Genomic DNA, 144,179 nt, shown 5'->3' on the forward strand with positions numbered 1-144,179 from the left:
CAAAGGCCTATTATTATGGAGACAATGTGGATGCAATTTTCAAGGGCTATTGCGTGATGGGACAAGAGACTGGATATGACAATGTAAAGTAGTGATATGGCATGAGGGACATGTCAAGAGGTGTTTGAAACCATGTTTAAATTTTGCATCCTTATGTCAGATCAAGATCAAGGAACGGAAAGAGTGTATGGATAGTGATAAGATATGGATAGGATAAGCAAGACCAAGAATGGATAAGGGACATGGACTAAAGGTCAGGGTAGGCTAAGGGATAGTGGCAGAAAGTTGCAATAAGCCAGGGAATATGGATGAAAGGTTATAATAAGCAAATGGATAAATGACCAAAAGCTATGATGGACTAAAAGCTACAAACAAGATGCATGATGCTCATGATGATTCTCAGCCTTGTCAAGATCAAAGGTGGAAAGGGAAACTGGACATGAGGGACAATAGTATAATGGAGGGTAATGACAGGGGTTCAATAGAATAATGAAAGGGAAATAGGATATGAAGGAGGAAACCTACCCCCAAGTGTGGTGTGCAAGAAGTTCATGGATTACACATGATGCCTGTTTGCCAGGTTTTCATCACGGTACTTGCCCAAGGCGCCTGTTTGCCAGGTTTTCACCAGTGGACAAATTATTTTTCTTTACTTTTTTTTCTTTTGTCTTTTTTTTTTTGTTTGTATTTTGACTTTTTCAATAGAAGATGGACACATGATAGGGGATGGAAGAAGGACTCAAGCGTCTCTTTGTTTGGATAGTAGCCTTGAAAAAAAAATGGACCATGACCTTTAAAAGTATGCTCAAAGATGTTGGTAGGATAAGGACATGGAAAAAGAGATGAAATTAAGGCAAGGATTTATGCAAAGGATGGGATCAAAGGGATCAAAGGATGGAAATTATGCATTGGATAATGGATAGGGTATTGGAAAAATTGGGCTTGAGTGGATGGAAATGAAGGCAAGATCAACATTGGAACACACCTTGAGGGGTGATGGACTAATGGAGGAAAGATGTATTTTGGATATTGAGATTTTGACGAAGGAAAGGCTATAGATTTTGGGACATAAGGGCCCAAAACGGATGAAGAAGGTGGTGGAGGAATAGACTTGAAAGGTTTGGACGGATGAATAGCAATTTTAGATGCCAAGTTGATTGTTTCTTTAGGCTTTTGTGCTTCAAGGAGTTGCTTAGGGATCCACATGGTTTTTGATTTTTCATGCTTTTGTGGTTCCTTGGAGTGCATTGCTTGCACAAGGGATTTAGGAACCCATATATATTTTGAATTTGCTTTATTTTGCTCAGTGGGCCTTTGTGGCCTTTTGGATATTTCTTTTTCTTTATAGATCATATTGTTCTTTGTTTTTGACATGTCGATTATATTGGACATGTTGATCCTTGAATACATGTGGATTGCTAGACTTATGACTTTTATACTTGGCATCCAAATTGCTTGGAGGGGGAAATGAATGCATGGATGGATAGAAATGAAGTGGAGTTCTTTTGGATTGATGAAATTTACTCAAGGATGTGTGCCTTTGCTGACCTTGCATAGAGGATGAAGGGATATAAGGACCTAAGATGGATGGAAAGTATGATGGGGAAGGTGTATGTTTTGATTTTGATGGAGGGATACCAACATCTTGAGAGTGAGTTGTGTAGACATGACCCTTAAGATCTTCTTTGACATCAAGGGATTCTTTCTTATGGAGATCTACTCCTTTGCCTTTATGAATATCTTGACTTGTAGGATACTCTTTTCTTTGGGAAGAAGACGTGATTCCATTATGAGGTGGATATGATATGAGAGAAATAATGAGATCTTGAAGTGGATCAGATTTCACCAAAGTGGAAGAACCCATTATGCATGCCGAGGGTTCATAAACATCTTGCACTGACACGTTAGAATCATGAGGGAGATTAGGATCATGAGGGGGACTAGGATTGTGTAGTGGACATGGTTCAATGACAGGCTCTTCAAGAGATGGAATGGGAGAAATAATGGGATCATCAAAAGAAATGCGATCTTGGAGTGTATATGGAGCATTAAGACAAGGAGATGGAGGAACAAAAAGATTTAAAGGAATAATTTGATCTTGACAAGGAGGAAGATCATTGGAATCCTTTTTAAAGTTGCTTTGCTCTTGGCTTTTAATGGGATCATTGGAAAGGATGGAAGGGATATCTTGATCTTTCTTAGGAAGTGGAATGCCAATGGGATTTGAAAGAACATTTTTTTCATGAAATGGAAGGGGATCGTTTGGGATTGGATGGAATGGGATATCTTGATCTTGCTCGGGGAATGGAGTGTCAATAGGACTTTGGATAGGATGGACAAAAATAGGGGAATCATCATGAGTTTCTGGGAACATGGGGTCTTGGGTAACAATTGGATGGAATGATAAGGTTTCAAGATCTTGATCTTGATCTGTTTTAAGACACGTTTCTTCATGCTCTAAATTATCCTCTTGACATGAGGTTGGACTTTGGATATGCATGGAGGATTCTAACAATGAATCAATGCTTTGGCATGAAGGAAATGCACTTTGAACATTTGTGATGGATTCTGGCAAGGAATCAATGCTTGAACATGAGGAAGAGGGACTTTGAATGGGGTCTTCTAAAATAGGTAATGGCAATAAAGTGCATGGTGGCATTGGGTCTTGTATTTTTGAAACATGACAAGGATGTGCATCATGAATTGGATTATCTTGGCAATCAATTATGGATAGCCCTTGGATAATTGCATCCTTGGGTGTATTGTTTGATGAGGACAATATAGAAGGTTCTTGTGAAACTTCTAAAGGTGTAGGGATAGATGCCACTGGAGAGTCAATTTGTTTGTGAGGGGATGAGGCATTGCTAGACATAAGGGTATTATCTTGATCTTCTTTAAAGAACTCACTTGGTAGGTTCCTTAAGAGCATTGCAATAAAGCCACCTTTCTTTCAAGGTTTTGACATAGTTGTATCTGGAATTTGAACTTGTTTGGCAAGAATTTGGTTTGATTTCATGTTTTGATATTGGACTTGGTTCAATTGTTCTAACATGTTTGAAACTTGGCTTGGTGTGGGCTGCAACCTTTGTTTTTGAATGTTTGGTTGTGGTTGTTGACATTGGTATTCCACCATTGGTTGAACCATTTGTGGACATTGTATAGTTGGTTGGACATATTGTTGAAATTGGACCATTGGTTGTATTGGTTGTATATGTTGAACAATTGGTTGTATTGGTTGAAAATCTGATTGATAGTAAACACCTTCTTGTTCTTGTTGTGGAGGCACATAATGTTGAAATTGATGTTGTCTCTTTTCTTGAAATTGTTTCATCATCTCTATTTGTGAGAGGAGAGCTGGGATGTCTGATCATTCGATAAGAGATCTTACATCAACTAGCTCAATATTTGGATTTCAATCTAGAAATTTTTGAAACATTTTGTACATTTGTGATCTATTCTTCTCAATGTTTTTCACTCTTTGTTCCAATATCTCCTCTTCTTGAGCTAGTTTCTCCTCTAGTTTTTGTATTTGGACATTTTTTTCATCATAAAGAGTTTGGTCAATATTGCCTTGTTGTTGGGTTGGATATAATTGTGATTGCATTGTCGGTTGATATGTCAAACTTTGTTGCATCATTGGTGCTTGGAACCTTGTTTCAATAGACATGTCACTATGCAAATGCAATATTTTTTTTGGAATTTTTCAAGGGTAATGTATGATATGAAACTAAATGTAAACTAAATAAATGAGAATGCAATCTATGGCAAGAATGCAACCTATTTTTTTGTTGTTTTTCAAGATTTTGACAAACTTATGAATGCAAATCTAAAAGAGACCCTTAGGAAATTGAAATGATGTCTAGACCTCAAAGGACAAAAGGACCAAGTGACAAAAGGACAAAATGACAATGTCTCCCCTATATGCTTGGATACTAAGCTAGGTTTGACCAAATGACAATAATGACAAAAACAGAAAAGGTTTGATTAGGTCTAGACTCCTTAACAATGACTTAGGGTTTGTTCAAAGATTTGGATTACTCAAGTATGACAAAACCTAGTTTTGACACTATATGCAAAGGGACAATTAATATGCAAGTGACCCTAATATGATATAATAATGACCTAAGCTTAATGAAGAAACCTAGGGTATGCAAATATGAATGTATGACAATGGTATGACTTTAATGCAAGAGGACACATGCAAATGGATGACCCTTATTGATATGCAAAGGAGTATGACTTAGGTGAAACCTAACCTTGGTACTTGACAATGAACTTTGCAAAATGCAACCTAGGATGAACCTAAATATAAGTGACATGAATGTTGAGACAAGATTTTGAACAATTTTTGACAACCATGTTTGAAGATGATTTTGAACTTTGTTGAATGAAATACTCTTGTGTTTAACCTTGTTTTGAATCAATTTGTCTTGTTTTTGAAATGAGATGCAATTCAACTTTTGACAAGCAAAGAAGACAAGATATTTTAACTTAGACTCAAGACAATCATGCGCATTCACACATTTCTTATGGTAGGCAAGGACAGTAGGTACTTGAGAGGTAGACTCGTTATGAGATTCAAGGAGAATACATAGATGCTTGACCCCACGGGCTCCCCTCCATGACACTCACTTCTCAGGGCAGCCAAGCATCAGTCCCCATGGAAATCTCCCCATGGTGAACTTAGTATCTCTTCCAAGTATCCGAACTTGTCCTTCTCAAGCAACTAGAAGGGTTTTTGGCCTCTAAATACAAGGTGTTTAGTAAGGTTTTTTGTTAAGTGTTACTCCTTGATGTCATGCAAGCGTGATTGAGACATTAAGCCCACCAAGGTACCAAAAAAATGTAGTCACACAAGCACGATTTAGACTGTGAGGTCCTACTTAGATGTTGATATGAGAAAGAGTCCAAGGGTCATCACTTCCCAAGTAACTGCAATTCCCACGTAACCCTTCCTTCAAAGCTTTCACCCATCAGGTATTTGTTTATAGTGAGTTAGAATGCCAAGGTATTCTAGCCATACTCACTTTGGGTCATTCCCTTCTCATGATTATCACTTGCTTGCAAAAGCAAAATGGTCGGGAAGGCAGGCCCTCTAAAGGTGACACACAATCAAAAACATGAGCATGGTATTGAAGATCTGGATTTTTGATCACCCTAAGAAGGATGAGAGCATACTCTCCTACTCCAATGTCAAACTCAACAATCAAAGCAAACACATGTTCATTCCATCCTAATTAAAAAAAAAAAACTAGGTGCCTAAGTATTAATTGCAAACACAAAGTTTAGTTGTAATCCAAGGCAACTTGCAAAACCCAAGTCAGAAGTTTGATACGTTTAGTCTTTGACTATCGAACTTGCACAAAAATGTGTTATTAGTTTCATTAGTTGTCTTTGTCATGCATAATGACAAGGTGCTGCACAAAGAATTAGTACCATAAACCCAAAAAGTAGAAACAGAATGCAAAACAAACCAATTTGCAAGTCAAAACACTGCTTTTTTACCTCTGTTTCTAGCCTTACACAAGCGCAGAATGTCTTACACAGGCACAGGATGTCTTTCTTACACAAGCGCAGGATTACTCACATAGGCACAAGAGTACTCACATAGGCACAAGACTCACACAGGAACAAGAGTACTCACACAGGCACAAGAGTACTCACACAGGCACAAGAGTACTCACACAGGCACAAGAGTACTCACACAGGTGCAAGAGTACTCACACAGGCACAAGACTTACACAGGCACAAGAGTACTCACACAGGCACAAGAGTACTCACACAGGTGCAAGAGTACTCACACAGGCACAAGAGTACTCACACAGGCACAAGAGTACTCACATAGGTGCAAGAGTACTCACACAGGCACAAGAGTACTCACACAGGCACAGAAGTGTCCAGAAAGCTCTGGGTCGCCCTGTTTCTAGAGTTTTTCACCTCTGAAATCAACTCAAAAGCACTCAAAAGCATGGTTAGGAGGTTAGTTCACATCGGGTTCACCAATTAATGTAGCTAAGAAATCAGAAATCATCAAAGCAACATAAACATTAGCCTAGTTCAAACTCACACAGGCACAAGACTTACACAGGCACAAGAGTACTCACACAGGCACAAGAGTACTCACACAGGTGCAAGAGTACTCACACAGGCACAAGAGTACTCACACAGGTGCAAGAGTACTCACACAGGCACAAGAGTACTCACACAGGCACAAGAGTACTCACATAGGTGCAAGAGTACTCACACAGGCACAAGAGTACTCACACAGGCACAGAAGTGTCCAGAAAGCTCTGGGTCGCCCTGTTTCTAGAGTTTTTCACCTCTGAAATCAACTCAAAAGCACTCAAAAGCATGGTTAGGAGGTTAGTTCACATCGGGTTCACCAATTAATGTAGCTAAGAAATCAGAAATCATCAAAGCAACATAAACATTAGCCTAGTTCAATCACGAAAAACTAAATTGCAATGATAAATCCTAATTACATCCAATAGAGATATGAAAGCAAAAAATTCAAAAATAAAGATTATGCAAACCAAATGTAGATCTGAATGCTTCCTTCATGTGGCTCCATTGTCCTTCTTTCTTCTTCAAATAGTTTTTGTTGTGGATCTCACCTACTAGTGCATGATCATGATATGAAAGCAAGTAGACAAGATGATTGCTCAAGAGTACTCAAAGCGTGATTGATTAGAAATTTGATAATCTGATTATTCTCATTCTCATTAGCCAAGATTGAAGAAATTCATCCAATTTATAGAAAAATTGGAGAAAAGACAAGATTAGCATGATTCAATTCAAATGGAAATTGCAAATCAATTATGTCAATTATGACAAATTATGCACTTTCTATGCAAAATTTGATTGATTGATAATTTATGACAAATTATGACAAACTTCTATGTCAAAATTGATTGATTGTCAATTATGACAAATTATGACAAATTGAAATGTCATTCCCATGAAATTAGGAGAGAAATAGGAGGAAATGAAATTATGAATTAAGAAAAATAGAAAATTAGAAAAAGAGGAATTAAGAAATTAGGAAACGAGGAAATTAGAAATTAGGTAAAATTAATTAATAATTTTTCATTTATTAATTAATTCACAAAAAGAGGAATAATTAGCCAATTAAATGAACATTTAATTGTGACAAGAAGACTTAGGATAAATAAATAATTTATTAATCCTAAAGGGAGAAATGACAAACAAGGTTAAATGATTAAATCACGAAACCCTAGAAGATGAATTAGGTCTTGATGAAAGATAATTGACTCGATCATGATTTTGATTAACAAAGGACCAATTTGATAAATGATTTGATTGATAAATACGCCAATTGATGAGGAACAATGACTAATTGATCCAAATTGACATAATTGAGACAGACAACGATCGATGACAAATCGATCGCAAAATGACAAAATTGACAAGAGGACAAGGATCGATGACAAAATAGATTGCAAGATGACAGGATTGAAAATGACCACGATTGATGACAAATCGATCACAAAATGACAAGATTGAAAATGATAAGGATTGATGACAAATTGACAAGATTGATAAGAGGACAAAACCCTAATTAGGATTGACGATGTCCAAAATGATGACAAATGAGCCCACACATTGATGCGACAGGATAAAATCGATCAAAATCATGATTGGAGAGTGTTGTTGACAAGACCAAATTTGAGAGTGAGATGAATGAAGAATATAGAAGAAAGACTCGATGCTCGCAAATGGTAAAAACCAAGTGCGCAACATGGAAGAAATGTTAATGCGACACAAAAACCTAAAATGAGGCAATGCGCAAATGTTAAAGTATGATTCCGCAAGCGTTGACCATTTTTAGGTGTCTAAACAAACAATATCTTGTGAAATTGGTAGGAAACCCTATAGAAGAGGTAGTATGGATGGATGAGGCAAAAATTCTAAAGCATGGTACTTCATTGGACCAACTTATCTCATGTGGAAATGAGATCAACCCACCCCAGGAGTATGGTGCAGGGCCACAAGCCTAAGAATTAATCATTTCCTATTTCATTATTTCATTTTTTGGTTTCAAGTTGTTCTAAAGTATTTGAGAATCCTATGTTCAAGTTTTGTTTTGAAAATAAAGTCCTAATAGTCCATTTTGTAAGACCTAGTGGCCTAGGGTGCATTATAAACCTTATGGTGAACTATGGTCAAAGGGACTTGGGATGTGTAGATTTAGCGAGTTATGTTTATTTTGGTCTATTTAGGTCCAAGATAATATTTTTAGGCTCCTAGGTCTATGTTTGAAGTTAATTTGTTGGCAAATTGCAAAATTGTCAAAAATTGACAAAATATTCCAACTTGGTGAACAATTTTTTGAAAAGTTGTTAAAATAAGTTCCCAACATTCACAACCACTTTGTTTCAGTTGGAAAATTTTGAGATGGATATATAATGTCTCAAAAAACTCTTTTGAGGTTGTTGTGTGTGGGCATTTGTAATTTGACATTTTGAAGCAATAAAAAAATACTGCATTTTCCTGCAACTTTGTTGTTCTTTCGGTTGGTACGGAATTTCATGACCTCCAAACTGAAAAATTATTTCATTGGGAGTTATAGGGGTGAAATAAATTTCTTTTGAGTCCAAAAAGACCTTCTAAGGTGGATTTTTGAGTCAGTTATTGTGTAACAGTCCAAAACAGCCCGTGAAAGGGCATAAACCAAGGGTTTCACCTTTTCTTTCCCTTTTCTTCCAATTTAATCATGGAAAAAGTCTAAAACTTGGTTGGATGGAATATTTGGGAGTGTAATATGATATTAAAGAGGTTTTAGACCAGGATAATATCTTTGGAGAATATTTTCTTCAAGTTTGAAGCAAGGCATCCCCATGTGACTAGCATACGGTGGTGAAGAAGACTTTGACATTTCCCCTTAATTTTTGATCAGATGCAAACCAAGACTTGTAACTTTGGATTTGGTGATTTTTGAGTTCTCCAAGGTGTTGCAATTTCTTCCCTTAATAAATTTCCAATTGGAAGGATAGTTCATTTGTTAAAGTGCTCATTTAGCCCCATTTAGCCTAGTTGAGAGTTTACTAGAAATGGTATTTGTAGGAGGTTCTAGATCAAACCCTTTTTGAAAAAGTGCTTTCCTAGTTTTTTAATGGTTAATATAAAATAAAATTTCTTGGTCCTTTGTAGTTTTTGGGAGAGAAACCAAAAAGTCACTTTTGAGGGCTAGTTGGCTAGAATAGCCATTTTGCACTTTGACCCCTTTAAGACTTGATCAACCCAATATGAGGGTTGTTTACCATCATTGGAGGTTTTTGGATTCTAATAAACTTTATTTGATTCTTTTTGGACTTGTAGAACCATTTTGGAGGGTGTGAGCCATTTGAGCAGCTTTTGAGCACTTTGCCTGTGGGGTTGACAAACCAAAGTTGATAGCCTTTGTAAAATGTCTTAGTGGGGGGTTATGGAGATGAAAACAATTTAAATGAGACATTTATTTGTTTCTTGTTAAGGTGTGAGGTTTGGTTGGGAAAATCTCTTTTGAAAGGGATTGAGTTGCCAATTGAGCAAGTGAGCAACTTGGAGCATTTTCAAGTTGTTGGAGCCATACCTCTACATCAGAATTTCTAGCCAATATTTTAGGGTTAAGCATTATTATATCATATAATTATGCTCCCAAAATTTTGAGAAAAAATTTGAGGACCATGTGTACTTTCAAAATGGTCGAACCAACTTTTCACCAAAATTTTAGAGCCATTAGATATGATGATATTAGAGCAAATCCCAAATTTACAGCTAATTCAAAGGTGTTTTGACATGCAAAATTGGGCCTTAAAGGTCAAAATAGGACATAATTAAGGTTTATGATTAAATAATTTATTAAAGAAATGAAATGAACAGGGGCACACTTAAGGTAAAGGGCCCATCTTTATAACATGTGAAGTGATGAATTATGAATTTAGATTTAATTAAATTGATTAATTAAATGCTTAAAAGAGATTAGAAATTCAAGATGCAAAACACACTAAGGCAGGTGCTAAACTAAGTGTGAAATTATACCACCCTAGCAAGGGTGTACAATTTATGACACTACAACAGTCAACATTTGCTTCATCCATAGAACTTGTGTACAGCTAGTAGCAGCAACAACATACTCAGCTTCAACAATAGATAAAGAGGAACATGATTGTTTCTTGTTGATCCATGAAACAAGTTTCTTTCCAGGAAAGAAAACTTCACCGGATGAGCTTTTCTGGTCACCTATATCTCCAGCCCAATTTGCATTTGAATATGCACATAGTGTAAAGTCATCATAAAAAACCTATATCTCCAACCCAATCTACATCTGGATATGCACATAGTGTAAAGTCATCATAAATCATAAACCATACCTGAAAATCCTAGCTACTAGAGAAAAATATTCAACATAATCAATTCCTTTCTTCTGAGAATATCCTTTACAGACCAATCTAGCCTTGTTCCTCACAACTTGTCCATCTTTATCCAATTTATTCCTAAAAATCCATGTGGTTCCAATAACATCCAAGTCCATATGTTGTTCTTTTCTATCTGATCCAATTCCACGTCTATAGCTTTCATCTAACATTCATCCTTACATGCTTCGTCTATTAATGTCGGTTCAATTTAAGAAATTAAGCATACCTCATCAGCTACCAACCTTCTCCTTGTCCAATTATCTGATCTTCAGTTACTATTGAATTCTCTGATACTGTCGGAGTAACTAGTTTAATATTTTGTTCTGGTACAGGTGTTACCAGATCAGTTATGATCATTTCCACTTCCAATTGACATTAGTGTTGCTCATCCACTTTGACATTAGCACTCTCCAAAATTCTCTGCAATCTTTTGTTATAACATTTATATGCTTTTCTTTTATTTGAATAACTAGGAAATATCCCTTCATCATATCTAGGATCCAACTATCCAATTCACTAGCAAAGATTCTGAAATACTTAACTGTATATATACGATCAAACCATGACTCATAAAGTGACTTACTGATAAACCAAACTAGATCTAAGATACAACAAATCTTCATCAGTTAACCTTCAAACTAACTTCTCCAAAATCTGAAACAATCTTTCAGACCACTACCAGGGGCAATGCAAGATCCGTCATCAATTTGCCTTCCCCTACAGAAAATTCCTTAGATACCAGATGGGTTTCTTGCAGGTCCAGGAACATTCTGCTATGTCGGTTGAGTAACTGGGGTATATTCTTCAGTCGGTTGATCCTCAAATCTCATAACCCACTTCTTCTCATGCTCCTTCTAAATATCATCAACCTTTTGTTTTCCCTTCTCATTAGATTTGTCATTCCCTGCCGATAGGTTCTTTCTTCTACAAAATTTAGTAATATGTCCTATTTTGTTGCAGCATAACAAGTGACATTGTTCTTCTCAATTACCTTGTTGTAACCTTGATTATTCCTTGACCTAAATTGATTAGTCATATAACCAAAATTTCCACATGCATGACATTTCACATTCATTCTACAATGTGTTGTCCTATGACCATACTTTTTGCAATTGAAACACTGACTGGTACCTGAATTATTATTCTGATTGACTCTATTTCTGCATTGACTTGGCATATGACCAAACTTATTGCAAACAAAGCATCTACCATTAAATTTATGTGCAATGGTTTGCCTTACCAATGACCTCTGATTCCGGTTGACTGGTGAATTCTCCTGATTGTTCTTCTAACTGGATGTATCATCCTAATTTGTAGTACTGGAGCTTTCTCCATGCTCAAATCCAAGACCTCTAGTGTCTCCAGTGTCCCTTTGATTCTTCAATAACTCATCAAGCTTAGCAGAACTGACCTTGAACTTATCTTTGTACTCATTTGTAGAATCTAGATCACCTCTTAGGACTATTATCATTATTTCCAACTCTTGCTCATTGTTCTAGGATTGCACCAATTTAGTTCTCAATATATCATTCACATGTGCCTACCTAATGCATTCTTCATATCTATCTTTCAGATATTTAGCAATATTTTCTTCATTCTTCTTCCAATCTTCAATCTCCTTGGACATCCTCATGGTTAGGGCTTGCATTTCATACCAATTGTTGGGATCCAAGAACACTGAGAGGGGGGTGAATCAGTGTTTTGTTGGAATGAATAATTTTTACCTTATTAGCACAACTTAGCAACCGATAAACATAAAAGTAGACAACAATAAGTAATAATGCAACCACAAAGATGAACACCATAACACCATAGATTTATATGTGGAAAACCTCAATGAGGAAAAACCATGGTGGGATTGGAGACCACCAATATCTATCCACTGAATAGATAAATAAATATTACAATAAGGGGCATGCACATGCAGGAATGCCAATAGCCTAGAGCACACTGCTCATCACAAAAGGAGTCTCATTGACTAGAGAAAAATTTGGACTACAATCCAGAATGAAGATTGAACTGCAAGTATAGCATCTCTTATGCCTAAGTACAACTTCAACTAAGCTTTATGCCGGAGATCTTAAACCTCTTACACAAACCTAATTCACTCACCTATGATCGACCAAATCCTCTGCATATGATTACAACTTTATTCACATAGATAATCATATAACCATCCATCTTATGATCTACAAAGAGATCTTACATGATATTTATACCAACCCAAGACCTAAACAATTAGGTTGGCCACCTAAAAGATAATACAATAAATCCATTACATAAAACCACAAACCAATGATAACACAAGTCGGCCTAAGACCGAAACAACATTAACCAAACAATAAATCCAACCGGTAATGTATCGGGAGCATCCACCAACATGTTACATAAACTGGTCCATAACCTAACATACTAGCATTAGGTTTGGTGCTAAATGCAACACCACTGATCAATTGGAACACAAACATGATAACCATCAGCATCCTAAAAAACCTACTAGAAGCCGCACCAACACCACTTATCGAATCCATCAAAAGATCTTCAACAAAGCTCTCTTGATAGAATGCTTACCAGTAACCAAAAGGCTTACTAGAACGTATGATAGCTTTCGGATCACCAAATCCTGAACCAACTAAATATAACATGCATCTGAATGACATGAATAATTGAACCAAACTAATTCCACCAATCTAGACATATCGAAAATAGTCTCCAGATCAACATCACAATCCAACCACTCTACTGTAACCTGGTAGACAACCAAACAAGCTAGTGTTGACATCAATGAAACGCATAATTAATTCCTCTAAACTGCCAAAAATAAAGAGGTCATTTGGCTTAAGAGACTATGTTCAGACATTGGAATAAAACAAGGAGTCGTGATGGTTTATTGTGACAGTTAGAGTGTGATCTGCCTAGCTAAGAACCCATCATTTCATGCCTAGACCAAGCACATTGATGTCCAGTATCATTTTGATAGAGATATGGTCAAAGATGGAAGGGTGAAGCTGGTTAAGGTAGAAACTTTGATGAATGTTGCAGATTATTTAACTAAGGTTGTGAGTATATAGAAGTTCAGATGGTGCTTGGAGTCTATGGGCCTGATGGCCCCTAGAAATTGATTTATTGTGTTGATACTCCCTTTTCTCTTGCAATGTGTTTGATAGGTGGGAGATTTATTGGGAAAATGGTGTCTCAACCTTGCATTTACATGAGGTTACTATTTATAGTAATTTTTCATGTGAGCATGAAATGGTGCAAAATTCTCCTCGAAGCTTCTGGTTGGCTAGATAAGCTTTCCTTTAAAGTTACATTGCAAGATCACAACTAGTTTTAAAGATATTCAATTTTTCATTTTGGAGGGGTCCAATGAAAGGTTTAAATTTTATTTTGAGGAATTTAGAGGCCCCAAAACACCCTAAAAAGTGGGCATAAATGGTGTATCAATTTACAAGGCAATAGAGAACTTCACGGGCTTTTTGGCACTTCAAATGATTCGTCAATAGGACACATGTTTCTCAAGTTATGGCCTCCAGAAGTTTGTACTCCTAAAATAGGAAATATAAAATATATCAAACACATAAATGAGCTATAGAAAGGGAGGGACATGTCATAGGGCATCTAGAAGGGAGATAAGGTCAACTATACCTTATTGGGTGGTTTTAGCCCATAGTTTTGTAATACCATTTGATGGTTTCTTGTATTGCATCTCCTATATACGAGGTGCATGAGATAGAGGTTGTGTGTAAGATTATTATAGCTATTGAGTTACCTCTAAATCTCTGATTAGTGGTAATCCTACGAAGAGATTTCTCTACAAGTATATTGTAATCTGTTTTGATTGTTGAATAATATATTGGGCGGCTTTTGAAGTGTTGGGTTTTTCTCCGAAAAGGGTTTTCCCCATGTAAATCATTGTGGTTTGAGTGTTATTATATCTTCTTTTTTTTGTAACTATTGTGATGATCTGTAAAAAAAATTGTATTACCCTCCTCTCAAGGTTAGTGTAGAAAGTTGTTCCGCTACTTAACTTCCTTACATTAAATGCTTAGTTTAGTAAAAATGATGGATCAACTATAATTCTTGATGCAACCATGAACCAGAGGATCCTTAATGAGAACAATCCAGATCATGCAGAAAGAGTAACACAATGGAAGAAACAACACATAAGGTATAAAATGCAAAATTAGACATCCACAATATCATAGATTCATTATAATCAAGCCAACAACATGCAAGCAAACATATAGGCTTATAGGCCTTATTACAGCTTATATTCCAAAAATGATCCATCGGGACCTCCAAGAGGTGTTGAAATTACAAAACATGATATCATCCTCCTATAATATTTCACTATCCCTCAAAGGACCAATTACCACAATATAAATAGAATCTATAACACATCTGAGTTGGCCACAAAAGATGACATTCTCCAAAATAGGAAAATGAAACATATAAATAGGTTGGACCCAAAACGGGAAGATCTCCTCTACCAAAGATAATTAAAAAGTGCAAGCCACCAAGGAAGGTCATCCAAGGACCTAGGAACATCATACATGGTTCCAATTAGATCCTCAAGTCAAAAAATCACGTTGCAAGAGAAGGAACCTCCAACTAGCTGTTAAACCCAAAACTGCTCTAGGAACCAAGAAACAGACAATCTAGAAGCGATGATTTGCCAGAAAAGAATCCAAATGAACTGAAAATATGGAATAAGGAATAATAACACATCTGAAATCCAACAATCTAATCTACAAAAAAAAAAAGAATAGCTATCAAAGAATGTAGGAAGAAACACAGAAACTACAACACAAAACTAAATAGAAACAAAAACAAATTTTTTTTTTGGTTGATGCAAGATTGCTCATCAACCGAGGATGCTCCTATATCAGACACCCTAGGTAGAAAAATATTTTTCATGAGAGGAAGCTCATGAACATTTAAAAGGATTCAGAATATAGACCCCATATGCTCATTTGTGATCCAAATGTCCCCTTTGTATGTAAAGTTCTTCCTCCTCACCCCTTCTAGTAACTCAGCTGAATTCTCTAACTTATTTTCCACTTCTCTTTTTCCTTGCTTCATATCTACACACTATCTCTTTTTGCCACTCTATTTCTTCTACAAATCTGATATATTTCTTTGACCATAACTCTTCTTATCTGCCACCATAACTCTAACCTTACTGCCATTCGATGCCATCTTGCTAACATATCCATCCATAAGATCCTTCTTCAGATCCGCACCATCATCCGATATAACCTTTGCATCCTTCTTCTCAGCACTGCAACTCTTCACAAGACTCAAATTCTTTACTTCCTTCTCTTTCTCCTTCAAAGAAGCCAAAGTGAAATTTTGTCCTTCCTTATCAATAGTGATTATGTTTTTTCTACAATCATAGATAGCTCCTCCATCATACTGCCATGGTCTACTCAACAAAACATGACAAACACTCATAGGCACAACATCACACAAGACTTCATCTTTGTAAGGCCCAATATTAAAATTCACCAAGCACTACTCTCTTACCTCTACCACATGATCATCTTGCAACCAACTCACCTTGTAAGGACAAGGATTCTCAAGCCTCTTCAAACCAAACTTCTCTACCATCTCTTCTAATACCAATTTTTTAGTACTACCACTATCTACAATAACCTTACAACACTTACCTCCTAATGTGCAAACAGTCTGGGATAGATTCTTCCTTTGAGTAGGTTTGGTTTCTTCTTTGCTTGGCTCCATCAAGATTCTTCTAAACATAAGGGATTATCCCTACTCCAGTGCTATCATGCTCTCATCTGTAACTTCAACATCTAGTTCCTCACATGCCATGAAATTCCTTGCCATTCCTTTGTTATCCTGAGGACACTCATAAGACCTATGTCTTCTTTCCCAACACTTGAAGCATTTACCCAAGAACTCCCTATTGCTATTGTCATTTTCTTTTCTTTGTGTCTTCTGCTTCGGTTCTTTACTACATTTAGATTTTGGTTCCTCAGAATTCTACTTCTCCATACTACCACTTATCTTCCCTCTATCCACTGCATAGCTTTTTCTTCCCTTAGGGTTATTCTATTGTCTTCTCTTCAATTTATCTTTAGCCTTCAATGAATATTGATAAGCCTCCTCAACTATAGAAATCTTCAGCATACTCATCTCATCCTGAATATTTAATTGAATTCCATTTATGTATCTAGGAACATTCTCCCCATCCATCTCTCAATGTCCAGATCTAATCATCACCTTGTAGAATTCCTCAGTATACTCCTTCACACTCATGTCCTTCTACTTCAAGTTTTGCAACTTCTTGAACAATTCCAACTCATAGTCTCCCAGAATGAATTTAGCCTTTAGTCTTGCAACCATCTACCTCCACCAGGTGATTTTCATTGCACCATTCTCCACTCTATCTCTCTGCAACTCTTTCCACCACAAAGAAGCATTCCCTTTCAACTATTTTGTTTTAACTGGACCCTTTATGGGTCTTTAACATCTTCAAACTCAAATTATTCCTCCAATTCTCTGATCCAATCTATCAGGTCTTCCAAATTCAATGTACCTGAAAAGTTAGAAACCTCAACTTTATGAATTTTTCTTACTTGCACCACCACTCTAAGAAATTTTTCTTCTCCCTCAACTTCTTCGACCTCAAGCTCTTCTCTAGTCTCTTCATACTCATCCTCTGATTCCAGATTCCTTTGCAAACTATCCATCGCGTTTCGGATCTCATTTCTAATCTCATTTTTTAAATCCTCCACCATTTTCTCTACCCTTCTAGGGTTCATCCTTCTCGGCAACATATCCTCCCTTGATCTAGTACAACTACCTCAACTCAACAATCTAACTACAAGGTTTCAATTGCCTCCCCATTGGCAATCTATTGAACACACTTGTAGCCTACCTCAAATCATTGATAGGTTCACCCAAAGGAATGCCTCAAGGTTTGCAACTAGCTCTGATACCATATAACGTAGCCATGACCTGGAGGGTCCTTAACAAGAACAATCTGGATCATGAAGCAAGAGTAACACAATGGAACCAACAACACATAAGGTAGAAAATGTAGAATTAGACATCTACAATATCATAGATCCATTATAATCAAGTCGACAACATGCAAGCAAACATACAGGCTTACAAGCCTTATTACAACTTACATTCTAGAAAATAACCCATACAGACCTCCAAGAGGTATCTAAATTACATAGCATGAAATCATCCTCCTACAATCTTTTACTGTCCCATGGATCAATTACAACAATATAAATAGCATCTGTAAGACATCCGAGTTAGCTACAAAAGATTACATTCTCCAAAATAGGAAAATGAAACATGTAAAATAGGTCAGACACAAAACGTGAAGATCTCCTCCACCAAAGATAATAATGAAGTGCATACCACCAAGGAAGGTCGGGCAAGGACCTATGAACATCGTACGTGGTACCTATTAGATCCGCAAGTCAAAAAATTGCTCCGCAAGAGAAGAAATCTCCAACTAGCCCTTAAACTCAAAACTGCTATGAGAACCAAGAAACAAACAATCCAGAAGTGATAATTTATCGGAAAAGAAACCAAATGAACTGAAAATATGGAATAAGGAATAAGAACACATCTGAAATTCAATAATCTAATCTACAATAGAAAATAAACAACTATTGGAGAATGTTGGAAAAAACATAGAAATTGCAACACAAAACTGAACAGAAACAATTTTTTTTTTTTTTTTTGTTGATGATGAAAGATTGCTCATCGACTAGGGATGCTCTTACATCAATTCTTCTGGCTGGATTATTATTTGAAATGTCATCCTATGGATGTATTCAATATATCAAGTTGCATAGGTTGTTCTAATGTATGATTCCTATTTTTTATTAGAATTGCTTGTGATTTTGAAGTAGATGAAATAGATATTGAAATTTCTTTCTTGAATGAGGATATTAAAGAATGAATTTACATGTGTAGCCAAATCAAATGGTAAAAGGGAAAGAAAATTTGGACCTCAAATGTGGTATCAAAAGTTTGGTATTTTTTATATTGAATTTAGTTATTGTTAAATGTGAAGAAGATTATTATGTTTATACTATGTATTGATGATTGGATTAAATTATTGTCTTGTATGTTAAAATATGTTTATTAGTAACAACAAAAAAATTATTGGGGAGATTAAAACATAACATTCCATTGCATTTGATATAACAGATCTAAGGACAAAAAAAATTATTTTGGGATTGAAAATAAATAAGAACCAAGATTGCATACAAGTTTGCCTCATCCATGGGTAAGTGCACCAAGATGCTAGACAAAAAGGGGGGTATAAGTGGTCACATTTTTTTTAGAAATAACTAAACCTAAACTTGGAGTATTTGAGACTCATGCACTAAAAAATTGAAGATATCAAAAGAACATGAATTAGAGTACTTTGAATCTAGTTTCTAAAATACTAAAGTTTTTTTAATCTAGTTTCTAAAATAATAAAGTTTTTTTAATCTAGTTTCTAAAATGCTAAAGTGTTCCTATTTTTTCTACAAAATATAACATGGTATCTGGTGTGTGGCCCCCAATTTTTTTAGTTACATTTAGAATTTTGAAAACCCCATTGGTAAAACTGTAGTTAAGAGTGAACATTAGAAGTTATGTATTTTTTTGTAATTTTTTTGTTGAGTATTTTTTTATGATTTTTCAAGTTTGATGCATCTTGGAAATCATATGCTCACATAAATTGCTCAAAAATAATAAAAAATGAATGTGTAAAGAATGAAGTGTAGAATGATAATATATAATTTATTTCAAATTTGGAATAGCAAATTAAAAGTTATTAAAAAAATGGTAAACATGCATCTCTGATAACTCTACAAACACTGGTAAAAGAAAATAAAAATAAATAGGTTAATTTTATTCAAATCTAAAAAAGTTATATGGTTAGAAATCTTAGAAGACATGTGAAATTATGGTGGTATTTTTACTAAGAGCCATTTTACACTTTTTAAACTTGATGACAAGGAAGTTGAGAAATGAGAATGAAAGGAAAAATCACATGATAAGGAGGGAAATAAGCTCCCAAGACTAAGTACAAGCTAAAATGTATATGTGTTTTGAATTACAAACACATACGTGCTTTTATTTAGGAAAATGCATATGTGTTTTGCTAAATAAACATAACACGTATATGTTTTTCTAACACAAAGATAGAAAATTAAAAATGCACCAAGTCAATTTTTTAGGCCCACAAAGCATGAACATGTTTTCATCAAGATATATACATAAAATGCAACATTATAAATATATTTTATGTATATATTGGTAGGATGTTTAAGATTGGTTTTAGATCTCTGGGAGTCATAATGGAAATTCTATATTTTAGGAGATCTTTAAAAATTTCAAACTTGGTCAAATTTCAATAATCAACGAGCTCCTATCATGATTCTCTTGCTATCTCTCTATCCCACACTCTTTGTCTCCTCAAGCTCTAGAACCATCCATTTCCCTATCACTCTCCTTCTCCCCCTCTCTACCTCTCTCTATCTCACTCTCTCCTCTCTCCCCAAGCTCTAAATCTTATAATTTCTTAGATAATCAAATTTCAATAATCACCAAGCTCTTATCATCATTCTCTCTATCTATATTTTACTCTCTTTGTCTCCCTCGATCTCTCTCACTATCACTCTCCCTCTCCTCCTCTCTCCCTCTATATCTCACTCTCTCCACTCTTCTTGACCTCTAAACCTATCTCTCTCATTCTTCACTCGATCCTTTATCTCCCCTATCTTATCTACCTACCTCACACACATTCTCTCCTTTGTATCTCACCTATCTCTCCCCCTCCCCACATCTTTCTCTCTCCTTCACTCTATCTACTTATCTCTATATCCTCTCTCCCTCTCCCTACATACCTCCACTCACTCCCTTCCTACCTCAATTTATTTATATACCTCTCCCTCTTTCCCTTCCTTTCTCTTTGTCTCACCCTCCCATGCTTTCTCTCTACTTATCTCTCTCACCTTTTCCCTCTCTACTTATCTCTATCTCTCCTCTCCCTCTCTTTTCATACCTCTAGCTCCATCTCTATCTCTATTTATCTACATAAATATCCCTCCCTCTTCCTCCCTCCATCTTTCCCTCTATATTTCTCTTTATCTCCCTTGAGCTTTATACATATCTCTATCCCTATCACTCTCCCTATCTCCTTACCTCTCTATCTCACCCCCTTCTCTCTCCCCCAAATTTAGACTTATCTATCTACCTATATCTCTCACCCTTCACTCTCTAATCTATCCATTTCTCTCTCTCCCTCTCCCTTTCTATACATACCCCCCCTCACTCCCTCCATGCCTCTATTTCTCTACATACCTATCCTTCCCTCCTTCCCCTTCTCTCTCCCCTTTTATCTATAAATATATTTATCTCACCACTCTCTCTCTATATATACATACCTCTTCATCCTTCCATACCTACCTATATTTCTCTATATACATCTTCCCACCTTCCTCCTTTCCTCTCTCTACCTCTCTACCTATCCATCTATCTCTATTCTCTATCTCTCTTCTCCCTTTATCTCTTTATCTCATGGCTATCCATCTATCCATTTTTCTACCCTCTTACTCTCTACCTACCTCTCCTTCTAATCCTCTCTATTTTTATCTACCCTCACTCTCTACCTATTTCCCTCCATACTACTTTTTATTTCACCCCACTCTCTATCTCCTACCTCTCCCTCCCTTTCTCTTCTCCCTTCTCTCCTTCCCTCTCTATACTACTTTATATCTTTCCTCCCTCCCTCTCAATCTCTCTATATACCTCTCTATCTCTCTCTCCTTCCCTCACTACTTGTGTCTATCTATCCTTCCTCTCCTTTCCTCCCTTGCTCCAAATCTCCCTCTCCACTTTTTTTGTATCTCACCTCTCTCTATCTCTCTCCATCCCTCTCTACCTCTCTCTCTCTCTATGCATCTACCCACTCTCAACTTATCTATATATTTCCTCTTCCTCTCTCTTTCTCTACATATATCTCCCTACTTGCAAGACCTTTATTTATCTCCCTCCCTCTATCTCCCAATCCTTCCCTTACGACTTATATCAATCTCACCTCTCTTTGCCCACTCTCTCTCCCTACCTCTCCCTCCTTAAATGGGAGGATAAATAGAGAGGGACACATGGAGAGAGGTAGAGATGTGAGATGCCTAGAGGGGAAGAGAGAGGTGAGAGACCTAGAGGAGGACAAAAATAGGTGAGAGAGATTGAGGGGGAGTAAGAAATGTGTGTAATGAATCAAGGATAGGTAAGGAGAGATAGAGAGAGACACTTGGAGAGGGAAGAGATAGAGAGGTAAGAGAGAGAAGAGAGGGAGGGGGAAAGGGGAGGATCGATATGTTAATATTTACTAAGTTGTCATTAGTTTTATGTCCAAAGTCATCCTATATACTCTAGTCGGTTATTACTACTGAAATATATAGTTGGTATGTACTAAGGCTGTCGGTTATAGAAGAAAGGCTAGTCACCGAGATGAGAGATACCGAGCTGCCTACCAAGTAAAGTTCCTATATCTACTGAGTAGAAAAGAAAGTATACTGAGTTAATCTGAACCGAGTGGAAACGTGTTACTAGATCAATGAACCTGGACACATATATGGAAACATGTTACAAGATTTGAGAACAGGGAACCATTATCACATAGAGAATTGCACTCGAAGATTTTGTATGATTTTGAGGAAGTTTATCCAATAAAATAATTTCTATGTTTATTCATTTGATAAAACATGTTTTTATGATCGATGTATGACAAGATCACCATCTCAAAGATCTATATATACAAAGTGATTTGAGTATCTATTATGAGAGAGGGAAGATTGAATATTGATGATTTGAAAAGGAAAAATCATGAGAGAAGATAAGGTGTGAAGAGTGACAGAGATATTCAAAGGTCGCCAAGAAGGTTTTTTAGAAAACAGTTAAGGGACAGAGTATACAAATGAGGTCATCGAGTTGATTTATCAATTATCAAGGGATGCTATGAACAAGGTAATTTCATATTGAGCACATAGAGTCTGCTATAACATTTCAGATGTAAAGTTGCAGAAATTTGTAAAGATTTTTGATTGAACTATTTCAGTTGTAATAGAAACCTTTAACAGGGTAAAAGACTCTAACAAAGTCTATAAATTGTAAAGCCTTTAACTAGGTACAACATTTTGTAAAAGTGTTTGTAAAATTCTTTAGCAAGGTAGATCTAAAGATATTGATACTCCTAACAGGGTAAGCTATCAAAAATAGCTAAACATGTAGCTCTAACCAAGCAACCTTTATTATTGTAGTAGTGAAGTTGTGGGTGCCATCCCTACCGCAGTTTTTCTCTCTAACAAAGAGTTTCTGCGTAACCAAAATATTTGAGTTATGGAGTGAAATGTGTATGAATTTTAGTTCTTGATTATGTTTTAGCATTATATATTATGAGATCAGCTATACACAGTTTATGTTTATCAGTAAGATTGTTTTTGAAGAAAAGTTTTTGTAGTACTGATTCTCCCCTCCCCTCTCAGTACATTAGCTTTCCTAGTTGGACCTAACAATTGGTATCAGAGCTCTACTCTTGGAAAAGGGTTTTACAACCTAAAGAGAAAGATCCTATCAATGGAAGGCTATAAACAATCATGCTGAGTTGTGAATCTCCAAGAAGAATTGGATCATGCTAATCAAGTGATTGCAGACATGTAGAGACAAATGCAAAAATCACTAAAAGTCATAAGAAGATTGTCTGATGATTTACAGGACTCACAAGAGTTGGTGGAACAAATTGAGACATCATTTGAGAATAGCATATCAGAAGAATTTGAAGAAATGATTGTAGAATTGAAAGAAAAGAACAAAGCATTGAATGATCAGCTAAAAGCAATGAAAAGGGAAGATGACTATTTTAGCACACAAATGACTGAAAATCTTGATGCATTGAGAACAGCTGAAGATAACATAAGAGACATAGAAAGAAAAAAACAACAGCTAGAAGCATTGGTGTCTGAAAAGAATGATGAAATCACAAGGATGACTGAAATTCAACATAATCTATCTGATCAATTGGGTTATGCACATCATGAAGCAAATCTAAAAGAAAATGAGAATCAAGCATTGAAACTTGAATTATCAAGATTGACCAATGAACTTGAAGTAGAAAAGAAGTCAAAAGAAACACTGAAGAAAAGTTATTAAGCATCAAGAATGTTGGATGAGCAACTAAACATAAGATCACCCAACAAATATGTCAAACTTGGTTACAAAAGAAATAACTCTACCGACAAAGGAATGAATAGTACTGAGAAAAAAGAATCATCAAAGAAGGCTGGAAATAAAAATAAGTTGAAAGATAGGAAGTTTATTTGTAATTATTGTGGAAAACAAGGACATACTACCAACATGTGCCAAATAAGAAAAGGTAAGCAACCGAATGTCACTAGGTCTGATGGTTATTGTTACAATTGCAATAAGTATTGTCACACATCTAATCAATCTAGGACAGAGTCTGTAAGAAATTATCAGAAGGCAAAATTCAAAGGGTTTTGCAAAAACTGTAATAGATATGGACACAGTACCAAGAAGTGTTGGTTTAAGCAGAAAAACTATATGTGGTCTTCATATCGAGCAAATACTAGAAGCTATCGAACTCACATAGATCTTAACTAACAATATACTACAGTAACATGGGATTACAATACAAGGATATGGTGTGAATACTGTGGAATATATGGACATATAAGTGCAAACTATATGATAAGTTTTAGAATGAACAATCAGAGATCATGGAGAAATCCTGGAATGGCATGTTTTCATTGTCACAAAGTTGAACACTTGGCTAAAGATTGTAGAGATCAACCCAAAGAAGATACTGATGAAATAAGGAGAAAATTATAGAAAAAGAAGGAAAAAGAAGGAAAATGGGTCAAGTAATGAAGAAAGCACCTTACCTACCGAGTTAGGTGCATCTACTTCGAATTAATCATAAAGGTATGAAGGGACTGCATTTTCTCAAGGTTAGATCTTAACAGTTTCTATTTAATCATGAACACAATTTCAAAATCTGCATACCTAAGATGCAATAACATTTTTTTAAATACTATCTAGTCTATTTGAAGTACCAGAGAAGTTGGTAAGTGCAGGAAACCTGTCTAGTCGGTAAAAGCATAGAAGGAAGATAATCGATTTAGTGGAATCGAGTGCATTTAATGCTTATCTTACCTAACTATGCAAAGCCTGATAAGGTAAAGGGTGTATTTAAAGTTCTTTGTGCGGTCATTTTACACTTACTAGTTTTCAAAGAGCAGAGCTAAGCGAATCAAAGGTGATCAAACATTTCCAGAGCTAATTTCAAGGTATTTTCCAACAATCTCAAACGCATTTTCAAGAAAGTTAACTGATCAATATCAGTTGTGAATATTTGCGTTATATTTACTAAGTTGAAAGCATTTTCTAGTTAGTTGAAACCCTAAGCTTTTTCGTTAGTAGAAAACCAAGTTTGAAATGGCTCCCAAGATGCAAAAACTTGTTGTAGTTGAGACTATTGAGAAGCCCTCACTAAAGTATTCCTTACCTCCCAAAGTGGCATCTGAACCCGATGAGAAAACTGCACTTTCTCTTATTTCGAATAGGGTTCTATTGGTTGAAGATGTCAGATTTTATACTAAGTGTCATGTGGAAGAGCTAGGTCATACCAAAATTAAGGACATGTATGATGAATTATGCACCAATGGAATCCTAGATAGTAAGTATGAGCATATCAAAGTTAAGGGATTGACCGAAGCCCTAACCTATCCTTGAGTTTTCAAACCCTAATGGGTCAAATTTGTCTTGAGCAAAGTGCATGATGACTTTATGTGGTTAGAGGAGCAACCGTTCAAAATCACCAAGGAGATTATTCACATAATAACCAGATACCCTATATTCGACCATGCCCAAGCACAGAAGATGATTTCACAGAAGGAATTGATAACTTTAACCGGAGTTGAGTCTGATTGCAAAGGTCTTAAGTTGAATAATGTAACAGATGCAGAGCTAAATTTTACAATTAGAGTCATTGGTTATTGTTTCTTTCAATCAGCAAGAGAAAACAATGTACAATGTGCAGCTGTGGACTTAGGAAACTAAAGAGAAATGGCAAGAAATTTTTAGAATTCAGACTGAAGAGACTCAAGGTGAAGTGGAAATAGTTGACATCAACAAGCAAGATCCTGCTTCAACTATTCAACAAGATGAGGATGTCATGGACACTGAGGCACAAGAAGAAGAGATGATAGAAGGAAATGTCTATGCCAAACTGGTATCAAGTGAATGATTTTTGGAACAAGTTAAGTCCTATCCTCCAGTAACTCAACAAGTGACAACTGAGAAACTTTAGAACACCAAACAAGGTAAAGAGGATCATAAGGATACACAAGGTGATTCTACCTCTCAGGCCCCAGGTGAGCAAACTTCTCAAGCTCCTGCAAGCACTGAAACTATTGCCACTGAGACCCCAAGCATGGAAACACCAAAGGATACAATAGAGGCTTCAGAAACTAACAAAAGTGTTTCTCTCACCGAGAAACATATTGAGGAAGATCAAGCCTCCAAAGCCATTGTACTTATTCAACCGATGAAGGCATCATCATCAAAGGAGAAGAAAGAAAAGAAGCACAGTTTCAAGATAGATCTATCAAAGCCTATTGTGTTGCCAAATGTTGACATTTCAAAACTAAAAGGGCAAGCACTTGTTGAATTTGGAGAGCTTTGTAAAGCCAAAGCAGAACAGGAAAAATAGATAGCTATTCAGAAGAAGAACTGAGTACTTCAGAAGGTTAAAGCATTATTGATAGACATGCTACCTGAAGCTACCATAAATAAAGATGTTGCCATCCATATGCAACTGGATAAACTACTCACTCAATTAGAAGCATCAGGAGTAGATGCATCATAATACCTTAGCAAATTAAAAGACAAAGAGCTAACTGCCAAGATGATTGAAGAAGTGCAGAAGGCAATTGCTATAGGTAAAGTCAAGCTTGTTGGATTCATTGTTGAATTGTCCCCTCAACTCAAGCACATTATTTATTTATTCCAGAAGTTATGTAAATTTTCATTCTTTATTAAAGATATCAAGCATAAGACCAAAGTCATTGAAAAAGAGATTACCGATCTCTCAAATAAACTAACTATCGAGCCAAATTCTATTCAAAATTTTTATACAAAGCTACAAACTCTTATGGCTCAGCAATTAGAACATCAGAATGAATAGCACAAAATAAGGATGGATATAATGACTCTTCAAACATTATTTATTCCTCATTCATCATCCGTTCAAGAGAAAATCAACCGAGCTACCCAATTATCCACTCAACCAGAGGGAAGCACTTTAGATGGTTTGATTTCACTATCAACTAATATTACAGCTCAGAATTCTTTAATGGAAAGTGTCAAGGATGCACTTACCAATGCTCTCAATGATGCTCGTACCAAGTATAAATCTATTTTTGACCAGTTGCCCCCACCTAATGGTAACTAGTTTTGATGTTTGTCAAAAAGGGGGAGTGTACCAAGTATACAGAGTATCTGAGTGTACAAAATTTATACTATCTACCGAGTGTACAAATATCATTGATGGGGGGAGCATGGAACATCAAGAGCATGCAAATCAAGTTATGTACAACATATTGATAAGGGGAGTATGTATTTGAATTATGTATTAGAACAAATGTATATACTGTCATTTCAGTCAAATTTTGTAAGTATATAGATTTTGTGTTATGAATTTGAAAGGAGTTTTGTCAAACATACCAAACTAATGTCAAAAGGGGAGATTGTTACTATTTACTAAGTTGTCATTAGTTTTATGTCCAAAGTCATCCTATATACTCTAGTTGCTTATTACTACTGAAATATTCAGTCAGTATGTACTAAGGTTGTCGGTTACAGAAGAAAGGCTAGTCACCAAGATGAGAGATACCGAGCTGCCTACTGAGTACAGTTCCTATGTCTACCGAGCAGCAAAGAAGGTATACCAAGTTAATCTGAACTGAGTGGAAACATGTTACCATATTAAATGAACCTAGACACATATATGGAAACGTGTTACAAGATTCAAGAACAGGGAACCATTATCACATAGGGAATTGCACTCGAATATTTTGTATGATTTTGAGGAAGTTTATCCAATGAAATAATTTCTATGTTTATTCATTCGATAAAACATGTTTGTATGATCAATGTATGAACAAGGTCACCATCTCAGAGATCTATATATATCGAGTGATTTGAGTATCTATTATGAGAGAGGGAGGATTGAAGATTGATGATTTGAAAATGAAAAATAATGAGAGAAGATAAGTTGTGAAGAGTGACAGAGATATTCAGAGGTCATCGAGAAGGTTTTTCAAAAAACAGTTAAGGGACAGAGTATATAGAAGAGGTCACCAAGTTGATTTATCAATTACCAAGGGATGCTATGAGCAAGGTAATTTCATATTGAGCACATAAAGTCTGCTATAACATTTCAGATGTAAAGTTGTAGATATTTGTAAAGATTTTTGATTGAACTATTTCAGTTGTAATAGAAACCTTTAACAGGATAAAAGACTCTAACAAAGTCTATAAATTGTAAAGCCTTTAACCAGGTACAACATTTTGTAAAAGTGTTTGTAAAATTATTTAGCAAGGTAGATCTAAAGATCTTGATACTCCTAACACGGTAAGCTATCAGAAATAGCTAAACATGTAGCTCTAACCGAGCAACCTTTATTATTGCAGTAGTGAAGTTGTGGGTGCCATCCCCACTGCAGTTTTTCTCTCTAACAAATAGTTTTTGCGTAACCAAAATATTTGAGTTATGGAGTGAAATGTGTATGAATGTTAGTTCTATGATTATGTTTTAGCATTATATATTATGAGATCAGCTATACACAAATTATGTTTATCAGTAAGATTGTTTTTGAAGAAATATTTTTTGAGTACTGATTCACCCCTCCCCTCTTAGTACATTAGCTTTCCTAGTTGGACCTAACACGATAGAGAGGGATATAGGTAGATAGGTGAGAAACCTAGAGAGAGAGAGGAAAGAAAATGTGTATAATGAGATAGGGAGGGAGAGAGGAGTAAAAAATGTGTAATGAGATGGGGAGGATTGGTAGAGACGTAAAGAGTGGGAGATATAGAGAGGTGAAAGAGAGAAGAGAGGGAGAGTGAAAGAGGAGTATTGATAGAGAGAGGTATATGGGTAGATGTAGAGAGGTGAGATACCTAGAGGGGAGAGATTTGAGAGACCTATAGAGGGAGAGAGAGGTGAGAGAGATAGAGTGGGAGTGATAAACATGTGTAAAAAGACACAGAGGGAGAGGTAGATATGTAAAGAGGGAGGGAGGGAGATTTGTAGAGGGGAGAGATAGAGAGGTGAGAGAGATAAGAAAGGGAAGGGGAAAGGGGAGGATTGATACAGAGGGGCTAAGGAAGAGAGGCAGATAAGTGAGAGACCTAAAGAAAGGGAGAGAGAGATAGAGAAGAGAGAGAGAGAAGAGATGGAAGGGGAAGGAGGAGGATCAATAGAGAGGGATGGAGGGAGAAATTTAGAGAGAGAGAGAGAGAGAAGGAGTGATAAATGTGTGTAATGAGACATGGAGGGAGATACTTGGAGAGAAATTTATGTAGATAAATAAAGGTAGGTAGGGAGAGAGATAGAGGTATTTAGAGAGGGGGGAAATAAACATTAGTGAGGGAAAGAGTGAGAGAGATAAGTGGATATGGGGTATGAAAGGATGGAAGGGAGAGAGGTATAAGTGTGTAGATAAGTAGAGGTAATGAGGGAGTGAGGGGATGTATGTAGGGAGGGGGGGAGAGGAGATAGATATAAGTCAAGAGAGATACTTAGAGAGAGAGAGAGAGGAAAGAATGTATGTGAGGTAGGTAGATAAGATAGAGAGTAGAGTAAAGGATAAGAGAGATAGGGTTAGAGCTAGGGGATAGAGGAGAGAGTGAGATATGGAGAAGGGGAGAGATGGGTAGAGGGAGAGTGATATGGAAATATATAGGTCTAGACTCAAGGGAGATAGAGAGTGAAATAGAGATAGAGAGAATGTTGATAGGTCTCTTCCTACCACATCCTCTCCCCCCTCTCTAGGTCTATCACTCCCTCCCTCACTAAATATCTACCTCGCCATCCTTGTCTCATTAGCTACCCATCTCTATCTCTCTCTATTTTCCCCAAATCATTATGAATCTCTCACATCTATATGTCTTAGCTTCTTCCAAAATTTGTTTGTACTAAAACTTGAAATAGAAATTTCAATGATCTTAGCATATCGATCTATCCATTCATGTAATCTTGAATATTTATAATAGAAAAAACTCTTCATGGAAATCTATACCTACCCTTTATCCCTCCCTTCTTATCAGAATCTCACCCTCACTATCTCTCTCTCTCTCTACAAGTCTATCAATGTTTCATTACCCACCTCTCTCCATTCCCCTCTATCTCTCTCACCTCTCTCTCCATTTCTATATCTTTCTCACCTTTCTCTCCCCCTCTATGTCTCTCACATCTCTTTTTTCCACTCTCTAGTTTTATCCCTCCCTCACTACTTCTCTCTCCCTCTCCCTTACCCCTCTCCCTTACCCCTCTCCTTTTGTGAACTCTCCCCCTCCCTCTCCCTAACCCCTCTCCTTTTGTAAAATAAATCTCTCTCTCTCTCTCTCTCTCTCTCTCTCTCTCTCTCTCTCCCCCCCCCCAATTAATCCCTTTCTCTTCCCTCATCTATCTCCCCCTCTCTCCCCACATCCCTTTTTTGATAATTATCTCCCTCTTGCCCCTCTCCCTTTTTTAACTCTCTCCTCTTCTCTCCCTCCCTCTTCTCTTTATGAACTCTTTGTTCATCTCTCTCCCTCCTAATTATATAGCTATATGGTTTAGGTAAAAATTTAAACCCATGTTTGCAACAAAAGGCTTAAGTGAAAATTTAAATTGAAGGACCAAAAATGTGTGTGTGATATGGAAAGGTATCATGTATGTGTTATTGGCCCCTAAAATTGGTTTTTTCCTACCTCCAAAATTGAAAATTAAGGGTCCAAAAGTACATTTATTTTATGCTTCCATAACACGTGCATGTTTTTGGTCCTTAATTCCTTTGCACAACAACATGGGAACATCTATAACTTAAACTTAGAATAACATGATTATATTATTCTTATTAAAGAAAAAATGATCATGCTATTATTATTAAAGAAAAATAAATCATGTGATTCTTATAAAAGAAAACACAATCATTCTATTCTCTGTATAAAACATGATCATGTTTTATTTAATTTAAATAACATTTGAAATTAAATACATGTATATGGTTTTTGAATTTACCAAAACGACATGTGTTTCATTTGTTTTAGGATTTTTTTTGATGTGTGACCACTAAATTGTCTATCATCTTGGTGCACTTACCTCCATAGTGAGTAAATTTTTTTATTGTATGAGTAAAACATGTTTTGAAGGGGCCTCAAAAAATTTGACAATAAAAGACATCCAACAATAAGTTAAAAAATAACAAAAAATTAGCCAAAATGATGGACTACCACAAAATAATAGCTAAGCTATCACACCCCCAAAATAAAGAAAAATATTTGAAAACAAGAAAACAACATAACAAGGATAGCCAACTATAGGTCACCATAGGACCATTCCTAATGCTATGTTTAGGAAGACCTTTCCATTTGGTGCTGACCAAATTTGGCGCTAGCCAAATATTTTGAATTAGATTAATTCTCTCTCACTGTATCTCCCAATGAGACTATATACATGAAATATAATATTTGAGTACAAGTTGTGATGCCAAAAATGTGGTATATAAGAGGCATACACATATAATGAGACAATAAAATGTAATTGAAAAGCTTAATTAAAAACTAGATTAGAAATGCAAACCATAAGCCTTCTTTGAAATGTCCCATTTTCCTCTATCCTTGAGGACCTTGAAGGTGTTGGATTGATGGGCTCTCAGTGAAGCAATGACCTCCAAAGTAGAAACTCAAGAGTTGAGTATCTATTTGATCATGATTGACTATGGAGATGATATGAAATGCATGATTTAAGAAACTAGATTAACATGCTATGATTAATTCAAAAGCTAATTACTAGATAATTGAAATGAAAATTGCCTATAGTAACAATGCCTGAATTGATATGAGATGAGATCCTTATTGCTAAAAAATGGGGGATATTTATAGGAATTCCAAGGCCAAAGCTGAGGTGGTAGGAATCAACGGTCAAGATTTGTTCTGAAGATATCAAGGGCCAAGATTGAGGAAGTTGGAGAAGAGGATGGAGGAAGGGACATTTGTCATCTCTATGGTGACAAGTGTTAAGGAGCCTTGCTCATGAGAGGGCTAGTGTCCAAGGGAGGAGACATGTGGCAAAATTTCCATGTATCTCAAAAAGAGAATATCCACACCATGGGAGGTTAGGATAAGGAGGTTAGGATGTGCAAGATAGGATAGTGTTAGTTAGACCCAAGATTAGGTGGAATGGGTTAGGTTAGGGGATGGTTAGGTTAGGTGGTTAAAAGTTAGGAGCCATGTGCTCATTTGAATTTAGAAATTCAAATAATTGGAAAATGATAATTAATCTCAACAAACTTGAGTTTGTTAATCTTAATTAGGGATTAGAAGAATTGATTCATATGGGGAGACATTAATTAATTTAGAATTAATTAATCAAAGAGGGACAAGAAGTGAACTATATATATAAATTATGTAGATTTATTTACTAGTAGATGAATAGAGAAATTAATTAAATTGCTTGTGAATTCAATTAATTGAGAAGGGGAATTAATCAAATAACTGCGTATTTAATTAACTATCTTTAGACCTTTTTTAGGTGTATACATGTTGCTCCTCTTTGAATTGATGTGTGACGATGTGTTGGTTCAAAGAAAACTTGATTGATGATGTTGCTGATATTGATTTTGATAGGATGTAGATTCGATCTTGATTTGATGCGGATTTGGCTTCGATATGATACTAATTTGGTTTGGAGATGATAAATCTCAATATGATGCCCTAGATGTTGATTGATAGATATTGATGCGAGGATGCCCCCTCGGGAGATGAATCGGATAATTTTTGAATGTTTTTGAATTTTTCACGATTTTTTTATTTTTTTGAAATTTTTGAAATTTTTAGATTTTTTATGATTTTTTGATTTTTTGAGATTTTCAGAGTCAATCCGATTCATTTTCTAATAAGAAATTTGAAAATGCTACCCTGCTAGGCTAATTAGTTGATTAGATGATTAAAAATCAGTGGAATAAAAATCCCACTTAAATGCCCCATTATGAGTTTAAAAAGGTGAATTCCTTTTACCACTCTTCATTTGTGCACTTCAATTGTTTGAGAAAATTTGCTCTAGAGGAAGGAAATGGCGATCCCGTACCACCAGCATAGGTTCGAGTGAGTTTGGTGATATGAGCATCCTTCGGCATACGGTCCACCGGTACATACTTCAAGAAAACCTAGCTTTGTTAATTTTTAGTTGATTTTTGAAAATTTTAGCTGTTTTCATAAAAAAATATATTTTAGCGCTCTCACCAGATGGGTTGGGAAAAAAATTATATTTTTGAGATGGGTTTTTCGATTTATGAAATAGGTTTTTTTTTTGTTTTGTTTTTTTTTAAATCACATCTCAAAAAAAAAATTATTTGTTTAAGTAGACATTTTTATTTTATTTTTTTTAAAAATCAAATTTTTTATTTTTTCTTTTTGAGATTTTCGATTTTCTCAATTTTTTGATTTTTTTGATTTTGAGATTTTCTCAATTTTTCGATTTTTGAAATTTTTCAATTTTTTGATTTTTGAGATTTTTCGATTTTTCAATTTTTGAGATTTTTGAGATTTTTCGATTTTGGCAATGGGGTTTTGATGATTTGATTTTTCGATTATTTCAATTTGGGTGATTTTGAGAAAACGATTTGATTTGCCGATTGGTTGAATTTGTTGTCAATTTGTTTTGATTTTTGATTTTTGATAGGGTAAGATTTGATTAGCTATCTAATTGATAAAATTAGATGCTCCTGATTGATAAATTTGATGATTAGTTCTGATTATCTTGATGCACATGCAAGATGAGATAAGATTGATAATGACCTCATGATAGATGAGTGTCATTGATAGGGGCCCAACGAGATTTGATAAAAATCTCAATTGAGCAAGATAAATTGATTTGATAGATAGATAAATCAAGAAACTGATATGATGAGATGAGATGATTTGATTGCAGGAGCACTTTATTGTTCTCTAGTCTTGGGAGTGCTTCCTGAAGACATGGATGCTGATACCCTGCCTTAGCCAGGTGGAGCGAGACCACATTGGCAGGTATGGTTTATCTTCCCTTCTTGACATGCCCCGGCCTTTGATAAACCAGGGATTATTGACAACCTTAGCAGAGCGCTGGCATAGTGAGCATAATACTTTTCATTTGCCAATGGGAGAGATGACAGTGACACTCGAGGATGTCTACCAAATTTTGTGCATCCCTATGATGGATGATCTAGTATATTACGATCTCAGTGAGCGGGGTGGGACAAATGCACTTTGTCAAGTGTTTGAGGATGATGAGATAGGTGGATAAGATATTGTGTTGTAGGAGATGCTAGAGCTAGGATATGCCACATTACCAACTATGCTTGCCGAATTTATTGGAGGCTTCCTTTGCCCCGATCACAGGTCAAAGGGATTATCTATTGGATGGGGTCATCTGCTTGAGCAGATGGTGACAGAGGGGACCCAATTTGCATGGGGGTCATGTATGTTGGTGCACTTGTATCATGACCTGCACCGAGTTGTGTACCAGGGATCAGCTGCGTTATTAGTAGGGGTGACCATGCTTCAGATATGGGTTTGGGAGCATTTACCTATCACACGACCATTCATTGATAGAGAGAGACATGTAGGCAGGCCTTATGCTGATGGGTATCTAGATATCATTGTCCAGAGAAAGCTGGGCAAATTGGAGTACTGGCAACGGACCTTGGATGATCTGGATACTATGATATGGAGGCCATACAAGGATTACGAGATTTGGCCTGAGGATGCAGTGGAGATACCATATGTATTCATGACATGATATCTAATTGGATCGACACCCTATGTCATTGAGTGATTCCTTTGTACGAGGGTGTTGAGACAGTATGGTAGGATACAGGGGATACCATAGGGTACAACTCATTATGCTCATCGGAGATTGGATGTGGCTACTTGGGAGCCTTCTATTTCATATGATCAGGCCCGTGCAGAGTATCAATCATTGGGGCCACTTGATTGGGATTATCTTCCAGGTGTGATGGATAGCAGGATGACACATGAGTACACCGTGCATTGTACTATACACAGGTTTCTGAGGCTGACACATCTGGATGAGCTAGAGCCAGTCTTAGATGAGGATGATGAGAGGCTACGACGTAGAGCTCCTAGATGAAAAAGGGATGGTGGGGGGAGTAGGTGGAGGCAAAGATGATAGTGGAGACGGAGATGGATATGGAGGAGATGTAGGAGATCATGGTGCTAGAGATGATGATGGGGGGATGGTGGAGATGATGATGGGGGAGATGGTTGAGCAGTGGCAGTGGCAACGGTAGGCACACCAAGAGCTAGTAGTTCTAGATCTGCCAAAGATGTATATACAGATTGGATGGCCTAGGTGGTCAAACGTAGGAGATCAGGTCTAGGAGATCAGAGGCATCAGGTTTTAGAGTAGGAGGTTCCCCTAGTTAAGCAGGTACCTATGATAGTATCATAGGCTGAGCAGTCATAGGAAAAGGCACCTCGATGGATCCTCATTAGGATTTTGTCTCATCAGTAGCAGGCTTAGATTACGGACTTACAAGCTCAGGTTCAACAACTAGAGAGTTGACTAGCAGAGAGGGACTCTCAGATGGCCCAACTAGAGACTCAGATGGCTTCTCTCCTATTCGAGAGAGACACACCTAGGGATAGATGTCGGTAGGATGAGGCACAAGTACAATTGTCAGGAGAGTCTATTTCAGGGAAGACTGCCATACAGATGATGTGTTAGGGGATTTGAGAGGCTGAGTATTACAGGACCTTATACTTTACTATTGTTCCTCCTGATTGGAGGGCTCCAGGATTTTCACAACTGAGCAAGAGATCAGGACAGAGCTAAAGTGAGAGTCAAGGAGTGACAAGGCCACTTCAGAGAGCTCCCCCAAGTGGGGACTCAGGTGCAGGGGTAGCAGTTGATGCTACTATACCTGCCGCATCAGGATAGAGTTCCATTCCATGTCCTAGTGGTCACATTGATATGGGACATTGACCCATTCATGTACACACCTTTTTGTGATGAGATATTGATGATTCCCATGACGTATATTTGTGATATATCTCATATATTTTGTGATATCATTATACCTTGGACATTGATCTTATTTTGATGATGTGATATGCAGTCGATCCTATTCACTCTACATGACCTATGAGATGATAGATGCATTCTATTTGATATATGATTATGTTGTGCAGTTACTTTCATGATGTATGCTTGATGTAAGCTTTAATTTCTATATGCTTAGGAATTCTAGATGATAAATATATGATGATGTAGTATTTACATGATGTATGCAAATGCAAATATGTATGGTGATGTTTATAATTGCTATGTGATGCATGCGCAATACAATGCTTTCTATTTTTATTATGATTTTCTCATGCATGTTAATATGAGATGGATGCAATGCAATGCAATGGTGCTACTTTATATGATTTGAGATGAGATGAATGCCATGCAATGAATGAATAATTTGATACTTTATATGAATTATGCCTTAGTATGCAATGGTTACATGAGATGAACTAACTTATCATGCAGGATGAATGAATTGATTATTTTTGTTATTGTCCAATCTACTCAATCACATAATAAGAGAGATAACACCATGTTAGTCTTTGGCCTTGGAAAAGATGAGCATTGTGATCCCATACAGAATGAAATGCAAATCTATCTTAAAAATGCAAATGCAAAAATGAAATGCAATGTGGTGATTGGACCGGTCATGGAGTCATTGCTTTGTTTCATCATTGAGCCTTTAAAATGTGGGAAGTGAGTGCAAACATCAATGGTATAATTGAACCATGATGACCTGAGCACTACTTTCTTCGGTTTTGATATTTCAAGTTAGCACAAGCATCGAGGTATAATTGAACCAAGATGACCTGAGTGTTGCTTGCGTAAAATAAGTAGTATTAACCAGTTCTATATGCAAGTCCAAAATATCTTCCATGATACTTCGATGATCATGTCCTGAGACAACTTTGCACATATGAATGATTAATTTACAAATAGTAGACAAGAAAAATATCATGTTCCTTCCTCGTTCCTCTAGTCAAAAACATCCTAGAGTTACTTAGAAATCATGATAGCGAAAATCAAAATAAAATAGTTGAACCATTATTGCCAAATTGTTAAAATCATGAATCAAGATATATCATCCATTGATATGTGTTTTGTCATGTTTAAATTGATATGTGATAGTTACTAGTTGACAATGTGATCTTATGTTCAATGTTGAATGTGTCTTAGTTTTTCACTTGACAAGCGTTCTCTGACTATTGTTCTACTTGTTTGATTAAGCTTAAAATGATCAAAACTTTTTGCCTCCAACTAGGTTTAGGATTTTGCCCCTAGCCTAGAAACAAATCTTATTATGATATAGTCAATGTTCCAAACCATGATGAGAAACCACCTGGGATGTTTGCGTATGTACAAAGGTTTTATGATGGATATGAATAGAACTAAAGGAAAAGAATGCAAGCAGAAGGATGCATGAACTAATAGATGGCAGATCTAGCTAACAGATAGCGCCTGTTTGCCAGGTTTTCACCATCTATTTTAATTGCACTTTCTCAAATATGATTTTTTTTTTTCATTGTTTTTATATTTTCTGGTTTTTCACTGTAGCTCTCCAACTTGAAATATTCATAGTTTGAGCTTGTGATTATAACTTTGGCACATTCTTTGTTGATATACCTTTAAATGATCAAAGGCATTTTGTATTCATTCATGGATCAACTCTAACTCCTATAGTCTAGATACTCATTGTTCTTCATCTGGGATAAGACCTTTTAATGATACTTGTAGAGAAGGCATCTCTACTTCTATTGGCAGTATTGCTTATGATCCATAAACAAGAGAAAAAGGGGTGGCACCCATTGGCATGCGAAGACTGGTATGGTAGGCCCATAGAGAAGGGTTTAATTGAATATGCCAATCTCTTCCAGCATCATTCACTGTCTATTTGAGGATTTTTAGAATAGTTTTGTTTGATGCTTATTCTTGCCCATTCCCTTGTGGATAGTAGGGTGTGGAAAATTTGTGTTGGATCTTGAATTTATCACATAGCTCTTGTACATCCTGATTCTTGAATGGTCACCCATTATCAGTGATAATGGTCATGGGTATTCCATAGCGACAGATGATGTAGTTCAAGATAAATGCAGCACTTTGTTTCCCTATGATATTTGTGAGAGGTACCACCTGAATCCATTTTGTGAAATATTATGTAGCTACAAGGATGAATTTGTGACCGTTAGATGAAGAAGGATTTATCTTTCCTACTAGATCAAGATCCCATTGGTAGAAAGGCCAAAATGTTATTAAAGCATGAAGTTCTTGTGCTGGTGCATGGATCAAGTTTCCATGGATTTGACATTGTTTGCATGTTCTAGCTATCTGAAAAGAATCTCATTCCATGGTCGGCCAATAATATCCCAAGCATATGAGTTTTTTTGAAAGGGTGAGACCACTTGAATGAGTGCCACAAATTTTTTTATGGACTTCATGTAAGACCTTCTCATATTCTTCTTGTTCGATACATCTTAAAAGAGTACCGTCCAAACCTCATTTAAATAGGGTATCCACGACAAGATTATAATGGGAGGATTGGCGAATAACGTTTCTCTTTTGATTTTTTGATAAGTCGGGAGGTAAAATGTTATCTTTTAGGTATGTGTAAGTTTGGCCATAGCTGGAGGAATCATGTCCAATAAGTTGACAGATGGTTTGGGAATCAGGACAATTATGAGAAGGGTAAGACAACTCTTCAACTAGGAATTCATAACGCTCTTGATTTTCCTGTGTTTGTAATAGAGAAGCAAGTGTTGCCATGGCATCTACTGCTTTGTTATCATTTCTTGGAATTTGTTCAAAAGTGATTTCAATAAAATATTTCTTGAAATCATCCCCCATCTTTTTGTAAGGCATGAGTTTGTCATCTTTTGTTTGATAGTCATCATTGATTTGATTGATGATGAGCTGAGAGTCTCCAAAGACCTGAAGTTGTCTAATGTTCCATTCCACAACAATTTTGATACTTGTAACCAAAGCTTCATATTCTGTTGTGTTGCTGGTGCATGGAAAGCTTAATTTGTATGCTTTCAGAATTTATGACCTTGTGGTGTGATGAATAGAATACCTGCTCCTGATCCTTGTTGTGTAAATGAACCATCAAAGCATAATTGCCATGTTTTTGTGATGACTGTTAGGATATCAACATCGGGAAATTCAATTTGCAAAGGATGATCATCTTGAAGTGGTGCCTCCGCTAGTTGGTCTGCAATGACTTGTCCCTTGACATCTTTTCTGTCTACATACTCAATATAAAACTCACTTAGAATCATGATCCATTTTGCTAGTCGTCCTATCAATGTTGCCTTGCTAAGCAAATACTTCAATGGATCGATTTTAGCTATCAACTTGATGGAGTGAGATAATAGATAGTGTCTTAATTTTTGTGAAGCAAAAACTACTGCCAAGCATGCTTTTTCTGTTGGGGAATAGTTGAGCTCGTATCCCACTAGTGTTCTACTGATGTAGTAGATGGCTTGCTCTATTCCTTCATTATCCTGTTGTGCGAGCAAAACTCCTAATGATACTTTAGTGGTCGATGCATAGAGAAATAACGGCTTTTCTAGAATTTGTGACATTAGAATGGGTGGTTGCATTAGATATGCCTTGATGTTGTTGAATGCATCCTCACATTGATGGTCCCACTTGAAATGAACATTTTTATGCAATAGATGAGTAAATGGTTAACATTTATCTACTAGTTGAGCCATGAATCTTTTGATTGACTGGAGTCTTCCTTGGACTGATTTGAGTTGACTTATATTCTTGGGAGATGTCATTTCCATGATTTCTTTGACCTTATCTAGATCTACTTTAATACCTCTAGCTGAAATAATGTATCCCAATAGCTTTCCTGAAGTGACACCAAAGGCACATTTCTTAGGATTTAGTCATAGCTTGTACTGTTCTAACCGATCAAAGATCTTTTCCAGTATCTTGATATGTTCTTCTCTATTGTTTGATTTGGCCAAGATGTCATCCACATAGTCTTCCATGAATGTATGGATCATGTCATGGAATATCGTTGTCATAGCTCTTTGATATGTGGCACCTACGTTCTTTAGTCCAAAAGGCATGACGTTCTAGCAGAAAGTATCACATGGACATGTGAAAGTTGTCTTTTCTTGATCCTTATGTGCTATTTTAATATGATTGTATCCAGAGAAACCATCCATGAGAGAGAACATGGAGTGTCTAGTTGTTAAATCTACAATGATGTCAATGTTAGGCAAAGCAAAGTCATCCTTTGGACATGCATTATTAAGATCTCTGAAGTTTGTGCATACTCTGATACTTTTGTTTGGCTTTGAAATAGGAACAATGTTTGATACCCATTAAGGATATGCTATAGGTCTGATGAATCCTACAACTAGTAATTTTTTTAGTTCTACTTTGTCCAGGAGAGTGATACGTGGATGCATCTTTTTTAATTTCTTTTTGACTGGTTTGGCTCCTCGATTGACATATAAGTGATGCATAATAAGCTCTGGATACAATCCTGGCATGTCTACATATGACCAAGAAAAATTGATTTTCCCTCATTTGAAAAATTCCATATATTGTTTCCTTTCTTCTTTTGACAGAGAAGTTGTTGGATGTAGGATCTTCAGTTGCTCTATTTTCCCAATGTTAACTGCTTTTATTGGTTCGATCAAAATTGATGACCTTTCTTGATAGTACTTAGGTAAAGTATCAAATCTCCCATCTCCTGGTGCCTTGAGGAGGTTTTCACTATTAGATGCATCCTTTCTTTTTCCTTTTTCCTGATCTAATGTTGCCAAGAAATGGTTTTCAGCATTAGACCTGATATTGTTTTCTTTGTTTTCCTTTTTGCGACTAGGAGATTTGGCACCCACTTGACTGGAAGATGCATTGCTGAAATTCCTAGTGGAGGTTGTTGCGGGTTCGATTGCATTAAGATATACAGATATGGCATGGTCATTCGAAAAGGTATCAATAGCAGTATGTCCTTCATTTTCCCAATCAATAAGTTCAGGGTGGATTAGAGATAGGGGTCATCAGGTTGAGATGTTTCGAGAGTATTTAGGGTCATGATTGAGTTATCAAATTTTTCAATATATGTCAATATTTAGAATAGTACCCTCATCATAATGACCTCGCACAAGAAGTTCTTAATCATCCTCAATTAAGTCCAAGTCAGTCGAATGTGATTCTAATTCAAGTGAACTAGTTCCTAACATTTTCCCTGCATACGTGTGAACTACATCGACTCCTACATCTTCTTTAAAGAAATTTTCTTCAGCTAATTCTTTAGACTATTACGAATCCCATTCCCATTCATCAAAATCTATCTCACTTGCAGCTTGTAATCTACAAATTTGTTCATATAGCTTTTTATGTGTTTCTTCTATTTGTCTTGCTATATCTTTTCTTCTTTCATATTCAACTTCTTCTAGATTGAGATTGAGTTTTGTCAACTTTACTATCAATTCTCCTTGATTAGTACTAGGTTCATGCTTGTTTTGATTGAGATTTAATGCTTCTTGGGAGGTATCATTGGTTTGTTTCTCTTGTTGATTTGAGGATTGTTTCTTTCGCCATTTCATGTTTGTTTGTGCTTGTTGCTTTGCAGATGTTTCTTCCCTTTGAATTGCAAGTTGTTCTTGTCTATTTTCATATTCCTCTTGGTGCTGATTAGAGAATGTGTCTTCTGGTAGAGTAACTTGTCCATATCCTAAGCCTGCTTTTTCTATGGTCTACTAAGTATGAGGTTGGATAGGTTCTACGATACCTTCTTTTCTTTTTCCTATAGGACCTGTTCTAGTGTATCCCCTCCTTTGAAGAATGTTGAATCCTTTTCCATACTTTTCAGTGGGTATTTTGACATTGTTGACCTTTTGTTGAACTTCTTCATCTTTGTAGAGCCATTGTAGCACATCTTTGTCTTTTGTCTCCTCTGATAAGGTTCCAGCACTAATGAATGCTCCATCAAATATTGGAAGATGTTTCACAATTGGTTGTTGTTTAGAGTTTGATAGTTTTCCAAGGATTTAGGAGAGAGTGGTAATTGTGATATTGAGTATTCTCCATTCCCTTGATCTCTTAGCTGCATTTGTTTTTCCATACTTGATAAAATAGAGGCAAATGATTGTTCCTTGGATTGTGTGTTTGAAGATGATGCCTCCTTGTTATGAGGAACAATGACTTCTTGAGCCATTTTTAGATTGTTGCAGTATTGAAATGGATTTGAATCTGCAGAGATTGTGATTTCTTGTTCATTGTAGGGAAATTTGACACACTGATGATATGTTGATGGGATAGCTTGCAAGTCATGTATCCATGGTCTCCCCAGGAGTACATTATATGATAGGTCTAGGTCTAGAACTTGGCATGTTGTGCCTTTCTGCAAATGTCCCATTTTGGTGGGTAGTATCACAATTCCTTAGGAGGAACGTTCTTCTTCATCATAGGCTTTTATGGAAATCTTTTTCTGGGGATCAACTGCATCTTCTAAATAGCCTAAGGCACAAACAAGACTCAATGAACAAATATTTAGGCCAGCTCAACCATCTATTAGAACACATTTAACTCGTGTTTTATGAATGAGGACTTCAATATGCAAAGGAGCATTGTGGGGATGTTACAAGGACATGTCATCTTCTTTGGTAAATGATAAGTAGTGAGGGGTTGTGAGGTGCCCCACCATGGTTTGGAATTGATATATATCCATATCTTTAGACACTGTGGTATCTACTAATCCTCGTTCAAGAATATCTTTGTGTGCAGGTGAAAGCTTTAAAAGTTCTAAGATGGATATTTGTGCGGGTGTTTTCTGTAATTGATCCACTAGATTGTATTGTTTGGTATTGGATGATGTGTTTGTTGTAGGACCCAACAAAACCACTTTGTCTTTTCTTCGTGTGATAACATGAGCGGGTTCTTGATGTTTTTTCTCTTTAACCACAATCACATTTACCACATTGTCATATGTATGAGCATATTTTACCTTTGCTTTACCTTTACTATTCTGCTCTGTTGATGATTCACCCTTCTCATAGTTAGGAAGAGGAGTTTTGAAAGTTGTGTGATATTCATTTGTTGTATGTCCATCCACAGTTATTATTCCATTATCAATCAAATCTTGAATGACATGTTTTAATCGTTCACAAGAATTTGTTTGGTGTCCTTTGTTTCGATGGAAATCACAATAATGGTTATCATTCTACCAAGCAGGTTTTACCTTGGGTTCAAAGTTTCTTTCTTCTGGTAAAGTAATCAATTTGAATGTGATAAGCATTTTTAATGCAGATCTAAGGGGTTCACCAATGTTTGTAAATTTTCTTTGAAAGAAATTTTTGATAGCTGCTTTTTGGTGATTGTTGTTTTGCTGAGCTGGTGCTGAGTGATTGGATAAATTAAAAACTAGTTGCTTTGGTTTCACATTGTTTTTATCCACTATCCCATCATTGACGACATTATGATATCTATTCCAAAACTTTGACTTATCATTTTGATTGTTGTTGTTAGTGTTGTTAGGAGGGTGAACTCCTTCTTTGAATATTTTCAACTCACCTTTCTTTATCATGGCTTCCTCCATTCTGATTCCATTATCAATCATTTTTGTGAAACTTTGATTTCCTTTCATTTTTAAGTAATAACTCATTTGATCATTTAAGTTGTCGATGAATATGTCCATTTTTTCATACTCTGGCACTGTATGAGGATACCGCGAAGCTAACCATCTCCATCATTGTAAAAATGTCATGAAAGGTTCTCCACTCTTTTGTTTAGCGTTACATAGGTCTAGCATTGTTACTTCATGTTGGATGTTGTAAGAGTATTGTGAAACAAACTTATTCACCAATTCTGAGAATGATCTGATTCCATGTGCAAGTTTGGAGAACCATTCCATAGCTAGTCCAGTCAAGCTTTTTGGAAATAATCTCATCAAGTAAGTATCTTCATGTACTCATACTCATTGTAAAAAATTATTGTATATGATCTTGGGGGTTAGTGCTTCCATCATATTTTTTGTATCTAGGAGTTTCAAAACCTATAGGAAATGGTCTCATGTTTAGATTCCCGTCGAATGGATAAGGACAAATTTCTTGAAGTGAGTATCTTCTAACATTTCCTCTTTGCATATCTTGAATTTGTGTTTATAGTGTTTGTATTTGTTGTGTGAGATTTGTGATAGGATTATCAACATGATTTGTTCTTGCATAACCATGATTTTGCATTCTAAGAGGATCTTGATCTCTTCTGGTATCATCTCTACCCCTTCTTGTATCCTCATTGGATTGAGCATTATTTAGAATTTCTACTTCATCCCTTGTGGGAATGTAAGTTTCCTCATTATTTCTGGTGTTACTAGGAATTGACATGTCATTGAGTTTGAGACCAAAAATATCCTCGTATTGTTCATTATTAAGGGGGGGGGGGGGGGGTGTCATTTCTCTTTTGTGTTAATTTATTCACATCAAAATCTTGGGGAAGTTTGGCACCAGATTTTGTTAACATTCGGAAATATTTTTCTTTTTCTCCCTCCAATATTTTCTGCATAAATTTATTGAATTGAGGATCTTTTTTTATGTCTTTGACATGTTGTTCTATTATTTCCTCTTCAACTTTTATTTCATCTTCGTGTTCCATGTTTCTATAGTCTTCAATTATTTCAAATGTTTCTATTTCTATTTCTGCAATCTTTCATCTTTGAGCCCTGGTTAGAATAGACATACACGTGTTTTGAATGTTTTGCGAGATTTAAATCTTGAGTAATGTGTCATTATAAGTGATCAATTGTTGAGGAAATGATCTTTTCAAGTATTTGTTTGCAATTTTTTCGATCTTAGTTTTGGAGTGCAGATTTTGTGATTTTTGATATGACCAAGTTCAATGAGAACAATATATCCTATGATAAAGAATGAGGTTATTCTGATCAAGCATTGTAGTTTTGTGATTAAAGGATGATAGATCCTGATGAGAAACTATGTTTGACCAATCAATTTAACAAAGACAATGTGATGTTGCACTTTAAGGTGTTTGATCTTTAACTTGTTTGAGGTGAATACTTGAGACCTTTGTGTGTCTTGTTCTTGAATCTGTTTTGACAGAAGATAACTAGATTGAATGACCCAAGAAGATGACCTAGTCTCTTGTTTGGCTATTTGAGAAATGGGTTTTTTTTGTTTTCTGATTTTTGTGTAGTTTACCAAAAATGCTGACAGAATGACTAGGAACTCTGCTATACTGACCAGAAATGTTGACAAACTTACCAAAAACATTTCTATACTGACCAAAAATTCTACTATACTGACCAAAAATGTTGATAGATAGACCAGAAATGCTGACAGATAGACTAGAAACACTACTATACTGACTAAAACGCTGATAGATAGACCAGAAACGCTGACAGATAGACCAAAAACATTGTTCTACAATACAATGACTCTAAAGTTCAAATAATGATGTGTAGACTTAGCAAATTAAGTGTTTGAACTTAGGAGATTGCAATTTTCACCCAACTTTGTGATTTTCAGACTTAGAGAATAGATATTTAGACCTAACAAGTACAAACTAGGAGATCTAATGATGCAATATGAGCAATTTGACATTCAACTCACAAGAGTTGTTGATTAGACCAAGGGAGCTGACCTTTAGACCAAGAGAGCTACTGTTTAGACTAAGAACTTTGTTGTTTAGACCAGGAACTCTATAGTTTAAACTAGAAACTCTATTGTTTAGACCAGAAACTCTAATGTGCCCAACCTTGGAGAGTTAATGTTGAAATATGTTTAGACCAGAAGCTCTAATGTGCTCAACCTTAGACAGTTAATGTTGAAATATGAGAAATTTGACATTCACACCAGGAGAGCTGATGTTGGGACTGGAAATGCGACTATTTGGACCATAGGTGCGACTGTTTGAACTATAGGTGCGACCGTTTGGACTAAAAGAACTAATGTTTGGACCAAAAGAGCTAATGTTTGGACTGATAGAGCTAATGTTTGGACCAAAAGAGCTAATGTTTGGAGTGTGAATGCGACTGTTTGTACTATAGGTACGATTTTTTGGACTGTAGGTGTGACTGTTTAGACCGTAGGTGTGACTGTTTTGACTGAAAGAGCTAATCTGCTATGGAACTTGTGAATTTGACCATTTGAAGTTTGATTTTTCAATGTTTATTGTATTTCAATGGATGAGATCTTGACTTGACTTACAAACATAGATTTCAGATTGTAGTTGTGTCCCAAATGACACATAAAGTGTATGTTCAAGAAGCTTTAAAGAAATCCCAAGTCTTCACAGGTTTTTAACAATTGAAAAACACATCAATCAGTCTATCCTAAGGAGATTGGCTTCATTATTAGTTCTTAGCCCATAACTTGGTACCCTTTCAGTTCACACAGCCTTGTCACCCCCTAAAGGGCACCCATGTTTTTGCCTTTGCGAGAGCTAGTGGAGTCTGACTATGAGCCTAGCAATAAGGTCTCAAAAGGGGAGTTTGCACATATGCTCAAGAGGGAGATATGGTGAGTATCTTAAGGAGAGATTCTTCCCCCTCCATTCACTAAGAATTTAATAATGTTCAGAGGTAAATCAGGTAGCTTCTAATTTGCTTGGAACTAGTAAGGGATCCATTCAGCACATCGGGGTATAAACTCAATTAAGAGGTCTCCCAACCTTGAAAACCAAGGTTTCATATACCCAAAGGTACGGAGGAGAGCTATTCCTGAGCACTACCATCGACTTGATTTTCATCAAATCATGTTTATTTTATAGTGGGTTGGGGTACTTGGCATTAGTCATTCCCACTTGGGTCATTCTCCTCTCACCAACCTTAAGGGCTTTAAGAGTTATTAAATCCTCAGGAGGGCAGGCCTGCTAAATATATGCATTATTAAAAGAAAAGGATGAGTCTAGCTTTCTGATCACCTAAGAAAGGTGAGATCATACTTGCCTATCATCACAACACATAAGACATGTTTGTTCATCTCCATTGTAATTAGTCTATGTGCCTAATTAACAAATATAAGTGCAAAATCTCACGGCTACAAACAAAGTTAGTAGTTTATATTGCATTCTTTGACGGCGAAATAGTTTATGACTCTGATCTTTCATAGTGAAATAAGTACCTACAAAACCAACAATCTGCAAATTAGGTTCGGGAAAGTGATAGTCCAAAAGCAGAAATGAGGAATGCAACACAATATTTGCAAAATCAATAAAAACTAAAAACGCCATCAAATTGACCAAGAACACCATCATATGTGCCAAGAATGCTGCTCTGCACACCAGAAACGCTACTCTGCACACTAGAAATGTTGTCCTGCACACCAGAAACATTGTTCTACACACTAGAAACATTGTCAACCAGACTGAAAACATTGACAAATGTACCAAAAATGCCACAATACATACCAAAAACACTAAAGTACAGACTAAAAGCGCTAAAGTACAAAAAAATATGAAAACAAAGTTGAGAAGTCTCCTAAAAATGTCATTTGAGGTGCTAGAACACCACAATAGAGACCAAGAATGTGATTCAAGAGCCTAAGAGAGCTAATCTGCACTCCAAAAGAGATAATCAACCTGTCAATGAAATTTCCTACAAGCAAAATTGTTAAAGATCAAAGGGGCTAGGCCCCACAATGGGCGCTAATTAATGTGATGCCAAAAATGTGGTATATAAGAGGCATACACATATAATGAGACATTAAAATGTAATTGAAAAGCTTAATTAAAAACTAGATTAGAAATGTAAACCATAAACCTTCCTTGAAATGTCCCATTTTCCTCTATTCTTGAGGACCTTGAAGGTGTTGGATTGATGGGCTCTCAGTGGAGCAATGACCTCCAAAGTGGCAACTCAAGAATTGAGTAGCTATTTGATCATGATTGACTATGGAGATGATATGAAATGCATGATTTAAAAAACTAGATTAACATGCTATGATTAATTCAAAAGCTAATTACTAGATAATTGAAATGCAAATTGCCTATAGTAACAATGCCTAAATTGATATGAGATGGGATCCATATTGCTCCAAAATGGGGGATATTTATAGGAATTCCAAGGCCAAAGAAGAGGTGGTAGGAATCAACGGCCCAGATTTGATCTAAAGATATCAAGCGTCAAGATTGAGGAGGTTGGAGAAGAGGATGGAGGAAGGGACATTTGTCATCTCTGTGGTGACAAGTGTCAAGGAGCCTTTCTCATGAGAGGGCAAGTGTCTAAGGGAGGAGACATGTGGCAAAATTTCCATGTGTTTCAAAGAGAGAATATCAACACCATGGGAGGTTAGGATAAGGAGGTTAGGATGTGCAAGATAGGATAGGGTTAGTTAGACCCAAGATTAGGTGGAATGGGTTAGGTTAGGTGGTTAGGTTAGGTGGTTAAAAGTTAGGAGCCATGTGCTCATTTGAATTTAGAAATTCAAATAATTGAAAAATGATAATTAATCTCAACAAACTTGAGTTTGTTAATCTTAATTAGGGATTAGAAGAATTGATTCATATGGAGAGACATTAATTAATTTAGAATTAATTAATCAAAGAGGGATATGAAATGAACTATATAAATAAATCATGTAAATTTATTTACTAGTAGATGAATAGAGAAATTAATTAAATTGCTTGTGAATTCAATTAATTGAGAAGGGGAATTAATCAAATAACTGCGTATTTAATTAACTATCTTCAAACCATTTTTTGGTGTATACACAAGTCACATTTCATTATGTCTTTTTTATTTCTTATTATTTCAAGTTATATTTCATGTATATATTGTCAAGATGTTTTAGAGTGGTTTAGATATTTAGGCATTATAATGTAGATTCTAGCTTTTGTAAGATTATATAAAATTACACACAATCAAATTTTAGTAATCAACATGCTCCTATTAGAACCATCTCCCTATCTTACTCTCTTTATCTCCGCTAAACTATATACCTATAGATATATTGTTGATCAAGTTAAAAGCATCAGAATACTGAGAGGGGGGTGAATCAATATTCCTACTTAAGATAAAAGCAATAAAATTTGTACCAATTGAATCTATCTTCAAAACATCACATTGAGTTGACTAAAGCAAAATAGTAAATGCAGATCAAACATGAACAACACAACCACAAGATGAACACCAGAATTTTGTACGTGGAAAACCCAAAATGGAAAAAACCATGGAGAGTGTTAGCTCTTAGGAAAATATAACTAATTATAGTTAAGTTTACAAATAGGTGGCTCACTATTGGATGGCTTACTACCAGATTACAAAATGACTCATTGTCTGACTGATCAGTACAGATACAAAAAGACAGAAATAGCTAACTGTTGGAATGCTAACTACAATAGAAAGGGTTGAAATGAGAAAGTTTGCATCTACAAATGCATGATATCGATTCCAAGTTTAAACTCAAATTCAAAAATCAGACTTTACAGAAGATCTAGTTAGAGATCTTTGCACTACTGTTCCACAATAGATCTGATAAAGGACTATATTGCTACTATCTTCCTTTACTATTTGTAATGCTCACATACACTACTTCTTTCACTACCATCTTCCGCACATCACACTTGATCAATATTCTCATCTATGTCTCATTTCTTTGTTACACTTCCATCACACATGAACATGTATATATATACCAAAGGGCACAAATACAAAATAGTGTGTTATCCAAGCCCAACACGTTACCAATAAGCTTATGTCAACCTCCACAATACATCTATGAAATTCCTTTGCATACTTACAATTACCACTGTATATGTCGTGATTACTGGAAAAAGGGCAAGGGACATCTAAACCCAAGAGAGCGGACCAATCATCATAAGATCATATTCAATATCTCTGAAATATATACTTCTCACATACCAAGGAAACCATAATCACAAAAATTGAAGAGATACTTTTGATACATACCAATGTTGCAAACTACTAACACTGGGACACATGACTGATACTGGGATCAACCTTAATTCCTAACTCGTGGATACCAAAGTCAATGAGAACTCAATATGACCTCAAAAATATCATCAAACAAAACCTATCCATGTTGTATAGTAACTATTGACCTTTTTCTGTTAACTAAGCTATTTATCTAATCTAATAAATCAAAAGCTTTTCCACATAGCCTTTATATTATGCACACCTTCATAACCTTCATGTTATGCACTTTTCTTGTTGATAGTTTGCAGAGGAGCCTTTTTCTTTTTTCTATGTTTGAGTTGACCGAGTCAACTAATCAACACACTTAAGTTCAACCGCTCGGGACTCAGTGGGCCGGTCTCTTTATTTGTTCCTACTGGCTAGCGAGCGGTGCCCATGTGTCAACCACTCAAAACTTGGTAGGATGGGCTCCCTCTTTGGCTGAGTGTCGAGTTCCTTTTTATGTGTGCCTCAGAGGGGTGAGGTTCTTGGCCTAGCCAAGCATCGAGTTCTTCAGGATCTCTCTATTGGTGTTGACATGGATAGGGTAGGACCCGACCCAATGCGTGGTGTGATCTCGGTCGCCCATTTTCACTTGAATCTGATTGGATGGTTTCATTTTAAGCTTTCATTGAGCCTAATGGGGGCTATTGTGGAGAGATCTCAAGTGTTCATATTTGTGCAAATCTGTCATATCAATGGCTAGAATTCAAATCTTGCGGTGGCCATTAGCTTTTAAATTATTCTAAAGAGGTGGTTGAGACATGTTCTCTTCTCAGTCGGTGCCCAAAATATGATCAGATCAGATTTTCATTCAACCACCTGGACTTATTGCCATTACTCCAAAAGTGACCCTATGAGCTCATTCTGGATGCCACTCATGCCTCTTCAAGGCATCATGAAGACTTTGGGGTCTAACAGAGATTTCTCAGCTATCATCCCATGCAGATTTCTCCTAATTTTCAGGAGATGATTGTCCCTCCTACACCTCTGTGACTGACTTCAGACCAAACCCATGCTCATTCATTGCAGACTAGAGACTTTTTTGCCTAGGATTGTACTCGATCATGCCTATGTGTGGGGGTTGCTTCATCTGTGGGGTAGTTTTGTTTCCTCCTAGATGATTAGAAATTCACAAAGGGGATTATGCATGTTATAGATCATATCAGTCAATCAGTTTTTCTTCTCCCCTCTGTCTTTTTGTAACTTAACCCTCATTGGGGTTAGGTTTTCTATCTTGATCTCGATTTGAGTTATGCCTGAATTATAAAGGCAATTTCTATAATATTTTATGGATCTTCTTTTTCTTTCTCTATAGACAATTAATGTTTCTCTACATATGTAAAAATTGATTTGCCTTCATATGAATAGAATTTACTTATTTTGCCTCTATTTAGTTCTCATAACTTGTGTATTTTCTTTAAGTTATTTTTTAAATGTATCTTTCTTTAGTTCTCCTTAGCATAGTGATTGTGTTAACCCTTCTTTAGGTGTTATCTATGGGCTATTTTAAGTCCCTCCTATCATCTTTAGGTGCATGTCTTGGGTAGTTTTTATTCATGTTTTGTGTAGTTATAGGCAGGGAAGATCACCATTTCAGTCTAGGCACAAATCCCCTTTCCCCTCTTTCAACAAACCTTCTCTCCCTCCCTTTTCCCTTTTAGACTAGTAGAATAGATATTTCAGTGTTGAGTTAGTCCAACACTTGCATCAAATTGAAGAGGAAGCTAACCTTGTTTGGAGATTCAACCTTACCACTACAAGTCCCACACTTGGAGGTTGATTCAATGTTGCATAAGGTTGATGACCAAGATTGCTCATCAAGCGGGTAAACTTTTATGACAACACTTTTTGGCACGCCCAGTGGGACACATTCAAATATTCATGTTGATGATTTAGTTATGCTATTAGCATCCCTTCCTTTGGAGGCAATCAATCAAGCACTTGGAGACTCTTAAGAACATGGTGTTGACCAGTAGTATATTTTATGCCATGAAGACAAACCAGGTCATCTTCAAGTGGTATTTTTTAATTTACTCAGCTTCCTTATTTAGATTATTGGAGAACTAGAGGCAGGTGTTCATTGTCACTTGTTAGGAGAACTGAAGGAGAATCATCTACACCCCTAAGGTATTATTCTACCATCCTATTATCATATCTTCTCAACCTAAAGGCCCTGCTATTCATATCAATAAGTCACTATTCACCATGGTAGTCCCTAGAGCACAGACCTTTGTCACCTTTAAGGGTGGAAACCCCTTAGTCCTAACTCAAAAGGATAACATTCTAGTAGTAGCCTTGCAGGCTTTACCCTTTTTTACTAGAGAGACATCCATCTCCTTGAAGGAACACATCTAGGATGTGTCAAGCATCTATACTATGTTTGATGTCACTAAAGACAACATGGCAGTGACGCTTCTTGCCTCCTCATTTAAGGGAAAGGCCCTACAATGGTTACGGGTTTGCCCTTTGGCTCAATCTAAAATTGTGATGAACTAGGGGAGAAATTGTGCAAGCACTTTGAGGACAAAAGTGGCCATTTATCACTAGTTGAGTAGCTAACAACCATCAAGAGAGAACCCCATGAGTTCATGGGAGACTTCAATTATAAATTTTAAAAGACATGGGATATAATCCCACCATTGGTAAAGCCTTCATCAACCCATGCTTTCTTGTATTTTCTTAGGGCTTTGAATAATGAGATAGCTGAAATTATTCAATCTATGGGAGGAGATAACCTTCTAGGGGCATACAATACTGCCATAAGGGCACAAAAATTGCTTAATTCAGGCAGAAAAATTATCTCCTAGGCCTCGAACGCCCTTATTTCCAGAGAATCCTACCCAGCAGCCTATTTTGGCTCCTATTCTAATGGCATCCGTAAGCCATCTACTCACACCTGCACCAACTCCACCATATTTAGAGATTAAGGAGCTACATACCTCTCTTGAGGCCTCAATATAGAGAATGACCAACACTTTACAACAACTGTAGGGGTTTGTAAATGATTTGGTCTCGGTCAAGAGACAATTACCGCAAACTAACAATAGGCCTTATCAACCCCAAAATCAAAATTATCAACATATGAGATCCAATTTTCAAGGATATAACCAATGGAGTAATGTTAGGTCCTTGAATATCTTGAATCCCTCAGTTGCAAGTACCTCAAAGGAACTAGTGCCAGTTCAGAACAATCTTACTCAAGAACAAGATTGATGTGTCCCATGCAATTGGTCACATAATCAAGCTGCTTGTCAAAATGGTGAGTTCTCTCAAGCCTTAGTGGCATAAAATGAGCCAACAACATCAGGGCAGCAATAGTTTGTGGATGGCTCTAGTCATCCATAGGGAGATACAACTTTTGTGAATTGGCAAGAGGTTGTTTTATGTGGAGTAAATCAGATAGGCGGGGACAATGTGGCCTGCAATACAAGATAAAAAAAAGGGACATAGACCCTAGTGCTTCTTCTACCACAACAACCCAAACTCCACAGGTTTCCATAAAGACTACAATTCCAAAGATCCCTGATAAGGTGGCTGCTCCAAATAAGGAATTGGGATTTGACTCAAAAGGCCATGCAAGGGGAGCCACCTAAAGCTCCTACAATATCAAAACCAGAGCTTGTTGCAGCCACCAAGACCTCTATTTAGATTCTCATTCCCTTTAATATTGTTGAACGGATGAAGAGGGCCAACCTCAATGTATCTATGTGGGATGCTCTTGCTATCCCATCCCAAAGAGACCTACTTCAGGAGGCCCTAAAGGATATCAATGTTGCAAAGGTTCTAAGATAAGGCAATCGCTCTTCCACTCCTACAAACTTGGTGCAGCCTTTGGAAGTAGGTGTAGATAGGAATCTGGAAATCATCAAAGCAATAGCAATATTAGCCTAGTTCAATCACGAAAACTAAAATGCAATGATAACAATCCTAATTACACTCAATAAAGGCATGAAAACAAGACATCAATTCAAATGCAAACCATTGCAAACTTGAATGTCTCCTTCATGTGGCTCCATTGTCCTTCTTTCTCCTTCAAATAGCTTTGTTTATGGATCTCACCTACTAGTGCATAAGCATGATGTGAAAGCAAGTAGACAAGATGATAGTGCAAGAATACTCGAAGCGTGATTGATTCGACCAGGGATCAGGGACCTTGATTGAAGAAATTCATCCAATTTATAGACAAATTGGAGAAAAGACAAAATTAGCATGAATTTGATTCAAATGGAAATTGCAAATCAAGAATGACAAAGATGACAAATTATGACAAATTTGCACTTTCTATGCGAAATTGATTTATTGTCAATTATGACAAAATTATGACAAATTTCTATGTCAAAATTGATTGATTGACAATTATGACAAATTATGACAACTTGAAATGTCATTCCCATGAAATTAGGAGAAATATAGGAGAGAATTGAAATTAGATGAATTAAAAATTAGGAAATTAGAAAAATGAGGAAATTAGGAATTAAGAAATTTAGAAAATGAGGAAATTAGGAATTAAGTGAATTAATTAACAATTTTTCATTTATTAATTAATTCACAAAGAGGGAAGAATTAGTTAGCCAATTAAATAAACATTTAATTGTGACAAGAAGACTTAGGATAAATAAATAAATTATTTAACCTAGAGGTAGAAATGACAAACAAGGTTAAATGAATAAATCATGAAACCCTAGAAGATAAATTAGAAAATGCAAGAATGACAATTAGGTCTTGACAAAGGATAATTGATATCGATTCGATTTGATCATGATTTTGACTGACAAAGGACCAATGTTGACAAATGATTTGATAAATTCACCAATTGATGAGGAACAATGACTAATTGATCCAAATTGACACGATTGAGAAAGACAACGATCGATGACAAAATTGACAAGAAGACAAGGATCAATGACAAAATAGATTGCAAAATGACAAGATTGAAAATGACCACGATCGATGACAAGATTGAAAATGACCACGATCGATGACAAATCGATCGCAAGATGACAAGATTGAAAATGACAATGATCGATGACAAATCGATCGCAAGATGACAAGATTGATAATGACAATGATCGATGACAAATCGATCGCAAGATGACAAGATTGATAAGAGGACAAAACCCTCATTAGGATTGACGATGTCCAAAATGAAATCGAATTGACGATGTCAAAATATGACAAATGAGAACGCACATTGATGCGACAAGATAAGATCAACCAAAATCATGACAAATATTGTTATCAACAAGACCAAATTTGAAAGCGAGACAAATGAAGAATGTAGAAGAAGGACTCGATGCTTGCAAATGATAAAGACCAAGTGAAAATCATAGGAGGAATGTTAATGCGACACAAAAACCCTAAAATAAGGCAATACGTCAATGTTAAAGTATGATTCCGCAAGCATTGACCATTTTTAGACATCTACATTTTGCCCCTCTTTGAGACAATGCGATTTCAAGTGTTGTTTCAAAGAACAATAATGAAAATGCCCCAAACACTGACAATGAAATATGCATGCCCCCTCAAGGAATTGGTCGAAAACATCCAGAAAAGAGGCCAATTGATCGATAAGAATGATAGAACATGATAGGAGCAAACAGACTGACAATCAGAGATTGGATGCATGAAGGACAAGCAATTGAAAGCACAAAAGACTGTGACCAACATGAGATGGAGAGAGTGCATATCCATCCATGCAATGACAAAGATCTATAAATGAGACAAGGAGAGTGAAAATTGCTCATTTGCACTAGCCAAAGAGGAGGATTTGTTGCTCTGGAAAAGGACACTTGCAGAGAGATGGCGAACATTCCAATGGCAGATCACCTCGAAGAACATGTACCCACCTACAGACAACCGGATGATGCGGGAGCAGCGGTATGTATCTCAAAAACCCATATTGTCAATTTTATGAATTTTGATCACTTGCGGGACATTGCAAGGCCCACAGGGAATGTAGAAACTGACTTATGCGCCTATGTGAGTGCATCCTGTGCTTGTGTAGGGTATCCTGTGGTTGTGTAGGGCACACAGGCACAGGTTGTGCTACACAGGTGCTGGACTTATCACACAGGCATAGTTGTGCATTGGGAACCCTAATTTGGCCAAAAACATCATACGAATGATCCGGAAAGGGAGGATAAGGGTAGGATAGGTCAAAATAGATTAGAAACACCTTGATTTGGACATGAAACAAGGAAATGCAGCCCGTAGGATAAAACCCTAAAACTGACAAAATGTGCCCCAATTATGATGTAGAGTCGATAGTATCCATTGATCACGCGGGATAACCGACCTGACTGCTTCATGTTACGACATAGACTCAGAAGCATGGATAGAGATACGTTAGCAAGACTTAGGATATACTATATCACATTCATGCCCGAGATTAGGGCAAACACGGGACTGCTTACCGCATTGGTAGAGCGATGGCATTTGGAGACCTCCTCATTCCATCTGGCGACTGGAGAGGTGATTGTGACACTAGAGGATGTATGGCATATCCTCCACATTCTGATTCATGGAGAGATGATAGAGTATGACCTAGTGATAGGGAGAGATGCTTTGTGTAGACTATTTGAGTGTGACGCAGATGATTTGGACATCGTAGAGAGGGAGATTGGCTGGGAGACCATGGCATTAGAGTATGATCGGTGATATGTGGTGATAGCAGTGGCTATAGCATGCCTACTAGTAGGGGACAGATGAGGACATGGATTCCCTATTACATGGGGAAGAGTGCTAGAGAGAATGGTGATAGAGGGGACTATGTACGCATGGGGACCATGTGTGCTTGTTATGCTATATTTTCAGCTGCATCAGATAGCATATCAAGGAGTGCAGACTTTGAGCTGTGGAGTCACACTATTACAGGTATGGGCATTTGAGCACATAGCCATATGTCGACCGATTGCAGAGAGATAGGTATTACCACATTGACCATATGTGTATTTCTATGGAGGAGCACTGAGACAAGGTCCTTTTGGATATATATTGTATTGGCAGCATGAGCTAGACAGACTGAGAGAGTTCACATGGAGGCCATATCTTGATTTCCCTAGATGGTCAGATGATAGTGATGAGATACCGTATTGCAGACAAGAGAGATACCTGATTAGGCAACCAGTGAATTGCTAGAGAGTGATTGAGATGTACCTGCCAGAGAGAGTCAAACAACAATTTGGAGGCAGGATGTACCTAGAAGGACTGTACACTTTGTCCAATCTCACAGAGAGACGAGTCAGTGGGGGAGTATGATTCAACCACACATAGCCTATGTTGATTTCACATAGCTATAGCAGAGACAGTGGGATTGGAGATCAGATGTGGTGGACGTCGGGATGACAAAGGAGTATGAGCAATGGTTTGCATGATGATAGCCAGTGCCATTGATAGATCTTGATATTCCAGTACTGAGGAGACAGGAGGACTTCCCACTCACAGGAGAGGATGAGGATAGAGATGAGGATGAAGAGGATGAGGGTGGTGATGAGGATGGAGATGATGAGGATGATGACTATGAGCCAGATTTAGTTGATCATGAATCATTACAGGAAATACCCATAGAGCCGGAGACAGCTAGGATAGAGGAGATGGAGATGTGCAGGGCTACCATAGCGAGTCAGCATGATCATATTGTGACATTAGAGAGATAGAATGCCATCTTGAGGATAGAGCATGATCAGTTTAGAGCAGAGATAGCTAGACTTATAGTGGCTCAAGATACAGCAATAGCCCAAGCACAATGAGAAGAATAGAGAGTCACTGAGTATATTGGGTCGATTAGGGATGCCAGTGCACGTGAGATGGCATAGATGTTGGTAGAGACTAGAGAGGAGATATGCCATTGGAGGACACTATATGATAGTGTAGTTGCACCAGAGTAGAGAGCATCATCATATCGGGCACGATCAAGGACAGAGAGAAGGCCATGCTCTCGGAGGTCAGTGAGCAGCATGGGGGTGAGTGGACCTATGAGACCACCACGGCCAGGACCAGGAGGGACATCATCCTTGAGACATGGTAGGGATGAGGAGGACAAAGGGAGCACCCAGTGATAGAGGCACGTGCTCCTTATGATAGATAGTTGACATTATGTAGTGTGATATTTTGTAGTCATCCTGCGGGCCATACTTAGGACAGACAGTCCAATTTTTGTACTCCGATATTATTTTGATATATGATATGATATGCATCAATATGATGGGATGCAATGTGTTATGACTTATGTTATTATGCACCATTGATGTACCATTGTGGAACATGTATGGATATATTTTTTTATGTGTTTTTGATGCATTTATGATATGAAATGGATAAAAATGCTTGATGTGATGCAAACGTACTAACCGATGAATGCAGGATGCAGCTTATGTGTTTTGGAGATCAGAGCACTAGACCGAACTGAATACCCAAACTGATGGAAGAAATGTTAGTAAGAAGAAATGAGACAAAGGACAGTTAGAGGTGAAGAAAAACTTGCTTTCAGTAATGCACTTTGTAGGTGAGAACCTTTATTTAATGTAGCAAAATAAATGTGTAGCATCATGGCATTGAAGGCCAGAGCTGAAATGCAACCCTTTTTACAAAAGACAGACACATCGTAGACAAACAGCAATCACAACAAAAAAGAAAGGGACCATGAACCATCCCAGTCACTCTAAATCACTTAATGACATCATCGAGCAACATAGGAACATGATCAAAGCCAGAGATAAATCAATAAAGAGATAAGACTCACTAATTTCAATAAGTCAAACAAACATCTTGATCTTCATTGTCAAAAGCTAAAAGTGCTGATAGGATGATCATGTTGTCTGGTTTTAGGAAATGTGGTACCCTGTCTAAGACAGGACACAATCTGGTTTCAAGTATACCACACCCTGTATAAGACCCACGATAATGTGCCAAGGACAAATAATATTAATGTTGATTGATTGATACGACAATTGTGATCAGTTTGAATGTCTGGTTTGATCGAAAAAGGTCATCCGTTTTATGCATGATTTCATTAAAGCACAATGTTTGATTGCGTGTCGTTGGATGCATGCTCAATGATTTGTCTATGCATAGAGGATATATTTTTGGTTTTGCTTTTCGAGATTTTACAATTTTTTTTTTTGTTCATTTTTTTCAGGACTTTATTTGACTGTTTAGGGATTTTTTCAGGACATTATATGATTTTTAGGGATTTTTTCAAGACATTTTGAATTTTTTATGATTTTTTCAGGACATTTTTCAATTTTTTATGATTTTTGCACGACATTTTTCAAATTTTTAATGATTTTTTCAGGACATTTTTCAATTTTTTTGGATTATTTCAGGGCATTGTTTGATTTTTTTGGATTTTTGCCCCCAGTGTCTAGCAAGGCAAGGAATATGATAGGTGAATAAATAGGCTTGCTGAAATAATAGTGGATAGAGGGAAGACAAAGGCCTTTTATCATGGAGACAATATGGATGCAATTTTCAAGGGCTATTGCGTGATGGGACAAGAGACTGGATATGACAATGTAAAGCAGGAACATGGCATGAGGGACATGTCAAGAGGTTTTTGAAAAATATGTTTTACATTTCATGTCCTTATGTTAGATCAATGATCAAGGAATGAAAAAGAGTGTATGGATAGTGATAAGATATGGATAGGATAAGCAAGACTAAGAATGGATAAGGGACGTGGATTGAAGGTCGGGATTGGCTAAGGGATAGTGGCAGAAAGTTGCAATAAGCCAAGGAATATGGATGAAAGGTTGTAATAAGCAAATGGATAAATACCAAAAGCTATGATGGACTAAAAGCTGCAAACAAGATGCATGATGCTCATGAAGATCATCATCCTTGTCAAGATCAAAGGTGGAAAGAGGAAATGGACATGAGGGACAATAGGATAATGGAGGGTAATGACACGGGTTCAATAGGATAATGAAGGGAAATAAGATATGAAGAAGTATGACATGGGTTCGATAGGATAATGGAACAATGAAGGACAAAAGGATATGAAGGAGGAAACCTGCCCCCAAGTGTGGTGTGCAAGAAGTTCATAGATTACGCATGATGCCTGTTTGCCAGGTTTTCATCATGGTACTTGCCGAAGGTGCCTGTTTGCCAGGTTTTCACCAGTGGACGAATTATTTTTGCTTTACTTTTTATTTTTCTTTTGTCTTTTTTTCACTTTTTTTTTTTTTTTTGACTTTTTCAATAGAAGATGGACACATGATAGGGGATGAAAGAAGGACTCAAGTGTCTTTTTGTTTTTTTTGGATAGTAGCCTTGAAAAAAAAATGGACCATGACCTTTAAAAAGTATGCTCAAAGACGTTGGTAGGATAAGGACATGGAAAATAAGATGAAACTAAGGCGAGGATTTATGCAAAGGATTGGATCAAAGGGATGGAAGGATGGAAAATATGCATTGGATAATAGGTAGGGTATTGGAAGAATTGGGCTTCAGTGGATGGAAATGAAGGCAAGATCGACATTGGCACACACCTTGAGGGGTGATGGACTGATGGAGGAAAGATGTATTTTGGATATTGAGATTTTGACGAAGGAAAGGCTATGGATTTTGGGACATAAGGGCCCAAAATGGATAAAGAAGGTGATGGAGGAATAGACTTGGAATGTTTGGATGGAGGAATAGCAATTGTAGATGCCAATTTTGATGTTTCTTTAGGCTTTTGTGCTTCAAGGAGCCGCTTAGGAATGCACATTGTTTTGAATTTTTCATGCTTTTGTTGTTCTTTGGTGTGCATTGCTTGCATAAGGGATTTAGAAACCCATATATATTTTTACTTTTGGTTTTGAGCAATGGGACTTTGTTACCTTTTGGATTTTTCCTTTTCTTTTTGGCTCATATTTTTCTTTGCTTTGACATGTCGATTATATTGGACATGTTGATCCTTGAATACATGTGGATTTCTAGACTTATGACTTTTATATTTGGCATTCAAATTGCTTGGAGGGGGAAAGGAATGCATGGATGGATATGAATGAAATGGAGTTCTTTTGGATGGATGAAATTTACTCAAGGATATGTGCCTTTGCTGACCTTGCATAGAGGACGAAGGAATATAAGGACCTAAGATGCATGGAAAGTATGATGGGGAAGGTGTATGCTTGGATTTTGAAGGGATGTTGGATTTAGTAGGGGTACCCACGTCTTGAGGAATTTCACTGAGGCCATGACCCTTAATATTTTCTTTAACATGAAGGGATGCTTGCTTATGGAGATCTACTCCTTTGCCTTTATGAATATCTTGACTTGTAGGATACTCTTTTCTTTGGGAAGAAGACGCGAGTCCATTATGAGGTGGATATGATATGAGAGAAATAATGAGATCTTGAAGTTGATCGGATTGCACCAAAGTGGAAGAACCCATTATGCATGTCAAGGGTTCATGAACATCTTGCACTGACATGTTAGAATCATGAGTGGGATTAGGATCATGAGGGGGACTAGGATTGTGTTGTGGACATGGTTCAATGATAGGCTCTTCAAGAGATGGAATGGGAGGAATAATGGGATCATCACAAGAAATACGATCTTGGAGTGTATATGGAGCATTAAGACAAGGAGATGGAGGAACAAAAGGATCTTGTGGAGGATTTAAAGGAATAATTTGATCTTGACAAGGAGGAAGATCATTGGAATCCTCTTTAAAGGTGCTTTGCTCTTGACTTTTAATGGGATCATCCGAAAGGATGGAAGGGATATCTTGATATTTCTTAGGAAGTGGAATGCCAGTGGGATTTGAAAGGATATTGTGTTCTTGGATAGAATGAACAGGAATAATGGAATAATTGTGAGTGTCTGGGAACATGGGGTCCTGGTCAACAATTGGATGGGATGATAAGGTTTCAGGATCTTGATCTTGATTTTTTTTAAGACACGTTTCTTCATGCTCTAAATTATCCTCTTGACATGAGGTTGGACTTTGGATATGCATGGGGGATTCTGACAAGGGATTAATGCTTTGGCATGAAGGAAATGCACTTTGAACATTTGTGATGGATTCTGGCAAGGAATCAATGCTTGAACATGAGGAAGAGGGACTTCAAATGGGGTCCTCTAAAATAGGTAATGGCAATAAAGTGCATGGTGGCATTGGGTCTTGTATTTCTGAAACATGACAAGGATGTGCATCATCAATTGGATTATCATGGCAATCAATTATGGATAGCTCTTGGATAATTTCATCCTTGGGTGTATTGTTTGATGAGGACAATATGAAAGATTCTTGTGAAACTTCTAAAGGTGTAGGGATAGATGCCACTGGAGAGTCAATTTGTTTGTGGGGGGATGAGGCATTGCTAGACATAATTGTATTATCTTGATCTTCCTCAAAGAACTCACTTGGTAGTTTCCTTAAGATCATTGCAATAAAGCCACCTTTCTTTCGAGGTTTTGACATAGTTGTATCTGAAATTTGAATTTGTTTGGCAAGAATTTGGTCTTGGTTTGATGTCATGTTTTTATTTTGAACTAGATGTTGATCAAATTGGTTTGACATTTTCAAAATTTGGCTTGGTGCATGTTGCAACCTTTGTTTTTGAATGTTTGGTTGTGGTTGTTGACATTGATATGTTGATTGAACTTGTTGATATTCCACCATTGGTTGAACTATTTGTTGACATTGTATAGTTGGTTGGACATATTGTTGAAATTGGACCATTGGTTGTGTTGGTTGTATATGTTGGAATTGTTGAACAATTGGTTGCGATGGTTAAAAATCTGATTGATAGTAAACACCTTCTTGTTCTTGTTGTGGAGGCACATAATGTTGAAATTGATGTTGTCTCTTTTCTTGAAATTGTTTCATCATCTCTATTTGTGAGAGGAGAGTTGGTATGTCTGATCATTCAAGAAGAGATCTTACATCAATTGGCTCAATCTTTGGATTTTGACCTGGAAATTTTTGAAACATTTTGGACATTTGTGATCTATTCTTCTCAATGTTTTTCACTCTTTGTTCCAATATCTCCTCTTCTTGAGCTAGTTTCTCCTCTAGTTTTTGTATTTGGATACTTGTTTCATCATAAAAAGTTTGATCGATATTGCCTTGTTGTTGGGTTGGATATAATTGTGATTGCCTTGGATTAAAATTCGATTGCATTGTCGGTTGATACGTCAAACTTTGTTGCATCATTGGTGCTTGGAACCTTGTTTCAATAGACATGTCACTATGCAATGCAATATTTTTTTAGAATTTTTCAAGGATGATATATGATATGCAACTAAATGCAAACTAAATAAATGAAAATGTAATCTATGGCAAGAATGCAACCTATGTTTTTGGTTGTTTTTCAAAATTTTGACAAACTTTTTGGAATACAAATCTAAAAAAAGAGACCCTTAGGAAATTGAAATGGTGTCTAGACCTAAAAGGACAAAAGGACCAAGTGACAAAAGGACAAAATGACAATGTCTCCCCTATATGCTTGGATACTAAGCAAGGTTTGACCAAATGACATTGATGACAAAAAGACAAAAGTTTGATAAGGTCAAGACTTTCTAACAATAACTTAGGGTTTATCAAAGATTTGCATTACTCAAGTATGACAAAACCTAGTTTTGGCACTATATGCAAAGGGACAATTACTATGCAAATGACCCTAATATGATATGATAAAGACCTAAGCTTAATGAAGGGACCTAGGGTATGCAAATGCAAATGTATGACAATGTCAACCTAAGTTTGAATTATGAAATTGTATTACTCTAATGCAAGAGGACATATGCAAATGGATGACCCTTATTGATATGCAAAGGAATATGACCTAGGTGAAACTTAACCTTGGTAATTGACAGTGAATTTTGCAAAATGCAAACCTAAGATGAACCTAAACCTAAGTGACATAAATATTGAGACAAGATTTTGAAAAATGTTTGACAACCATGTTTGAAGGTGTTTTGAACTTTGTTGAATGAATGTTCTCTTTTTAAAACCTTGTTTTGAATCAATTTGTCTTGTTTTTGAAATGAGACACAACTCAACTTTTGACAAACAAAGAAGACAAGATATTTCAACTTATACTCAAGACAATCATGCTCATTCACACATTTCTTATGGTAGGCAAGGATAGTAGGTACTTGAGAGGTAGACTCATTATGAGATTCAAGGAGAATACATAGATGCTTGACCCCACGGGCTCCTCTCCATGACACTCACTTCTCAAGGCAACCAAGCATCAGTCCCCATGGAAATCTCCCCATGGAGAACTTAGTATCTCTTCCAAGTATCTGAACTTGTCCTTCTCAAGCAACTAGAAGGATTTTTGGCCTCTAAATACAAGGTGTTTAGTAAGGATTTCTATTAAGCGTTACTCCTTGGTGTCACGCAAGCGTGATTGAGACATTAAGCCCACCAAGATACCAAACAAATGTAGTCACACAAGCATGATTTAGACCTTAAGGCCCTACTTAGATGTTGATATGAGAAAGAGTCCAAGGGTCATCACTTCCCAAGTAACTACAATTCCCATGTAACCCTTCCTTCAAAGCTTTTGCCCATTAGGTATTTATTTATAGTGAGTTAGAATGCCAAGGTATTCTAGCTGTACTCACTTTGGGTCATTCCCTTCTCACAATTGTCACTTGCTTGCAAAAGAAAGCAAAAGGTCGAAAAGGCAGGCCCTCTAAAGGTAACAAACAATCTGAACCAAGAGAATGGTATCGAAGATTTGGATTTTTGATCACCCTAAGAAGGATGAGAGCATACTCTCCTACTCCAGTGTCAAACTCAATAATCAAAGCAAACACACATTCATTCCATCCTATTTAGAAATCATACTAGGTGCCTAAATATGAATTACAAACACAAAGTTTAGTTGGATTCCAAGGCAACCTGCAAAACCACCAAGTCAGAAGTTTAATTTGCTTGATCTTTGACTAGCGAACTTGCATAAACTTCATTAGTAGTTTCATCTTTGTCTTTGCCATGAGTAATGCCAAGATGCTGCACAAAGAATCAATACCAAAAAACCAAAAAGTAGAAATAGAATGCAAAACAAAACAATTTGCAAGTAAAAAACACTGCTTTTACCTCTGTTTCTGGCCCTACATAGGTGCAGAATGTCTCACACAAGCGCAGAATGCAGTAACACAGGCGCAGAATTTAGTAACATAGGCACAGAAGTCCTTGAAACAGGCACAAAGTGCTTGACATAGGCACAGATTGTCTCACACAGGCGCAGAAGTTCTCAGAAAACCCTGCATTACCCTGTTTCTTAGGTTTTTCACCTGCAAATCAACTCAAAAGCACTTAAAAGCATGATTAGGGGGTTTGTTCACGCCGGGTTCACCAATTAATGTAGATAGGAAATGTGGAAATCATCAAAGCAATAACAATATTAGCCTAGTTCAATCACAAAAACTAAAATGCAATGATAACAATCCTAATTACACTCAATAAAGACATGAAAACAAGACATCCATTCAAACACAAACCATTGCAAACTTGAATGTCTCCTTCATGTGGCTCCATTTTACTTCTTTCTCCTTCAAATAGCTTTGTTTGTGGATCTCACCTACTAGTGCATAAGCATGATGTGAAAGAAAGTAGACAAGACGATAGCGAAAGAATACTCGAAGCGTGATTGATTCGACCAGGGATCAGAGACCTTGATTGAAGAAATTCATCCAATTTATAGACAAATTGGAGAAAAGAAAAAATTAGCATGAATTTGATTCAAATGGAAATTGCAAATCAAGAATGACAAAGATGACAAATTATGACAAATTTGCACTTTCTATGCAAAATTGATTGATTGTCAATTATGACAAAATTATGACAAATTTCTATGTCAAAATTGATTGATTGACAATTATGACAAATTATGACAACATGAAATGTCATTCCCATGAAATTAGGAGAAATATAGGAGAGAATTGAAATTAGATGAATTAAAAATTAGGAAATTAGAAAAATGAGGAAATTAGGAATTAAGAAATTTAGAAAATGAGGAAATTAGGAATTAAGTGAATTAATTAACAATTTTTCATTTATTAATTAATTCACAAAGAGGGAAGAATTAGTTAGCCAATTAAATAAACATTTAATTATGACAAGAAGACTTAGGATAAATAAATAAATTATTTAACCTAGAGGGAGAAATGACAAACAAGGTTAAATGAATAAATCATGAAACCCTAGAAGATAAATTAGAAAATGCAAGAATGACAATTAGGTCTTGACAAAGGATAATTAATATCAATTCGATTTGATCATGATTCTAACTGAAAAAGGACCAATGCTGACAAATGATATGATAAATGTGCCAATTGATGAGGAACAATGACTAATTGATCCAAATTGACACGATTGAGAAAGACGACGATCGATGACAAATTGATCGCAAAAATGACAAAATTGACAAGAAGACAAGGATCAATGACAAAATAGATTGAAAATGACCATGATCAATGACAAATAGATCGCAAGATGACAAGATTGAAAATGACCACGATCGATGACAAATCGATCGCAAGATGACAAGATTGAAAACGATAATGATCGATGACAAATTGATCGCAAGATGACAAGATTGATAACGACAACGATCGATGACAAATCCATCACAAGATGATAAGATTGATAAGAGGACAAAACCCTCATTAGGATTGATGATGTCCAAAATGAAATTGAATTGATGATGTCAAAATATGACAAATGAGCATGCACATTGATGCGACAAGATAAGATCGACCAAAATCATGACAAATATTGTTATCGACAAGATCAAATTTGAAAGTGAGACAAATGAAGAATGCAGAAGAAGGACTTGATGCTCACAAATGATAAAGACCAAGTACAAATCATAGGAGGAATGTTAATGTGACGTAAAAACCCTAAAATAAGGCAATGCGTCAATGTTAAAGTATGATTCTGCAAGCATTGACCATTTTTAGACGTCTACAATAGGAAACCAAAAGAAAATTAGTAAGCCTCCCCCCTTTTATCTATAATTAATCATAGGAGATAAACTTGTTCATAATTGCATGATAGATGATGGGGCTAGTAGTTTAGTTATGCCTAAGTGAGTAGCCAACTGCCTAGGTATTAGGTATGAGCCTATCACAAGAGGGGCAGTACAACTTGATGGCACATCAGTGCAAACTGTTGGGGTCATTAAAGATTTAAATTTGACCTTACATGCCTACCTAGGTTATAGTGTGTTGCAATACATCTCAATGATTGACCTTCTTGCTTATTTTTTCATTCATTTATCTAGGAAATTCACTGCTATGATAGGTGGCTACCTATATTCTGATTGGTCACACATGTTGTTTAGGACAAGATATGGTACTAAAGTAACCATTAGGGTTGAGCCTATTGCCAATGAGCATATAGAACCCTATACTCCCAGCCTTATCCACATGAATTGTACCCTCCATGAAGAGAAAAAATAAATTTCAGTAAGGGATCCTGCAACTCAATTGGAGGAGGTTCTTGATTGCCTATTTCATGAGTGGGAAAATGCATTTTAGTTTGATCCCATTGATTAGATCAAAGACATAGGCCTTGGAAAATATTGTGTCCATGATAAGGATGCCCCTATCCCCAATCTCTCAAAAGAAGACAATGACATACATGACTGGTGAGATATGTTCTTTGATGGATTAAGGAATAAGAATAGTGCAGGGGACAATGTGCTTCTTATTTCTCCAAGAGGTGGGAAATACTACTTTTCTTTCATACTTCATTTCTGTTGCACTAACAATGTAGTTGAGTATGAAGCTCTATTTTTGGGTCTCCAAATGACACAAAAGAGGGATCAAAACCCTAAAGTTGCATGGAGACAATGAGTTGGTTGTAAATCATATTAGAGCTTAGAGTACCACCAAGAACAAACTTCTCAAGTCCTACAAGAATATAGTATGGGACCTAATTGAAGGTTTTTAGGCCTTCAATATTTCTAGTGTCCCTAGAAATCAAAATAAACATGTTGATAGATTAGCAGCAATTGGTGCCCAGCATGATATTACATCTCATGTTGCAACAGAGAAAAGGCAATAGAACAGATTTATTGTAAGACTTGTAGTGCTTGATAACCAACTGAATTGGCCAGTCTTTGACTCTGATCAATAGATTGTGAGCTTCCTACAAGATAAGGTAGAGTTATCCCATCAACAGAAACACGTGTTGCAAAACCAGTATGGAGACCAGATTATGTAGCTAAGCTCAAATAAGCTTCCCAAGGGATTGATCATCTTGGAGGACATCTTCAATAGTAATGATCAGATGAAAGGAGACTACAAATCAATCCCCATATTTGATGGAAGAGCTCTCAACTTGGGAAAGTTATGTTCCCAAAGTGATCAAGGTACTTTTATCAATCTTTGTTAAGAGTATAATGATATTTTTTCTTTTACATATGAGGATCTAAAAGGGTTTGACCCTAGTTTAGCACAACATACCATAGAATTAGATCATGTTGTTAAGCCTATTAGACAAAAGAAAAGACCTATAAACTACAAAATTCAGCTTTTGATGAGGAAAGAACTATCCAAACTTGTAGAATCTAGTATTATTTTTCCAATCAAACATTCTTCTTCAGTAGCCAATCTCATTCTAGTTAGGAAGAAGAATGGGGAAATCAGATTGTGTGTAGACTTTAGGGACATCAATAGAGCCTCCCTCAAAGATTATTATCCCCTCCCTTCCATGGAACAAATTTTAGCCAAATTTAGTGGCTCGGAAACATTTTCATTCTTCGATGGATACTCAGGGTATAATCAGATCCTATTCCAAGAATCAAACCAATTTAAGACTACATTTACTATTAAGTGGGGCACTTATGCCTATCATAAAATGCCTTTTGTACTAACAAATGCACGTGCAACTTTTCAAAGAGCCATGGATATGTCCTTTAAGGGAGTATTAACAAAATTTGTACTAGTATATCTTGACAATATCATTGTATACTCCAAACATGCAGCAAACTATTTTTCTCACCTTGAGCAAGTATTCAAAAAATGCAAAGGATATGGTGTGTCTTTGAACCCCAACAAGTGTGTATTTTCCACTGATCGGGGCAAGCTTCTTGGAAACATTGTATCCAAAGATTGTTTGGCCATAGACCTAGAGAGGGTGGAAGCTATTGTGTCCCTTCCACTTCCATATCACAAGAAAGCAATTCAGAGCTTCCTTGGAAGAATCAACTTTATTATGACGTTTATCTCAAACCTTGCAGCCTTGGTTAAGCCTCTCACAGCCATGCTAAAGAGGGATTTTACCTTCAAATGGACCAAGGAAGGCAAGAAAGGCTTTGATCAGATTAAACAAGCCATTTCTCAAGCTCCTACCCTAGTGAATCAAAACTATGAGAAGGATTTCATCCTTTATACCCTTGGAGGAGATACAAGTATATATGTTGTCCTAACATAGGTAAATCAAGAAGGATTGGAGAAACCCATAGCTTTTTCCAATGAGGGCCTAAAGGAATATGAGCTTAAATATAGCTATGTGGAAAATTAGGCCATTACAGTGGTAGGAACATTAAAAACATTCAGACACATGCTCTCAAACAACAAGATTTAGCTCCTAGTTCCACATGCAAGTGTGAAAGATTTCCTTATTAATAAGGACACGAGTGAGAAAAGAGTTGGATGGATCACTAAGGTCATGGAGTATGACCTTGGCATCAAAATTACTAGGCTAGTGAGGGGGAGTGGACTCTATTAGCAGTTCAATTCATATTTTGGAAAATATTTGGAGGTCTCCCTCTTATTGTAGAAAGAAGGGCAAGTTGAAAACCAAGAAAATGTGCAAGCTGACTAGTTCCATAATATGATTGTCTTCCTTAGGGATGGCAGCTATGCTCCTCACTTTAATAGAATAAAGAGGAGACATGTCATGTTTCAATCCATCCCCTATGCTTTAGTGGATGGTATTTTGTTCAAAAGTGACATAAACAGTGTCCTACTAAGGTGTGTCCAAGGAGCTCAGACCCTCAAGTTGCTAGAATAATTTCATAATGGACCCTCAGGTGGCCATTTCTCATTAAGGACTACAACTATCAAAATCATAAGGGAAGACTATTATTGGCCTTATTTGTTTGGTGATGCTCACAAGTGGGTTAGACAGTACAAGAAATGTGCACTTTTTGCAGGTAAACAAAGTTAGAATCTCTGCCCCTTCATCTGATCTCTATTGATCAGTCTTTTACATAATGCGGGCTTTATTTTATTGGCCCTATCAATCCAATGTCCAGCACATGCCACAAGTGGATATTGGCCACCACAAACTATTTCACAAGATGGACAGAGGTAGTTTCTTTGAAGGATGCAACTAAAAATTTAGTGGTTCAATTCCTTGAGGGGATTGCGACCATATTTGGAGCCGCTTCCACAATTATATCAGATAATGCTAAGGCCTTTATGGGATCTTAAATTAGTCTATGAGTAGTCCAACATGACGTGTTTCTAAAAACATCATCAAATTATTATCCCTAAGGCAATGGCTTAGCTGAGTCCTCTAACAAAAATCTCATTAGAATCATCAAGAGGACTCTTGAAGACAATCAGAGGTCATGACACCTCAAGTTGGGAACATCCCTATGGGCTGATAGAATCACTCCCAATAGAGCTTTAGGAATCTCACCTTTCATGTTATTATATGGAAGGGAAGCAAGGCTTCCCTTATCCCTTGATTTGTCATCTCTAGAACTAGCACATCAGTTGGAGCTCTTGAAAAATGATGCCTTATCAGTGAGGTATGTTGAGCTTACAAAGATTGAAGAGGTTAGAGAGAGAGATATGCAGATCCTAAATGTCCATTAGGGGTAGATAAAAAGGTATTTTGATAACAAAGCCATTTTGAGGACCTTCCAAGTTAGAGATTGTTGCAAGATATGCGCCCTTGGTCTCCTTGTGTTGTGCAACGCAGCGCTCAGGTTTGTGACATGGCTTAACCACCTCTTGTGGATTCTATAAGTCTAGTGGTTGTATTGGGAATTAAAAGGTTGATCTTTTAGTGCAAGGACAAACACACTTGTCTTGGTCATAGATGCAAACCCCTCGCTTGCACTGGGGGATTGTTGCAAGGTGTGCACCCTTGGTCTCCTTGTGTTGTGCAGCATAGTGCTTGGGTTTGTGACATGTCTTAACTGCCTCCTATGGATTCTATAAGTCTAGTGGTTGTATTGGGCATTAACAAGTTGATCTTTTGGTGCAATAGCAACCGCACTTGTCTTGGTCACAGGTTAAAACCCCTCGCTTGCGCTGGGAGGAATTGTTGTAAGGTGTGCACCCTTGGTCTCCTTATGTTGTGCAACACAACACTTGATTTTGTGACATGTCTTAACTGCCTCATGTGGATTTTATAAGTCTAGTGGTTGTATTGGGAATTAACAGGTTGATCTTTTGGTGCAACAACAACCACACTTGTAACAAAGATTGTGTCCTAAAATGGTATGTTGATAGAGTAAAAGTATCGAGACACTCAAAATTTGATGCAATATGGAGTGGTCCCTATGTGATTACAAGTTGAAAAGAAGCTAATTCTTTCAATCTATCCAAGATAAATGGTGCAGACCTTCCTATTGTAGTCAATGGTATACACCTCAAAGCATGTGCCTAGGGCGAGTTTGTAGATCCTTTTGTAAATATTATGAATATTTGTAATTTATGTTCTTTTTCCTTCTATAAGTTCTCGTGCATAGGTCAATCCCCTTAGATTGGCCAAGTTTTGATCTCTTGTGGATGCAGGGAGGGTCCCCTTTTCTATCCTCTTTTTTGTGTCTTTGTGCCCAATAGATATACAGGGACATTTGGTCTTGCCCTAAGAAGGCTTAGGGCCCCCTATGAGTCCCCAAAATGTTGACCATTTTCTATCAACTAAGCTATAGATCTAATCTAAGAAATCCAAGTCTTTTCCGCATAACCTTTGTGTTATGCGTTTTCCTTATTGATAGTCTGCAAACGAGCCTTTTTCTTTTCAAGCTCTAATTCTATTTTTGAGTTGACCAGGTCAACCAATCAACTCACTTAAGTTCAATCGCTTGGGAATCAGCAAGCCAGTCTCTTTGTTTGTTCCTACCAACTAGTGAGCGGTGCCCACATGTCAGCCGCTCAAGACTCGAAAGGATGGGCTTCCCTCTCTGGCCAAGTGTCAAGTTCCTTTTTATGTGTGCCTCAGTGGGGTGAGGTTCTTGGCTTGGCCAAGTGCCGAGTTCTTTAAGCTCTCTCTATTGGTGCTGATGTGGATAGGGTGGGACTCGGATCGATGCATGGTGTGACCTCGGCCACTCATTTTCAATTGAATCCAATCGGATGGTTGCATTTTAAGCTTTCATTGAGCCTAATGAGGGATATTGTGGAGAGATATCACACATCCATCTTCATGCAAATCCCTCAAATCAACAACTAGAATTCAAATCTTGTAGTGGCCATTAGATTTTAAATGCTTCTGCAGAGGTGGTTGAGATGTGTTCTTTCCTCAGTCAGTGCCCAAAATATGATCAAGTTGTATTTTCATTCAACCACTATGGATTATCACCATTAATCTAGAAGTGACCCTACAGGTTGATTCTGGATGCCACTCAGCCTCTTCAAGGAATTATGAAGACTTTGGGGGATGACAAAGATTTCTTAGATGCCATCCCATGCAGATTTCTCCTAATTTTCAATAGATGATTGTCCCTCCTACACCTCTATGGCTAACTTCAGACAAAACCCATGCTTTGTGGACCAGAGACTTTTTTCCCAGGAGTGTACTCAACCATGTTTATGTGTGAGGATTGCTTCATCAACAAAGTAGTTTTATGTCCTCCGAGATGATAGACATTCATAGAGGGGATTTTGCACACTACTAATCATATCAGTTGATCATATTTTCTTCTCCCCTCTTCCTTTTTGTACTTAACCCTATTTGGGGTTAGGGTTTCTATCTTAATCTCGATCTGAGTTTTGCCTGAACTATAAAGGCAATTTCTGTAATATTTTTTGGACCTTCTTTTTCTTTCTCTACAGAAATTTTATGTTTCTCTGCATATGTAAAAGTTTCTTTTCCTTCATATGAATAGAATTTATTTATTTTGCCTCTATTGAGTTCTCATAACTTGTGTATTTTCTTTACCTTGTTGTTTGATTGCATTTTTCTTTAGTTCTCCTTAGCATAATGATTGTGTTGACCCTTCTTTAGGTGTTATCTGTGACCTATTTTCAGTCCCTCTTGTCATCTTTAAGATTTCCAACCTTCATTCTTCTTAGGAAGCTAAGAAAGATAGGACCCTATGCATGTCTTGGGTAGTTTTTATTCATTTTTTGTGTAGTTATAGGTATGGAAGATCACCATTTCAGTCTAGGTGCAAACCCCCTTTCCCCTCTTTCAACAAACCTTATCTTCCTCCCTTTTCCCTTTCAGACCAGTAGAATAGATATTTCAGTGTTGGGTTAGTCCAACACTTGCATCAAATTGAAGAGGAATCCAGCCTTCTCTGAAGATTCAAGCTTACCTCTGCAAGTCCCAAACTTGGAGGTTGATTCAATGTTGCACAAGGTTGATGACTAGGATTGCTCATCAAGTGGGTGAACTTTTGTGACAATAGTAACTTCTAACCAAAAACCGCAACACCTAAACTGCACATACATAACCATAATGTCATTTGATATATCATCCATAATATCCATAATGTTTGGACTTATATTCGGGCCTACAATCATTTTCTAGTATAAAACCGAAAGACTAGTTTGACATCAATGACAATATTATTCACACAAGTCCAACAATCTCCCCCTTTGTCAATGATGGAAAAACATATTCAAAAACACAATTGTGCCAACTCCCCCTTACTCATACAATTTCTCAAAACCTTGAACTCATGTTCCTTTACTTTCTCCTCCTTTTTGACATCAAGGACAAAGGATGTCTCTGATGAAAAAAAGGAAACAAAAAGAAAGGATAGATATATACAACCAAAAATGTGTTTCTTGCACAAGGAAACCTTCAACTACTCTTCTTCGAAAATATGAGCTTATACTTTTGCTTCAGTTGGAGAAGAACGACTTCCCAAGAACATGTAGCCAACTTGATATTTACTGAAAGGCTTCTACATTCAACCAACACATCAACCGAATTTAAAAAATTGTCAGGAGCAGTTGGATTTTGCTCATATTCTTTTGCATCCTCAAGCAAACCTAAAAAGTGTTATAAACTGGCTTCCACAATCTTCTTAACTTTCCAAAATGTGCTCACAAATTCTTCTCTCTATCTTTGCAATAGAAGAAGCTTAGACTAAACAAATTTAACTTTTTTCCTCTACTCACCATCTTTATCATTCAAAAAATCAAAAGATTTTCTTGGACTTGTCAGTTCGGCCTCAATAGCATCAATTTTGCCTTTGTGCTTCATAGTTGCTGCCAACCAAGATATACAATATCTATAGACTAAATTGGCACTATGGATGCAATATCTCAATTCCTCTATGCATATTGACAAGTTCCTTTGGGCAATAGTGCATTCATTTAGCATAGTCTACATATCTAGACCTTGTTCTTGCTCCATCATTCTTTCTTTCAGGATTTTTGTTAATGATTCTAGAAGAAGATTACTGACATCCAATATACTGATATTATTTTGGATCAAGTGCTTCTTCAAAATAATCTCAATTATGTCTGACTCAACCAAGGTCGGCCATTTTACACCAATCTTCTTAATTTCATCTGCACTGACAATCAACTTTGACAGATTATACTCATCATTTGAGTCTTTAGTTTCCTTCTTTTTTTGAAACTCCTTTAGTTGTAGGGGATTGTGAATCATCAATTACTATAACATCTTCAATCTTTCTTTTCTTTAACTCTGAAGCTTCAACAAGACCAAACTATCTCCTTTTCTTCTTTATAGAAGATGATTCTCTAGAACCGGAAGAGAAAGAAATAGAAATCAGGCCAACTCTCCACATATCCACATATGACCTAAAGTAATTTTTTCACATTTCTTCTTTGTTATCCAAACTATTTAGGTATTTAAAAATTTGTCTTCCAATCGGCACACTAGGTTCCCAAATGATATTATCTTTTTCTTGAAGGGATTCTAAATAATACATGACTAAGCTCACAAGCAATGACCCATATGAGAAAGGATAATTTTTCTCTTGTAATTATGATATTTTCTACAAGCAATTCTCTTAGCAATTCACACAAGTCAAAGGATATGTTCTCCATCACAAACATGTATGTCATATATACTGCAATTGTCGACGTGGCTCCTTCACTATTTCTAAAATAGACTTTATAAGAGATGTCATAGGCAACATACCTCACCATAGGATTTATAATTGTATTGATGATAAGGGTTCACTGATCACCCTTCACACTAGTTAGGGCTTCCATTTCCCTATTCAAAATTGATTTCTTTGCTGGAACAACTCCACTATCGCTCAAGTCAGTGATCACAAAAATGAATTCATTCGTGATTGGATAGGTTTTATCCAACATGATGCAATTTTCTCGCACATGGCTAAGGATTATCCTGATTATCTCTGCATTGTCAAACCAAAAGAATTCAATCCACAAATTCAGTCATTTGCCTTCTAACCCTTTGAATCCTTGCAATTCATCTTCTTTTGGGTTTTCTTCAACAATTGTGATTTTCTCCATGCTAAATTAATCTAGGAGTACTTTGTCCATGATCTCAAACTCTTCATTGCTAGATCTTATGACGATCATTTTTTTCATCCATGATTTCTCTTCACTACTCACTTTATTGTTTCTCTACTATTTGTAATGATCTTAAGAAAATTTAACTGATATGAAAGAAATAAACTTAGGAACTAATACTTATCTCATTAGAAATGCTCCATTATGATTTTACGGCTAAGAACTATCTTTTTGATGATGTCATCATGATTCCTTTGATTATCGGATACCATACAAGCATTGTCATGCTAGATTAGTGACATGATCCATTCAGATGGGTAGGTTGGAAGATTTATCTTTTATATCAAAACTCCCCTTGACTCGAGGCTTTGAACTTAATTATCAGAGGAAGAGGTACCTGCACCAGATTCTTGTAATTCAGGCTCACTTCCTTTGTTCTCATTCTTCTTTCTCTAGACCAAGTTTTCCTTCTTCTTCGATTAATTATACTTCATTGCACTCTTTTCAATTGATTTTTCTCCATTTCCTTTCTTGCATTGGTTAGCATACTGTCTAGGTTGATTGCACTTGAAAGAACTAGCAATTTTCTTCTGAAAACTTGCCAAATGAGATTTGTATCTACATTGACTAGCCTTGTGTCCATAGATATTGCAATTGTAAGAGTGTCCATGAAAGTTAAGACTTGTTTGCAATTATAAGACTAGCCTTATGTCCAAACATCTTACAACTATAACATTGAATTGATCTATAATTTATTGCATTTAAAAGAATAGCCATTAAAATATGGGTACCTCTATGAATTGGGTTGTTGGATTGATCGTCTATTTGATTTATAATTCCAAGATTTCTTCTCATCTTCTGACTTCTTCTTTGTATCACCTTTGACTTCCTCTTTGACATTCTAATCTAGGTACATACTGGTTTGGTAATCAAGTTTGGTATTGTCTGACTTAGCTTGTTGCATGCTGATCAAGTCTTCCAAGAGCTTATTGTTGTCAAGGATCTTGTTTTCTACCTTCATATTTCTCACTTCTCTTTCAAGCTTCTCACATTCTTCAAATTTTGGCTTCAATATCTCTTTCAGGAGATGCTCTCTCTTATCTTTTTATTCTATCTTTTTTATCACGTCTTTGATGATCTCATTTTCTTGATTCAACTGATTATTAACCTCCTTATATCTCAATTTGAATTTCTAGATTTTCTTTCTCAACTTTTGTACACATTCATTTTCTATCTTCGCATTCTCCTTCATATCTTCATTCTTTGATTCAATGCTTTCCAAATCTTAAAGGATTTCCTTCAATTCTTAATCTAAGTACATAGGTGACATAGCTCAACCAACATGAATCTCCCTCAAACCATTAAGCTTTCCAAGAAAGGGACCAAAGCTTTGATACCAATTGTTGATTAGGTTGAACACACCCAAATACTAAGAGGGGGGTGAATCAGTATTCCTACTTAAGATAAAATAAATATACATTTTACCAATTGAATCTATCTTCAAAATATCACACTAAGTTGAGTGAAGAAAAACAATTAATGCAAATAAAAAAAGAACAACACAACCACAAGATGAACACCGGAATTTTGTACGTAGAAAACCCAAAATGGGAAAAACCACACAGAGTGTTAGCTCTCAGGAAAATATAACTAGTTATAGTTGAGTTTATAAATAGTGGCTCACTGTCAAGTGCCTCACTACTAGATTACAAAATGGCTCACTATTGAACTGCTCATTGCAGATACAAAAAGAGAGAAACGGCTAACTGTTGGAATGCTCATTGCAATAGAAAGGGTTGAACTAAGAAAGTTTGCATTTACAAACGCATGAGATTAGTTCCAATTTTAAGCTCAAATTAAAAACTTAGACTTTATAGAAGATGCAGTTAGAGATCTTTGCAATACTATTCCACAACAGATCTGGTAAAGGACTATTGTGCTACTATCTTCCTTCACTAACTGCAATACTCACATACACTACTTCTTTAGATTCCAACTATCTTTTGCACATCACACTTGATCGATATTCTCATCTATGTCACATCTCTCTATCACACTTCCATCACACATGAACATGTATATATATACTAGATGGCACAAATACAAATAGTGTGTCGGCCAAGACCAACAAATTACCAATAAACTTATGTTGGTCTCTGCAATACTTCTACACAATTCCTTTACATACTTCCAATTGTCAATGTATATGTCATGATTATTAGAAAAAGGGAAAGGCACATCTAGACCCAAGAGAGAAAACCAATCACCACAAGCTCATACTCAATATCTCCAAAATGTAGACTTCTCATGTACCAAGAAAATTGCAATCACAAAAATCGAAGAGATACTTCTAATAGATACCAATATTGCAAACTGTTGACACTGGGCCACATGACCGATACTAGGATCAACCATAATTCCTAACTCTAGGATACCGAGGTTAATGAGAACTCAATAGGACCTCAAAAATATCATCAAACAAAACCTATCCATGTTGCATAGTAACTTCTAACTAGAAACCACAATACTTAAACTGCACATACATAACCGTAATACCATTGCATATATCCATAATATCCATAATGTCTTGACTAATATCTAGGCTTGCAAGCATTGATATCCCACCCTCTCTTTTTCTCTCTATCTCTCACCTCTATCTCTCCCCTAGGTCTCTCACATCCATATCCCTCCCCTCGTTAATAATCTACCTCCCTCTCCACCTCTCTCCCTCTCTCCCTACCTCCTTACCCCTCTTTCTATCTATGTTAGATTTTCTCTCTCACTTACCTCTCTACCTCTCCTCTCTCTAGGACTCTTGGTCACTCCCTATCTACCTCTTTGTCCCTCCCTCATTATTCCTCACTTTCTCCTTGATCTTCTCTCTATCAGTCATCACCCCTCCCTCCCCTATATAAGGTTTAGGGAATAGAGTGTAGTATATAGGGTTTAGGGTTGAGGGTATTGGTATAGGTTTTAGTGTACAAGGTTAATGGTATAGGGTTTAGTTTACATAGGATTGAAGGTAATTTTGATATTGATACTTCCCTTTATCTATCCCTCTCCCTCTCTCTTCTCTCTCTCACCTCTATCCCCCCTCTCTAGGTCTCTCCCTCCCTTTCTTCCTCTCTCCCTCTCTATCTTCCCCACTCTCTCTTCTCTCTCTCACCTCTATCCCCCCTCTCTAGGTCTCTCCCTCCCTTTCTTCCTCTCTCCCTCTCTATCTTCCCCACTCTCTCTTATACTCTCTCCCTCTCTTATTCTATATCTCCATTTTCTAGGTAACCAACTCTCCATCTCACTCTCCCTCTGTCCCCTTTATAGGTTTTCCCCTCCCTCCATCTCCACCTATATACCTCTCCATCCATGTCTTAGTAGCCACCTCTCTCTATCCCCCTTTGTTTATCTCACCCCTCTCTCTCCCCATATAGGTCTCTCACCTCTTTCTCACCATATATCTATCTCACCTCTTTATATGTTATGTCTCTATTTCTCTCCCTCTCTCTCCACCTCCCCTTACTCCTCTCCATTTATGAATTCTATCTTTCTATTCTCTCTCTCATCACCTCTTTATCTCTCTCCCTCTCTTCTCTCTCTCACCTCTCTGCTCTCTACCTTACCTTCCCTCCTTACCCCCATTTCTATCCCTCCCTCCACCACTCTCTTTTCTCTCTCCCTCTCTTATTGTTTCTCTCCAATATCTCTCCATTCTCTTGATCACTACCTCTCCCTCTCAAACTCTCTCTCTCTCTCTCTCTCTCTCTCTCTCCCCATCCTTAGGTATCTCCCTCTTTCCATAGTTATCTCTCTACCTCTCCCTCATAGTATCATTACCCACCTCTCCCCCTCCATCTCTCCCCCTATGTCTCTCACCCCTTTCACCCTAGGATCAAGGTCTCTCACCTCTATATCTCTCTCTTCTCTATTTATTTCCCACCCTCTCCACCTCTCTCTACCTTCTTACCCCTCATTCTCTCTTTGTGAATTTATCTCTCTCATTTTCTTCTCTCTACCCCTCACCTCTCCCCTCTCTAGATCTCTTAGTCACTCCCTATCTACCTCTCCCTCCCTCTTCTTAGTCCTCTCTTTCTCTTTGTTCTTCCCTCTATCTCTCCATATTCTTCTCTCTTTTCTCTCTCATCTCTCTCTCCACTCTCTAGATCTCTCCCATCCTTTCTTCCTCACTCCCTCTATATCTCCCCCTCCCTTATTTTCCCCATATATATCTCCCTCCCCCAATCTCTCTTATTCTCTCTCCCAATTTTCCAAGTCATCACCTCCCCCTCCCACCCTCTCTCTCCCATCTCTAGGTTTCTACCTTACTCCATGTCTACATCTTTACCTATTCATCTATATCTTATTAACCACATATCTCTATCCTCAATATTTTTCTCCTCTCTATCTCTCTTCCTCCCTCTCCACCTCTTTCTCCATCTCTCCCTTTAAGAACTCTCTCCTCTTCTCTCTCACCTCACCACTTTATCTCCCCCAAACTCTAGACCTATCTATCTCCCTCTCTTCTCTCTCTCATCTCCCTCTCCCCTCTCTATGTCTCTCTCACCCTCTCTCTACCTCGTCTTCCCTCCTTACCACATCTCTATCTATGTCTTCCACAATCTCTCTTCTCTTTCCATCTCTTATTGTTTTTCTCTAAGCTCTCTCCATTTTCTCGATAACCACCTCTTCCTTTCACCCTCTCTCTCTCTCAATCCCTAGGTATCTCCCTCTCTCCATATTTACCTCTCTACCTATCCATCCCTATCTCATTACCCACCTCTATCTCTCTCACTAGGTCTCTCACCCCTCTCTCCCTAGGCTCTAGGTCTCTCATCTCTATGTCTATATCCTCTTTAGTTATTTCCCTCCCTCTCCACTTCCCTCTTTTCCCCCTTACCCCTCTTTCTCTCTTTCTAAACTTATCAATCTCATTTTCTTCTCTCTCCCTCACCTCTCTACCTCTTCTCTCTCTAGGTAACTCAGTCACCCTCTATCTACTTCTCCCTACCTCCCTCCTTAGCCTTATTTTTCTATTTTTTCTTCTCTCTCCCTCCTCTCCGTAGGTGGATATGGAGGGAGAGAACTAGAGGGGATAGATAGAGAGGTAAGAGACCTAGAGGGGGAGAGAGAGGTGAGAGACTTAGAGGGGGGAGAGAGGTGAGAGACCTATATGTAGAGAAAGAGGAGTGAGATAGAAGATGAGAGATGTGATGACCTAAAGAGGGGAGCGAAACTAAAGAGGAGAGAAAGAAGAACAACTAAAAAGAAAGGGTCGAGGGAATAAGGGAGAGGGATATAGAGATTGAGAGACCTAGAGAGGGGATAGGTATATAGGGGAGGGAGAAAGAGAATAAAATGAGAGGAAGAAGTTCACAAAGAGAGAGAGAGAGAGGTGGGTAAGTAGATAGGGATGGAGAGGTAGACAATTAAAGAGAAAGGGATGTAGATACATAGAGAGGAGGGGAGAGAGAGTGTGTGAAGGAGAGGTAGTGATGGAGAGAATGGAGAAAGAGGGGATAGAAACAATAAGAGAGGGACAAAGAAGAAGAGGGAGGGATGCAAGGATAGATATGGGTGTAGGGAGGAAAGGTGAAGTAGAGAGGAAGAGAGGGTGGGAGAGACCTAGAGAGGGGGGAGAGAAGTGAGGGATAGAATAAGAGTAGAGATAAATGGAAGTACTAGTAAAGAAATAAGGAGACATGAAGGGAATCAAAGGTAAAACCTTAACTATCCATCATAAATCATCAACCCTAAAATCTAATCCTTAATCAAAGTGGGAGAGAGAGAAAAAGAGAAAGCTAATTGATCCAATATAGACAATAATGTTCTAGCATTATGCCAGTAAATTTTCATAATCTTATACCCGTAACCCTACATCCTATATCCCATACCTAGATGAGGAAGGAGAGGGGTCAAATAGAGAGAGGGGAATAGAGAGATGTGGATAATGAGATATGAATGGAGAGATAGAGAAGTGTAGAGGGAGGGGGTAGAAACCTAGAGAGATATATGGGGTAAGGATGGAGAGGAGAATAGAGAGGGAGAGTGGAAGAAAGGGAGGGATAGACCTAGAGAGGGGAGGGAGGGAGAAAAGGAGAGACAAAAGAAAAAAAAGGGGAATAAGAGGGGATAGAGGGAAAGGTAGACATGGGGTGAGTAAGAGACCTAGGAAAGGAGGAGATAGAGAGGTGAGGGTAAATAGAGAAGATAAGGAGAGAGTTCATAATGGGATAGGGATAAAGGGGGAAGGAGAGAGAGGTGGAGAGGAAGTGGGAGAACTAGAGAGGAGATAGATAGATAGGTGAGAGACCTAGATGGGAAAAGAGAGGTGAGAGATCTAGATGAAAAGAGATAGGGGTGAGATACATAGAGTTCTATAGAGATGAGTGGGTATTGAGACATGGATGCAGAGGTAGATAGGTGGAGAGGAAGGGAGGGAAAAACCTAGAGAGGGGAGAGAGAAGGTGAGAGGGAGAGATAATGACCTAGACTATGGATAGAAATAATAAGAGAGGAGAAGAGATAAACAAAGAGTGGGGGAGGGAGATAGATATTGTGGTAAGGAATTAGGGGGAGATAGAGGGGGAAAAGGAAAAAAGGGAGGAAAGACATAGAGAGGTGAAAGAAAGAGGGGGAGAGATATATGAAAGTATCAACATGGGGAAATACTCTCAACCCTATGTACCCTAAACCCCATGCTATAAATGTTATACCAAAAACCTTAAAACAATACCTTGAACCCTAAACCCTAAACCCTATACCCTTAACCTTATACCCTAAACCTTATATCCTATACCCTATTCCTAAAAACCTATACCCTAAACCCTATACCATATAAAGAAGAGGGAGAGGTAATGACCTAGAGAGGGGAGAGAAGGAGAAGAGAAGAGACAAAAGAACAAAGAGAGAGAGAGAGTAAGAAAGGATGGAGGGAGAGGTAGACATGAAAGGAGTGAGTGACCTACAGAAATAGAGGAGAGATAGAGAAGAGGAGAGAGTTCATAAAGGGAGATGTATAGGGGGGGTGGAGTGAGACGTGGAAAGGGAGGGAGGGAACTATTGAAGGGACATATAGAGAGGTGAGATATCTAGAGTTGGAGAGAGAGAGAGAGAGAGAGTTAACTTAGATGGGGGGAGAGAGGGGTGAGATAGATAGAGGGTGATAGAGATGGGTAACAAGACATGGATGGAGAGGTATAGAGGTGGAGAGGGAGGGAGGGATAGACCTAGAAGGGGGGGAGAGAGAGAGAGAGAGAGAGAGAGAGAGAGAGAGAGAGAGAGAGAGAGAGAGAGAGAGAGAGAGAGAGAGAGAGAGAGAGAGAGAGAGAGAGAGAGAGGGTGGAAGGGGTAGGTGACAAATTATAAAATGGAGAGAGAGAATAAGAGAAAGTGGGGGAGGAAAAGGAAGATAGAGATGGAGAGACGAAGAAAGGGATGGAGAGACCTAGAGAGGGAATAGAGAGGTGAGAGAGGGAGAGGGATAGATAGAGGGAAGTACCAATACAAGAAATGTACCCTCAACCCTATGTACCCTAAACTTTGTACCATCAATATTGTATCCTAAACCCTATACCAATTCCCTCAAGCTTAAACCTTATATCCTACACCCTATTTCCTAAAAATTGTACAAGAGAGGGAGAGATGATGAACAAGAGATGGGATGGAGAATTAAAATGGAAGAGAGATAAGAACAAAGAGAAAGAGAGGGATAAGGTAGACAATGAGTCACTAAAAAATGTAGATAGGGGAGAGGTAGAAAGGTGAGGGAGAGAGAGAATTTCACAAAGAGAGAAAGAGGGGCAAAGAGATAGGGAGAGATGTGTAGAGGGAGGGAATAAGATAGAGAGGGGAGATATATAGAGGCGAGAGACATTATCTTGGAGAGAGATGCATGAAAGGCCTAAGAGGCAGAGATGGAGGTGAGAGAGATAAAGGGGGAGAGGGAGGTGGGTAATGAGAGGGAGGGAGAGGTGGTGAGGTAAAGAGAGAATGATGGAGAGACCTAGATATGGGGGGAGATAGATGAGAGGGATAGGTATTAATCAAGAGAATGGAGAGTGAGAGAAGAGAAACAATAAGAGGGGGAGAGAGAATAAGAGGGATGGAGAGAGGAAAGGATAGAGATGGGGGTAAGGAGGGAAGGCAAAGTGGAGAGAGTGGGAGAGACCTAGAGAGGGGAGAGATAGGTGAGAGAGAGAAGAGAGGGAGAGAGATAGGTCTAGATTTTGGGAAAGATAAAGAGAGTGAGAAAGAGTGAGAGAATTCCCATAAGAGTATTTTGATTATTATTATTTGACTATTTGAAAAATTTCTATGACCCTTTAAAACCTAGAGTCTACATTATAATTTTGAGATATCTAAAACCACTCTCAAACATCATACCTATTCAACACACCTTAGGACTAAGAGGGGGTTCAAACCAAATACTTAAAATGGCATTTCACAGTCCATAATCACAATAAGCTTAACCTTATTAGCAGTAATGAAATATTAAAAAAAATGAATCACCATGCACAAGAGAACTCCAAATTTACATGAAAAACCTAAATAGGGAAAAAAAATAGTGAGAGTCAACTCACAATATATTAAAATATTATAGTATTACTTTAGGCTCACTACCAAGGAAGTACATTAGTCCCTAAAGGACTTGCAGACTAAGATGCATTATCCCAGTGCAAGATACAAAATACCTGCAGGTTGAGACACACTGCCTTACAATAAGATATAAAACTTTATGATAAGACTCACTATCTCCAAGCAATGTACATGAACATGTGAAAAAAAATGAATAGTCATTCAACAACATAGCCTTAAAAAAATCCAATTATAAACTTTTCCTTGAATCTTTATCTTAATCAATCGACTTCACAACAATCACCACACACCTTCTCTATCACAACTTTGCATTACTAACTCTAAAAATGATCTGATCATGTAAGAAAAACACATACACATTTGATACACATACATATCCACACCATTAGCATAAATTTTATCTTCTATATATACCATATTCTTTATTGCAAACATCACTTAGGTTGGCCGGAGTAGGGGACAAACATATGTCCGATCAAGTCAACCACTGAAACATAAATTTGATGAATGTGGTCCAATCAAAAAGGCAAAGAGGACTTAGAAACATCATATTACTTCTTTCTAAGTATTTAAAAACAATTTACACACTATCACATGCCCTTCAATCTTAGTAACAAAGTAACATATGGGTACACCAAGCAACACATCACTAGTCAACCCAAAACATTTCTTCTAGATGAAAAAGACCAATATGGATCCTCACACACAAAGATAGGACCAAAAATCATTGCAACACATTCGTCAAAGTAAGAAGAGATGCCCAAGGATTCACCACAATTAGAAGAATGACAATTGTAGTCCTAAAATTGCACTGCATTTAGGTCTTCACCATAGCGTTTGCGTCCCTTGGCCTATTTCAAGTCATGATTATGCTCATACACCTCATAAATGCCAAAAAAAATTAATTTACACTCAATATGAACCTTAATCCTAACCCAAAATAGGGTAGGACCAGGGAGTAGCGCATTGGTCCTCACTGGGACCAGGGAGCAACGACTTGGTCCTCCCTAAATTGGGTCCTTTTTGAACCCATTTTAGCATTTCAGAAATGAGCAGGATTCCCCTCTCCATGTCAGCTCATGTCATAAAATTAATCAATTTTACCTATGACAAAGTATATAAAGAGGATTTCCCCTCTCATTTGATATCTATCAATCGTCTACAAGCAATAACGGGAAATCAAGCACACATGAGATCAAGAAATAAAGCATTCAAGACCAATTGAGCATTAATCAATCTTCTCTCAATCCTTGGACCAGCAATAAATTCAAGATTCAAGCATTGAAGAAGAAATCATTTATCCTATTTTGTTTAAGGCTTCATTAAACCCTATTCTCATGTAGAGGCAAGCAAAACTTCACAAGGAGGTATCATCATTCAATTTCAACATCTCCCTCAAAAGGAGAACCTCTCATTCCAATCATTTCAATTATATTTTCATGGTTAATTACAAAACCAGTGTTTGACCTAAGGCAAGCCCCTATTCCCAACCTTTTTCCCCTTCTTTCAGTGTGCAGGAAATAGGTACGGAGCTACGATCTTCAAAATAAGCATTATTTGTAGAGATGAATCAACCCTTTTTAGTATGAGAAAAAGTGGGAGGACCAGGGCGGCCACCTCCTCGATACCAACATTTTTGGAGCTTTTTCGAGGATCAGATTTGAATCTACATATACTGCTCAAATCCATGTGCATGCAAAAATCTAGCATCTATAGCTCACTATTTTCTCAGTTTTACCTTCATTTTTAGTACTTTACCTAATTTCAGCATTTTAATTTACAAAATAGGAATAAAATTATCACACAATTAACCAAAATTCATTTAGTATTCAGTCCTTGACTGAATTTAGTGGATTACCTTTTCCTCTTTTGAATGTAAAGGTCCCTAAGTGAAGAATTTAGTGGTTTTCTCCCTCTAATGATGGAAACCCTAATTTTTTCCACATTACATTTTGGTGAACCAGACTCCTTACACCCTTAATTCTATTTTATTTTCTCAAATCTGATTGTTTATGCAATTCAAAATTCAAGTTTTCATTTACAAGTTTGATTTCCTTAAAAATTATAAAAATTTAGAGGTTAATTTCAGTAAAACCCTAATTTTTAATTTCAAAATTGAGCTTGTGAATTGCATAATTTGGATTAATCGTTTCAGATTTGGATGTTATTCAATTTCCAAATTCAAATTTTCACTTGCAATTCAAATTTCAAATTTAAATTTTAAAATTAAGTGGTTAATTGCAAAAACCCTAATTTTCAAAAGTATAAAAATTGAGCTTGTGGGTTGTTTAAATTTTGAATTTATAAATTTTAAAGTTGCTTCAAATTCAAATTTGCAATCTTGGATCAAATTTCAATTTGAAATTTAAATCTAAAAATTAGGGTTTAAATTCCCAAATTTCAACATCACATTTTAAATTTAATTTTTAAAAATTAAGAGGTTCTTTTTACAAGGCCCTAATTTTACAATTAAATTTTCTTTAGATCATTTAAAATTTAAATTTTTAAATTAAGAGGTTATTTTTAGCCCTAATTTTAAATTTAAATTTCTATCTCCTAGTGGGGAATTTTAAAATTTAAATTAAGAGGTTATTCTAGCAAAGCACTAATTTTAAATTTCAATTTCCTAGGGGATTGCATAATTTGTTATCTTTTCAATCAGTTTGCTTATTTAATTGAGCAATCATTTTTCTAAAATTTTAAATTATTCAATTTACTTTGCAAATTTCAAATTTCAAAATTCAAAATTTCAAATCTCAAATTTCCAATTTCCCTCCCCTAGTGCATGAGTTTTACTACTATTAGTCTGACCTATAATATCTTCGTGAGAAGAAGTTGTAGAATTAAAGCTTCCCAAGTTTTAATTACCAAGGAGATGGAGCCTAATTTGGATAACTTGTTTCATGAGGATGTTGGTGGTTCTAGCAATCCTACAAATGTCCCCATTTATCCTCATTATTTTTCATTTCTTATGATGTGGATGAATCACTAACTAGGGTTTTTGTTGACCAATTGGAGAATATTGACAATCAATTTGCAAATCTTCAACAATGGATGAGTCAACAATACTCGGAAAGTGAAGCTCTCTTGTTGATTGAAGGATTGAAAAGAATGGTTCAAAGTGATAAACTTGGTGTTGATGTCTTGCATGGTATTGCTCATATTGTTGATACCAATATTATGTCTATGAAGAGTTGTGTTGAAGTTCTTGGTTATACACAACCTCCTAGTCAAGTTAATCATTTCATTCCTTTGAATACCCTATGGCTAGTGTTCCCACCTTTACATCAAACATCATGGCTACCTCTACACAAAATGTCATACCTACAAGTGTTAGTCAAGGAAGCAACTCCTCTAATCATGATTTCTTCATTCCTCCTCAAGTGAGTCTTCCATTTGTTACCCAATCATCTCTCATACCTACTTATCATAGTGTTCCACCTCCTTATTATAAAGCTCCTCCATCCTTTAACAATGTTACTCCTCCTTCAATCATCAATGTTACTTCTCCTTCTCAATCCAAAATGTCTAATTTCAATCCTTCTACCAAATGTACCATCAATAGTCTAGCTCAAATAGTGTCTTCCTTGCAACAATAAATTGCTTCCACAAATCAATCTTAGTAAATGTGCCTACATTTGATGTAGTGAGCCCTTTATTCAACTACATTGTCTAATTTTTCCCTCCTAAACATGTCAAAGTCCCTCAATTGGAGCTTTATAATGGAAAAGGCGATCCATTAACTAATGTGAAAATATTTTGAACTTTGTATAGCGATTTTGCTAATGACCAAAGATTGTTGGCTAAATTGTTTACTAGAACACTAAGGGATAAAGATTTGCAATGGTATTGTTCTTTGCCTCCTTATTCTATCACTTCTCTTCAACAATTGGCTAATCCTATTATTCAACAATTTCACAATAATATTGGTCCTAAAATTACTTTGAATAATTTGATGCATTGTAAACAAGGTGTTAAACAAAAAGTGACTGATTTTATTGGTAGATATAAGATCATGTGCCTCTTCTTACGGATAAGTCTATCCTTCCTCCTAAGGAAAATGACATTCTTTCTCCTAAGGAAGAATCTATTCCTTCTCTTAAGGATGAACCTATTCTTCCTCCCAAGGATAGAAAATCCCTTCCTCCTAAGCGTCAATCTATTCCTCCTTCTAAGGATAAACGTGTTATTCCTCCTAAGGGTAGACCTATTCGCCCTCCTCATGATGGACCCAATCTCCTTCCTACACCTATTATTCCTCCCTTGTATGGTGTGGTTCTGCCTCTTGTGTCTAACAAAGGGAAGCAGTTGGCCTCTCCTATTGTTCAACCTAAAAGACCTTCCCCTATGCACCCTTCCTTCAAAGAAGAAAATAAGCCTATACCTGATGAACCTAAACTTCCACAACCTTCAACAAAAACTAAAAGAAATTGTTGTACGAGAGAACGTCAATGGAGACATCATCCTAGAGCTTATGAACTTGCTTCTCAAACTCCTTCTTCCTTGAAGACACCGATTGTTGAAATAATTCCATTTGTTCAACCTTCTCCTAATCAATATGTTCAACCAGATTCTCCAAGACGCGAAATGATTAAGACAAATGATGGTTCAATTTTTTTTCCTATTAGAGCTCCTATTTTTGTTAATCTTGACGAAGGAATAGATGAGAATGTTGTTAATGATGAAAATGTTGATCCTAATATTTTTGATGATGAATATGAATATGTTGATATTGACAATGATTTATTTGAGAAAATTTCAAAAGCATTAATCCTAGCTCCTAGTAACGAACAAAGTGACTCATCATTAGAGCATCCAGGGTGAACTCACAATAATGGTTCCCACTTTTTTGCCAACTTTGACACTGAGATGAACATTTTTAAAATAATCTTCACTTTCCAACACCTAAAACTTTTAAACCGTTAAGAATTTGAAGATGATATAAATTACTAATTTGTAACATCTTGTCTACAGATTCTAAATTTTTTTTTTTCAATTTTCTTGAAGAAAATTAATTTTAATTTTTTCATCTCCCTCGAAAAGTAGTTTTTTATAGCAAACAACATTTTAAAGAGTGATGTGCCTCCCGAAATGCATTTTTTTTCTTCTATAAATGATAGAAACTTAATTCTTTCAAATTTTGCTTTGTAACTTCGATATCCAGGGCATGGAGTTGGTTTGATAGTGATATGTTGAGTATTTTCATTTTATTATGTTTTGAAGTCCGACTAATTATAATTTAGACATAGGTGTATGTTTGAACACATAACATATTCTAAATATATCAAAATTTAATTTTTTTTGTTAAAAAGAAGACATCAATATGTAGGGCATAGATATTTTTCCCAATGCATTGAATAGAGAAGTTCATGTTCATTGAAAAAATAATATTTCGTAAAATTTTAAAAACAAGATCACAATAAACTCACAATGTAGTAAAATTATAGTTGTTGGAAAGCTTGCTTCGAGCACTACCATCTTATATTTTTGGATTGTCAAAATTATTTCATTTGAGCCTTGAACCAGAGGTTTCAAGGCCAAAATTTTGAAGAAATCTAAAGAATTTGGGAGAGAGATGTTTAGGAAGTAGGTTTGTGCGAACAGGGGTTCGTACAAAGGGGGTTTGCTCAAACCCTAAGTAGTTCGCTCAAACCCCTATTCGCTTGAACAAGGACTGCACAAACAATGATGTAACTAACTAGTTTGTACAAACATGGTTATTTTAACTGTTGACGTTCGTACAAACCCAGGCCGATGCAAAAAAAAAATTACAATTATGAATCTCATATAAATAGAAATGATTTATTTCATTTTTTCAAACATAAATTATCAAAGTATTTCGCATTTTTTTTTGGAAGAAGACATTTAAAGGTTATTTTTAGGGCGACAATTTGAAGGTCATTTTGTGGGCGACAAATTTAAGTCATTTAAAGATATTTGAAGGTTATTTTAAAGGCATGGGGAATAAGAAGACAAGGAAAATTAAGACTTCAAGGAAGTATTTAGCAGAGATGGAACAAAGATATCGAGAATTGAGAATGCAAATATATCATGCACGTATGTATCTTTACTTAATTTTTAATTAATTTTGCATGTGTTACGTACCAAAAATTGTGTTTATTTGATTCTAAAGTTAAATTATTTTTATGTAATAATTTTATGAAAATTATTTTAAATAAATTTAATTTAATTAAATTAATAATTTTAAAAATAATTCAATATTAATTATTTCTAAATTATGTTATTTTTATTAAACGTTGCTAAGTATGTTTTGTATTTTTTTAAATTATGAGACATTTTGAATAAATGAATTAAAAATAATCAAATGTGAAATTATTCTATGATGCTCTAGTGAAATTGGAAATGGTTGGATTAAAAATAATCTTGTTTTAGTTTGAAATAATGTGTGTCTTTGCATTCCAAATTCCTAGTCTAATTAGGCTCACACAATTTCAATGACATTTTCTTTGTTTGTTGAGGGTAATTAACTTGATTGGCATGTCTTGTGCCTTTGGCATGTTGTGTTTAGTTTAGAACCAAGGTGATAACAAAAGTATCCTATCCCCTTGCATTACATTGGATCTTGGGTGTAAGAGAAATTGTTATTATTTTTAGAGGGCTTGCCTCCTATCTTGTGAGAGGGAATGACCCAAGCGGAATTTTTTTTTGGTACGCTATACAAAAGATTGTGGTTTTCGATGAAAGTCCCTTATCACCTAGTGCCGATGTGTTATACTGACATTTGTTTCCGCTAGTGCCATTTGGTGCAATAAAACATGTAGAGTGTAACCTCTGCAAACTAGGAGACCTCATTTAACAAACAAAATGTTGCATGTATATCCATCAGATGCCTTGAAACATGACTAGACACCTTTAGATGAGTGGCCCACCCTTTCTTCATTGAACATCACGATAGCTTCTGTGCAAGGGGATAGCTGGTTTTCGCCCCAAGATATTCACCATAAGTCTCCCATAGGATGAGACAAAAATCCTCGGCTTAGCATAAGCTACTTGTAGATTTTCAGGGACAGGGTGATAGGGTCATCCTTCCAGTCTTGGAGGCCCCTAGTTGTCTACTCATGAAAAAGGAAAAATTAGTGAATACACCCCTCAAGTTATCCCTACACTTGAGTCGACAGAGATTCCAAATTGTGGGTTGAGATTACTGCCATGAGAACAATGTCCTTAGGCTAAGAAAGTGTTTGATGCATTTTCAATTGTGCTAGACCCATGGAAATTTGGGCCAATTCAGCCTATAGAACATACACATTGTGATCATTTTGACAAAAACACCCTTAGACATTGTGTCTTCGTTGTTTGTTGTGTCTTCTTGCCACAAAAACATTCAAACAAGCATTGTCAATATCAGCAAAAACCATGTCTGTGTTTAGTAAAAATAGTATTGGTCCCACATAGTCAATTGATCATTCTCCTTCATTCACAATCCCTCCTACATAAAAGGTTGCTTTGTTGTCCTTATCACATATCTTGCAAACACACTAGATTAAGTAATTTATTAGATCTTGTGTGGGTTAGAAATATCAAACTCCCAACAATACTTTTTTTTAAGTTGTAACACAAGCCCATGAGCACTTGGAGATGATGCCTATCACAATCAATCATATTGATTTTTTGTCCAACAAGCTGCCTATGTGTGGGCACCTGTCTATCAACCCTACCATATATATCTCTATTGGCAACTCTACCCCTCCCTTTTCCGTAATATCATGGAAGGTCAAGGTAGTTGGGTTTCATACCCAAGTGAACCTCAGTGTCCACCTACTGAGCAGAGTATAATGGTATCTAGTCATTATTAGGATAACGACCATGAGAAGCAAAGAAACTTGGTAATATTTGTGTTGCCACTAGTGGATCAATGCATCGTGTCACCTAGTATGCTCTCACCTTACTCTTCTCCTAATACTGCAGAAAACACCATTCTTTAATGATTTCCTTGGGGACTACCTTTTGCACATCCTCCAAGGTATGTCTACCCCTCACCTCAGCCCTCAACTGTCTAAAAATGGAATCAATAACCTATGGGAAAAATGATGTGTGGCTCCCTAGACTATCCCAATCTCTGCAAACTATCATAAATGGATTGGCATGTATGCTTGTACACACCATCAGTCTGGGGATCATCTAATATAGATCTCAATTTATGCATCTCGCGGTCACTATGATGAAATATGGTAGCCATAATTGGCACATGTTCCTACTGTGCAAGTTGTGCATGAGGAGCCTAATCCTCCATCTATCTAGGTGGACCATAAAGTTAAGAATTTACGTAAGTGTACATGAGCGCACACACACATGAAGAGAATTCAAATTAAAAAATTAATTCAAAATTGTTAAATTTCTATTGTTTCTTAATTCTAGATGATACTAAATTAAAACATTAAAGATGATACCAAATTAAAATATTTTAAATATGGTCCTAAATTAAAATTTTTTAAATTAAAACACATGAAGACCATTTTATATCATTAAAGATGATACTAAATTAAAACAATTTAAATTAAAACACCGGAAGAGCATTTTAGCTCATTAAAGATGATACTAAATTAAAATGTTTCGAATTCAAACACATGACTTGAGCAATCAAATTAAGGGAATAGAGAGAAAGACTAGATCATATACTAATTCAAACAATATATTTATAGTACAAACATGTATTAAGGGGTCATATGGTGTCATAAGGAGTCACGCATGGTGTTAGAACATCATATGGCCCCTTAGGAAACCATATGAACCATTAGGACATCAGTGTCCTAAGGGGTCATATGGGGTCATTAGGGGTCATATGGGGTCGTAAGGGGTTGTAAGGGGTCACACATGGTTTTAGAACACTGTATGACCCCTTAGGACACCATATTCAAATAATTAGGACATCATATGGTCCTAATGGTTCATATAGTGTCCTAAGGGGTCATATGGGGTTGTTAGGGGTCATACAATGTGGTGTTAGAACACCATGTGACCCCTTAGGACACCATATGAACAATTAGGACATCACATGGTCCTAATGTTTCATATAGTGTCATATGGGGTTGTTAGGGCTCATATAGAGTTATAAAGGGTCATACACGGTGTTAGAACATCGTATGACCCCTTAAGACACCATATGAACCATTAAGACATCATATGGCCCTAATAGTTCATATAGTGTCCTAAGGGGTCATATGGGGTCGTCAAGGGTCATATGGGGTATTAACAGGTCACACATGGTGTAAGAACATTGTATGACCGCTTAGGACACCATATGAACCATTAGGACATCATATGGTCATAATGGTTCATATAGTGTCCTAAGGGGTCATATGGGGTTGTTAGGGGTCATATGGGGTCATAAGGGTGTTGGAATTTGCATGAAGATTGCATTAATGATATGTTATGTTGTCATTGATGTCAATTGAACTGGTAATGATATTACTGATGTTATTGTTATTGTTATTATTGTCTTGTAACTAGTAGGAAGAACTTTGTGAAGGTTAATGTAAACCAGTATGTAAGTTTGTGAGTTGAACTAGTAACTAGTGTATAAGGTTAAACCCTTTCTATGTTATGTAACCGGTAAACCCTATCATTTGTTTTTGTTAAACCCTAATTGATTAAGGTTGTTTAATTGGTTATGTTGGTTAATGATCTAATGTTGAGTGGTAAATGATGGTGACACGTATGGTCATTGTATGAAGACAAGGTTGACTGGTTTGGCATGTTTGTTTATTTGATCTCGATGAAGTTGTAATCAAGGAGAGGTTGAGGTTTTCTTGATTGATGTGTAGAGATTGCTATGAAATCCAACAATCATGCTTGTACCGAGTTGTTTGTAATCTCGATGAGAGAAGATTAGATTTGCATTATGTTACCGACCTAATTGATTTGTATTTAAGGTTGTTGAAGTTGTTTTATTTAGGTGTTGGTAAGAATTGATAGAAATTAGTTGAGTGTTTGGTTGCCAAACTGGAGAATGAGTTGGCAGTTTGAGTAAAGGAAAATAGAAGCTTAAATGGATCTGATCAAGAAAATGTAGTGCTATTCAAACAGATCAAAAAAATCCTATTGTTTTCTATCAATTACAACAGAATTAAAATCCCCTAACCGGGTAAGCTCTAACAAGCTTGGTTACTTATTAAATCCTCTAACAAGGTGGTCCATTAGTTTGGATTCTAAAATCCTCTACTGAGGTTACTCCTTACAAGGTATTTGCTTCTAACAAGGCATTTGTAGTCAATCCCTTAACTGGGTGATTCCTAACAAGATCAGTTCTTAACAAGACTTTTGTAAAAGCTTTAACAGGCTTGGCTCCTAATAGGGTGAACTTTAGAAGAGTTCAAATATTTTCTTGTGAGTCCCATCTCACCATGGTTTTTACCTATTTGGGTTTTCCATGTATAAATATTTGTGTCATGTGGTGAATGTTTTTGTGCTTATGATCTTATTGTTGATTTGATTAACTACTTAATTATTTTTGATAAGGCATGATAATTGGAAGCATTAAGAAATGAAGTATTGACATATGATGAAGCATTTGGATGTTTACAAGCTAAATGGTGTTTATTGTTAAGTTGATGTAACAGTTAATTAGTTGATGTTGAGTATTCTTATGATTTTTGATAGTGGTATTTTATTGATAAGTTTACTTTGAGTGATTGAGTTTGAGTTTGGGAAGCTTGTATCAGTTTTTCTATTTATTGATTCTCTCCCCCCCACCTGCCCCCCCCCCCACTCTGAGTAATCTACAGGATACTTATTCTTTCATAATACCATCAATTGGTATCAGAGCTCTTCTCGGGTCCTCTAAGGTTTAATTCTAATAGATTGAGGAAAATATCTGCTAGATCATGATGAAGAAGGAAGGTCCAAAGTTCAAGAGAGAAAACTATAGGATTTGGAGTGACAGAATGAAAATTTACATCAAGAGTTTGGGAAGTCAGTATTGGGATCATGTAGATACTAAGTATATTTCACCTACTAGAATTATTACTGATGATCAGAAGAAAGAACAACAAGAAAATCATCAAGTATTGGAGGCTATTATCAGTTCCCTATCTGATGTTGAATATGTAGATGTTCATGGTCTTGAAACTGCATATGAAGTGTGGAAAAAACTTGAAGAGATTTATAGTGGTGATGAACATGTTAAGATTGCTAAAGAAGAGAGTCTAAGAGGAAAGTTTGATGACATGAGGATGTCTGAAGGTGAGAATATCCAACAGTATGGTCAAAGGATAAAAGAGATAGTCGATGAAATTAAGAGTGTAGGAGGGAAAGTGGAAGATGCCATAGTGATAAGTAAGGTATTGAGAACCATGCTACCAGTCTATGCTATTCGAGTTGCAGCTATTTAGGAGCTGAAATCCATTGACAAAAAAAAGGTAACTCTTGACTCCATCATTGGCAAGCTTACTGCTTTTGAACTAAATGGTTATGATGGTAGTGTACAAAAATATGAGTCTACATTTAGAGATTTTTTTTCTAACCCATCTGTGAGAAAAAGTAGAGATACTAGTCATGGTTATGAATCTAGATCTAGCAGAGATGTTGATGATGAAGACAGTTTAGTGGAGCTTGAAGCATTGTTGGCAAAGCGGTTTCCTAGAGGCACTGGTAAATATAGAGGTAAATTACCTTTAAAATGTTTTGCATACAACAAGATTGTTCATATATCGGCTAATTGTCCTAATGGTGAAAATAAACACAAGAGAGATAAATTCAAGAAGTATAAGGGTAAAGGTAAAAGAGATTGTCTCATTGCTATTGACAATGGTATGATGAAGAATTTGATGATGATGCTAGTGAAGATATTGTGTTTTTAGCTATTGAGGAACAGATATCAGACTAGAAGGCATTGATAACTCTAATGATTGGATCATTGATAGTGGTTGTTCACATCATATGACCGGTGATCGGAGAAATTTTTTTTCCTTGAAATAATTTGATGGAGGTGTTGTTAGATTTGGCAATGACTCACCCCGCATGGTCAAAGGTAAAGGAGTTATTTCTCTTAATGGGAAAAGCAGTGCATATGATGTCTACTAGGTTGAAGGACTAAAGCACAATCTTTTGAGTGTGGCACAACTCAATGACAAAGGATACCCACTGGAGTTTAAACATGGTACGTGCAAAATCCTTGAAAACAAAGGTGAATTGATTGCAACCAGGAAACAAACTAAAGGTAACCTATTTCATCTTAATTCAAAAGTTGGCAACTGTTTGATTGGAAAAATAGATGATAGTTGGCTTTGGCATAGGAGATTTTGTAATATAAAGTTTGATAACATTGTTTAAGTCAGTAAGTCCAAGATAGTGAGAGGTTTGCCTCAGTGAGACAAACCGGTTAATGCTCTTTGCAAAGAATGTCAGTTAGGAAAGCTAACTTCTTCAACTTTCAAAAGCAAATCCTTTTTAGGGGAACACTTGTTAGATTTGGTTCATACAGATCTTTGTCGACCAATAAGAACAAAAAGCATTCAAGGTGACAGATATTTTATGATTCTCATTGATGATTGCTCAAAGATGATGTGGGCCACATTCCTGAAAGATAAGAGTGAAGCTTTTGGCAAGTTCAATGCATTCAGGGCCTTAGCTGAGAAAGAGAGCAGTAAGAAGATAAAATGTCTAAGGATAGATCAAGGCGATGAATTTACTTCTGAGGAATTAACTAGGTACTGTGAAGATAATGGTGTCAAGTGGTAGCTTTTTGTACCAAGGACACCACAGCAGAATGGTATCACAGAAAGAAACAACTGGTCAATTGTTGAAGCTACTAGGACAATATTGATATAAAGAGGTGTAGTGAAAACCTTTTGGAGAGAAGTTGTCAATACAACTATCTACACAATAAACTAGGTTCTAGTAAAGAGAGGTAAGGAAAAGAGTCCCTATGAATATTGGTATGGAAGATCACCCGATGTTAGCTATTTTAAGATATTTGGAAGAAAATGTTTTTCAAAGAGAGGTGAGTACATTAGCAAATTTGAGGCTAAGAGTGATGAAGGTATATTTCTTGGCTATTCCACCAAAAGTAAGGCCTATAAATGTTTTAACAACTAGACATAGATAATCATTAAGAGTGTTGATTTTCGAGTGGATGAATTTCTTGAAGTCTCAGAAGGAACTAGATCAAAGAAAAAGGATGAAGATCAATGCATTTTGTTTTTGAAACCAAAAACTATGAAATCTAAAACCGGCGAAGTAAATTCTGATGCACCAATCCAACCAGAATAGATAAATTCAAAAAAAGATGATGACAATGAAGAAGATGAACCTAAAGATAATGATCATGTTATTCCTAGATATGTGAGACTGAATCACAATCCTGAGCAGATTATTGGAGATAAGAATGTTGGAGTACTAACCAGAAGAAGAATCAGAGATAATTCTTGCATGATCTCCACTATTGAACCAAGAACTACTAAGGAGGCATTTGGTGATGATCATTGGGTTAAATCTATGGAAGAGGAATTGGATCAAATCGAGAAAAAAAACACTTGGACCCTAGTACCCCGATCGGTAAATAAGAATGTTATAGGTAATAAATGGGTATACAGGAACAAGTTGAATAAAATGGTTTTGTAGTTCACAACAAGGCAATATTAGTCTGCAAGGGTTATACTCAAGAAGAAAGAGAAGATTATGGTGACACTTTTGCACCAGTAGCAAGACTTGAAGGTGCCAGGACTTTACATGCATTTTCAGCCCATAAGAAGTTCAAGGTATATTAGATGGATGTTAAGTCTGCATTTTTGAATGGGATATTGGAAGAAGAGGTATACATAGAGAAACCAGATGGTTATGCTTTGACTGATGAGAAAGACATGGTATGCAAATTGCATAAGTCTTTATATGGTTTAAAGCAAGCACCCAAAGCATGGTATGAAAGGCTTCATACACATCTAATGAAGATAGGATTTCTGAGAACCAGTGATGATAGTAACATATATCTCAAGTTTGAAGTAGATGAAATACTGGTCAGTGAAGTATTTGTTGATGATATTATATTTGGAGGTAATGATGTCATGAGCAACAATTTTGCAGATGAGATGAAAAATGAGTTTGAAATGTCTTTAGTAGGGGAAATTAAAAAAATTCATAGGCTTTCAGATACAACAAATGAAGAATGGTATTTTCATTACACAGTCCAAGTATGTGAAAGAGGTTTTGAAGACATTTGACATGAGTGACTGTAAACCAGTTGGGACACCAATGGCTATAGGTTGTAAGTTATCCAAGGAAGATAAATCTAAGTCTGTTGATGAGAAGGAATACAAGTCAATGATTGGCAAATTGCACTATGTTGTTCATAGCAGACCGAATATAGCCCATGTGGTTGGCATAGTTGCTAGATTCTAGAAGAATCCTAAGGAAACACACTTGATAGCAACCAAGAGAATCTTTAGATACCTGAAAGGTACTATTGACTATGGATTATGTTATCCATATGGAGGAAACTTTGATTTCAAGGCATACACAGGTGTTGATTGGGCAGGAAATGTTGATGACCAGAAAAGCACAACCAATGGAGCATTTTTTCTTGGAGGAAGGCTTGTTTCATGGAGTAGAAAAAAGAAGAGTTGTACTTCACAATCTACTATTGAAGATGAGTATGTTGCATCTTATATGAATTACACATAAGCTATTTGGATGAGTTGCATTTTTTAAGGTTTTATGATGAAGATTTCAGAACCTATAAAGATTTTATGTGATAATACAAGTGCCATAAATATTTCTAAGAATATTGTTTTGCATTTTCAAACCAAGCATATTGAATTGAAGTATCATTTGTTGAGGGAAAAAGTTCAGAGTAATAGAGCATGTTTCTACCAAGGAGCAGCTTGCAGATATTTTTACCAAACCTCTACCTAAGACTACTTTTGAGTATCTTAGAAGTTAGTTAGGGGTTATCCCTCTTCATGAAGTTAGTTGAGCATGATGTTGATTGCATCAGTCCCTAAATTACTTGCGAAATTTTACAAGGGTTGATGTAGAAGTGGATGTATTCCACAACGGGAGCATCAAGTTGTGGTATGTTGTTGATGCATAGTGAAAATTTGGCATTACATGTTTTACTTTCAATTTGGCATTGTTGTCAAAGGGGGAGAAGAATTATGTGATTATGGAAGGAAAACTAGTGATAGACTAAAGATAGACAGAGCATGTGAATACTTGGTAATGTAACCAAGATTCCTATTTACAATCATAGCAAGCAAGAAATGGCATTGATATTTGTATTTCCATCAATGCCAAAGGGGGATATTGTTGGCATTTGCATGAAGATTACATTAATGATATGTTATGTTGTCATTGATGTCAATTGAACTAGTAATGATATTGCTGATATTATTGTTATTGTTATTATTGTCTTGTAATCGGTAGGAAGAACTTTGTGAAGGTTATTGTAAATCGATATGTAATTTTGTGAGTTGAACTAGTAACCGGTGTATAAGGTTAAACCCTTTCTATGTTATGTAATCAGTAAACCCTATCAGTTGTTTTTTTTAAACCCTAACCAATTAAGGTTGTTGAATTGGTTACATTGGTTAATGATCTAATGTTGAGTGCGAAATGATGGTGACATGTATGGTCATTGCATGAAGAAAAGGTTGATTTTTTAGGCACATTTGTTTATTTGTCTAAGGAATGAGAAAAGTGTATTGCATCTAATGCAAAGCACGTGATGAGTTACTGAGCTTGATGAAGCAGTAATCAAGAAGCAGTTGTGATTTTCTCGATTGATGTGTAGAGATTGCTATGAAATCCAATGGTCATGCTTTGTACCAACTTGTTTGTAATCTCGATGAGAGAAGTGTTTGTAATCTCGATGAGAGAAGATTAGATTTTTGTTATGTTACTAACCTAATTGATTTGTATTTAAGGTCGATGAAGTTGTTTTGTTTAGGTGTTGGCAAGAATAGACTGAAATCAATTGAGTGTTTGGTTGTCGAACTGGAGAATGAGTCTACAGTTTGAGTAAAGGCATATAGAAGCTTAACTGGATCTGATCAAGCAAATGAAGTGCTATTCAGACATATCAAAAAACTCATGTTGTTTCTAACAATTACATTAGAATTGAAATCTCCTAATTGGGTAAGCTCTAACAAGCTTGGTTACTTATTAAATCCTCTAACAAGGTGGTCCATTAGTTTTGATTCTGATTTCCTCTACTGAGGTTACTCCTTACATGGTATTTTCTTCTAACAAGCCATTTGTATTCAATCCCTTAACTGGGTGATTCCTAACATGATTAGTTCTTAATAGGACTTTTGTAAAAGCTTTAACAGGCTTGGTTCCTAATAGAGTGAACCTCAAAAGAGTTCAAATATTTTCTTGTGAGTCCCATCTCACCATGGTTCTTACCTATTTGGTTTTTCCATGTATAAATACTTGTGTCATGTGGTGAATGTTTTTGTGGTTATGATCTTGTTGTTGATTTGATTAACTACTTAATTATTTCTGATAAGGCATGATAACTAGAAGCATTGAGAAATGAAGTATTGACATATGATGGAGCACTTAGATGTTTACAAGTTAAATATTGTTTACTGTTAAGTTGTTGTAGCAGTTAACCGGTTGATGTTAAGTATTCTTATGAGTTTTGATAGTGGTATTTCATTGATAAGTTTACTTGAGTGATTGAGTTTGAGTTTGGGAAGTTTGTATTAGTTTTTCTATTTATTGATTCACCCCCCCTCTCAGTAATCTACCGCATACTTATTCTTTCATCATACCATCAAAGGGGTCACACATGGTGTTAGAACATTGTATGACCCCTTAGGACACCATATGAACCATTAGGACATCGTATGGTCCTAATGGTTGATATAGTGTCCTAAAGGGTAATATGGGGTTGTTAGGGGTCACACATGGTGTTAGAACATTGTATGACCCCTTAGGAAAGCATATGAACCATTAGGACATTATATGGTCATAATGGTTCATACAGTGTCCTAAGGGGTCATATGGGGTCATAATGGGTCACACGTGGTGTTAAAACATCATATGACCCCTTAGGACACCATATAAACCATTAGGACATCATATGGTCCTAATGGTTCATATGGTGTCCTAAGGGATCATATGGGGTTATTAGGGGTCATATGAGGTTATAAGGGGTCACACATGGTGTTAAATCATCATATGACCCCTTAAGACACAATATGAACCATTAAGAAATCATCATATGGTCTTAATGGTTCATATAGTGTCTTAAGGGGTCTTATGGTGTCGTTATGGGTCATATGGGGTCGTAAGGAGTCACACATAGTGTTAGAACACCGTATGACCCCTTAGGACACTATATAAACCATTAGAAAATCATATAGTCCTAATGGTTCATATAGTGTCCTAAGGGATCATATGGGGTCATTAGGGGTCACACATGGTGTTACAACACCGTATGACCCCTTAAGACACCCTATGATGAACCATTAGGACATTATATAGTCCTAATGGTTCATATAGTGTCCTAAGGGGTCATATTGGGTCGTTAGGGGTCACACAATGTGGTGTTAAAACATTGTATGACCTCTTAAGATACCATATGAACCATTAGGACATCATGTTGGTTCCAAACCAACGATCTTTGATTTCTAGAAGAATTGTCACTAACTCATCAACAAACTCGTAGAAGGATTTGGCCAACTGAACAAGACTCAGATCTCCTACTCTTTTGGCTTTACGAGACCAAGGTGGGTGAACCTATGCAATGTCAAAACAAGTAACAACTTTAAAATACTCAAGACATTACATCTACAACAGATCATCCCAATGAAAATGTATTAAGGTATATGGTTTAACTCTTGGTTTTGGCTTTAACCTTAGTTTATTAGCATCTACGCACTTCATTGAGGAGGGGTTTCTACACTAATCCTACTCCTAATGCAGAAACGAATGCAGAAAGTAAAAGAGACTTTGAATAAAATGATGATTCTAAAAACTAAAAATAAACCCCATGACCAGTGCCTTATTAGGGCAGCAGAGTCAACCTACAACAAATAGAAAATGAATCCAAATAAAGCTAACATAACTAGCTAGATCTTATCACTAATGCATGAAATCAACACTCTCTATTTGAAATTTTCCTGCAACCATGCTTAAAATCATGCATATCCATAACACCATTTCTCATTCTACCTAAGGCATTTTAATCTCTTCCTAGAAAAGAAGCTAAAGATACAATAACATCAGCCTTCTTGAGACAAAATAAAGGATGCTTCAACTTTTATTTCAAAAAATGAGGATATTACATAAAGGAGACAACTCAGAAAAACTCATAATATTTGCTATCCCACTGGTTATAACTATTTGAAAGTAAAATACTACATGCTCAAAAAAACAAATCAGACTACTCTAAGTCTAGACTATGCCTAGAAGTCTTGCTTCCAACACTTACAAAAAGTTGCAATTAGAATCATCTCAAACTTAGAAGGAGAGAGAGAGATATACATCTAAGAGAAACCCTAAAAGAATCTCTAAGAGAGACTTGTCTCCTCTCTTGAAATCTGCACTTTGAATCAGCTCCTCTTCCTTCAAAATTTGCTAAAAATTGAACCTCGTCACAGCTACTAGAAATTGAAAAGCTGAAAACTTTACCTTTTGGTGTAGTTTTCAAGGTTGAATCTGCACTTTGTTCAAAATTTTCTATTTGTAGCCACACTGCACTCTTGCTCGAAACTTTGTCAAGAATTTGAAAAAATGCTCACACAAGCACTTGTCTAGTCACTTTTTCACACTTGCCAAAGATTGTTGATTCTAGCTCCTATTAAACTATCATCAGCAACTCACTTTTGAATCTTAGTTCTAAAACTAAAAATTTTGCCACATTTAATGAAAGTCAAAAAATGAATTTTCACCTTTGCATTTTCCATTGATCAAAAATACCAAAATCCTTCTTTGACTGAAAATATCTATCACTGGCTATGTACTTTCCTTCTCAAAAAATAAAAATATCCTCTTTAGAATAGTTCCTTCTGAGTAAAGCATTTCATCCATTTATTTCCTTGTGTGATTTTCACCTTTACCTCTGAGTTTGCACTCTAGCCTATTGTAAGTATATTTCACGTACAGTGAAATAATATTTTTCATATTACAACATCATCTTTACCTATACTGCAGTGCATATTTACTTGATAAAACAATGATGAAACATTGTTACCTTATATCATTATTATTACTATAAAGACGGTTTACCTTCTTTCATAGAAGTAATTTTCACATTCTAAAAGCATTTTATCCACTTAACCATTTGCATCACTCACCCAAATCAGATGCAAAATTTCTTTTTTCTTTTGCAATGGTTGTCATTCTCTATTTGTGCAGAGACCTAAAAGCATATAAAATGAGATGCACCTATCACTTTTCACAATCCCTTTTGGCACCATATCTATATTTTCCTGTGCAAATGATGAAAACAACCCTCTCTTCCACTTTTGTTTTTATTGTCATTACTTCATACATTAACTATGAACCTTTGTAAGGCTTCATAGGTCCATGGTCCTCCAATTTGTAAGGATGAACATTACATTCATCACTCTTATTTGCAATTAGTTTGATCCCCACAACTCTGACTTGCATTCTCATTCCTAAGTGAAAATGTTTTGAGATGACTACGCCTTCTACAAACATTTGGGCCCCATCATATGACCTTTTGTATTCTTAGGAATCTTTGATCCTGCATCAACAAGGCACCTCATTTCACCATGTTATTTACCTCACACCTTGTATCGGGTCTGTATACTTCAGCCTTCAATCCATACTAGCTTGTCAATTCTTCCTCGCACACTTGTATACATTTTGTGTGTTTTCTACAACTATGGTGATAGAAAATCACATTTCTTCATACATTATCTCCTCAAAGCTACTAATACACTTTGGCCATTATATGGAGTGATTAGTATTATCTGTGCATTTATTTAGCATCTATTTGCCTCAATCCCTTGTCTCAAACTCCATTAGACTGATTCAAACATCTTTATTATCATACATCGATCTATGCATTCTATCCCTTCATCTTTGTTCATCATGTACTCTCTACAACAACGGCCCATCTATGCATCCATGACAGCAATTAGGGTTTTTTTTCTTTATGGAGGTCAACGTCCCTCTTATATTATTCCTTCATTCACCCTAATTCATCAATCTTGCATTGACTTTTTTTATGGCTTGGCCTACACACTGGGCAATGAGATTAGCTTTGTGCCCCTATCTCTTTTATCCTGCCTGCTTGTTGGATGACCCTCTTTGTTGCATGAGACAAGCAAGATGCTTCCCTGTGCCCTACCACTTATCTCGTGGCATCATCAACTCCTTCATTTTGCCCCACAGGATAAAGCAACACATGCCTCCACTGTGTATTTCCCTTGTCCCATGCAACCATTTCCATCCTTGTTTTTCCCCACGAGATAACAAAAAACCCACTTTTGTTGGCCATTTGGATGAATTGATTATGTGTTGCATTGATGTTTTGTCATTGATGTCAACACTAGTTGTTTGGATGTTTTACTGATACCCTTCTGGTCCTGGTAGGTTGAGTGGTTTCTAGTTGGTTTGGATCTGGCATGATCCGGTAGGCTCTGATATAGTTTGGTCATGGAATTGGCTTATTCATGATACTCATATTCATATTCAATCTGTTGGTTTTTGTCTAGTGATCAGATGCTATCCTGTTTGCTTGGAAGCTTGGCTTGCGGTTTCGGTGAGGGTTTCACTAGCAGAGCTTTTGATGAAGATCTTTGATGATCTACATAAGTGGTGTTGGTGTAGTTTTTGGTGGAGTTTCAGGATGTTGTTGGTGATCATGTTCAATACTTGGAGAATGGAGATCATTGCTTTAGCATGTGGATCTATATTAGGTCTCGGTTGATCTAGGTTATGGACCAATTTAATGAAACATGTGGATCGGACCTCTCAATATGTTTTTGAGATGTCTTATGTGTTGGATCTTATTTGTTTAGTCTAAGGCTAACATTTTTTGTAATTATGCAATTGGTTTATTGTTTGGTGGCCGACCTGATTGTTTATGGTTGAGGATTTGTATATATATATGATGTAAGATCTCATTGTAGATCATGGTATGGGATATGGATATGTAATATGCGAATAATGTAATATCATTCAGGAAAAGGATTTGGTCGATCATTGGAGATTGAATTGGGTTTATGTAAGAGGATTTAGTCCTCCAGTATTGAGCCTAATCGGACCTGTACTTAGGCATAGGAGATGCTATCTTTGCAGTTCAACACTTCTTCGGATTGTAGTCTGGATTTCTATGTAGTCAATGAGACTCCTTTTGTGATGAGTAGTGCGGTCTAGGCTTTGGGCCTTCCTGCAAGTGCAAGCCCCTCAAATGTAATTCACATGCTTACTGTAGAAGTATTAGTTGACTGTGGGTAGGCTTCCCACTGTGGTTTTTCCCTTTACCGGGTTTTCCACGTATAAATCCTGGTGTCATGTGGATGGTATTTATTCTATGATTATTGTTTATGCTTAATTGGTTTAACCGCTATTCCGGTATTTGGTTTAAGCATTCTGGTATTAAAGTTTTAATTTCTTAATGGTTCTAGTAATATGTGATAGTTGATTCACCCCCCCCCCCCCTTCTCAATTATCTTCCAGTTATTTGAATTGTCTAACAATTTGTATCAAAGCTTTGGTCCTCTCTACAAAAAGCTTAACCACTTGAGGAAGATCCTATGGTGACTAACAGTTCAAGTTCATCCAGTTCATCTGGAGATATATTTCAGAGAGATATTCCTAGGCTTGATGGAACAAATTACATAGTATGGAAGATTCAAATGGAGACTCATCAGAGATGTCTTGGCAAGGAGATTTGGGAGATCACATAGAATGGTGTCACACCTTATAATCTGACATCTGGCAGTCCTCCTCTAGAAAACCTAGATAAGGATCTTGAGAATGATTGTAGAGAAACATAAGCACTCTTGTGTGCACTTTCGGATTAGAAAATAATGGTATTAACTGACAAATCATCTAGAAAGGCTATATGGGATAAGTTGGAGACGCTTAATGAAGGTGACCCTACAGTGAATATTTATAAACTTGATGGTTACTAGGTGAGATATGAAAACCTGAAGGTGGAAGAAGATGAAAGGATTACTACATTCATGGAAAGGGTGAATGAGATTGTTATGGGAATTCAATGTTGTGGTGGAACTTTGAGTGAAGATGAAATTGTTTCTAAAGTTTTGAGAGCCCTACCACTGGCTTACAAGATGAAGGCTACTACTATTAATGAATTGAGAACAATGGTTAATACATATGTGAACAAAGACACCTTGGTTGGGAAATTATCTACTTTTGAGCTTGAATAATTTGGACCTTCTGGAGCTATGAATACTAAACCTTCTTTTCATACATCTACATCCGCAACTGGTAAGCAAGATTGGAAAGCTTTGTATGCAAAGGAATTGGAAGATATGAAGAGAGAAGATGATGAGTTTGAGAAACTTGAAGCACTATTTTCTAGAAGAGTACCTAAAGGATGGGTAGGAAGTAAGTATGAAGGAAAATAACCTTTTAAATATTTTGCATGTAATAAGATTGGTCATTTTGCATCTAGATGTCCTGAAAGTTATTCAAGATTTGAAGAAAGAGTTAGAAGATTTTTTAAGCCTAACCTTGGATATCAAAATAAGTATAAGTACAGGAAAAAGAGAGACAAATCATGCCACATAGTGGATGAGGAAGGAATTACTGATTCTGATGATGAACCGACAGAAGACTCTGCTAGTGGTTCTGGCAATGGGAAGGAATGGGTGTTCCTAGCTATCAAGGAAGATGTTCTATCACTGGAAGAGAATTTACCTAAAGAGAAGGCACTTGCTGATAAAATTGAAGACAAGGATGAATGGGTAATTTATAGTGGTTGTTCACATCATATGACTGGAGATAAAGGGAACTTTCTATCTTTGCAAGAATTTGATGGTGGTTTGGATAGATTTGGAGATGAAAAAGCATGTATGATCAAAGGAAAAGGAACTATATCATTGGATGGTAAGAACAATACTGAAAATGTTTATTATATTGAAGGTTTAAGGCATAATCTTTTGACTCTAGGATAATTGGTAGATAAGGGATTTCAATTATTGTTCAAGGATGGAAAATGCAAAATCATTACTAGATCTAGTTTGGAGATTGCAACCGGTACACAGACAAAAGGCAATATATTTAATTTCAATTCTGGTGATAAGACATGTTTGATTACACAAATTGATGAGAGTTGGCTATGGCATAAAAGGCTATGTCATGTGAATTTTGATTGCATTGTGAAGATTAGTTCAACTAAGGCAGTTAGAGATATACCTAAGATTATGACGCCCTATAATCCGATATGTAAATAATGTCAAATGGGTAAACAAGTTAGAACCTCTTTTAGGAGTATACAAGATAAATCTAATGATGTTCTTGTTCTTATTCATACTGAATAGTGTGGCCATGCTAGAGTTAAAAGTTTTCAAGGTGATAGATATTTCATGCTAACCATTGATGATTATTCTAGAATGACGTGGGTTACTTTTCTAAGGGAAAAATCTAAAGCATTTGAAAAGTTTAAAATCTTTAAGGCTAAAGTGGAAACTGAGAGAAGATTGATGATTAAATGTTTGAGTTCAGATCATGTTGCTGTGAGAAGCATGGAATAAGAAGACAATTTTTTACTCCCCAGATACATGAGCAGAATGGAGTTGTGGAAAGGAAGAACATAACTATCTTGGATGCTGCTAGAACAATGATGATGGAATCTAGTCTACCTCATATCTACTGGAGAGAAGCAGTGAGCACAGTGGTTTATACATTCAATAGAGTACATATCAAAGGATAAACCAGTAAGAAACCTTATGAATTATGGTTTGGAAATACACCTACAGCTAAGTATTTCAAAATCTTTGGTAGTAAATGTTATATCAAGAGAGATGATATCATTAACAAATTTGATCCTAGATGTGATGAAGGCATATTTCTTGGTTATTCTAATGAAAGCAAGGCATATAGATGTTATAACAAGAGATTGTAGAGAATTATGGAGAGTGCTAATATCAAAGTGGATGAGCTAAGTAGAGGTCAAATCAGAGTTTATGAGAAGGAACTGGTGGTGGAAATGATTATATCTAAATCGATAGCACCTTTACCGGAATAAAGTGTTGAACTAGTTACTCAGGTAGTACCAAAAAATTCTACAATAACTGAAGAACCGGGAAGACGAAAAGAGAGTCAGAATACTCCTAGGTATGTGAGATTAAAGCATTCAGAAGATCAGATAATTGGGGATAAGAACATTGGAGTAATGACAAGAAGAAGACTGGCAACTAATAAGGTATGTTTGATTTCACAAGTTAAACTGGTATCAGTAATTGAGGAATGTAAAGATGAATATTGGTTGAAGCTATGGAAGAAGAATTAGATCAGATTGAAAAAAATAACACATGGACCTTGGTTCCCCAACCTAAAAATAAGAATATTAATGGAACTAATTGGGTTTGTAGGAATAAATTGAATGATGATGGTTAATTTGTAAGGAATAAGGCTAGATTGGTTTGCAAAGGATATTCTCATAAGGAAGGAATTGATTATGGAGAAACTTTTGCACCTGTAGCTAGGATTGAAGTTGTAAGATTATTTCTTGCCTATGCAGCTTATAAAAACTACAATTTTTATCAGATGGATGTAAGTGTGCAATTTTTAATGGGAATCTTGATGAGGAAGTTTATATTTAGAAACCTGATGGTTTTTCACTAACATATGATACAAACATGGTTTGCAGGTTAAGGAAAGCTTTATATGGATTGAAACAAACACCTAGAGCTTGGTATGCAAGGTTGGATAAATATCTTTTGAAGATTGGTTTTACTAAGGGTAATGTTAACAATAATTTATATTATAAGATCACCGATGATGATATACTGATTATTGAAGTATTTGTTGATGATATTATTTTTGGAGGTGAAGACAAGTTATGCATGGAATTTTCTAAGAATATGGAGAATGAATTTTGGATGTCTATGATTGGTGAGATGAAATTTTTATTAGGTTTGTAGATTACTCAAACTAATAAAGGTATTTTCATCTGTCAAACTAAGTATGCTAGGGAGTTGTTGAAGAAATTTGGTATGGGAGATTCTAAACCAGTAAGTACTACAATGGTTACAAGTGATAAATTGACAATAAAATATGTTTCTGCACCGGTAAATCCTACGAGATATAAATCTATGATTGGAGGTCTACTTTATTTGACTCAAACTAGGCCTGACATAATGAATGTTGTTTGTGTTATATCAAGATTTCAAAGTGATCCTAGAGAGAATCATTAGAGTGTGGTGAAAAGGATTTTTAGATACTTGCAAGGTACAACTGAATATGGTTTATGGTACCCTAAGGATGATGACTTTACTTTATGTGCATATACAGATGATGATTGGGCTGGAGATGTTGATGACCTGAAAAATACTTTCGATAGAGCTTTCTTTCTTGGAAAGAAGTTGGTTTCATGGATCAGCAAGAAATAGTCATGTACTTATTTATCTACTGCTGAAGCTAAGTATGTTGTTGCTACTACTAACTGCACACAAGTTCTATGGATGAAGCAAATGTTGAAGGATATAAAGGTGGATTCTAATGGACTGGTCGTTATTCATTGTGATAACTCTGTTGCTATTGAAATATCAAAGAATCTGGTATTTCATTCAAAGACAAAGCACATATCTATCAAGTACAACTTTTGGAAGGAAAAGGTGGAAGAAAATGAAGTTATCCTAGTTTATGTGAACACTAAAGAGAAAATTGCAAATATCTTCACTAAACCTTTTCCTAAGGAATCATTTGAATATTTTAGAGACAGATTGGGGGTTTCTACCCCTCCAGTAAAGACTTGATTGATGCGGTTTGACATCAATCTGGTATGCATTATCAAAGATAATATTCATTTCAGCATTGATGTGAGGGTGATACTTCTTAGAGGGAGTAGTCGACTTTGTGATTCAATGGTTCATGTTTTTGCTTTGATATTTTTGTCAGATTTCCGGCATTGATGTCAAAGGGGGAGAGATATTGATGTGAAAAAGAAAAGCTTAAGGAGTTGTATACATTAGGGGGAGAGTTATATGTATAATTTAGAGCTTTATAGAGATAGCATTCATAGGGGGAGTTTGGTCTTTGTTTCAGAACTTCATTTCTATATCTTTGAGTGGGAGATTATTGGTTGTCTTCCATTGGGGGAGACTTGTTTGGTATTTCTTGGTACTTAGATATTTTTCACATCTAGTGTTGTCATCAATGCCAAAGGGGGAGATTGTTAACCATTTGGATGAATTGATTATGTGTTGCATTGATCTTTTGTCATTGATGTCAAAACTAGTTGTTTGGATTCTTTACAAGAACCCTTCTAGTCCCGGTAGGTTGAGTGGTTTCTGGTTGGTTGGGATCTGGCATGATCCAGTAGGCTCTGGTAAAGTTTGGTTATGGAATTGGCTTATTCATGATACTCATGTTCATATTTAGTCAGTTGGTTTTGGTCTGGTGATCAAACGCTATCATGTTTGCTTGGAAGCTTGGCTTGCAGTCCCGACGAGGGTTTCACCAAAAAAGCTTTTGATGAAGATCTTTGATGATATGCATAAGTGGCGTTGGTGTAGTTTCTGGTGGATTTTCAAGATAATGTTGGTGATCATGTTCGAGACTTGGCAGATGGAGATCATTGCTTTTATGTGTGGACCTATATTGGGTCCCGATTGATCTAGGTTATGGACCGGTTTAATGAAACATGTGGATTGGACCTCTCGATGTGTTTTCAGGATGTCTTATGTGTTGGATATTATTTGTTTGGTCTAAGGCTGACATGTTTTATAATATATATGATGTAAGATCCCATTGTAGATCATGGTATGGGATATGGATAAGTAATGTGTGAATAATGTAATATCATTCAAGCAGAGGATTTGGTCGATCATTAGAGATCGAATATGGTTTATGTAAAAGGATTTAGTCCTTTGGTATTGAGCTTAACCGGAACTATACTCAGACATAGGAGATGTTATCTTTGCAGTTCAGCACTTCTCCGGATTATGCTTTGGATTTCTATGTAGATAGTGAGACTCCTTTTGTGATGAGAAATGCGCTCTAGGCTGTTGGCCTTCCTACAAGTGTAGGCCCCTCAATTGTAATTTACATACTTACTGCAGAAGTATTATCTGACTGTGGGTAGGCTTCCCACTGTGGTTTTTCCCTTTACCAGGTTTTTCACGTATAAATATTGGTGTCATGTGGACAGTATTTATTTTGTGATTATTGTTTATGCTTAATTGGTTTAACTGCTATTCCGGTATTTTGTTTAAGCACTCTGGTATTAATGTTTTGGGTTTTGATATTAAATTTTTAATTGCTTAATGGTTTTGGTAATCTGTGACAACTGATTCACCCCCCACCCCTCTTAGTTTTCTTCTAGTTATTTGAACTGTCTAACACTTTTCACTTTTTTTTTACACCACATGGGTTCTTGATGCCCCTATCAATCGCGCGAGACAATGTAGCCAACTCGCCCCTTCATTACCACTTATCCCATGGTATCCTCCTGGGTTCTTGAAAACATCATACGGGATGGCAGGGAGGCTAATCCTATCGCCATCTCGCACCCCCCTTTAACTATCTCTCTCCCCTTCTCACGAGGTGGCAGGGAGAGCACATGCCTCCTGTGGGCCCATCAACTATATGACATGGGCATAATTTATTTATCAAAGCTTTCAATTTTCTGCATTTCTTCTACCCCACACTTGCATCCTTTTCCCTGGACCCACCAAAAGTAACAAATGAATACCATTAAAATTTAAACCACCATTGAGTAATTCATTTATTTTAATTGCCCACTTTTCACCTTTTGATTGCAACCGATGTTTATTAAATACATTTCAATTTTTCATTTTCAAATAGACTCTATTTGAAATCAAATAAATGATTTAAAGAAAATCTTGTCACCCTTCAAATTTAAAAAAAAAATACTTATTTCCTTGAGCAAGCACTAATTGACCTCATTGGACTATGGCTTTAGTTGGGCCCCAAAGTGGGCCCGACTAAAAAAAAATTGTTTTTAGGCAATTGGCCTAGTGGAAATGCTTTGGATACTGACTGAAAATGCTCGAAACCTGAGAGATTAACTAAGAAATCATTAAACTGACATTTTTGTAATTTTGACTTTTTCCCAAAACACCTAAGTAGCCTCCAGAACTGGCTTCAAAAACTAACCCAAACACTTGGTCATGACCTGAAACCTGGCATACTAATAGAATGTAATACATAGAATATAGGGCATCTGACAAATCATCAATATGACATCTGAGACAAAAGTTATTAAATATCAAAGTTTCCTACTCAAGCTTTTCTAAATCTACACTTATTCAAGTAACTTGAGTAGCCTTCAAACCTTGATTTGAAAAAATATCAAATCATCACTTCAAGTGTTGCCACTTGGTATACTGGTAGATGAATATACCTTGAATGAGAGTGCAAGAGGGTTTGACCTGATTAGGTCACATGTGGAAATTATTCACCCTCATAGTTGGCTCCTCTGAAAACTGTTGCTTGAGAAACTCTAAAAAAAGTGTGTTTGGAATGGGCTTCAAAAACTGGTCAAATGACAAGCGGAAGGGCTACAAACTAAGGATTTGATAGATAATTTTATTGAGAAACACAAGGTACATTTACTTTAAATTTAAGGTCAATTGGGCGTGAAATATAAATTTTTTAAGTGGGCTCCTTACTATTGTTTGACACTGTCCAGTTTGCAAAACTGAACTTTTTGCAAACAAATTTAGCTTCGAAAATTTTTGTAAATGGATTGATGGAACTTATCCACTTGGCATGGCACTTTAGAAAATACTAGAGAATCATGGGGAGCTCTTTGTTTGGCTTGACAATTAATCGTCACAAATTTATAATACCTCAAATAGGGCTACTCAAAAAAGTGCAAACATGTGTAAGATGCATACCTAACCTCAGGACCTCCAAATGAGACTTCACAAACCCATCATAATTGATCTAAGGAAGCTACAAAAAGGCATATGGCAACTCTGAAAGGTGTATAACAATCCCCCAAAGAGATTTCTCATAACGAATCTCTAGTGCAAAAATACAAGCTCACAAAATGAGCTACTCAAGCTTGTTTTGAAAACTAATTCCGAATGCAATCTACAAAATTTTGAGCCTGGGTCTTCAAATTTTGAAAAAAAAATCGAAGTCCCAACACATCATTTGGTTCTAATGGTTCACATAGTTTCCTAAGGGGTCGTATGGGGTTGTTAGGGGTCATATGGGGTCGTAAGGGGTCACACATGGTGTTAGAACACCATATGACCCCTTAGGACACCACATGAACCATTAGGACATCATATGGTCATAATGGTTCATATAGTGTCCTAAGGGGTCATATGGGGTCGTAAGGGGTCACACATGGTGTTAGAACACCATATGACCCCTTAGGACACCATATTAACTATTAAGACATCATATGGTCCTAATGGTTTATATAATGTCCTAAGGGGTCATATGGGGTTGTAAGGGGTCACACATGGTGTTAAAACACCGTATGGCCCTTTAAGACACCATATGAACAATTAGGATATCATATGGTCCTAATGGTTCATATAGTGTCCTAAGGGGTCATATGGTGTCGTTAGAGGTCACACATGGTGTTTGAACCCCTTATGACATCATATTGTCCTAAGGGTTCATATGGTGTCCTAAGGGGTCATGTTGTGTACTAGGATGTTAAAAGGGGTCATAGAGGTTCTAATTTTTCTAATGTTTTAATTTATTATCTAAGTTTTCTAATATTTTTCTAAGTTTTAATTTATTATTTAATTTTCTAACTTTTTAATTTATTATCTAAGCTATATAACATTTTTCTAAGTTTTAAGTTAGAATCTAAGTTTTTCCTAACATTTTTCTAAAATGCTGAGAAAAATAATAAATGTACAATTATTTAATTAAAAAAATTAACAAACGACAACTATTTTATTTACTTTTTTTTTATTATAAATTTAGCAAAAAAATTAAAAATACAAAAAAAATTTATTAAACAAGAAAAAGGGTAATTTTGTGCACCTGGAACAACATAGGTCGAATGACTAGTGCTGACGGGACTCGCTCATGAAATCTCCACATAGGGTTTTCTCTAACCGCCTCAATGGAGCCTAGATAAGAAGTTGAAAATGACAATTGAACTATCATTTTTCGGTTTAAATAAATAGTTAAAAAAATGGCATATACAAGTTCGCTCGAAGGGGGGCTTCAAGCGAAACAACTGATGTAGGGGTAGTTCGAGAAACTTTCACTCGAACTACCCCTATGTCAGCTGGTTCTCTCGAACCCTGAGGAATAGTTCGAGAAAACACTATGAGTTCGTATGAACCATGCGAATTTTTTTTCCCCATACCCGCAAATTTCCTTCGTGGGTAAAAGTGGGAACCATTAATGTGGTTCCACCCATGGTCCTTGTGTGGAACTTATGATAGCTACATCTACTATGCTCGATGTCACTCCTCTTGCATGTTGTCCACCTTCCTGAAACAAGGATGAGCAAGATTAGGGGGGTGACGTACTTGATTAAAATTCATTTGCATCATAGATTCTCTCTCTCTTCTCTTTCTTGTTTGTGACCTTATTCTATTTTCTCTCTCTATTCTTCTATTTGTTGTCCCTGGCATGGTCTACTTGAGGATAATTCAAAGTGTTGAGATCTCTTTTGGTCTCTCCTATGTTGACTCAAAACACACGCGTGCCCTTCTTCCATGATGGTTTCCTTTCTTTGGAGGATGAGGATAATTCTATGCATATATATACACATGATATACATTGGTTATCATAAAAAGCATACTGACTCCAAAGTAAAGCGAAACCACCCCATGCTTTATGTTTTGTGATATCATTAGCCTTTGATTTGTCCTCACTTGGGGGCTTATTATTGTGATAACATGTTTGTCTTTTTGGGTGTATCCTACCTTAAAGCAATTTCTCTTGATAAGGCATACACAATCACTTTAACATGGGGGCATACACTTCACTCAATGATTTTCTCTCTTGCATATCTTGATACTTAAAGCTACTTAGCAAACTTTGTCTTTTTCTTTGTAATTTTTGGTATTTTTCTTTTCATGACTCATTGTAAGAGAACCTTACTAGTTTGTAGTCATGGTTCTCTCTCTCTTTCTCTCATGATGTCTTTTTTATCTTGATATCGAAGTTGTGAAATCGTAAAGTCCACTAGGGACTTGGTGTATATTGCCTCCTTGATGACTCGGTGAAAGTTTTCAATATGAACCTTTGTAATTTACTAAGAGTATGATTGACTTAATACTCCAACTAAAGTGGGGGCTAAATGTAGCATCCTAAAATTGTAACCCTTTACAATTTTGACCGTATTTGGGTCTTCATATTATTGTTTGTGCCCCTTTGCCTGTTTGAAGACCTGATTATGCTCATACACCTTATATATTTCAAAAAAAATAATTTTCCACTCATTATGAACCTTAATCCTAACCCAAAATAAGCTAGGACCAAGGAGTAGTGCCTTGGTCCTCAGCACCTTGGTCCTCTCTAAATTGGGCCCTTTTAAAACCCATTTTAGAATTTAAAAAATGAGCACCAATCTCCTCTCCATGTCAGCTCGTGTTGTTAAATTAGTCAATTTTTCCTATGGGAAAGTATATAAATAGGATTTCCCCTCTCATTTGACATCTAGCAATCATCTACAAGAAATAACAAGAAATCAACCACACGTGAGATCAAGCAATTAAGCATTCAAGAGAAATTGAGCATTAATCAGTCTTCCCTCAAGCCTTGGAGTGCTAGTAAAGTCAAGATTCAAGCATTGAAGAAGACATTATTCATCCTATTTGTTGAAGACTTCATTAAACCCTATTTCCATGTGGAGGCAAGCAAATCTTCACAATGAGGTATCATCATTCAATTTTCAGCATCTCCCTTAAAAGGAGAACCTTTCATTACAGTCACTTCAATTATCTTTTCATGGTTAATTCCAAAATCGGAGTTTGACCTAAGGCAAGCCCCTTATTCCCAACTTTTTCCCCCTTCTTTCTATGTGCTAAGAAATAGGTACGAAGTTGTGATCTTCAGAGTAAGAAATACTTGCAAAGACGAATCAACCCTTTTCAACGTGAGAAAAATTAGGAGGACCAAGGTACCCACCTCCTCGATCCCAACATTTTTGAATATTTTTTGAGGATCAAATCCGAATCTACATATACTTCTCAAATCCAAGTGCATTGGAAAATCTTGTATCTGTAGCTCACTATTTTCTCGGTTTTACCTTCATTTTTTAGTACTGTACCTAATTTCAGCATTTCAATTTACAAAAGAGGAATAAAATTATCACACAATTAACCCAAATCCATTCAGTATTCAGTCATTGATTGAATCTAGGGAATTACCTTTTCCTCTTTTGAATGTAATGGTCCCTAAGTGAAGAATTTAGTGATTTTCTCCCTCTAATGGTGGAAACCCTAAATTTTTCCACATTACAATAGTTATCAACTGAACCAAAGTTGTTACCATGGACCATATATTCTAGTCACAATACATCATCAAACTGACCATCTAGAATCATACGGAGCACACTAGGATATTCCTTGAACATCAAAAAACATTCTCAAATCATTTTTTCTTGTTTCTATATTAAGACCATATTGACATAACATAATTGATACAAAGCACTTCATTTTGAAGAGTCATTCATACATAGAGAAACATAATAACTACTTGCAAACCACACAAACTTCTAAAAGTTGAACTAGGACATAGAACAAATATTATAAACATGTCCTCCAAGATGTAGCACCTAAAACATCAATGTAGCAAAATGTGGAGCATTTTTCAAACCAATTCTAATTGAGAGCCAGACTACCGGCCAATTGTAATCACGAACCTCATCAGTTGCAAGACCAAGGACCTAAAAAGATAGGAGTAAAATGTCCACAGAGCATAAACATTATGTTCAAGTCTACAAGACCATATCATTAAATATAGAGTAATGCAGATTATTCTTCAAAAAAGACATCAATATATACTTTTGCCCTGATTTTCTTTATCAACCTTCTAGGAACCTAAACATGTTGGAATATCATCTTCTCACTCAATACAATTGTTGAGAAATAAGCAAGTTCAATCTCAAAGATTTTGAAAATAAATCTCTATCCAATAAAATAATCAAAGGATGAGATTCGAGGGTTGGATAGCAACAACATGAATAGCTGAAACTCATATGCAAATCTAAAAAATTAAGTTGCCTTAATTGTGGAAAACCCATGATTGGATCCTTCTTTATGATGCCAAAAAACAACCTATTTACCATGCTTAATAAACCTATCTTATGTGAAATTAAATAATAATAAATAATTATTAACATCAGCATAAGATATAAATAACAAGGCATAAATCAGAAACATAACATCCACACATAACATAAGATTTACGTGGAGAAACCCTTGTGGGAGAAAAATCCACCAGCAAGAGAGAACAAGCTTGTATTAACAACAATAAATGTTCTTACAATACAATAATTTCCATTCTCCTCTTTTCCTCCATCATAGAAACACGTATGTATATGTTAATAGTCTTTTATGCCTCTTGTTCATCCTTTGTTCCTGCAAAGAAAACTACATTCAACTATTTTACTTAATTCTACACTCAAAAGGCCATATTTATAGAATGACAAGAACTCCAAAACCATCGATAAAGGTTCCCAAATAAGAGCCATCACTCATCATGACCACAACCCTTGGAATGCCTCCACAAAACTCGAAAAGACACTGTTTTAGCTTACAATACCTTCCCTCCAACATGGGCACCTATATTTACAAGATAAACATGCATTTAAATGTAATAAATGATTGGAAACTAAGAGACACTCGTTCCCTCTTCCATGCTCACACTTGGAGAAGCCCATAGGTCACTCTTTTTCCACTTTCTTAAGTCATTAAATATCTTATTTAATACATCCATAAGTGGGAAAAACAATATTAAATAATTGTGATCACAACTCGCTTTAACTGCTACTAATGAAACCCATCACCCCTTATGAATTTATTACAAATAATGGTGAGAGATAAATATTACAAATTATTCCAATACATCCTAAGTGTCTTAGGACATTTTCCAAGGATGTTGGAATCATGTCATAGGATATACAAGCTAGATATCACCTTAATCTTAACAACATCATCTCCATTATATTGTCATGTATCTAATCCCGATCTTAATGTCTCAATCCATCTAAATCTTATCATGCTATATTTTCTATCAGCCACATTGTTAGCATCATAAGCTATATCAGCATATCATATTGTGTAGACATCTAACACCAAGAAGGTGGATAACCACAAACCATCTATCCATATCCATATGTTTTATGTATCAACATCTCCATACCAATCATATAAATCATAATGACATGTGACAATAGGTTGTCATCAATGAAAACACATGTATGCATATATATATGTATATATGTATATGTATACACATGTATATGTGTGTGTATGTATATATATATACACATATATATATATACACACATATATATACATATATACATATATATATGTATATATATATATATGTGTGTGTGTGTGTGTGTGTGTGTATGTATATATATATATATTTGTGTGTATATATATATATGTGTGTGTGTGTGTTTGTATCCCTTTCAATAGTATCTCTCCCCCATTGACATCAAGGACAAGGGGTGCGTTGATGGGATGGGGTTTGGGATAGACTAGCCTAGTCTATGCTCCTAGATCCTTGCCTTGGATCACTTGGTGTTCTCTACACACCCTAGGGTCTCTAGGACTTCCCTTTGCTTGAGGAATCCCCTGACCATGCCCAATCCACCCACCAATGAGTTGCACTGCTACTCCTAAGGTCTCACCTCCTCATGAGACTTAAAACCCCTTACTATGGCTAATAAGGGCTAATCTTGTTCCACACCTTCCAAGGTCTTAGAAAGGTTGTTTCAGGTCTATTTCATGGTCTATCCACCCATTAATGAGCCCCCAAGAGGTTTCAAGATTCTAACCCCTTACCGATTTCCCAAATTTGGGTTTTTGCCTTCAAATAGGACTACAAGGATTAGGACCAATTAGGCCTCCTAACCAGTCTTCTAGGGGTCCCTCTCACAACCGATGCACAAACAACCCTAACTCCAAAAATGGACTACCATTCAATTGGTAAGGGCTCAAGGATTTTCTAGGTTTTGGGGCCCCAAGTGGTCGTACAGTGCCTCGGGCGAATTTTGGGGTTTTTCAAGGTTTTGTGAGGGTTTCTAGGGTCTGCCTAGGTCACAGTGAGTGTTTAGTGTTTTATCCACCTTGTTTCGATTGGTGGAGGCTCCTTATTCACACCAATGATTCTTCTAACACTCCTCTACACCTCCTCCAAAGGATGTACTCTCCTCTATCCAACCTTTCTCTACAAGACCTCTGCAATCTAACCTCTCCTAACCGGACACTGTCCAGTCTCGCCTAGGAGTAGGTCTTTGCTTGGCCTTCCTACATTTTGAAGGGCCCTTCTTGCTTGGGAATATGGTACAGGGTCTTCACATCCATTCCCCATGGTTTCATGGTGGTTCCACAATGGGGAATGGAGTTAAGACTTCATTTACACAATCCTGTCCAAAACTGGACAGTAAGAAGATAGATTACAAACTATTTACAAACTCACTCAATCTACAAGTAAAAACCTAAAATAATTGCTTGAAATTAAAGTATTTACACAATGAAAGACAAACCACATAGTTTTGGATGTATCTGAATCCATTAATTTGCTTGTTTCCTTCATTCAAACTGACTAGTAACAGTTTTACAGTCTCAGTCTGATCTTTTTGCTAGGGCCGTACAAAGTCTGACATCCCCAACCCATTGGTTTAGGGTTTGCAAGTACTTGTACTACCTTTTCCTTGGTCAGTGTGCCAAAATTAGGGCTCTCCATGCACAACAAGGGTCTATGACCATTTTGGGTGGAAAAGTTGCTTGACAACTTTTAAAAGTTGTCATGCAACTTTTGCATCTTTTGAGCAACTTTACCACTGTTGCTTTCCATGACTCCTAAGCCTATTTTGGGCTATCCCAAGGACATCAACATGCCAATAAGGCCTAACACACACTCTAGGCACACTCAACCTCTCCTGCACAAGAAATCACAACAAACACTAAGGACCTACAACTAGGACCTAGTCTAACACACATGAGCTCATGGCTCTTATTCATGTACAATGGCTTCATAAGAAGCATAACACCAACAAAAAAGAAAAGAAAGAGGAAGAGTTTGGAAGGGTGCTCCTGCACCATACTCCCCCTCTGCACACAACTTAAGAAATAGAAGAAGAGATGAGAGCCAGGTCTATTCCAAGTGCCTTGAACTTGCTCTCCTCCACCCATGTAGCTTCAGATAATGGTTGATCTACCCATTTCACTAAGTGCTCCATGTAGACCTGGTGTCTAGTGGACTTCTTCAGTCTTGATTCCAAGATCTCCTCTATTTTAGGCTTCTTCACTTGAGGTAAGGTATTTACATCCAAGTCTTGTAATACCTTATCTTGGTTCCCAGTCTACCCTGCTATCTCACCCTTGTACATTGCCAGATCAGCAACATTAAAGATTGGTGAAATGGCTAAGTCTAAAGGTAAATCAACCTTATAGGAATTCTCACCATATTTTGCCAGAATTTGACAAGGTCCTACTCTCTTCATCTGCAATTTGGTAGGATTACCTCCTTGCATCCTAGCTTTGCTCAAATGTACCATCACATAGTCACCCACCTTGAACTAAAATTCTCTCCTTTTCTCATCCACTTTGGCTTTCATTTTTTGAGTGGATTCAAGGATGGCCTTCTTAACTTGCTCTTGAAATTCCTTGATGGTTTGAGTGAAGTCTTTTTCTTGCCCACTCTTCATCCCCAAACTACCAAGGTCTCTTAACTCACATACTCCCCTTGGATGTCTACCATAGACAACCTCAAAAGGACTTCTACTAGTGGCTCTATTCACACTATCATTATATGCATACTTTGGTTGAGAAATGATTAGGTCCCATGTTTGACCATACTCCTTAGTTAAACACCTTAACAAGTTGCCTAACACCCTATTGATGACTTCAGTTTGAACATCTGTTTGTGGATGGTAAGCTAAGCTAAATGACAAGTTAGTTCCTAGTCTCTTCCATAATGTTTGCCAAAAATGACCCATGAACTTGTTGTCCCTATCTGAAATAATGCTTAAAGGGAGTCCATAAATCCTAACAATCTCTTTGAAGAAGAGATGTGCAACATAGCTTGCATCATGTGTAGTCTTACATGGAATAAAATGACTCATCTTGGAAAATCTATCTACTACCACATAGATGTTGTCCATACCTATTTTTGTCTTGGGAAGTCCTACTATAAAGTCCATGCTTAAACATTCCCAAGGTCTATTAGGGATCGGTAATGGTTGATATAGACTGGCATTGCTTGATCCACCTTTGGCTCTTTGACACACTCCACATTGCTCTACATACCTCTTTACATCTCTTGGCAACTTTGGCCAATAGTAGTACCTCTGCACTAAATCCAAGGTTTTTGTGACTCCAAAGTGTCCACTTAAACTACCATTATGTTTCTCTTGGATGAGGTTCTCCCTCATGGATCCTCTTGGTACACACAACTGGTTACCCTTGAACAAGAGACCATTTTGGAGAGTGTAATATGCATACTCACCATGGAAATGGTTCTCAAACTCTTTGCAAACCTTGTAAGATGTTGAGAAGTCTTCATCTCCTTCATAGAGGTCTTTGAAACCTTCTATTCCTATGCTTTGCAATTGTAACTCTTGAACTGTCAACAACTTCCTGCTTAATGCATCTGCCACCTTATTAAGTTGCCCCTTCTTATGCTTAATGGTGAAGGTGAAGGATTGGAGGTATTTCATCCATTTCAGATGCTTGTTGCTTAGCTTCTCTTGAGTATTAATGTAACTCAATGCCTGGTTGTCTGTGAACACTACAAATTCCTTTGGAAGTAGGTAATGCCTCCATTTCTTTAGAGACTGCACTAATGCATACAACTCTAGGTCATAAGCTGAGTACTTCTTCTTTGCTTCATTAAGATTCTCACTGAAAAATGCCATAGGTCTTCCCTCTTGACTCAACACACCACCTACTACAACTCCACTTGCATCACACTCCAATGTGAACAACTTATCAAACGTAGGTAGGAGAAGGATAGGTTTTGTGGCTACTTCTTGCTTCAATAATTGAAATGCTTTGTCAGCCTGCTCAGTCCATTTAAAATTTGTTTTAAGACCTCCCTTAATGGCATCAAGGATTGGTGCACATATGCCACTGAAGTTCCTCACAAATTTCCTATAGAATTGAGCTAATCCATGGAAACTTCTAACTTCGGTCCCTGTTTTAGGTGCAGGCCAATTCAAGATTGCCTCCACTTTGCTTGGATCCATCTTCAAGGTTCCGTTAGACACCACAAATCCTAAGTAAACCAGCTCTTGTTTCAAGAAGTCACACTTCTCAAGGTTTATGGATAATTTCTCCTCATGCAACCTCTCTAAAACTAACCTCAAATGCTCAAGGTGCTCTTCCTTGGTTCTTCTATAAATGAGAATGTCATCTAAGAACACTACCACAAATCTGCCTGTGAAATCCTTCAACACCTCATTCATCAACCTCATGAAGGTGCTTGGAGCATTAGTAAGCCCAAATGGCATCACAAGCCATTCATACAATCCATCTGTGGTTTTAAAAGCATTCTTCCACTCATCACCCTCCTTAATTCTTATCTGGTGATAACCACTTTTAAGGTCTAGCTTGGTAAAATACATAGCCCCTCCTAAACAGTCCATCAAATCCTCTATTCTAGGAATAGGAAACCTATACCTTATGGTAATCCTATTAATTTCTCTTGAGTCAATGCAAAGTCTCCACTTACCTCCTTTTTTTGATGCTAGCACTACCGGGATTGCACATGGGCTGATGCTCTTCTTAATCAGTCCTTGTTCCAATAACTCCTGCACTTGCCTTGCTACTTCCTTATTCTGATCAAATGTGAGCTTATATTCAGCCTTGTTAGGTAAGGATGCACCAGGGACAAAGTCTATTTGATGACTTATGGACCTTCTTGGTGAGAGTGTTGTAGGTGCTCCATCACTCACTATATCCTTATACTCTTGCAACATGTGCTTCACCTCCTTGGGTATTTCTACCTGCAACTTATCTGCTTTCTCCTTTGTCTTCACAAAGATGGCACACTTCACTATCTCCTCCTCATGTAGCAAGTTCAAAAACTCTTTACCAGTAGCCATTAAAACACTAGGTGTTTTTGAAGTGCCCTTTTCATCCTCTGTCAAAGACTGAATCTTGAAGGTCTTGTTGTCCTTCTTAAAGGAAATGGAGTTCTCCTCTCCATCATAGATCACCTTCCTATCAAATTTATAGGGTCTTCCTAGCAATAAGTGACATGCATCCATAGGTAACACATCACAAAGGATCTTATCCTTGTATCCTCCAATAGAAAACTCTACCCAAGTCTGCTCATTGACAAGAACACTCTGTCCTTTGTTCAACCAAGTCACCCTGTAAGGATTGGTGTGGGGTATTCTTGTGAGTTTCAACTTCCTAACTACCTCTTCTGAGATGATGTTGTTAGTTGAGCCTATATCAACTATCACCTTGCACACTTTACCAAGAACTTTGCATCTCACCCTAAACAATGCTCTCCTATGTTTGGGTTCCTCCTTAACCAGTTGTCTGATCAAAATCCTATTGAACATCAGATTCTCACTAGCTTCTGATTCAATCTGGTCCACATCCGGTGTCTTGCTGCTTGAAGAGTCTTCTTGTGCATAAGCAACCCTCTTTCCACTATTTGATGATGTAGGCTTGTCAAGGCATCTATATGTCGGGTGTCCCAATTGTCCACATTTGTAACACTTCATAGTTGCAAAATAAGAGTTACGTCTACTGGTACCTCTACCCCTATTTGGACCACCTTGTGCACCTCTTCCTCTGGAATGTCCTCCTCTGAGATTGGCTTCACTACCATGCTCAGTCAACTTGGCTTCTCCTTGGTTCCTTGGCTCATTTGTCTTGCTTTGGTAACTAGCTCGGTGATTCACTTGGTCTCTACCTCTGCCTCTACCCCTGTTATTGGAGTCTCCTTTCCTTTTTTTCATCTCTTCTACCTTGATAGCAAGCTGATGATATTTCTGAACAGTAGTAGGAGTCCATAGGCTTATCTCTTCTTATATTTTCCACTTTAGGCCGCTTAGATACCTAGCCACCTTGATAGATTCATCTTCTTGAACCTTTGATCTAAGACAAAGTTTTTGAAACTCTTCGGTGTAGGAAGTTACATCAAGATCTTTTTGTTAGGTCCCGGAGACAACTGAGAGCGGGGGGGGGTGAATCAGTTGTCAAATAAATTCAAACCAAAAACTTATTAACCAACTTAATGCTTAATACCGGTAAACTAGTTAAGTATGCCGGTAGATAGTGTTAATAGTAAATTGCTATACCAATAAGGATTAATGCATGAAACATAAACATAAAGTCATCAAAACACATGAAACCAATATTTGTACGTGGAAACCCCGTAGGGGGAAAACCATAGTAAGAAACCTTACCCAGAATCAGATGATACTACTACACATAGTAAGTGTACATAAATGGGGTCTGCACATGCAGAAAGGCCAACAGCCTAGAGATCACTGCTCAATCACAAAATGGGAGTTGCATTGACTACAGTTGGATGGTTAAATCCAATAAGAATGTACTGCATAAAATAGCATCTTCATATGCTGGATTCAGTACCAGTGTAATGTTGATATGCTTATACAAAAACCTAACTTCACCTTCAAATTATGTCTTCGTGTATATCCCTGCTTGATCTCACATATATCTTCCCTCAATTATTTTTCACATTCCACACTTGATCTTACAAATAAGATCTTACATTTATACCATACCCTAAGACCAATTTTAGTAGGTCGGCTCTACAAGATATTACAATAAAAACATTTTACAAACAATATAATATCCGATGCAATAAATGATTGAACATGTTGGCTTAATGCATTTATATCAATAATAAATCATCTCCATAGCATTCCATGCTAATCTGGAAAAGATAAACCTGTCGATGTAACCCTAGATAACCTGGACCTATTTGCCAATAAAAGTAAATATGTAAATATGAATATACCAATGATTAATTCTTCAAAACAAAGTGTCCACACAATGTCTTCAACATTACCAAGTGTCTTCCACATCATTCCAGGTAGCGGTGAACATTATATCCTATCGGTGAACCATATACCAGTAACTGTTGCACAGTTTACATGTTTGTCGATGAATGTTGTTGGATCTCCAAAGTGATGTATTCAGTAGGTGTTGACATCAATGACAAAACCATACCAAAATACCAACAATCTCCCCCTTTGGTATTGATGGCAACACAAGATGGAAAAACCATCAAAGTGCCAAAACATAAATGCCAAATACAAAAACCAACAATCTCCATTTCTCCCCCTGGGAGTAACATGTGTTTATCCAAAGATTTATTTTCAATACCAATCTCTCCTTAAATGTGTTTTTCAAAATCTCTCCCCAAAAAGATAATGTGTTTTTCCATAGATATCTCTCCCCCTTTGACATCAAATGCCAAAGCTACAAAATTCAAGTCCATACAAAATACCAACTACTCCCCCTAAGAAGTAGCTTCCTCATCAAATACTAGAATAAAGATTTGTCTTTTTAATTCTGCTGGTTGATGACAATCATCAACTGTCTAAGTCTCTACCAGTGGTGGTATGACTCCAAGCTGATCTCTGAGATACTCAAAAGTCTCCTTAGGCAAAGATTTTGTGAAAATATCTGCAAGTTGTTCTTTAGTAGTCACATAAACCAGTTTTATCTCCTTTTCTTCAATTTTTTCCCTTAGAAAATTCAGTTTGATAGAAATATGTTTTGTTTTAGAATGTAATACTGCATTCTTACATATATCAATTGATGCAATGTTATCACAATATATAGTAATAAGTTCCTTGCATTTTACCTTTATGTCTTTCAACATTTGCTTAAGCCATAATACCTATGTACAGTTAGTTGCTGCTGCAACATATTCTGATTATGCTATTGATAAAGATGTACAACTCCGTTTCTTACTCAACCAAGAAACTAATCTCTTTCCAAGAAAGAATGCTCCTCCAGTGGTGCTCTTTCTATCATCTACATCTCCTGCCCAATTTGCATCTGTGTATGCACATAGATCAAAATTTTCATCTTTAGAATATCATAATCCAAGATTTGTTGTGCCTTGTAGGTACCGGAAAATCCTTTTTACTGTTGATTCATGATTTTCCTTAGGATTACTCTGAAATCTAGAAACAATACATTCTGCATTCATAATATCAGGCCTATTTTTTGTCAAATACAGTAAACCTCCTATCATAGATTTGTATCTAGTTGGATTAACTGGTGTAGATTCATCTCTTTGAGATAATTTGTCATTTGTAGTCATAGGTGTGCTTACCGGTTTAGAGTTCTCCATCCAAATTTCTTTAGTAATTCTTTCAAGTACTTGGATTGACTCAAAAATATACCTTTATTAGTCTAAGAAATCTGCAAACCTAAAAAGAATTTTATTTCTCCAATCATAGACATTTCAAATTCTTGCTGCATTTCAAGAGAAAATTCCTTACATAATCCATCTTCTCCTCCAAATATTATATCATCAACAAATACTTCAATAATCAAGATGTCATCATTAGTTACTTTGTAGTATAAATTGCTATCTGCATTTCCTTTAGTAAATCCAATCTTCAAAAGATACTTATCCAACCTTGCATACCAAGCTCTTGGGGCTTGTTTCAATCCATACAGAGCTTTTCTTAACTTGCAAACCATATCATTGTCATCTATCAAAGAAAATCCATCAGGTTGTTCAATATATACTTCTTCTTCAAGATCTCCATTCAAAAATGCACATTTAATATCCATTTGATAAACTTTGTAGTCCTTGTCAGCTGCAAAAGCCAAAAATAATCTAACTGCCTCAATTCTAGCTACCGATGCAAAGGTTTCATTGTAATCAACTCCTTCTTTCTGAGAATATCCATTACACAATAGTCTTGCTTTATTTCTGACAACCTTACCATCTTCATTAAGTTTATTTCTAAATACCCATTTGGTTCCAATTACATTTTTATCTTTAGGCCGGGGAACTAATATCCAAGTATTATTTTTCTCAATTTGTCCTAATTCTTCTTCCATAGTTTTAATCCAAAATTTATCTTCACATGCCTCATTGATAGATGATGGTTCAATTTGAGAAATAAGACATACCTCTTCATTTGCCAATCTTCCTCTTTTCATAACTCCTTTAAATTTGTTTCCAATTATCTGATCTTCAGAATGATTCAATCTTACATATCGGGGTGTCTTAGTTTGTTGTTGTTCTTCAATTATTGTGGAGTCTTCTGATGATACCGGGGTAACTGGATCTCCATTCTGTATCGGTGGATTCAATATAGGTTCATTTGTCACAATTTCTGTTGTTAGTTCAGAATCTATATACCTTGAAGTTCCTCTGAATTGTCCATCAATCTTTACATTTGTACTCTCAACAATTTTCTGCAATCTCTTGTTAAAACATCTATATGCCTTGCTCTTATATGAATAACCAGGAAATATTCCTTCATCACTTCTAGGATCAAATTTTCCAATATACTCATCTCTTCTAATATAACATTTACTTCCAAAAATTCTAAAATACTTAAGAGTAGGAGTATTACCAAACCATAGTTCATGAGGGGTCTTACCGGTTTCACCTTTGATGTGAACTTTGTTGAATGTATAGACAACAGTGCTAACTGCCTCTCTCCAATACACATGTGGTAGATTTGCTTCTAATAACATACTTCTAGCTGCATCCAAGATAGTTCTATTTTTCCTTTCAACAACTCCATTCTGCTGTGGTGTCTGAGGTGCTGATAACTGTCTTCTGATTTCATTCACTTCATAGAATGTATTAAAGTCCTTAGATGTGAATTCTCCTCCTTGATCTGATCTTAAACATTTGATTTTCTTACCGGTTTCATTTTCAACCATTTCTTTGAATAGTTTGAACTTTCCAAGTGCTTCTGATTTCTCTTTGAGAAAAGTAACCCAACACATTCTAGAATAATCATCAATAATTACCATGAAATATCTATCACCTTGCAAGCTTCTATTTCTAGCTAGACCACATAAATCAGCATTATTAGATTTTTCTGGAATACTTTTGAAACTAGCTCTAACTTGTTTTCCAAATTGACATTCCTTACAAATTGTATTCTGAGGTTTCACAATTTTAGGTAGATCTCTAACTGCCTTAGAAGTACTAATTTTTACCATGCATTCAAAATTTACATGACATAGTCTCTTATGCCATAACCAACTTTCATCTATATGTGCAATTAAGCATGCCTTTTCACTATTATTCAAATGAAAGATATTGCCTCTAGTCTGATTACCAGTTGCAATTTCCAAACCAGTTCTATTCATGATTTTGCATTTTCCATTTTTAAATTGTAACTGAAATCCCTTCTCAACTAATTGACCAACACTTAAAAGATTATGCTTTAATCCTTCAACATAGTAGACATTTTTAGTGTTATGCTTACCATCAAGAGATATTGAACCCTTACCTTTGATTGAACAAACTTTGTCATCTCCAAATCTTACTAAACATCCATTGTATTCTTGAAAGTTCAAGAATTTACCTTTGTCTCCAGTCATATGATTTGAGCATCCTGAGTCAATGATCCATTCATCCTTTTCTTCAACTTTAGCTGCTAGGGCTTGCTATACTAGTTGAGCAGTAGGTGTCGGTTGATCTTCTGTTATAGCAACAAAAACCCATCCATTGTCTGTAGGATTCTCATTAGAATCATCAGTCACACCTTCATCAGCAATGTAACAAGATTTATCTTTGTTCTTTTTAAATCTGTATCTCTGATATTTAGGATTAGGCTTGTATGTTCTTCTAGCTTCTTCTCTTAGTCTAGCATGTCTATCAGGGCATCTTGAAGCCATATGACTAATCTTATTGTAGTTAAAACATTTAAAGGGTGCTTTACCTTCATACTTACTTCCAATTGGACCTTTTGGCATTTTTCTTGCAAATAGTGCTTCAAGTTCTTCAAGCTCTTCATTCTCCTTTCTGGATTCTTCAAGTTCTCTTGCTTAAAAGGCTCTCCAGTCTGATTTGTCAAATGATGGAGCAAATGATGTTGATGCTTTAAAGGCTAAATCAGTTTTTATAGTAGCAACAGGACCAAATTCCTCAATTTCAAAGGCTGAAAGTTTTCCAATCCATGTATCCCTAGTTACTGATGTATAGGCATTGTTCTCAACTCATTTATAGTAGTAACCTTCATTTTATATGCCAGTGGAAAACCTCTTAAGATTTTTGAAACAATTTCATCCTCACTCAAGGTTCCTCTACAACATTTAATTCCCAAAACAATTTCATTTACTCTTTCCATAAAAGCAGAAATCCTGTCATCTTCTTCCATTTTCAGATGTTCATACCTGACTTGGAAACTTTCAAGTTTTTCAATCTTGACTATGGAATGTCCTTCATTCAGTTTTTCTAAGTGATCCCAAATAGCTTTAGTAGTAGACCTATCCGATAATCTCATGATTTGTTGATCTGATAATGTGCTCAAAAGTGCTTCTCTTGCTTTGCAGTCATTTTCTTCATCTTTAGCTAAGGTAGTTGGAGCAGTCTGACTAGCTACACTAGCAGTATAACCATTCTTAGTAACTTCCCAAATGTCTTTACCAATGCAATTCAGATGTGTCTCCATTCTGATCTTCCATATCCCATAGTTGGTTCCACCAAGTTTAGGACTATCCTTTCTGAAATAATTAGTAGACATTGGATCTCCTCAAGTTGTTAAACTTCTTCAAAAGAGGACTAGGCTCTGATACCAATTGTTAGGTCTCGAAGACAATTGAGAGGGAGGGGGGGGGGTGAATCAGTTGTCAAATAAATTCAAACCAAAAACTTATTAACCAACTTAATGCTTAATATCGGTAAACTAGTTAAGTATGCTGGTAGACAGTGTTAACAATAAATTGCTATACCGGTAAGGATTAATGCATGAAACATAAACATAAAGTCATCCACAACACATGACACCAATATTTGTATGTGGAAATCCTATAAGAGGAAAAACCACAATGGGAAACCTTACCCACAATCAAATGATACTACTGCACATAGTAAGTGTACATAAATGGGGTCTGCACATGCAGAAAGGCCAACAGCCTAGAGCTCACTGCTCAATCACAAAATGGGAGTCACACTGACTACAATTGGATGGTTAAATCCAATAAGAATGTACTGCACAAAATAGCATCTTCATATGCTAGATTCAGTACCGATGTAATACTGATATGCTTATACAAAAACCTAACTTCACCTTCAAATCATGTCTTCGTGTATATCCCTGCTTGATCTTGCATATATCTTCCCTCAATTCTTTTTCGCATTCCACACTTGATCTTACAAATAAGATCTTACATTTATACCATACCGTAAGACCAATTTTAGTAGGCCGACTCTACAAGATATTACAATAAAAACATTTTACAAACAATATAACATCCGATGCAATAACCGATTGAACATGTCATCTTAATGCATTTATATCAATAATAAATCATCTCCATAGCGTGCCATGTTGATCTAGAAAAGATAAACCTGCCGGTGTAACCCTAGATAACCTGGACCTATTTGTCGGTAAAAGAAAATATGCAAATATGAATATACCAATGATTAATTCTTCAAAACAAAGTGTCCACATGATTTCTTCGACATTACCAAGTGTCTTCCACATCATTCCAGGTACCGGTGAACATTATATCCTGCCGGTGAACCATATACCGGTAATTGTTGCACAGTTTACATGTTTGTCGGTGAATGTTGCTAGATCTCCAAAGTGCTGTATTCAGTAGGTGTTGACATAAATGACAAAACCATACCAAAATACCAACACTTTTTTCTTCAATCCTTGTCTCTTCTTATGAAGATGGACTTCATAATCCTCTGGTAAGTAGTTCTCTTTAATCTTACTCACCATGGCTTTCCAATTTGCAATAGGTAGCTTCCCCATACTAACCCTTTCTTCTTGCAAGTACTTCCACCATGTCAAAGCTGCTCCCCTTAATCTTGATTTGGCAACTTTAACCTTTTGAGCCTCTGTCACTCCTTCACACTCAAAGTGGTTTTCCATGCCCTCAATCCACTCCATAATAGTGTCAATGCCCATCCTTCCACTGAAATGTGGCAATCCCTCAAAGGCTTTGGTGTTCAAGGCCTTAATAGCCTTCACAAAAGGTTCTTCATTGAACAAGGGATCCAGTTTAGGAATAACGTTATCTATGTCTATAGTCTTCTTTCCTTTACCCTTGGTGTCTTCATCCCAAGGTTCATGTGTCCTTTGATCCACCACTTCCTACAATTTATCCCTCATCTCACTCACAACTTCTTCAAGGAGTCTATTCTTCTCCTTCTGCTCTTCTACTTCTCTAGCCAGCTTTGCATTAGTAACCATTCTTCTCTCCCCTACTAATTCACTAGTATATAGAGACATACACAATCCAACAAGTCTTTACCTTGCTCTGATACCAATCTAATGGGATGGGGTTTGGGATAGACTAGCCCAGTCTATGCTCCTAGATCCTTGCCTTGGATCACTTGGTGTTCTCTACACACCCTAGGGTCTCTAGGACTTACCTTTGCTTGAGGAATCCCTTGACCATGCCCAATCCACCCACCAATGAGTTGCACTACTGCTCCTAAGGTCTCACCTCCTCATGAGACTTAAAACCCCTTACTATGGCTAATAAGGGCTAATCTTGTTCCATATCTTCCAAGGTATTAGAAAGGTTTTTTTAGGTCTATTTCATGGTCTATCCACCCATTCATGAGCCCCCAAGAGGTTTCAAGATTCTAACCCCTTACCGATTTCCCAAATTTGGGTTTTTGCCTTCAAATAGGGCTACAAGGATTAGGACCAATTAGGCCTCCTGACCGGTCTTCTAGGGCTCCCTCTCACAACTGATTCACAAACAACCCTAACTCCAAAAATGGACTACCATTCAATTGGTAAGGGCTCAAGGATTTTCTAGGTTTTGGGCCTCCAAGTGGTCGTACAATGCCTAAGGTGAATTTTGGGGTTTTTAAGGGTTTTGTGAGGGTTTCTAGGGTCTGCTTGGGTCACGGTGAGTGTTTAGTGTTTTATCCACCTTGTTTAGATTGGTGGAGGCTCTTTATTCACACCAATGATGCTTCTAACACTCCTCTACACCTCCTCCAAAGGATGTACTCTCCTCTGTCCAACCTTTCTCTCCAAGACCTCTATAATCTAACCTCTCCTAACCGGGCACTATCCAGTTTTGCCTAGGAGTAGGTCTTTGCTTAGCCTTCCTACATTTTGAAGGGCCCTTCTTGCTTGGGAATATGGTACAAGGTCTTCACATCCATTCCCCATGGTTTCATGGTGGTTCCACAATGGGGAATGGAGTTAAGACTTCATTTACACAATTTTGTCCAAAACTGGACAGTAAGAAGACAGTTTACAAACTATTTACAAACTCACTCAATCTACAAGTAAAAACCTAATATAATTGCTTGAAATGAAAGTATTTACACCATGAAAGACAAACCACATAGTTTTGGATGTATCTGAATCCATTAATTTGCTTGTTTCCTTCATTCAAGCTGACTGGTAACAGTTTTACAGTCTCAGTCTGATCTTTTTGCTAGGGCCGTACAAAGTCTGACATCCCCAACCCATTGGTTTAGGGTTTGCAAGTACTTGTACTACCTTTTCCTTGGTCAGTGTGCCAAAATTAGGGCTCTCCATGCACAACAAGGGTCTATGACCATTTTGGGTGGAAAAGTTGCTTGACAACTTTTAAAAGTTGTCATGCAACTTTAGCATCTTTTGAGCAACTTTGCCACTGTTGCTTTCCATGACTCCTAAGCCTATTTTGGGCTATCCCAAGGACATCAACATTCCAATAAGGCATAACACACACTCCAGGCACACTCAACCTCTCCTGCACAAGAAATCACAACAAACACTAAGGACCTACAACTAGGACCTAGTCTAACACACATGAGCTCATGGCTCTTATTCATGTACAATGGCTTCATAAGAAGCATAACACCAACAAAACAAAGAAAGAGGAAGAGTTTGGAAGGGTGCTCCTACACCATCCATGTATTCACCTAATTCTATATTTAGATCCTTCTACACTTACATTTTTCCCTTTCAATAGCAAATAACTGACCATTTGCTTCCCTTGAGAGCAACAATCAACATCAATCCAGTACAAAGAATATACCTTGAAATTATCTCTTTAGATGGATGGACCAATATATGCATCTTAGTTGGAAGGAGGAGGGAAAATAAACCCTATCTTATATCTAAGATACTCAAATGTATATTTTAAGAGTACCTTAGTGAATATGTTTGCAATTCGATCATTAGTAGGTGCATACTCCAATTTGACTTCCTTCTCTGCAACTTTCTCCCTTAAGAAATGGTGATGGATATAAATTTACTTCTTCCTTGAATGCATCATCAGATTCTTTGAAATTTTTATAACAATATTATTATCACACATAATATGAATGGGTTCATCATAAATTACTTTAACATACTACATCGTATGCTTCATACACATCACCTAAGTTCAGTAGGATGTTGCAACAATGTATTCAACTTTTGCAGTGGATAAGGAAACTAAAATTATTTTCATTGAACAAGGAGACCAATTTTCCTCTCACTAAAAATGCACTTCACTTATTTTGTCATCAACACAACTAGTCCAATTTGCATCAGTATAAGATTTTAGAGAGAAATCATTGTCCTTTTATTATCATAGGCCATAATCTAGAGTTCCTTTCAAGTATCTAAATACTCCTTTGATAGCGTTATTTGAGATTTCTTATGATTAACTTGATATCTATCAACCAAAATATTGCATGCATAATATTAGGTCTATAAGTAATCAAGTATAACAATCCACAAATCATAGACCTATACAGAGTCTAATGAACTTTCAGAGATTCATCATCCTTTCTCAAATGACAACCAATAGCCATGGAGGTACTTACTAATTTAGCCTTCTCCATACCAAATTGTTTTAGCATATCCTTAACATACGTTACTTGAGAATTGAATATTTAAATCATCTAAGTAATCAACTTAAAAACCAAGAAATAAAGACAACTCACCACTCATTGACATCTCAAATTCCTTCTTGATTTCATTTATAAATCTCTTGCATACTCCATCATCTCCTCCAAAGATAATATCATCAACATATACAACAACTATCAATGACTTGTCAACCTCAAACTTGAAGTAAATATTACTATTTGTAGTACCCTTTTTGAAGCCTTATTGTAATAGATACATGTCTAGCCTTTCATACCAAGCCCTAGGGGCTTGATTCAAACCATATGATGCCTTTTTAAATCTGCACACTATGCTTGAATCTTTTTACAACTAAAATCTATCAAGCCATTCTATATAGAATTATTCTAGGTCTCCATTCAAGAAAGATAACTTGACATCCATTTGATATACCTTTAAATCCTTGTAAGAAGCAAATGCTAGAAATATTTGGATTGCCTCCATTCTAGCCATTAGAGAAAAAGTTGCCTCAAAATTAATACATTCTACTTGAGAATATCCCTTCCACATCAATTTGGCTTTGTTTCTTTTCACTTCTCCTTCTGCATTCAATTTATTATAGAAAACCCACTTGGTTCCAATAGCAAGAACTTGTTAGTAGGTCTGGGAACAAGTTCCCATGTATGATTATTCTCAATATGATCAAGTTCTTCTTTCATGTCTTTCAGCCATCCTTCATCCTTGCTTGCATTAGAAAAGGTCTTGGGCTCAAATTTTGATAGAAGACAAATGCTCACTTTTTCACTTCCCTTGGCAAGTATTCTTATGGTCCACACACCTTCATTCTTATCACCAATATTATGATCTTCATAGTGATTCTTTTGAATAAATCTTGTCAGAGTCTTGGGGGTCTTTTTCGTTCATTTTCCTCAATTTCCTTTTCTTCTTCTTCTTCTTCTATAGTGTAGGGAACACTCTATATTCCACAATCTTCATGTTCTTTATTCATTTGGTTCCAATTTCTATCCACACTAACATTTTTTCTCTCAACTATCTTCTTGAGTCTCTTGATGTAGCATCTATAGGCCTTGCTTCTTGTTGAATATCCAAGTAAAATTACTTCATCCATTCTTTAATCAAAATTTCTAAGATCATCATCATCTCTTCTAATATAGCACTTAATCCCAAATATTTTGAAGTACCTAACAATGGTAGTTCTTTCATACCACAAGTCATGAGGGGTCTTTAAATTGCCTATTCTAACTTGCACTTTGTTAAGAATATAAACAACAATATTCACAACCTCTTTCTAGTAAACATAAGGCAAGTTAGCATCTTTTAACATTGTCCTGGTCATTTATTGAACTATTATATTCTCCCTTTTTGCTACCCCATTCTACTAAGGGGTCCTAGAAGAAAATAAATGTATAATAATACCATGATCGTCACAAAGCTTGTTAAAATAATTTGATTTAAATTCACCTCCTATATTAGAATTTAAACATTTGATCTTAATGTTCATTTCATTCTCAACCATATATTTAAAGTCTTTAAACTTATCTAATGCTTCATATTTTTCTCTTATAAAAGTAACTCATGTCATTCTAGACTAATCATCAACATGTATCATAAAGTACCTTTCACCATTTAGACCCCTTGCTCTGGTAGGTCCACATAGATTAGTGTGTACCATCTCCCAAGGTTTTGAAGTAGAATATTCTTTGTTCTTGAACCTTATATTTGCCTGCTTCTCCATCTAACACTATGTGTATAGTGTATTGGTATGCTCTTCAATCTTGGGAATATCCCTTATTGCCTATGTAGAACTGATCTCCACCAAGTTGTTAAAATTTGTGTCCCATTCATTCATGCCAAATCAATCATTCACTTCTTTGGGCTATTAGACAATTTCCTCCTTTGGCTTCCTTTAGAAAATAGATATTTTCATTAATCCTTGTATTAGTTGATGGTTAAAACAAAACAAACAACATATTAGCCTTGAATTTTGATCCCATTGAATAAAATCAAGGTCCTATAAATTTTTTGAAGTTGAACTGGAGGGAATGTTCTTTTAAACTGATAAACTTGGCGCCTCAATCAACACTAATTTAAATCACTATTTGAAGAGGAGAAATGTCATTGGCCCTTGATCCTTATCTATATTGTTTAGCTAGTAATTTACAAAAGAAAAATAATTCCTTTTTTAGGATTTAATTAGAAGTAGGTCTCAAGTGTTGTGGGACCACTCAACATACCTAGTTATTCCAAGGTGTCTCCCGGGACAGAACTCAGCACTTGGCAGAATGTGTTTTCTCATTTGGCTGAGTCCCAAGTCATGTAGCAGGGAATTGATTATTCAGCCTTCAATGGGCCCTTCTTTTCCAGTTTGGTGAGCCTTGAGTCTTGAGGTTGTGAGTGTGTGAAACCACTCAGGACTGGGTGGGGATGTCTTTTCTACTTCAGCAAGTCATGAGCAGATGAGAAGATGTGCATTGTGGTTTGAATAGAGATCTAGCTGGCAACTTGGAACTTGATGAGATGCCCAAGCTAATTTTACTGAGACCCAAGTAAAGAGAGAAAGTGGGCCACGTGCTAACTATGGGAAATGATAGTTGTCAACTCGGCACACGACAAGATATTTAGAATATCTTCAGTGAGACTCGAGTTGTGTTCAAGTGTGGTGAGGTGGATGATTCACCAATTGGTAGGTCTATCATATGAATGTATCATGACCATTAATGTGGTCTAGGGTCAGTCAAAAATTCCAAAAACATCATCCTTTGAGTTTTATACTCAAAACAGATGTCAGAATATCAAGGATGTGCAAGATGGTTCACACATGTTTGAAGGATTAAAATCATGAAAGGTTGATTTTCGTGATCATGATCATATGTGTAATGTCAAAGCTACAGTAACTGGTGTACAACGGAGCTTGTAAGGATATGTTGACAGCTATGCCAAAGCCTTGTGAGAAATAGATCATGTTGCAAAAGAGGTTTTGAGGTCCTTAAAGAAAACCTATGAAGAATCTGTCATACAACCAAAGGAGGCTTGAAAATGCACTAGATTGTTAGACAAGAACAAGATGATTAATGTGTATATGCAATACTATTTTACAGTTTGCATTTGACTAGATTTCCTCTAGCAGCAAAATTTTCCCTTTGGATGCAAAAGTGTACGGGGATAGTGGGTGACATGGACAATGAGGAATTGGGTTGGTAGTGCCATTAACCCAAACTCTCAAAGTTCTCCCCTACCAAGACGAGTAGCGGAAGCCACTCGAGCTGGTATCATCTGCATCTATAACCACCCATGGTCAATGTTGATGTGGTTGGTGTGGTGGTTAGTTCCCATTGATGCTCTCTAATTTGGGCATGATGGCTACCACACATAGCCATCCATATGGTTACACATCAGGACAAAATAGAGGCAATCGGATCCATTTGGTGACTTTTGAAAGAAAAGGCTAATTAGAAGAGTAGGTTGGACACATGTAAACATCTTGTAGCTTGTTGCATTCCTTACCAATATAAGAGGAATACCAAGGTTATATTAGGGGTTCTGATTTTCTCATTTTCTAGGAAGTAGAATAGGGTTGTGTATTGTCTATTTCTGGAGAAAAATTCCTTAGGGGATGAATGTATATATTTCTCGGTGATTTCAGTTAGTTTGCGAACATACTATCAATTTGTTGCAGAAACTGTCTCCAGTTGTATATTCAAATTTCATATAAATTGAAATATTCAGCATGTTTTGATTTGTCTTGACATTTTTCTATTAATGTGTGATTGTGCATATGGGTTTCCTTCAAGGAAGGAATTAAAGTCTATGTGCAAATTACAGTGAATCTAAGAAATATGTTATGGATTAACAAGAATGGTTTAGCTAATAGAAAAAGGAGTTGTGTTAATGTAAAGCATTAATGTTTAAAAGGCTCACTAATCTGAAATAATTTACTATTTGGGTTTGTATTCGTAACCTAGGAATTGACTCAATGCCCTAGGATAGGCACTGGCCTATTATCGTTCAGAATTTGTTTCAAAAAAAATTTCAATCTTATTAATCTTTCTTCTAACCCTTTCCTCTTTCATAAGTTATTCTTAATTATTTGTTCTCAGATTATCTCAAAGGCAAAACAAATGGGATTAAGCTTGAATCTAAAGCTATGAATAGAATGTCCTTATGAATCTAAGAATAATCCATCTTCCATATTGCCTATAAGTTATTTTTGTCAGAGGGTTATTATCAACGCAGGCCCATATTAGGAAGACCCTCCTGAGTATGATGGAGCTCAAAGTGAAGAAGGCATAGTCAAGCTTTGTTACTGTTGGGATTTCCTGTCCTTGATCTATTGATAGTTTTGAGACCACATTGAAGGTTCTCTCCCTGATTTGAGATGTGATGAAATCCTTAGGATTGAGGGTTGCAGGAAAAAACACCAACATAACACAAACCTAATACTATTGTCAAACTTCTACTAAAAGAGGTGGGAATGGGAAACTCCTGACCTCCCAAGGTCTCTAGAGTTGGTTATCAACTATACTAGGACAACTTACTATTTATGTGACTAACCATACAAGGGGTGAACTTGTTGAAACATACTTTAGAAAAAATTAACTTTTCTAAATAATAAAATTCAAAAGATAGATCAGAGAATGAAGGAAAACACAATGCTAGTATCCATCTTAAACATGCATTATCAACATGATTTAAGAAAGCATTAAGAATAAAGATCCATCTAACTTATTAAATCTATCAAATTCAATATGTTAATGAAGAAAATGTATAACTTTTAGACTCATTTCTCACAAATTTACTCCAACCTCATGAATCATTAACATGCATAGAATGATTTATGAAGTAAATAAGCTTAGTACAAGATATTTTAAATTAATTTATCAATCACAGAATTTGCATAATCTTAGAAAAAATACCATAATTGTGAAGAACACATTAACAAGATAGTGAATCCAAAAAGTGAGTTGTATTAAATGAGTACTAGAAATTCACCAAGACTTGAATCTACAGTCTTTGATAAATTATTTCTTTAAATTGAGAAGAAAAGAGAAAAAAACTTCAAGAAAATTAACTAGAGTCCTCAAATAATCATTTTGTCGACCTTTACAAAATCAAGAAAACTTCAATTTATACGAGACCTCCTAAAATCTAGTTATCTTCTCACCCAAGATTGCCTACAAAATAGGAGGTCCAACCAACATGCATGTTGTTGACTTTATTCTTAGCCTTAAACTTTCTAAAATAAGAGAACAAGTCACCAAGTAAGAGAAAATATCTAATTCCAAACTCTGGGTGACAACTCACACTTTCCTTTAAGCTTTGAGTTCACTAGAGTTGGGTTCTCTACATGTTGAGAAAAGGAAATTGAACTGCTGGCATGCAAGAGGAAACTTCTATCTTTGTCCATAGTTCCACATACTAGTTAAGTCATCACTAGAAGATAACTGAACATGCCCTTCCCCTCCTCTACCTTACCAATGTCAACAAAGGATTACTTGAGGGGTTGAGGCTACGAGGAGGATTCCTTCCTTGCCTCTCCTAATACTCCTTAAAATTGTCCAAGCATTGATCTAGAGGCCTTTTCTCTAGTCCATCTATCCATCTTATCCCGATGTCAACCACCATAATTGCCTCACTCATCTTGACCACAGAGTCCTGCAAGGCATCAACTACCTTGGTTATGTGAGAAGTGGGCACGATCAAACTCGTACATTCATTCAATTCTTTCTCATCAAACTTTATATTAGCTCCAAATATTTCTTCTTCCTTCTTCTCACATTCAGTCAGGATGACCTCCATAGTATCTAGGTGAGACTTTTCTATCATGAAGAGTTGAGGTCCCACATTGACCTATAGGAAAATATGTAGAGTCATAATATCCAAATAGTTTTATGCACAGAATAATAATACTTCTACCTACTTTTCATTCAATACAAATTATATATATATGGGATATTTTAGATCCTATATTATAGAGAATAACATCTATAAATATATGAATTATTTTAGCACTTCATAATATAATCCAACCAATTGCTTACAAACCTAGAATAGCTATATGAGTTATTATTATAACTCACTTTTATTTTAACATACCGCACACTATTATTCTAATTGACCATACTAATAATATTAAGTTGTTTCTCAACAACTTAATATTTATTACACTTATGATGATAATTTTAACACCTATGTGAACATTGATCTTTAACATCCCCTCTTAGTGTGAACATGGGGAGAAAGAACATCACACAAGTTGGAAATACAATCCTATTCCTATGCATACTTTTAGGTCTACATACTACTATTTGGATATTTCTTGCACATGATCACCTACATATGAGAACTCATCCCACTTTCACTTCCAGTGAATTCATCACTAGCCAACCATACTTCCAAGAATTCCAATAGTGAAAGGATCTCTGTAGTCAGCTTCTCTCCTATAAAGTTGTTTACAATATCGATGATGTCCACATTCTCCTTTTTTTCAACTTGAAAACTTTCAACTACGATATGCAAAATTCTTTTGGCTCATGATCTTGATTCAAAGGAAAGGTACCTCTCATCAACCTTTCATGGTTTTCACACAAGTTTACCACAAACCTATACATGAACAATCACACCATCATCTATTCACCTCATATGGTTTTTTGGATCACCACTAACCTTTTCAAGATCCATGAACTGCATTACATTGGAGTTTTTATTGACAATAATATTTTTCACCAAGAGGAAGTAATCACACAAAAATAGAAATGAAAGGAAATTCCACTAATACCTAAAGTGACCTCATCGTTAGTGGCTAACGAGAGATGTTATTGTCCTTTGACCTTTGTTGCCTCCTTCCTCTAGTTGATTTTCTACTTGCTTAGTAAATTTGGCTTTTGAGGCCCATTTCATAGTTGTAAGGAAATAATATATCCTCCCCCCCTTGATGTGAACTTATTACAAGGAGTTTTAGGTGCCACTGATCATTCACTTTGATTAAAACTGAGACATTTTTTATTTTTTGACCCTTTGAACTTTTGACATACATTCTTTTGATGACACAATGATTAATAACTCATACATTGAAGAGAAAAAATAGACCCTATTCTAAGAATAATGATACAACTTGACTTTGAGTTGCATATAATACTTTTATACTAATACACTAAAAACTAATACTTGAAAACACTTTAAAACTAAACTAAATATATTTTCCCCATAGAACTTGACACTCATTCTAAACCAAAAATAAAAAAATAAATTTAAATGATACAACAGAAGAAACAAAACAACATGGTTATGTTTGATACTTGTCTGGCTTGTCACAATACTCTGGGACCTTGTGAGTGGGATTCTAGAGACTCATCTTCCTCTATGCCTCTAAAATTCCAAGCCTTGTATGACCTTACTAGAAATATTAGTCAAAATGGACTCCCAATGCAACTGTTGTCCAACCTACAGATTTGGGCACTCAAATTTTACAGCTTTCAAACAAATCTTGTATATGAATAGACCAATTTTCAGCATCATCTAAGTCTTCAACAACAATACGACTCAAAATGGAGTCATTTCATTGTTAGGAAAGAATTAGTTTACTCAAGCAACCAGAATAATTCTCCCACAGTCCAATGCAATGTCTTATACCTTTGACACTCATTCATGGCAATAAAGATAATCAATGCCATAGAGGACCCTCGCAGGATGTGTGATGTAATAAAGAATGACCAATAAATAATATCTCCAGAATTTCCTAAGTGAAATGAAACCCTATGATGTGTTCTTCTGCAATCATTTTCTAGTCTCCTCGAATCGACTTGACTTAAACTGTAAATTATCAAAATGTTAGCATCAATGAAGTGCCATCATTAGGAACCTTACATTGGCACTTACATGCACATTATATTAGATTAGATCTTCAAACCATTAACTTCAAGCTATACGCCCTACATTCTCCTTCACCATAAAACTATCACAAACATAAAGACTTTAGTGGCCCTACTACCATATAGGAAAATATGTAGAAAGTCAAAGAAGCCAAATAGGTTTATGCAAAAAAATTTAATAATGCTTCTACCTACTTTTCATTCAATACAAATTATGTATATATAGAATTTTTTCTAGATCATATATTATAGGCCTTATGGGAAATTCAATGATGGGGGACCTTTTCGCGAGACTCATTGAATGGCCTCTAGGTTTGAGAAGTCATCTCTTTGTATAATTGGGGGAGAAAAGGGGAAGAGGGAAACTTAAAAACAAGCTACACTACTTGGGTGATACACCAAAATATTTTTTGAAAACACTAACAACATATGAAACCCAGATACATACAGTTTTTCAAACTCATTCAACAATCTACATGCTCAGAACTATTTGAGAGGATAATTCAACAAAAAATCATTCAACATAAAATGACATTCACCATTCATCCAACAGATAACAAGTCCTAAAACATAGTTTAATCTGTGGAGTCTCACAACATATATCATAGAAGCTATCAAATTTAAAAGCAACATAGAAGTCAGCCTATTAAGCTTCAAATAAAACAATCATAAAGGCCATAGGCATAATCTGACATGTATATCATTCACCAAATTTAATTAACATAAAGACTTCTTCAATGGGCCAAGTTCTAAAAATCTCTCTAAAGTCTGAACCTCCTAAAAAGCCAAAAAAGAAGGCCTATATAGAGCCCTTGGCTCTTAAAAAATAGTACGCAACATCAACAAAATCCTAGAAACCGCTTCTAACAATAATCTCCCAGTGTGTTACTCTATGAGAAGCTACCCAACAAAAATGGCCTTCAAAGTTGTTACCTTAACCTCATCATGGCAACCCTTTCACCTGCCAAACAAGAAAATTGCAGTGCAAACCGCATTCTGGTTCACGAACCATCATGGAAGACACACAGCGATTCGAGGGAGACCTAAAGCTGAGCACAAAAAGAGGACTAGAACGTGCAATGTGGAGGCACCAAGTGTCGCTTCCTTTGCATGAGGTATGGTGGGGTCAATAAGCACGCACCAAGGAAAATACTTGAGCCATGTGGAAGCTCTGTGTTCTCTCGACACTAGGTGAGAAAAGCAAGCCTCTCAAAGCAATGCTGAGACACAACTTGGCACAAGTGCTGACGAATAGGAAAGAAGGCCGAAAACCAAAAGAAGGGGGCTGAAACTATACCAAAATACCACCTGCGAATGATCACAAAATAATATTAACATTTATTAGCGATTCAATGGAGAATTTTGCCTATGGAATGGTAGAACCCAAAATTGTTGGTTCAGAGACCAGACTTCATGTCTGAATGGGGTAAAGAAAATTGAAGACCTGCTGCAATGGAAACCAATCATCCTCAGAGGGTAGCACCTGAGCTTCCAGATTGTGGTAGTTTTGGTCTAAACATATCACTTCATCAAATGGAAAGCTTGCTAGTTCACCATGGACAAGCTTCAGGAGCACGTAAAGTTTGGCCAGAGGGTGCAAGAGACGCTCGACTTCCTCCATCGAAATAGGAATGCTCAGGCATTGTAGGAAGGTCTGATCTTGTTGTAATTGATCTATTTGGCTCATAACTTGTTCAATCCCTAACATGGAGCCATTTGTAAGAAAATGAGAAGGCAGACCCAGGAAAACAAACTTCTCTACACGTTGCTTGATGTCTAGAACAAAAATCTTCAAAGGCTCAAGCATTGCTGATACATGCATGATTACCTTATGCTAGTTAATTAAAATGTTATTCTTCTTGATTAATTGCTTGCAGTCTATAATTATTTTTACTCTCAATTATTCATCTAGAGTAGCATACATTAACTGAATTAAGCTTTGGGCTATGGGGAGCTTAGGACCAATAAAAATCATAGTGTTGTCAATGAGAGTGCCCGCTTCAACACAGAGCAATTGTGCCTCTCCTAAGAATCTCAATACGGTTTGCAGCAAAGGGCAATACTACTTTGTCAGAATTATGGATGAATTGATTATGTGTTGCATTGATGTTTTGTCATCGATGTCAAAACT

The sequence above is a fragment of the Cryptomeria japonica genome, chromosome 2 (assembly GCF_030272615.1).
Source record: "Cryptomeria japonica chromosome 2, Sugi_1.0, whole genome shotgun sequence".
NCBI classification, from domain to species: domain Eukaryota; kingdom Viridiplantae; phylum Streptophyta; class Pinopsida; order Cupressales; family Cupressaceae; genus Cryptomeria; species Cryptomeria japonica.